The following is a 121,968-nucleotide window of genomic DNA, read 5'->3' as shown; positions in this document are numbered from 1 at the left end:
GCTTTGACTCTACAGACCTCTGTAGCAAAGTGTGTCTCTGCTTTTTGATACACTGTGCAGGTTTTTCAGAGCCTTTCTTCCTTCCAAGGAGCAAGTGTATTTTAATTTTGTGGCTGCAGTCAAGGTCCATAGCGATTTTGGAGCCCAAGAAAATACTGCCACTGTTTCCACTTTTCCCTCATCTTTATGCCATGAAGTGTTGGAACTGGATGCCATGACTGTTGAGTGTCTTTTTGTGAATAGTTGTTTTGAATGTTAAGTTTAAGCTAGTTTCTTCATCTCCTCTCCTCATCGAGAGGCTCTTTAGCTCTTTTTTGCTTTCTGCTGTTAGGGCAGTGTCATCTTTATATATATGAATGTTTATACTTCTCCCAGCAATCTTGATTCCAGCTTGGGATTTATCCAGTCCAGCATATTGAATGATGTAGCTTACATTTAAGTTAAATAACCAAAGTGACAATGTATACCTTGTCATTCTCCTTTCCCAGTTTTAAATCTTTCAGTTGTTCCCTGTCTGATTCTAACTGCTACTTTTTGACCTACATAGAGACTTGCTAGGAGAAAGGTAAGGTGATCTGGTACTCCAATTTCCTTTAGAATTTTCCGCAGTTTGTTGTGGTCCATACAGTGAAAGGTTTTAGCATAGTCAGTGAAGCAGATGGAAATATTTTTCTGGAATTCCCTTGCTTTCTCTATGATCCAATGGATGTTGGCAATTTGATCTCTATTTCCTCAAACGAGTTTGTATATCTGGAAGTTCTCAGTTCATGTACTGTTGAAACTTAGCTTGAAGGATTTTGAGCATTACCTTGCTAGCAAGTAAGATGAGCACAATGGCAGGATAGGTTGAACATTCTTTGGAATTGCCTTTCGTTTGGATTGGAATGAAAACTGACTTTTTCCAGCACTGTGGCCACTGCCGAGTTTTCCAAATTTGCTGACATATTGAATGCAGCACATTTACAGGCTCATTCTTTAGGAATTTTAAACAGCTCAGCTGGAATTTCATCACCTTCCCTAGCTTTAGTTGTAGTGATGCTTCCTAAAGCCCACTGACTTCATACTCCAGTATATCTGGCTTTATGTGAGTGACCCCAACATCATCCTTATCCTGGTCATTATGACCATTTTTAAACAGTTCTTCTGTGCATTCTTGCCACCTCTTCTTAATCTCGTCTGCTTCTGTTAGGTCTTTGACTTTTATGTCCTTTACTGTGCCCATCTTTGCATGAAGTGTTCCTCTGATATCTCCACTTTTCCTGAAGAGTTCTATAGTCTTTACAATTCTATTGCTTTCATCTAATTCTTGCACTATTCACTTATGAAGACTTTCTTATCTCTCTTTGCTATTCTCTGGAAATCTGCATTCCATTTGTTATATCTTACCCTTTCCCCTTTGCCTTTCAATTCTCTTATTTTCTTAGCTATTTTTAAGGCCTCCTCAGGCAGCCACTTTGCCTCCTCACATATGTTTTTCTTGAGTACGGTTTTGATGACCACCTCCTGTACGATGTTACAAACCTCCATCCATAGTTCTTCAGGCTAACAGAGCTAATCCTATGAATCTATTTTTCATCTCCACTATATAATCATAAGGGATTTGATTTAGATCATAGCTGAATGTTCTAGTGGTTTTCCTTACTTTCTTTAATTTAAACGTGAATATTGTTTGCTTCTGCCTAAGCATTGCTTCCAGATCACCACCTACCACTCCCAGTGGGTGTGGAACAAAAACACACAATTTGAGGACTGTTACCTTGGGTTTGTGCTTGGATTTTCACATGCTGAGCTGTGTGAGCTTGATCAAGTCTCTTAACCCCAGTTTTCTCATCTGGAAAATGGACACCATGATGATGATTCTACCTTCTAGATTGCATGTGTGCCTGCAAAGAGCAAATGACCCTGAGAAGGCTTTCTGGGTTCCTGAATCTGGCACAAATATGAATTATTCTGCCACCTGGGAGAAGAAATTCTTCTGTGTAGACACAATGGCTGCCATCCCCAAGGCTAAATATTGATTCAAGCCAAATGACATCTATTTCTGAACCCTGACCCAGAACTCTGACTGAGCCGATGCTTCTTTTTTCTGGGCTCCCACAAGAGCTAATGATTACTGGCTCAGATTACTCCCTTCCTCAGCCTTACCAGTCAGCCTTTCCTTGTCATCTACTTCTCCCCTGAAATCACACTGCAAGGAAAGTCATAAAGGCTCTTGGTCTCTTGTCAGTTTCCCACATCTCCAGCGTAGCAACAAGTAGCTGTTATGGCTACTTGTCATAGCAACAACTATGGCAACCTGCACATCCAATCTCAGCCTGTTAAATGAATCTTTCCCCATTTGGCCCTTCATGTTTAAATTACCTATAGTTGCCTTAGTAACCTCTTATACTTGCTGTTTAATGACGAAATATATGTGGACTTCATCTAGTTTTCTTTCCCAAGCATAATTCCAACCATGCAATTAAGTAACCAAACATTTAGTCATCCAACTACTCACAGGAATTGACAAAAACAAGCCACCCATTAAGCATTTCTTGCTTGCCCCAAAACACCATTGAAGTGATCTGCTGAAAGAATGTGATACATTGGCATGTACACTCTAGAAGGGACACTTTTTCTCTGGATTTGTTTTCCATCTAGTGCAGAATGGCTACCATAAGCCTGGCCCTCCAGCAGCTGGTCACCTAATTTTTGCAGACTCAGCACACTCCAGAAACCTTCCTCATCCCTCAGTAAAATCTAGAGAACAGACTCAGTCAAAGTTCTCACTCCTGTAGAAAACAGTTTTTTGTTTTTTTAGAAAACAATATTTGTTTTAGAAATGTATTTAGAAAACAATACATTCAAAATCTTGTGCTCCTTGCCTTGGATTCAAAGACCTGCACCAGAGGATGGGAAGCCTCCCCTTCCACCTAAATCTTTCACCACTCCCACCAGGGCCACAGGATTGACTGGACCCCGAAGACTTCTGCCTGCTCCCTGGTGTCCTCTGTACATCAGTTCAGTTCAGTCTCTCAGTTCAGTTCATTTCAGTCACTCAGTCGTGTCCAAATCTTTGCGACCCCATGAATCTCAGCACCCAGGCCTCCCTGTTAATCACCAACTCCCAGAGTTCACTCAGACTCACGTCCATTGAGTCAGTGATGCCATCCAGCCATCTCATCCTCTGTTGTCCCCTTCTCCTCTTGCCCTCAATCCCTCCCAACATCAGACTCTTTTCCAGTGAGTCAACTCTTTGCATGAGGTGGCCAAAGTACTGGAGTTTCAGCTTCAGCATCATTCCCTCCAAAGAAATCCCAAGGCTCATCTCCTTCAGAATGGACTGGTTGGATCTCCTTGCAGTCCAAGGGACTCTCAAGAGTCTTCTCCAACACCACAGTTCAAAAGCATCAATTCTTAGGTGTTCAGCCTTCTTTACAGTCCAACTCTCACATCCATACATGACCACAGGAAAAACCATAGCCTTGACTAGACGGACCTTTGCTGGCAAAGTAATGTCTCTGCTTTTGAATATGCTATCTAGGTTGGTCATAACTTTCCTTCCAAGGAGTAAGTGTCTTTTAATTTCATGGCTGCAGTCACCATCTTCAGTGATTTTGGAGCCCCCCCAAAATAAAGTCTGACACTGTTTCCACTGTTTCTCCATCTATTTCCCATGAAGTGATGGGACCGGATGCAATGATCTTCATTTTCTGAATGTTGAGGTTTAAGCCAACTTTTTCACTCTCCATTTTCCCTTTCATCAAGAGGCTTTTTAGTTCCTCTTCAGTTTCTGCCATAAGGGTGGTATCATCTGCATATCTGAGGTTATTGTATTTCTCCCGGCAATCTTGATTCCAGCTTGTGTCTCTGTCATGTCCAACTCTTTGCTATATCATGGGGTGCAGCATGCCAGGTTTCCCTGTCCATCACCAACTCCTGGAGCTTGCTCAAACTCATGTTCATCAAGTCGGTGATGCCACCAATAATTTCATCTTCTGTCTTCCACTTTGCCTTCTGACTTTAATCTTTCCCTGCATCAGGGTCTTTCCTAATGTGCCAGTTCTTCCCATTAGGTGGCCAAAGTATTGGAGATTCAGCTTCAACATCGGTCCTTCCAATTAACAGTCAGGATTTATTTTCTTTAGCATGGACTGGTTTTATCTCTTTGCAGTCCAAGGGACTCTCAAGAGTCTTGTCCTACACCACAGTTTAAAAGCATTAATTCTTTGTTACTCAGCTTTCTTTATGGTCCAACTCTCACATCCACTCACGATTTCTGGTAAAACTATAGCTTTGACTATACAAACCTTTGCTGGTAAAGTAAAGTCTCTGATTTTTAGTATACTGTCAGGTTTTTCATGGCTTTTCTTCCAAGGAGCTACCATTTTTTTTTCCCACAACTGCAGTCACTACAGTGACTTTGGAGCCCAGGAAAGTCTGTCACTGTTTTCATTGTTTTTCCAGGTATTCGCCATGATTTGATGGGGCTGGATGCGATGATCTTCGTTTTTTGATCTGTACATACCACATCAAGATCATTCGAAAGAAAAAGAAATGGAAAAAGGCAAAATGTTTGCCTGAGGAGGCCTTACAAATAACTTAGAAAAGAAGAGAAGCAAAACACAAAGGAGAAAAGAAAGACATAACCATCTGAATGCGGAGTTCCAAAGAATAGCAAGAAGAGATTAAAAAAAAAAAAAAAAAAGCCTTCCTAAGTGATCAGTGCAATGAAATGGAGGAAAACAGTAGAAAGGTAAAGACCAGAGATCTCTTCAAGAGAATTAGAGATAGGGAGGGAATGTTTCAGGCAATGATGGGCACAATAAAAGAGAGACATGGGATAGACCTAACAGAAGCAGAATATATTAAGAAGAGGTTGAAAGAATATATAGAAGAACTGCACAAAAAAGATATTAATGACCCAGATAACAAGGATGGTGTGATCACTCACCTAGAGCTAGACAATCCTGAAATGTGAAGTGAAATGGGTCTTCAGAAGCATCACTAAGAGCAAAGCTAGTGGAGGTGATGGCATTGCAGTACAGCTATATCAGATCTTAAAAGATGATGTTGTTAAAGTGCTGCACTCAATATGCCAGCAAATGTGGAAAACTCAGCAGTGGCCACATGACTGGAAATGTCATTTTCCTTGCAATCCCCAAAAAAGGTGATTTCAAAGAAAGTTCAACTACCACACAGTTGCACTCATTTCACATTCTACCAAAGTAATTTCTCCAAGCAAGTCTTCGACAGTACATGAACTGTGAAATTCCATATGTTCAAGCTGGATTTAGAAAAGGCAGAGGAACCATAGATCAAATTGCCAACATTCGTTGGATGATAGAAAAAGCAAGAAGATTGTATAAAAACACCTACTTCTGCTTTATTGACCATGCAAAAGTCTTTGACTATGTTGATCACAGCAATCTGTGGAAAACTTACAGAGATGGGAATACCAGACCATCTTAACTGCCTTCTGAGAAATCTGTATGCAGGTCAAGAAGCAACAGTTAGAACTGAACATGGAACAACAGACTGGTTCCAATTCGGGAAAGGAGTACGTAAAGGCTGTGTATTGTCACCTTGCTTATTTAACTTATATGCAGAGTACATCATGAGAAACGCACAACTGGATGAAGCACAAGTTGGAATCAAGATTTCTGGGAGAAATATCAATAGCCTCAGGTATGCAGAAGACACCACCCTCACGGCAGAAATTGAAGAGGAACTAAAGAGCCTCTTGATGAAAGTGAAAGAGGAGAGTGAAACATCTGGTTTAAACTTCACATTCAGAAAATGAAGATCATGGCATTTGGTCCCATCACTTCATTGCAAATAGATGGGGAAACAATGGAAACAGTGAGATACTTTATTTTGGGGGGCTCCAAAATCTCTGCAGATGATGACTGCAGCCATGAAATTAAAAGATGCTTGTTCGTTTGAAGAAAAACTATGACAAACCTATACACATTTTTTTAAAAGTAGAGACATAATTTTCTGAAAAAGTTCAGTATAATCAAAGCTATAATTTTTCCAGTTGTCATGTATGGATGTGACAGTTGCACCATAAAGAATGGTGAGTGATAAAAAATTGATGGTTTTGAACTGTGGTGTTGCACAAGACTCTTAAGTGTCCCTTGGACTGCAAGTAGATCCACCCAATCATCCTAAAGGAAATCAATCCTGAATATTCATTGGAAGGACCAATCCTGAAATTGAACCTCCAATACTTTGGCCAACTGATGTGAAGAACTGACTCATTAGAAAAGACCCTGTTACTGGGAAAGATTGAAGGCAGGAGAAAAAGAGGATGACAGAGGATAAGACAGTTGGATGGATCACCAACTCGATGGACATGAGTTTGCCCAAGCTCCTGGCTTGGTGAAGAACAGCGACATCTGGCATGCTGCAGTCCATGGGGTTTCAAAGAGTCGGACATGACTGAGTGACTGAACTGAACTGAACATACCACATAGAAAATACTATTTGTAATGGGCGTGTTCCTCCAGCAAGACTGGGGGCTTCCCAAGGCCCCGACACATATCCCTGATCAATCAAGTTTTCACCCATGCACAGAAGTCACTGCTTAGCATTCACAAGGCATTCAGTGAGTTCTGATTGCAGACGGACCTCCATTTTAGTCGACATAAAGGAGTAAAGGACACATTTATCCTCCTGTCTCAAATAACTCCAAAGTAGAAAAGACAAATGAAAGAGCCTTGTTTTACATCAAACATCTGGCAGCAGAGAATGGATTCCTGAGGTTGGGAGCAAACAAGGAGAGTTCTACAATTGCCCCAACTCTAGAAATAGTTTCCAGCACATACATGGAAGGTGTACCTAAGCGGAGACAAACAGTCTTCCCGAGAAAAGAGATTAATGACTCTAGTTAGAGTTCACAGGAGAGAACTACAAACAGATAACTGTAGGAAGGTACAAGTGATACCCTTCCAGTTTTCTACAGAGAGCTGATAGTACTGGTCTGAATTATAGGGAAAAATCCTTGAGTCTCAAATTGCACAAGTCTAGTTGTGTCCCCATCCACCAGCGTGGAAATTACTCATTTTTAAAATATAAATTTATTTATTTCAATTGGAGGTTAATTACTTTACAATATTGTATTGGTTTTGCCATACATTGACATGAATCCACCACGGGTGTACACATGTTTCTCATCCTGAACCCCCCTCCCACCTCCCTCCCTACACCATCCCTCTGGGTCATTCCAGCGCACCAGCCCCAAGCATCCTGTATCATGCATTGAACCTGGACTGCTGATTCGTTTCACATATGATAATATGCTGTTTCAATGCCATTCTCCCAAATCATCACACCCTCTCCCTCTCCCACAGAGTCCAAAAGACTGTTCTATACATCTGTGTCTTTTCTGCTGTCTTGCATACAGGGTTATTGTTACCATCTTTCCAAATTCCATATATATGCATTAGTATACTGTATTGATGTTTTTCTTTCTGGCTTGCTTCACTCTGTATAATAGGCTCCAGTTTCGTCCACCTCATTAGAACGGATTCAAATATATTCTTTTTAATGGCTGAGTAATACTCCACTGTGTATATGTACCACAGCCTTCTTATCCATTCATCTGCTGATGGATATCTAGGTTGCTTCCATCTCCTGGTATAAACAGTGCTGTGATGAATATTGGGGTACACATGTCTCTTTCAATTCTAGTTTCCTCAGTGTGTATGCCCAGCAGTGGGATTGCTGGGTCATAAGGCAGTTCTATTTCCAGTTTTTTTAAAGAATCTCCACACTGTTCTCCATAGCGGGTGTACTAGTTTGCATTCCCACCAACAGTGTAAGAGGGTTCCCTTTTCTCCACATCCTCTCCATCATTTATTGCTTGTAGACTTTTGGATAGCAGCCATTCTGACTGGAGTGAAATGGTACCTCATTGTGGTTTTGATTTGCATTTTTCTGATAATGAGTGATGATGAGCATCTTTTCATGTGTTTGTTAGATTCAATGCAACCCCTATCAAGCTACCAATGGTATTTTTCACAGAACTAGATCAAATTATTTCACAATTTGTATGGAAATAAACCTTGAATAGCCAAAGCAATCTTAAGAAAGAAGAATGGAACTGGAGGAATCAACCTGCCTGACTTCAGGCTCTACTACAAAGCCACAGCCATCAAGACAGTATGGTACTGGCACAAAGCAGAAATATAGATCAATGGAACAAAATAGAAAGGCAAGAGATAAATCCACACACCTATGGACACTTTATCTTTGACAAAGGAGGCAAGAATATACAATAGAGAAAAGACAATCTCTTTAACAAGTGGTGCTGGGAAAACTGGTCAACCACTTGTAAAAGAATGAAAGTAGAACACTTTCTAATACCATACACAAAAATAAACTCAAAATGGATTAAAGACCTAAACGTACAACCAGAAACTATAAAACACATAGAGGAGAACATAGGCTAAACACTCTCTGACATAAATCACAGCAGGATCCTCTATGACCCACCTCCCAGAATACTGGAAATAAAAGTAAAAATATGCAAATGGGACAAAATTAAAAGCTTCTTCACAACAAAGGAAACTATAAGCAAGGTGAAAAGACAGCCTTCAGAATTGGAGAAAATAATAACAACTGATTCAACTGTAAAGAACTGTTCTCAAAAATATACAAGCAACTCGTGCAGCTCAATTACAGAAAAATAAACGACCCAATAAAAAAAAAAATGGGCCAAAGAACTAAACAGACATTTCTCCAATGAAGATATACAGATGGCTAACAAACACGTGTCTCTTTCAATTCTGGTTTCTTCGGTGTGTATGCCCAGCAGTGGGATTGCTGGGTCATATGGCAGTTCAATTTCCCGTTTTTTAAAGAATCTCCACACTGTTCTCCATAGTGGGTGTACTAGTTTGCATTCCCACCAACAGTGTAAGAGGATTCTTTTTTCTCAACACCCTCTCCAGCATTTACTGCTTGTAGACTTTTGGATAGCAGCCATTCTGACTGGCGTGAAAGGGTACCTCATTGTGGTTTTGATTTGCATTTCTCTGATAATGAGTGATGTTGAGCATCTTTTCATGTGTTTGTTAGCCACCTGTATGTCTTCTTTGGAGAAATGTCTATTTAGTTCTTTGGCCCATTTTTTGACTGGGTCATTTATTTTCCTGGAATTGAACTGCAGGAGTTGCTTGTATATTTTTGAGATTAATTGTGAGATGCTTCATTTACTATTATTTTCTTCCATTCTGAAGGCTGTATTTTCACCTGCTTATAGTTTCCTTTGTTGTGAAGAAGCTTTTAATTTTGATTAGGTACCATTTATTTTCTTTTTGCCTTTATTTCCAATATTCTGGGAGGTGGGTCATAGAGGATCCTGCTGTGATTTATGTCAGAGAGTGTTTTGCCTATGTTCTCCTCTATGTGTTTTATAGTTTTTGGTTGTACGTTTAGGTCTTTAATCCATTTTGAGTTTATTTCTGTGTATGGTGTTAGAAAGTGCTCTAGTTTCATTCTTTTACAAGTGGTTGACCAGTTTTCCCAGTACCACTTGTTAAAGAGATTGTGTTTTCTCCATTGTATATCCTTGCCTCCTTTGTCAAAGATAAGGTGTCCATAGCGTCATGGATTTATCTCTGGGCTTTCCATTTTGTTCCATTGATTTGTGTTTTTATCTTTGTGCCAGTACCATACTGTCTTGATGGCTGTGGCTTTGTAGTAGAGCCTGAAGTCAGGCAGGTTGATTCCTCAAGTTCCATTCTTCTTTCTCAAGATTGTTTTGGCTATTCAAAATTTAGTTTATTTCCATACAAATTGTGAAATTATTTGTTCTACCTCTGTGAAAAATACCGCTGGTAGCTTTATAGGGATTGCATTGAATCTATAAATTGTTTTGAATAGTATACTCATTTTTGCTATATTAATATTTCCAATCCACGAACATATGATTATCTCAATAGATGCAGTATATTTCTCCATCTATTAATGTCCTCTTTGATTTCTTTCACCAGTGTTTTATAGTTTTCTATATATAGGTCTTTAGGTTCTTTTGGTAGATATAGTCCTAAGTATTTTATTCTTTCGTTGCAATGGTGAATGGAATTGTTTCCTTAATTTCTCTTTCCTCATTATTAGTGTATAGGAATGCAAGGGATTTCTGTGTGTTGATTTTATATCCTGCAACTTTACTATATTCATTGATTGGCTCTAGTAATTTTATGGTGGTGTCCTTAGGGTTTTCTATGTAGAGGATCATGTTATCTGCAAACAGTGAGAGTTTTACTTCTTTTCCAATTTGGATTCCTTTTATTTCTTTTTCTGTTCTGGTTGCTGTGGCTAATACTTCCCAAACTATGCTGAATAGTAGTGGTGAGAATGAGCACCCTTGTCTTGTTCCTGACTTTAGGGGAAATGCTTTCAATTTTTCACCATTGAGGATAATGTTTGCTGTGGTTTTGTCATATATAGCTTTGATTATATTGAGGTATGTTCCTTCTAGTCCTGCTTTCTGGATAGTTTTTATCATAAATGGATGTTGAATTTTGTCCAAGGCTTTCTCTGCATCTATTGAGATAATCATATGGCTTTTATTTTTCAATTTTTAAATGTGGTGTATTACATTGATTGATTTGCGGATATTGAAGAATCCTTGCATCCCTGGAATAAAGCCCACTTGGTCATGATGTATGATCTTTTTAATATGTTGTTGGATTCTGATTGCTAGAATTTTGTTAAGGATTTTTGCATCTATGTTCATCAGTGATATTGGCCTGTAGTTTTCTTTTTTTGTGTGGCATCTTTGTCAGGTGTTGGTATTAAGGTGATGGTGGCTTCATAGAATGAGTTTGACAGTTTACCTTCCTCTGCAACATTCTGGAAAAGTTTGAGTAGGATAGGTGTTAGCTCTTCTCTAAATTTTTTAAAAAAATTTAATTTTATTTTTTAACTTTACAATATTGTATTGGTTTTGCCATATATCAAAATGAATCCACCACAGGTATACATGTGTTCCCCATCCCAAACCCTCCTCCCTCCTCCCTCCCCATACCATCCCTCTGGGTCGTCCCAGTGTGGTAGAATTCAGCCATGAAACCGTCTGGTCCTGAGCTTTTGTTTGCTGGAAGATTTCAGATTACAGTTTCAATTTCTGTGCTTGTGATGGGTCTGTTAAGATTTTCTATTTCTTCCTGGTTCAGTTTTGGAAAGTTGTAATTTTCTAAGAATTTGTCCATTTCTTCCAAGTTGTCCATTTTATTGGCATAAAATTGCTGATACTAGTCTCTTATGATCCTTTGTATTTCTGTGTTGTCTGTTGTGATCTCTCCATTTTCATTTCTAATTTTATTGATTTGATTTTTCCCCCTTTGTTTCTTGATGAGTTTGCCAATGGTTTGTCAATTTTATTTATCCTCTCAAAGAACCAGCTTTTGGCTTTGTTGATTTTTGTTATGGTCTCTTTTGTTTCTTTTGTATTTATTTCTGCCCTAATTTTTAAGATTTCTTTCCTTCTACTAACACTGGGGTTCTTCATTTCTTCCTTTTCTAGTTACTTTAGGTGTAGAGTTAGGTTATTCATTTGACTTTTTTCTTGTTTCTTGAGGTATGCCGGTATTGCTATGAACCTTCCCCTTAGCACTGCTTTTACAGCGTCCCAAAGGGTTTGGGTTGTTTTGTTTTCATTTTTATTCTTTTCTATGCATATTTTGATTTTTAAAAAATTTCTTCTGTGATTTGTTGATTATGCATCAGCATGTTGTTCAGCCTCCATATATTGGAATTTTTAATAGTTTTCCTCCTGTGCTTGAGATCTAATTTTACTGCATTGTGGTCAGAAAAGATGCTGGGAATGATTTCATTTTTTTTTTTTTTTCATTTACCAAGGCTAGATTTGTGGCCCAGATGTGATCTATCTTGGAGAAGGTTCCATGTGCACTTGAGAAAAAGGTGAAATTCATTGTTTTGAGGTGAAATGTCCTATAGATATCAATTAGGTCTAACTGGTCTATTGTATCATTTAAAGTTTGTGTTTCCTTGTTAATTTTCTGTTTAGTTCATCTAGCCGTAGATGTAAGTAGGGTATTAAAGTCTCCCATTATTATTGTGTTATTGTTAATTTCCCCTTTCATACTTGTTAGCATTTGTCTTACATATTGTGGTGCTCTTATGTTGGGTGCATTTATATTTATATTGTTGTGATGATATTGTTATATCATCTTCTTGGATTGATATTTTGATCATTATGTAGTGTCCTTCTTTGTCTCTATTCACAGCCTTTGTTTTAAAGTTTATTTTATCTGATATGAGGATTGCTACTCCTGCTTTCTTTTGGTTTCTATTTGTATGGAATATCTTTTTCCAGCCCTTCACTTTCAGTCTGTATGTGTCCCTTGTTTTGAGGTGGGTCTCTTGTAGACAACATATATAGGGGTCTTGTTTTTGTATCCATTCAACCAGTTTTTGTCTTTTGTTTGGGGCATTCAACCCATTTACATTTAAGGTAATTATTGTTAGTATGATCCCATTGCCATTTACTTTATTGTTTTGGGTTCGAGTTTATACACCATTTAAAGTTTATATACCATTTAAGTTTCTGTGTTTTCTGTCTAGAGAAGATACTTTGCCATCTGTTGGAGATCTGGTTTGGTGGTGCTGAATTCTCTCAGCTTTTGCTTGTCTGTAAAGCTTTTAATTTCTCCTTCATATTTGAATGAGATTCTTGCTGGGTACAGTAATCCGGGCTGTAGGTTTTTTTTTTTTTTTTTTTCTTTCATCACTTTAAGTATGCCCTGCCAATCCCTCCTGGCTTGAAGAGTTTCTATTCAAAGATCAGCTTTTATCCTTATGGGAATCCCCTTGTGTTCTATTTGTTGTTTTTCCCTTGCTGCTTTTAGTACTTGTTCCTTGTGTTTGATCTTTGTTAATTGATTAATATGTGTCTTGGGGTGTTTCACCTCGGTTTTATCCTGTTTTGGACTCTCTGGGTTTCTTGGACTTGTGTGATTATTTCCTTCCCCAATTTAGGGAAGTTTTCAACTATTATCTCAAGTATTTTCTCATGGTCTTTTTTTTTTTTTTTTTTTTGTCTTCTTCTTCTACGACTCGTATGATTCAAATGTTGGGGTGTTTAACATTTTCCCAGAGGTCTCTGATATTGTCCTCATTTCTTTTAATTCGTTTTTCTTTTTCCTCTCTGTTTAATTGACTTCTACCATTCTATCTTCTACCTCACTTATCCTATCTTCTGTCTCCATTATCTACTGTAGGTTCCCTCCAGATTGTTTTTTATTTCATTTATTGCATTATTCATTATATATTGACTCTTTTTTATTTCTTCCAAGTCCTTGTTAAACCTTTCTTGCATCTTCTCAATCCTTGTCTCCAGGCTATTCATCTGTAATTCCTTTTTGTTTTCAAGATTTTGGATCATTTTCACAATCATTATTTGGAATACTTTATTAGGTTGATTCCCTATCTCTTCCTCTTTGGTTTGGTTTGGTGGACATTTATTCTGCTAGGTGTTTCTCTGCCTCTTCATCTTCTTTATATTGCTGTATTTTGGGTTGCCTTTCCATATTCTGGGAGTTTGTGGAGTTCTCTTTATTGTGGAGTTTCCTCATGGTGGGTGGGGTTGGATGGGTGGCTTGTGAAGGTTTCCTCATTAGGGAAGCTTGTGTCGGTGTTCTGGGGAGTGGAGCTGGATTTCTTCTCTCTGAAGTGCAATGAAGTGTCCAGTAATGAGTTATGAGATATCAGTGGGTTTAGAGTGACTTTGGGCAGCCTGCATATTGAAGCTCAGGGCTATGTTCCCGTGTTGCTGGAGAATTTGTGTGGTATGTCTTGCTCTGGAACTTGTTGGTCCTTGGGTGGTGCTTGGTTTCAGTGTAGCAATGAAGGCGTTTAATGAGCTCCTATCGATTAATGTTCCCTGGAGTCAGGAGTTCTCTGTTGTTCTCAGGATTTGGACTTAAGCCTCCTGCCTCTGATTTTCAGTCTTATTCTTACAGTAGCCTCAAGACTTCTCCATCTATACAGCACCAATGACAAAACATCTAGGTTAAAGATGAAAAGTTTCTCTACAGTGAGGGACACCCAGAGATGTTCACAGAGTTACATGGAGAAGAAGAGAGGGACGAAGGAGATAGAGGTGACCAGGAGTAGAAGAGGGGGAATCAAAAGGGGAGAGAGCAAGCTAGCCAGTAATCACTTCCCTATGTGCTCTGCACAGTCTGGATCCTTCAGAGATGTTCACAGAGTTACACAGAGAAGAGAAGAGAGAGGAAGGAGACAGAGGTGGCCAGGGGGATAAAGTGGGGAATCAAATGGAGAGAAACAGTTCCAGCCAGTAATCAGTTCCCTAAGTGCTCTCCACAGTTCGGAACACACAAAGAGGTTCACAGAATTGGGTAGAGAAGAGAAGGGAGAGCGAGGAGATAGAGGCCACCTGGTGGAGAAAAAGGAGATCCAAAGGGGGAGAGAGAAATCAGGTCAGTGATCTCGCTCCCAAGTAAAAATGGCTACTGAAGATTGTGTTCTTAAAGGTACAAAATTGCTAATAAATACCAAAAAGCAAAGATTAAAAGTCTATAGTAGAGGTTGGAGTTTCAAAAATACAATATTAAAGAAAAAAGAAAGAAAAAATAAAGTCACAAAAATATAATATATATTTATATAAATATATATATTTCATATATATATGAAAAATGAAATTTGCTTTAAGAAATAGGGTCTTTTTTTTGCCAAAGTAATAGTAGCTTATAAAAATGAAATTTAAAGGAGTAGTAGAGGACTTAAAAATAAAAAAAATAAATTTAAAGAATGAAAATAGTAAAAATATATATAGGTATTTCTCTGATGTTGTTGTGGACTATATGGGGTCAGTTCACTTTCAGATAGTTCCTTGATCCAGCTTGTAATTCTCAAGCTCTATAGGCCCCTTCCTATGTAGTCAGTGCTAACTGGAGGGTTTTAATCTATTGCACCTGTCACTTCCGGGTCAGTTCCCTCTGTTTTAGCTTCTTATGTTTGCTGGTCTCTTCAGTTTCTAATTTCTGCCCTGACTGAAGTGGGTGGTGGTGGACAATTTTTTAGGCTCACTTGTTCAGTCATGCTGTGGGGAGGGAGGAAGGCTGCAAACAAATATCACTGGTGTGTGTGGGGAATGCTCCCAGTGTCTCGGGCACACTGGGTTTGGCCTGCTCATGGAGTGTGTGCTTTCCCTGTCTACATTGCTCAGGCTTTAGGTTGCTCTGCTGGGAACTGTCTGAGGCAGGCCCTGGGTTGCATGCACTTCCCAGGTCTAAGCCGCTCAGGTTCAGGTACTCGGGCACTCCTCAAAGGCACAGACTTGGTTGGGCCCGCGTTTTGTGCCCTTCCCAGGTCTGAGCCGCTCAGGTGACCAGGTGTTTGGCAAGCACAGTTGCTCCTACTTATTGTCTCTCCTGTCCCTGCTGCTTGGTTTTCTGGGTTTACAACCAGCACACCTTCTCAGGTGGATGTTGACCGTCCAGAATCCCAAGACGTCTTGGTTAGCAACGAAGCCTGCTTGCATTTTGGTAGATGATGCCTCTCTGGGGCTGTGATTGCCCCCTTCTGGCTCTGGATGCCCTAGCTCTCCTGTCTCTGGCAGGGGATGGGCCAGTCTGCAGCCAGCTACCTCTATTCACTCCTGTGTTCTGTGAGCACACCTGGCAGTGTCTTCGTTTAGGGCTTTTTTAACGGGGTAGCTACCCTGGGTCTGGTTTGTTATTTCAAGTTATACCCCTCAGATTGCCCTCGGGGTATTCACGCCCGATCCTTACTCTAAGAAATGAAGCCTGGACTTCCCTGCCCAGCCCCCGCTTGCTAGTGGTGGATGCAGGCGTCTGCACTGCTTCTCCTCTGGGAGTTACCTTTGGGCAAGTAATCTGTGGGTTTAAATTATTTATTTATTTTTCCTCCCACTTATGTTGCCCTCTGAGGTTCCAAGGCTTGCCACAGACTCACCAGTGAGAGTGTTTCCTGGTGTTTGGAAACGTCTCTCTTTTTTAAGACTCCCTTCCTGGGATGGATCTTCGTCCCTATCTCTTTTGTCTCTCTTTTTATCTTTTATATTTTTCCTACCTCCTTTTGAAGACAATGGGCTGCTTTTCTGGGTGCCTGATATCTTCTGCCTGCATTCAGAAGTTGTTTTGTGGCATTTACTCAGCGTTCAAATGTTCTTTTGATGAATTTGTTGGGGAGAAAGTGGTCTCCTTGTCCTATTCCTCCACCATCCTGCAACTGCCCCGAAATTACTCATAATTACCATGAGATCAATATGTCCCTGAAGACAATATTGCCTTGCTAGTGGGGAATAGTAAACCTGGTCTCAAGGCTGGTTTCATCTCAGCTTAAAAAATGTTACAGCAAGCCTTCAAAAAAGGCAATGGTTTCCAAGAAATTAACTGTGTTTGCAAACAGTGAAAGGAATAAATTATAAAAATTAAAAAATATCCATCATCCTCAGGTAAAGTGACCACATCCACAATCCAATTTAAAATTTCCAAATAAATTGTGAAAGTATTTCTCCTAGGTTCATCTCAATATTGTAAGGTTATTATCCTCTGATTAAGATAAATAAATAAATTTAAAAAAGAAAAAAAATCCAGATGTGTAAAGAAGCAAGAAAATATCCATAACGAGGGAAAAATCAATTAGTAAAAACACAAGTAAAATGCATGTTACATAATTAGCAGGGGAGGACATTAAAATGCTTACTACATCAATAATGCTTTTATTCATAAAGCTGAAGAATACTGAGTATGTTAAATATGTAAAATAGAAATGCAAATACTGTGGGAAAATATTAATTGTTCATCAGAGAGCTTTGAAGTAAATTTAAGTGTCTAAAATATATGTAAATGGAATCCCTCAGGAAGTGAAAGACAAGAGAATAGAGAAAAAAACTTCATAATTATTGGCTGAAAAATTTCCAGGTATGATGAAAGCTTGAAACCTGTTAACACAGAAGCTCAATTAATTCAAGGACAAGAAATATGACAACTATACAAAGGCACATCATAATGCATGGTTTAAGACAATCAACCAAAGAAATCTAACCAGAGGGAAAAACAGACACTGAAGAACAAAAAAATGGGAATGACAGCAGATTAGGCAAATGAAACAATATTAGCCAGGGGACACTGGTACCACATCTTAAATGCTAAGAGAAATATAAATGACTCAGAATTCTATACCCAAGAAAAATACATATCAATAACAAGATGGAATACTTTCTCAGACATACAACAACTACAAGACTGCATCACCACCAACAGACCAATGTAATAAATGATTTTTAAAAGGTCTCAAGTCAGAAGGAATTTAAAACGAAGGGGAAATCTGTCTCTACAGGGGGAATGAACAGTACTGAAATGATAAACATGTAATATGTATTAAAATGTTAATATAGGGACTTCCTTTGTGGTCCAGTGGGTAAGGATCTGCTTTGCAATGCAAAGCATTTGCAAATGGCAAAGGTTTGTTCCTTTGCCAGAGAACTAAGTTCCCACATGCCACTGAGCAACTAAGCCTGCATGTCTCAAATAGGGTTTACACGCTGCAAATACTGAGCTTTCCCTCCTCAAAGAGAGTCCCTACCAATAGGAAGATCCTACATGCCACACTAAGACCCAGTACAGACAAAGAAATTATAAATGAATAAATAGTTTAATAATTATCATAATTAATAATGACAGACTGGCAAGTTAAAGATGCATCCCATGGATCTTAAAACTACTTAAAAAACAGTTACAGTTAGTAAAGTGACAAAGGATATAAAAGGGAATCAGAAAAATTACTCTATTATAAAGAAGTCAGGGATAAAAAGAGACATGAAAAGAAAGAACATGGGACAAACTGAAGACAAAGAGCAAGATGATAGAATTAAACCCAACTAGAGTTAACCCTTCAGATGTGAACCCAGAGCTAAGATGTAACTCAGGGCTCAGACAATAGCAGATACCCATACACTGCACTCTGCAGCCAAAACAGAGCCTACCAGGCCCTAGGGCACAGAACAGCACCAAAAGTTTATACCGAATGGTAAATTAGAAGACTTCAATCATGCAAAGTACATTCTCTGTTTATAAAGAAATGGCATTAGAAATCAATGTTCACTGGACAGAAGAATAAGGTGCTAGCATAGTGTGGACCTGCCCGCTTTTACAACTCTAATTAAGCCCAGGAAGGAGCAGATAAATTGACAGGACTTACATCTCTTCAACACTAGACATACTTGACATACATAGACAATACTAGACATTCATGTTTGATTTTCATGGTTCAGTCTCCTCTCTCTTCTCCTCTCTTGCTCATCCTGGGCAACAGGGACTGCTCCTCTAAACCACAGCTCAATCACTACACACAAAACCGGATGATATTTGCCAAGTCTTTCACATAAACCAGTGAAAACTTGTTTCCTCCTATTTTGCACTCTTGGCTCTTTTCAACCAACCACAACTCTTGTCCTACCTCCCGGGATCCTGGTCCTCTGTCACGTGCAGCCATGTTCCCATACACCAGGCCTCAATTACACCCAATGAAACTCCTATTCAGAGTGTACATAATAGAGGCAAAAAGGGAAAGAACAGGCAGCTCCTTACTCTCTTCTCTTGTTCCTTCACTACATACATTCCCTGAAAACCTGCGTAGCAAGTTTGTTACATACAAACGTTCAAGTAGAAAACTTTCAAACATGTAAAAGGGCATTTGCATGTGCCATCACATCAGTTAGTTCACAGATCTGACACACATTGTCGTGGGCACATCTAAGACAAATTGGTGTGCATTTGTGTACTTTACTGTACAGAACGGTATGGAGTACAATAATGCAGGACTTTTTTTTCAAGCCTAAGCTGTCTGAAAGGAAGCATAAATGCAGTGGTAATGTAGATGGTACTACTATTCTATTTTTAAAGGTGTGCTTTGTTGCTCAGCTGTGTCTGAAATTTCAACATATTGACGGCAGTCCTCCAGGCTCCTCTTGCTATGGGGATTCTCCAGATAAGAATACTGGAGTGGGTTGCCATGCCCTATCCAGGTACTGCAAGATTAAAAATATTTAGTTTATTGCTTGTGTTTGTTTTCTATGTATTATTGTGTGGAAAGTATCATAAAGCTATTAAACTAGAGTAATACATAGCCAATTGTCTTAGTTTTCTACCTAAGTAACTTTGCTGGATTTACGAAGAAATTTGGATTTTTGAACACCCTTTTCAAATGTAACTTGTTCATATACAGGGGACTTACTGTTCTGCTAAACCTGTGGATCCAAAAGTGAATGCATCCCCTCCAGGTCCAAGGAAGTCACATTCTTGGTTGGGATTTTAGAGGAAATGTGAGATCTCCATAATTCTAGCCATTTCAGTCTTTTCAAAAGATCTTGATCAGGACAAACAAATAGTAAAGTAGAAATAGTCATTGTGTTTCTACCCACTTCTACAAAGTGTTGCTAAATTCTCAATACTGGATCTTGTATTGGTGGACTAGATGGAGAAGTGATGTGAACAGAAATAAGGAAGGTGAGACAGGTAGGTCAGAATGTGAGGTAACACAGACAGGTATTTAGAAGCTGAAGAATTGAGAGAGATTTGGGACCTGGGTTGGAAAAGCAGTTTTCAAAACAAATTGGATGATGTGGTATGTGTAATCCTCACTTCATTTGTTAGAAGATCTTTACTGACCAGTCTGCTTCTATTTTCTGGAGCAAAGTTCAGATCCATCTATCTGTTTCTCATTGCTGCTCCTTTCTCCTGGCTCCCACACTATGCCCAGCCGTTCAGCCCATTCCATTCTTTTTGTTGTTGTTGTTGTTGTTCTTTAAGGCAGACACTGCAGGCTATGTACAAAATGATCTATTCTCTGCTTCTCTTTCAAAACTGAAAATAATTTGTTATATAGCCATGAGCCCAGTAGCTACAGGACTGCATTTCCTGCCCACCCGTGCTCTTAGTCATGAGAGGAGACTTAGAGATGCATACATATCTGTAAGAGGGATTTCTTGTAAGATTGCTTTCAAGAAGCAATCTTCAAGAAGCAATCTTCAAGAAGCTGATTTAGCTGAAAGGTGTGACTCTTCCCTTCCATACTTTCTTTTTAACTGCTCCTTGGATTTTGGTTGTGATGGCTGAAACTCCTGCAGTTGTATTGGACAATTATATATCCTTGGAGATGGATACCACCCAAGTTCTGGCTGGCCCACCTCCAGCTTTGTTTCAGTGGGAGAGAAAAATCAAGTTTATCTTGCTAAATTATAGTTGTTTTAGTTTTTTGCAATGTGCATCCAAACTAATCCTGATACTACTATGCGTTTCATATGATATAGCCTTATTATTTTGCTGGGTTAAGTGAATATATTTATGTTTTATATTTCTCTAGTTTTTTATTTCATAAACTGATTCATCAATTCACTTTGAAGTTTTTTACTTTCTTATCTTTCCATTCTTGTTTACTCCATATTTGTACAGCCTGGGCCATGTCCTCTCTTATAACCTCATCCATATCTATATCTGCAGGCCAAAACAGACCAAGAGCTGTGTGGAGGGGACCAAAGAAGAATGAATACAGGGATATGAAAGAAGAGTGGTGGCCCTTGTTACTCATCGTGAATGTTCTTCAGTAGGATCACATTCTCCTGCCCTTCCGTGTGCCCACCACCGCCAGGTTTGCCATGACCATGGAAGATACTTTGGCCAGTGGAATTTGAGTAGAGATGATATGTCACTTCCAAATGGAAGTATTATTTTCTGTCCCACTAGCTGGAATGCAGATATAATGACAGGTGCTGGAGCAGCCATGTTAGACCAGAGGTAAGTAGCACAAGTGGAAGAAGTGACAAGAAAGAAGTAGGCCTTCATCTCTATGGAGAGATGTGCACTAACATTATATGACAGAGAATTGAAATTGTATTGCATTTAAGACAATGTTATTTAGGTTTTGATTACAGTCTTTGAACGTGTAACCTAACACTCATAATAGAATAACTGATCTTTGCGTTAGCCTTGTCTTGACATTAGGGTCTGAATGAGACAATATCTACTGACGTATACTTACAAGTGAGTCAAGTGACAGCCCTGCCCTCTGGAAGCTGTGGTCTAGTGCGGGATTCAGAAACTAAAGCAAGAACAAAGCCACATGACAGGACAGCTTCAAGATCCTGTAGGAACCCTTGGGAGGGGAACCTCAGTCAGTCCTGATCTTAGGAGGTTGCTTGAAGCAGGGACAATCCTCTTTAAGTCTCCTCATAAATAGGCGATGGTGCCAAGTTTCATGTAAAAGTGATTTATTTCAAATTCCTTCCAGAGTGTTTTCCCTTTTGATCCAGTGCTTAAGATATGCGTTTGAGACCTGGTTTGGGAAGATTGCAAATGCCCCAGGGCAAGTAAGCCGGTGTGCCACAACTACTGAGCCTGAGTGCCCTAGAGCCTATGATCTACATCAAGAGAAGCACAGGATTGAAAAGCCAGTGCACTGAAATTACAGAGTAGCCCCTGCTCGCTGCAAATAGAGAAGTCCTGAGCAGCAATGAAGACCTGCTGCTGCCGCGAAGTCACTTCAGTCATGTCCAACTCTGTGTGTCTCCATAGACGGCAGCCCACCAGGCTCCCATGTCCCTGGGTTTCTCCAGTTAAGAACAGTGGAGTGGGTTGCCATTTCCTTCTCCAATGCGTAAAAGTGAAAAGTGAAAGTGAAGTTGCTCAGCCGTGTCTGACCCTCAGTGACCCCATGCACTGCATCCATCCAGGCTCCTCCGTTAATGGGATTTTCCAGGCAAGATTAATGGAATGGGCTGCCATTGCTTTCTCTGCAATGAAGACCTAGTGCTGACAAAAAAAAAAAAAAAAAAAAAAAAAAAAAATTCTCCCAGAGAAACCAGTGAGGTCTCAGGGGAAGCAGGACATGAAAAAGGATGAAACCAGTCTGGGTCTTATATCATGCAAGTCATGGAGAGGGAAGCTACAGCCTGTTTTCATAGGGAACTTGGGATATAAGTTGTGCCTCAAACGTGCCCCAACCCAAGGCTGGGAGCTGGGATTTCACTCTCCCACTAGCGCCTCCCTCTCATCCTTCAACTTACACCCAGCTGGTGTCTTCAAGCCTTTGTATTAGATCCTACAAAGACAAATCAAAAGTGACACTAGAAGCAAAAAACACAAAAGCTCAGAAATGAAACCTCAGATAATGTCTAGATTTCTGCACCCAGTCTGCCATCTTCAGCATCATATCTGAAATCCTGCAAGTCTAAAAAACTCCATGGGTCTATACATGTAATCTTTTTTTTTTTTTTAATTCAGGTTTAATTTATATAGGAGTGTAGTTGATTTACAACATTGTAGTAATATTAGTTTTATGGGAAATTAATTTCCATATACATACACATGTATCCATTGTTTCTTAGATTCTTTTCCAATACAGGATATTATAGACTATTGAGCAGAATTCCTGTGCTGTACAGTAGGTCTTTGTTGATTATCTACTAAATAAAGTAGTATACATATATAAACTCAAACTCTCAATTTATCCCATTCCCACCTTTCCACTTTGGTAACTATAATTGTTTTGATACAGGGAAGGGTCTAGGCACTTTTGGGATAAGGGTCAGTGCTTGTGAGTGTACAGTGGCCAGGGAAATCAAGCCAGAGAGAGACTCATTTGAGATGATGGTAAATGTTGAGAAAGACCTGGCCATGCAAAAAGCTGGGAGAAAAACATTCTAGATGTGGGGCCTAGACCCTGCTAAGGACCAAGGTAACCAAGTTTAATGAATGGCTACCCTTCCACTGTTAAACCTTCCTTCCATGCTTGGAACTTGGCCTACAGGTCAACCACCATGACCTCATCCCATGCTTCAGTTGTGAGTTAGCAGCAATGAGTCATTTCAGCCTTCCCAAGAAGGGAGAACCTGGGGCTATCACGAGGCTGAATATGCTCTGGACTCAGGGACATGTCCACAAACTGGTTATCACCTGGAGCATCAGGTGCTAGGGGCACCACCAATGCCTCTGACTATCTCCATATACTTGTTCTCAGGAGGAGAAATGCCAAGGAACAGATAGAGCAAGAAACAAGTAATGACTCTTTTTTATCTTGCCCTGTGTGATTCCCATGGCCCTTTGACCACACTGCTTTCTGCTCCAAACTCTTTCCTCTTTTGTTCCTTCAAAGGTGACTTGTGAATAATATCAGCACCTTACTGTGGAGCCTGGTGGCTGGAAATGAACTCACAGTTATCTGGGACTCAGAGATGTCCAACCTTGTCCTGTGTTTCTGTCATTTTTCTCCAACCAGATTCATAAAGCAAAGTCCTTACAAAATATAAAGGTGATTGTAATTCTCTCGTAGCCTTTGAATCTCCAAGGTCTATTTGGAGCATCAAAGAGGGAACACATCCTGGCATCCAGGCTAGTCTCAGACCCTGACCTCACTCAGCCAGTGGTTCCCTGAGGAAACATAAGGCACATATCTAAGTTGCCAGAAGGCTGAGAAGAGAACTTCTCGCTGTGAATGCAGGTTCATGTTACCCAGTCAGCCAAGGGTCTGTCTTGTGTGAATGAGGAGCAGGAGCTCTGGGGATCTGAGTTGGGAGTGAGTCAGTCACCACGTGCATGAGGGCATCCTAGGGTCACTACAGCTGGGCCTCTCCCACTGTGCCTGGAACCCAGAACAAACGGCCCTGAATATTGCTTTCCTGCTGCTACATGGAGGTAGGTTTGCTGATATAATCAGAACCAGACTTGAGGGGCAACAGGAAAGAAACTTCCACTCTGGTGCTTGCAGACATCTGAGAGCTACCCAGCAGTGGATGCAATTGAGCTTTCTCTCATCTTTCCCTTCCTTGAAGTATCCTAGCCTGGGAACCAGAGTTCCGGGGTCCCAAGTCTTCACTAACTTACCTGAAGCTAAGGTGAGTCATACGCCCCAGGGTTTAGTTTCCCATCTCTTGGATGAGGGAGACTGGACTTCCTCCAGAGCACTTGTTCCAGACTGAGGCTCAAAGCCAATCAGTGGACAAGTGGATCAGAGGTGGGTGTTTCTGAGGATGCTGAGGTTTCCTCTGGTGGGCAGGGGGCTGTAACTGTCTGGTGATGTTCGTGGGTCCTGGGCTCAGGACTGGGAGTTGTACACAACTTGGCACACAGCTGCTGTGACACCAAGGACCTTAGAGGCCTTGCCCACTGGAACTTACCATCATTTGGGTTCTGTGGGATGAGATCAGGTAGTTATAAGTCAGAAGTTACCAATGGGGAAGCTTGTAGATTCCTCAGCAGAAACCCAAATTAGGCTGATGAATCATCTCTCCAAAAAAATCTGGGACCTAGATATACCAGGACTCTTAGACAAATTTTGTACTATTATAAATACCATTAAATTAGGTCATCTTTTGGATGACCTGCCATTTGCTCTCTGGCTTGGGATAATACCCACAGTTAGAATGGAATCAAAGGGCCTCTGGGGGAAGCTGTCCCTCTCCCTGTGACTCATTAGCAGTGAGTACATCTCTCTCAACTCCACATATGGAGCAGGGATTCCAGCAGGAAGGACGTTACCTCTAATTTTAACCAGAAGACTCAAGAAGGTCTGGCCCTCAGGTGGGCCCTATTCTTTTCCCAGTGCTTCTTCCTTCCCTCCTGGGTTCTGTGCTAGCTGCCCACCTCCTGGCTACTGGGTTCTGTGTTCTTTCTCCCTTCACTTGTAGATATCTAGGCAGTCCCACCTGTGGCTCCCTCCCTACCCAGGCCCAATCCCTCACCTGCAGATGGCACTAAAGAAGGGAGAACCGAGACTGGTCTTCCAAGTTCATTCTTTGTAAAAATGTCTGCATTCCTCCTGCTTCCGGACCCTGTCCTGAATCATCCCCATCTCCAGCTAGATGACTCAGCTTAGCAGAGGAATGGAGATGCAGATAGGGATGGGGGCGGTAAGGGTATCAGGTGTGAGGGACAGTTTTCAGATGACAATAGATGAGTTGGAATAACGAGCATGTGGTCCTCCAACCATTCATACACTGGGGACCTGCCAGAATCTGTTATTTTGGTCTGCTCAGGGTATCAGTAAGACAGAAACTTCAAAATGGACTTTCTATAAACTTACTGCAAAACAATTTCAAACATAACAAATACAAGAAAGAAGAGTGTCATGAACCCTATATTTCACCATTCGGCATCAATAACTACAAAACTAACCTCTTAGTCCCACAGGCTGTCATAGACTGGAGACTATGCAACATCAAGGTGGTGGACAATTGAGTTCCCAGGGAAGACATTCTTGACTTGCACATCAGTCTTTCTCTTCTTGCTATGTTCTCACATGTGGTGGCTGATGGGAAGGAAGAAGAGGGAGAATAAGACGGAAAAATAAGGAGAGGCTAATCTCATCATGAGGGACCACCATCAACACCCCATGTCAAACTGGGTACCTCCCAAAGGCCCTACTTCCTAATACTATCACATTGGGAGTCAAGGGTAGACACAATTCAATCCAAAGCAGCTATGCAGATCTGTTTTTAAATCAAGACAGACACTCATTTCACCAAATGTACATAATGCGTATTTGTGGTAGAATAATTGGATATGAAAAAAATGCTCTTTTGTTCCCAAGAAAATGAGCATTTATATCCAGTCCATGTGCAAATTTCCCTGATTCTCAAAAAGCAGATGTCTCTTCACAGTTTATTGAAGAATGTAGTCATATGTTGCACTTGGTCGTTCTCCTTTAAGACAAAATAGCTGTTCCTCTCCCAATTTTAAAGCCATTTATTTGTTCAGAAATAGGAAGGAAGCAGGGTGGTTTGTCTTACAGAATGTCCCACTATTGGGTTTAGAGCAGGAGTCCACAATACCAGCACAGTGGGCCAGGACCAGTACCAGTCCTTAGTCTATTAGGAACCAGACCTCCACAGCAGGATCTGAGCTTCAGGCCAGTGAGTGAGGTTTCATCTGTATTATAGCTGCTCTCCATCACTGTCTCATCACCCCAAGAAGGGACAGTCTAGCTTGTTTTCCTGGAACTCTTTGTAGTTACATAACATATGCTTAATAGAAACAAAAACAGCTTAAATATTGTTTACTGTTTTCCTTTCTCAGTTCTCAGAATGGTAAGTTGGTGCCTTAGCAGTCTATCACAGTGACAAATTAGATGATGCCTATTAACATTTGGACACATTCTGCCAGCTTAAAATTCAATATTAAAAAAACAAAAACAAAAAACTAATGTCATAGGATACAGCCCCATCCTTCATGGCAAATAGAAGGAGAAAAGGTGGAAGTAGTGACAGATTTATTAATCTTAGCCTCTAAAGCCACTGTGGATGGTGCCTGTAGCCATGAAATCAGAAGACTTTTGCTTCTTGGCAGGAAAGCTATGAGAAACATAAACAGTTTGTTGAGAAGCAGAAACATCCTTCTGCCCTACAAACTGGTAGATATTTGCCTTTATCATTTGGATTCCTAAACTTTCTGTCCAGTCCCCATTGGTCTTTTAAGTCCCTCAGTTTTCTTTTCCTTCCTGATTTCCAAGATTATTTTGTGCATTTCTTTACCCAGTCTTGAAATCAGCCATCTCTTTAAGATTGTCAGATGGGAAATGTATTTAGAAGCTACATGTTAGACCTCAGAATAGTCACTGTTTTCAAGTTGTCACTGTTTCTAGGCTTTACAGTGGTCGAAGGAGGAAGTACACATTTTCATTAGAAATTAAAATAAAAAGCAATGCAATTAGTTGGTACAAACTTATGCTTTCAGTTCAAGATTTAAGACAGCAGAATTTGAATTAAATCTCTTTATGCTATGTGTGAACCTCTTTTTCTAGCCACTGAAAGGCTTACTTCAAAACATTAGTTTTAATTATTTTCTTACTTTTACCTGTTAACATACATACGATCCTGTCACAATAACAGAAACAATATGAGGAACAATAAGTTGTTGAATTATTGCTTGCCACAGCTGCAATGGCAGTGTAGAAGCGTGGCAGAGAGGAACTACACCACGTCCAAATCAGGGGCAGCAGCCGAGTGGAGCTACCCTACTTCCAAGGTAAGGAGCAGCGGCTGCACTTTGCTGGAGCAGCTGTGAAGAGATACCCCACGTCCAAGGTAAGAGAAACCCAAGTAAGATGGTAGGTGTTGAGAGAGGGCATCAGAGGGCAGACAGACTGAAACCACACTCACAGACAACTAGCCAATCTGTCACATGGACCACAGCCTTGTCTAACTCAATGAAATTAAGCCATGCCATGTGGGGCCACCCAAGATGGATCAGTCATGGTGGAGAGGTCTGACAGAATGTGGTCCCCTGGAGAAGGGAATGGCAAGCCACTTCAGTATTCTTGCCTTAAGAACCTCATGAATAGTATGATAAGGCAAAAAGATAGGGCACTGAAAGATGAACTCCCTAGGTCGGTAGGTGCCCAATATGCTACTGGAGATCAGTGGAGAAATAACTCCAGAAAGAATGAAGGAATGGAGCCAAAGCAAAGACAACACCCAGTTGAGGGTGGGGCTGGTGATAGAAGCCATATTCAATGCTGTAGAGAGCAATATTGCATGTTAACTTGGATTGTTAGGTCCATGAATGAAGGCAAATTGGAAGTGGTCAAACAGGAGATGACAAGAGTAAACATAGACATTTGAGGATTCAGAGAACTAAGATAGACTGGAATGGGTGAATTTAACTAAAATCACCATTATATCTACTACTGTGGGCAGGAATCCATTACAAGAAATGGATTAGACATCATAGTTAACAAAAGAGTCTGAAATGCAGTACTTGGATGCAATCTCAAAAATGACAGTATGACCTCTGTTCATTTCCAAGACAAACCATTCAATACCATGGTAATACACGTCTATGCCCCAATCAGTAATGCTGAAGAAGCTGAAGTTGAACAGTTCTATGAAGACCTACAAGACCTTCTAGAACTAACACCCAAAAAAGATGTAATTTTCATTATAATGGACTGGAATGCAAAAGTAGGAATCAAGAAACAGCAGGAGTAACATGCAAATTTGGAATGGAATACAGAATGAAGCAGGGCAAAGGCTAATAGAGTTCTGCCAAGAGAATGCACTGGTCATAGTAAATACCCACTTCCAACAACACAAGAGAAGACTCTACATATTGACATCACCAGATGGTTGGTACCAAAATCAGACTGATTATATACTTTGCAGCCAAAGATGGAGAAACTCTATACAATCAGCAAAAACAAGACTGGGAGCTGACCGTGGCTCAGATCATGAACTCCTTATTTCCAAATTCAGACTGAAATTGAAGAAAGTAGAGAAAAGCACTAGACCACTCAGGTATGACCTAAATCAAATCCCTTAGGACTATACAGAGGAAGTGAGAAATAGATTTAAGGGACTAGGTATAATAGACAGAGTGCCTGATGAACTATGGACAGAGGTTCATGACATTGTACAGAAGACAGGAATCAAGACCATCCCCAAGTAAAAGAAATGCAAAAAAGCAAAATGGCTGTCTGAGGAGGCCTTACAGATTGCTGTGAAAAAAAGGGAAGAAAAAAGCAAAGGACAAAAGCAAAGATATACCCATTTGAATACAGAGTTCCAAAGAATAGCAAGGAGAGATAAGAAAGCCTTCCTCAGTGATCAATGCAAAGAAATAAGAGGAAAACAATAGAATGGGAAAGACTAGAGATTTCTTCAAGAAAATTAGAGATACCAAGGGAATATTTCATGCAAAGATGAGTTCAATAAAGGACAGAAATGGTACGGACCTAACAGAAGAAGAAGATATTAAGAAGAGGTGCCAAGCATATACAGAGGAACTGTACCAAAAAAATCTTCATGACTCAGATAATCACGATGGTGTGATCACTCAACCTAGAGCCAGGCATCCTGGAATGTGAAGTCAAATGGGCCTTAGGAAGCATCACTATGAACAAAGCTAGTGGAGGTGATGGGATTCAGGAGAGCTATTTCAACTCCTGATAGATGATGCTGTGAAAGTGCTGCACTCAGTATGCCAGCAAATTTGGAAAACTCAGCAGTGGCCAGAGGTCTGGAAAAGTCCGTTTTCATTCCAATCCCAAAGAAAGGCAGTTCCAAATAATGCACAATCTACAGCACAATTGCACTCATCTCACACGCTAGTAAAGTAATGCTCAAAATTCTCCAAGTCAGGCTTCAGCAATATGTGATCTGTGAACATCCAGATGTTCAAGCTGGTTTTAGAAAAGGCAGAGGAACCAGAGATCAAATTGCCAACATCCGCTGGATCATCAAAAAGGCAAGACAGTTCCAGAAAAACATCTATTTCTGCTTAATTGACTATGCCAAAGCGTTTGACTGTGAATCACAATAAACTGGAAAATTCTGAGAGATGCAAATACCAGACCACCTGACCTGCCTCTTGAGAAGCCTGTATGCAGGTCTGGAGGCAACAGTTAGAACTGGACATAGAACAACAGACTGGTTCCAAACAGGTAAGGAGTACGTCAAGGCTGTATATTGTCACCCTGCTTATTTAACTTATATGCAGAGTACATCATGAAAACGCTGGGCTAGAGGAAGCACAGGTGGGAATCAAGATTGCTGGGAGAAATATCAATAACCTCAGATATACAAATGACACCACCCTATTGCAGAAGTTGAAGAAGAGTAAAGAACTTCTTGATTAAGGTCAAAGTGCAGAGTTAAAAGTTGGCTTAAAGCTCAACCTTTAGGAAACTAAGATCATGGCATCCAGTCCCATCACTTCATAGCCAATAGATGGGGAAACAGTGGAGACAGTGGTTGACTTCATTTTTCTGGGCTGCAAAATCCCTGCAGATGGTGATTGCAGACATGAAATTAAATGACGCTTACACCTTGGAAGGAAAGTTGAGACTAATCTAGACAGCATATTGAAAAGCAGAGACATTACTATATCAAAAAAGGTCAGTGTAGTCAAGGCTATTGTTTTTCCAGTGGTCATGTATGGAAGTGAGAGTTGTATTATAAAGAAAGCTGAGCCCCGAAGAATTGATGCTTTTGAACTGTGGTGTTGGAGAAGACTCTTGAGTGTCTCTTGGACTACAAGGAGATCCAACCAGCCCATCCTAAAGGAAATCAGTCCTGAATTTTCACTGGAAGGACTGATGCTGAAGCTGAAAATTCAATAATTTGGCCACCTGATGCGAAGAGCTGACCCATATGGTACAGGGAGGGAGGAGGGAGGGGGGTTAAGGATGGGGAACACGTGTATACCTGTGGCGGATACATGTTGATGTATGGCAAAACCAATACAATATTGTAAAGTAATTAACCTCCAATTAAAATAAATAAATTTATATTAAAAAAAGAAAATTCCCTAATGTTGGGAAAGATTGAGGGCAGGAGGAGAAGGGGATGACAGAAGATGAGATGGTTGGATGGCATCACCAAGTCAATGGACATGAGTACGTGTGGACTCCGGGAGTTGGTGATGGACAAGGAGGCTCTGCGTGCTGCCATTCATGGGCTCACAAAGAGTTGAACATGACTGAGCAACTGAACTAACTGAAGTTGTTGAATATAGTGTCAAATTTCTTTCCTTTTTTTCTTTTGGTTTTCTTTGGTTTTGTTTTTGATGGGCAGTCTTTTTGTTTTTCTTCAGAAGATATTCCCCTCTGAATGTAGAGTCATAAGTCTGAATTTTAAAGCCACTTAAGCAGTATATTGTTACAGGTAACTAGTCAACAACTTGATGCAATTAGATTTATTAGTCTTTGTTCTCAATTTGTTCAGTTCAGTTCAGTCCTTTAGTTGTGTCTGTCTCTTTGCAGCACCATAGACTGCAGCATGCTAGGCTTCCCTATCCATCACCAACTCCCGGAGCTTGCTCAAGCTCATGTCCTTCGACTTGGTGATGGTATCAAACCATCTCATCTGCTGTCTTCCGCTTCTCCTCTTGCCTTCAATCTTTCCTAATATTGGGGTCTTTTCCAATGAGTCAGCATGTTTAGTATGCATTCAGTCTCTTTTAAAATCAACTAACATGAATTAAATTTCTCTCTTTCCCCAATGCACTCCCAACTCTAGGCCAGAAACAAAAAACTGCAGACTGAAGGCTGAAACCAGCACATCACTGTGGAGATTTGTTCCCACTTTCTTTTTGGGAAAAAAAGAATTAGTTGCCAACATTAAAATCAGTAGATTGTACACAAATATCCAAACTTCTGATTCTCTTAGAAAGAGGGCCAACTGGCCTGCTTTCCAGCATGGCTGAAGTGGAGGAAAGACTGCTCCCAGTGGTAAGGCCTGTGCTGCCCAGATTCCAACATGGCCACCTAGTCTTAGTATCATATCTCCTGCCTCCTGGGGCCATGAGTTTGTGAGAACTAGATTTCTAGCTCTCTTAAGATAAAGACTACTTTTGTCTTGATCAACTTTGACTTTGAAGCCTTTAACCCAGAACCTAGCACACATTTCTTCCTTGTACAGTTGTTGGATGATATAAAATATCTTGTGGATGCATATGACATTTCTTCCAATACTGAAACCATGCAATTGAAGTACTGCTCTGCCCTAAATTTTTGATGCAGACTGGCATCATAGGGGCCCCTGATGTCTGCCATTAGACCCACTACCTAAGGCAAGGTGTATTTCCCTGGGCTGTCCCTGAAGTCTTCACTTTGCCATTTGACAACTTATCCTCCTAGGAATCTCCTCTCCAAAGAACACAGCAATGAATATCTCATGAAGTGGTTAGGAAGATGTCATGAAACCACGTGTGTCGAGCATGGCCCCTAGTATCCATTTTCATGATGTTCTTAGCCATTTTTTCTCCAAGTAGGCAAGATTCTCCATCTTCTCAGATGTCCATGCAGGTCAGTTTGGCTTTCCAACCAAGCTTCAGGGAAGAGATTATGGTTCAATTCTCTGTATTCTGAAAAGCTGCAAAGTCCACTCACCAAGGCCAATGATGAAGGTAAAGATTTTATCAAGACCTTTTTTTCCCCCCAGATCTTTTAGTGGTCTAAAGGGGAAAACTAGGGTAGCTTAGAGCATATATAATTAGGGGCTCCTGGTCACCACTACATGCTAAGAACCCAAACTTCCCTGAGTACTTGAAGCCAGGAAAGAAGCATGAAGTGGCTTGCACTCCTCAGGCTGGTGGCCTTCTCAGAGTGCATAGTCAAGTAAGTATGGGGACTGTAAGTCGCATCATATTCTTTTCTCAGACTTTTCTTTTCATCTGATTATTCTTCCACCCATCAGGTTTAGAAGGCAATGGAATATTTCCCTAAGAGTCTTAATGTTCAACTCTTACTGATAAGTAGCTTGCTATAGGAACTGTGGATCCCAAGGTCTTGGTGTAGTTTTGCATGGTTGCACAAATCTTGGGGTCCAATCATGTCACGACCTATTGAAAATGCAACTCCTTGCAACTGTTCAGTGCACAGTCTATGCAGATGTCGATGTGGTCCTGTGGAATAGCACTTTTCTACATTTTATTCAACATGTCCTCTTTTTTCCCTGTCTACTTCAGTGTGTATATGCCTATGTCTGCATCTCTGTATCACTGTCATTTATCTCTCCATCTCTTTGGAAGTCACTGGGAGTGTATTTCTCTTTCTGTTATTTCTTTTAATTTTTCATTTGACACATCCTTCCTTCTCAAGCCTCTGGATTTCCCTTACTTGTTCCCTATATCTTGGATTCTTCTTTCAACTCTCTCTTCTCTGACAACTTGGAGAATGATACACTGTTTTATATCTGACAAGCAGTGTGACCACAGCCAACTCAGAAACCTCTTGCATTTCAAATTGCTCCCTTGTAAAAGAGAATAAGAATTCCCCTTCTACCTCCTTCCTTGAGGTTCTATGAGAAGGATAGTGTGGGATGGCAACAGCAATGTTAATGGCTGTCATTGTTGAGACTTCCTATTTATCAGGTACGTTATATCCATCACTTCTCTTATCCCCAAGATATTCTATTTGGAGGGTTTGTATTGTTACATTCCACCATTTTACTGAAGGGGATACTGAGACACCACATGGTCATATGGCTTATCCAAGATTGCAGAAAAGAACCTGTATTCAAATCTATGTCTTTGCCATGGTATAGGCATAAAATTCTGATAATAATGTACCTCATAAAAATTATTAGAAAGTACACAGGGCCATTACAATGACAGTTATACCTTAACACTGACAGCTAATTGTAGCATCTTCTTTGTTTTCTTTGTCAAATGCTCAGTGAAAGAATACCTCTAAGGAGAGTGAAGACCATGAGAAAAACCCTCAGTGGGAAAAACATGCTGAAGGATTTCTTGAAGGAGCATCCTTACAGACGGTCCCAGATTTCTTTTCGTGGCTCAAAACTAACTATTTTTTTATTTTATTTTATTTTTAAACTTTACATAATTGTATTAGTTTTGCCAAATATCAAAATGAATCCGCCACAGGTATACATGTGTTCCCCATCCTGAACCCTCCTCCCTCCTCCCTCCCCATTCCATCCCTCTGGGTCGTCCCAGTGAACCAGCCCCAAGCATCCAGTATCATGCATCGAACCTGGACTGGCAACTCGTTTCATACATGATATTTTACAGGTTTCAATGCCATTCTCCCAAATCTTCCCACCCTCTCCCTCTCTCACAGAGTCCATAAGACTGTTCTATACATCAGTGTCTCTTTTGCTGTCTCGTACACAGGGTTATTGTTACCATCTTTCTAAATTCCATATATATGCATTAGTATACTGTATTGGTGTTTTTCTTTCTGGCTTACTTCACTCTGTATAATAGGCTCCAGTTTCATCTACCTCATTAGGACTGATTCAAATGTATTCTTTTTAATGGCTGAGTAATACTCCATTGTGTATATGTACCACTGCTTTCTTATCCATTCATCTGCTGATGGACATCTAGGTTGCTTCCATGTCCTGGCTATTATAAACAGTGCTGCGATGAACATTGGGGTACACGTGTCTCTTTCCCTTCTGGTTTCCTCAGTGTGTATGCCCAGCAGTGGGATTGCTGGGTCATAAGGCAGTTCTATTTCCAGTTTTTTAAGGAATCTCCACACTGTTCTCCATAGTGGCTGTACTAGTTTGCATTCCCACCAACAGTGTAAGAGGGTTCCCTTTTCTCCACACCTTCTCCAGCATTTATTACTTGTAGACTTTTGGATCGCAGCCATTCTGACTGGTGTGAAATGGTACTTCATAGTGGTTTTGATTTGCATTTCTCTGATAATGAGTGATGTTGAGCATCTTTTCATGTGTTTGTTAACCATCTGTATGTCTTCTTTGGAGAAATGTCTATTTAGTTCTTTGGCCCATTTTTTGATTGGGTCATTTATTTTTCTGGAGTTGAGCTGTAGGAGTTGCTTGTATATTCTCGAGATTAGTTGTTTGTCAGTTGCTTCATTTGCTATTATCTTCTCCCATTCTGAAGGCTGTCTTTTCACCTTGCTAATAGTTTCCTTTGATGTGCAGAAGCTTTTAAGGTTAATTAGGTCCCATTTGTTTATTTTTGCTTTTATTTCCAATATTCTGGGAGATGGGTCATAGAGGATCCTGCTGTGATGTATGTCAGAGAGTGTTTTGCCTATGTTCTCCTCTAGGAGTTTTATAGTTTCTGGTCTTACGTTTAGATCTTTAATCCATTTTGAGTTTATTTTTGTGTATGGTGTTAGAAAGTGTTCTAGTTTCATTCTTTTACAAGTGGTTGACCAGATTTCCCAGCACCACTTGTTAAAGAGATTGTCTTTAATCCATTGTATATTCTTGCCTCCTTTGTCAAAGATAAGGTGTCCATATGTGCGTGGATTTATCTCTGGGCTTTTTATTTTGTTCCATTGATCTATATTTCTGTCTTTGTGTCAGTACCATACTGTCTTGATAACTGTGGCTTTGTAGTAGAGCCTGAAGTCAGGTAGGTTGATTCCTCCAGTTCCATTCTTCTTTCTCAAGATCGCTTTGGCTATTCGAGGTTTTTTGTATTTCCATACAAATTGTGAAATTATTTGTTCTAGCTCTGTGAAGAATGCTGTTGGTAGCTTCATAGGGATTGCATTGAATCTATAAATTGCTTTGGGTAGCATACTCATTTTCACTATATTGATTCTTCCAATCCATGAACATGGTATATTTCTCCATCTGTTAGTGTCCTCTTTGATTTCTTTCACCAGTGTTTTATAGTTTTCTATATATAGGTCTTTAGTTTCTTTAGGTAGATATATTCCTAAGTATTTTATTCTTTCCGTTGCAATGGTGAATGGAATTGTTTCCTTAATTTCTCTTTCTGTTTTCTCATTATTAGTGTATAGGAATGCAAGGGATTTCTGTGTGTTGATTTTATATCCTGCAACTTTACTATAGTCATTGATTAGTTCTAGTAATTTTCTGGTGGAGTCTTTAGGGTTTTCTATGTAGAGGATCATGTCATCTGCAAACAGTGAGAGCTTTACTTCTTCTTTTCCAATTTGGATTCCTTTTATTTCTTTTTCTGCTCTGATTGCTGTGGCCAAAACTTCCAAAACTATGTTGAATAGTAATGGTGAAAGTGGGCACCCTTGTCTTGTTCCTGACTTTAGAGGAAATGCTTTCAATTTTTCACCATTGAGGATAATGTTTGCTGTGGGTTTGTCATATATAGCTTTGATTATGTTGAGGTATGTTCCTTCTATTCCTGCTTTCTGGAGAGTTTTTATCATAAATGGATGTTGAATTTTGTCAAAGGCTTTCTCTACATCTATTGAGATAATCATATGGTTTTTATTTTTCAGTTTGTTAATGTGGTGTATTACATTGATTGATTTGCGGATATTGAAGAATCCTTGCATCCCTGGGATAAAGCCCACTTGGTCCTGGTGTATGATCTTTTTAATGTGTTGTTGGATTCTGATTGCTAGAATTTGTTAAGGATTTTTGCATCTATGTTCATCAGTGATATTGGCCTGTAGTTTTCTTTTTTTGTGGGATCTTTGTCAGGTTTTGGTATTAGGGTGATGGTGGCCTCATAGAATGAGTTTGGAAGTTTACCATCCTCTGCAATTTTCTGGAAGAGGTTGAGCAGGATAGGTGTTAACTCTTCTCTAAATTTTTGGTAGAATTCAGCTGTGAAGCCATCTGGACCTGGGCTTTTGTTTGCTGGAAGATTTCTGATTACAGTTTCAATTTCCGTGCTTGTGATGGGTCTGTTAAGATTTTCTATATCTTCCTGGTCGAGTTTTGGAAAGTTGTACTTTTCTAAGAATTTGTCCTTTCTTCCACGTTGTCCATTTTATTGGCATATAATTGTTGATAGTAGTCTCTTATGATCATTTGTATTTCTGTGTTGTCTGTTGTGATCTCTCCATTTTCATTTCTAATTTTATTGATTTGATTTTTCTCCCTTTGTTTCTTGATGAGTCTGGCTAATGGTTTGTCAATTTTATTTATCCTTTCAAAAAACCAGCTTTTGGTTTTGTTGATTTTTGCTATGATCTCTTTTGTTTCTTTTGCATTTATTTCTGCTCTAAGTTTTAAGATTTCTTTCCTTCTACTAACCCTGGGGTTCTTCATTTCTTCCTTTTCTAGTTGCTTTAGGTGTAGAGTTAGGTTATTTATTTGACTTTTTTCTTGTTTCTTGAGGTGTGCCTGTATTGCTATGAACTTTCTACTAACCCTGGGGTTCTTCATTTCTTCCTTTTCTAGTTGCTTTAGGTGTAGAGTTAGGTTATTTATTTGACTTTTTTCTTGTTTCTTGAGGTGTGCCTGTATTGCTATGAACTTTCCCCTTAGGACTGCTTTTACCGTGTCCCACAGGTTTTGGGTTGTTGTGTTTTCATTTTCATTCGTTTCTATGCAAATTTTGATTTCTTTTTTGATTTCTTCTGTGATTTGTTGGTTATTCAGCAGCGTGTTGTTCAGCCTCCATATGTTGGAATTTTTAATAGTTTTTCTCTTGTAATTGAGATCTAATCTTACTGCATTGTGGTCAGAAAAGATGCTTGGAATGATTTCTATTTTTTGAATTTACCAAGGCTAGCTTTATGGCCCAGGATGTGATCTATCCTGGAGAAGGTTCCATGTGCGCTTGAGAAAAAGGTGAAATTCATTGTTTTGGGATGAAATGTCCTATAGATATCAATTAGGTCTAACTGGTCTATTGTATCGTTTAAAGTTTGTGTTTCCTTGTTAATTTTCTGTTTAGTTGATCTATCCATAGGTGTGAGTGGGGTATTAAAGTCTCCCACTATTATTGTGTTATTGTTAATTTCTCCTTTCATACTTGGTAGCATTTGTCTTACATACTGCAGTGCTCCCGTGTTGGGTGCATATATATTTATAATTGTTATATCTTCTTCTTGGATTGATCCTTTGATCATTATGTAGCGACCATCTTTGTCTCTTTTCACAGTCTTTGTTTTAAAGTCTATTTTATCTGATATGAGTATTGCTACTCCTGCTTTCTTTTGGTCCCTATTTGCATGGAAAATCTTTTTCCAGCCCTTCACTTTCAGTCTGTATGTGTCCCCTGTTTTGAGGTGGGTCTCTTGTAGACAACATATGTAGGGGTCTTGTTTTGTATCCATTCAGCCAGTCTTTGTCTTTTGGTTGGAGCATTCAACCCATTTACGTTTAAGGTAATTACTGATAAGTATGATCCCGTTGCCATTTACTTTATTGTTTTGGGTTTGAATTTATACACCATTTTTGTGTTTCCTGTCTAGAGAATATCCTTTAATATTGGAGAGCTGGTTTGGTGGTGCAGAATTCTCTCAGCTTTTGCTTGTCTGAAAAGCTTTTGATTTCTCCTTCATACTTGAATGAGATCCTTGCTGGGTACAATAATCTGGGCTGTAGGTTATTTTCTTTCATCACTTTAAGTATGTCTTGCCATTCCCTCCTGGCTTGAAGAGTTTCTATTGAAAGAGCAGCTGTTATCCTTATGGGTATTCCCTTGTGTGTTATTTGTTGTTTTTCCCTTGCTGCTTTTAATATTTGTTCTTTGTGTTTGATCTTTGTTAATTTGATTAATATGTGTCTTGGGGTGTTTCGCCTTGGGTTTATCCTGTTTGGGACTCTCTGGATTTCTTGGACTTGGGTGATTATTTCCTTCCCCATTTTAGGGAAGTTTTCAACTATTATCTCCTCAAGTATTTTCTCATGGTCTTTCTTTTTGTCTTCTTCTTCTGGGACCCCTATGATTCGAATGTTGTAGCATTTAATATTGTCCTGGAGGTCTCTGAGATTGTCCTCATTTCTTTTAATTCATTTTTTCTTTTATGCTCTCTGATTCATTTATTTCTACCATTCTATCTTCTAATTCACTAATCCTATCTTCTGCCTCTGTTATTCTACTATTTGTTGCCTCCAGAGTGTTTTTAATTTCACTTATTGCATTATTCATTATATATTGACTCTTTTTTATTTCTTCTAAGTCCTTGTTAAACCTTTCTTGCATCTTCTCAATCCTTGCCTCCAGGCTATTTATCTGTGATTCCATTTTAATTTCAAGATTTTGGATCAATTTCACTATCATTATTCGGAATTCTTTATCAGGTAGATTCCCTATCTCTTCCTCTTTTGTTTGGTTTGGTGGGCATTTATCCTGTTCCTTTATCTGCTGGCTATTCCTCTGTCTCTTCATCTTGTTTAAATTGCTGAGTTTGGGGTGTCCTTTCTGTATTCTGGCAGTTTGTGGAGTTCTCTTTATTGTGGCGTTTGCTCACTGTGTGTGGGTTTGTACAGGTAGCTTGTCAAGGTTTCCTGGTTAGGGAAGCTTGTGTCGATGTTCTGGTGGATGGAGCTGTATTTCTTCTCTCTGGAGTGTAATGAAATGTCCAGTAATGAGTTATGAGATGTCTATGGTTTTGGGGTGACTTTGGGCAGCCTGTATCTTGAAGCTCAGGGCTGTGTTCCTTTGTTGCTGGAGAATTTGCTTGGTATGTCTTTCCCTGGAACTTGTTGGCCCTTGTGTGGTGCTTGGTTTCAGTGTCGGTATGGGAGGCGTTTGATGAGCTCCTGTCAATTAATGTTCCTTGGAGTCAGGAGTTCCCTGGAGTCAGGGTTTGGACTTAAGCCTCCTACTTCCAGTTAACAGTCTTATTTTTACAGTAGTTTCAGAACTTCTCCTTCTATACAGCACTGTTGATAAAACATCTACGTTAAAGATGAAAAGTTTCTCTACTGTGAGGGTCACTCAGAGAGGTTCACAGCGTTACATGGAGAAGAGAAGGGGGAGGAGGGAGTTAGAGGTGACCCAAATGAGATGAGGTGGAGTCAATAGTGGAGAGGGTGGGCTAGCCAGTAGTCACTTCCTTATGTGCACTCCACAACTGGACCACTCAGAGATGTTCAGGGAGTTATACAGAGAAGAGAAGAAGGAGGCAGGAGACAGAGGTGGCCAGAAGGATAAAAGGGGGAAATGAAAAGGAGGGAGACAGATCCAGCCAGTAATCAGTTCCCTAAGTGTTCTCCACCGTCTGGAACACACAGAAATTCACAGAGTTGGGTAGAGTAGAGAGGGGTTAGGGAGGAGATACAGGCGACCTGGTGGAGAAAACGGAGAGTCCAAAGGGAGAGAGAGCAGTCAAGCCAGTAATCTCGTTCCCTAGTGAAAAATGGATCCTGAGGATTGGGTTTTTTAAAGGTACAGAATTGGTAACAAATACATAAAAGCAAAAATTAAAAATCTAGAGTAGAGTTTGGAATTTCAAAAATGCGATGTTAATGAAAAGAAGGAAAAGAAAGAGAGAAAAAATGAACAAAGAAAAACAAACAAGGTCGCGAAAATTATAAAGAAACTACAGGTACAAAATTGATAACTAATACCAAAAAGCAAAAATTAAAAATCTAGAGTAGAGTTTGGAATTTCAAAAATACAATGTTAAAAAAAAAAAAAAGAAGAAGAAGAAGAAGAAAAATAAACAGAGAAAACAAACAATGTCACAAAAATTATAAAGAAAATACAGGTACAAAATTGATATCAAATACCAAAAAGCATAAATTAAAAATCTTGAATAGAGTTTGGAATTGCAGATATACAGTGTTATATAAAAGAAGAAGAGAAAGAAACAGAGGGAAAATATAAAGAAAAAAAAAGTCACAGAAATTATAAAAAAAACTATATGTACAAAATTGATAACATACACCAAAAGGCTAAAATTAAAAATCTAGAGTAGAGTTTGGAATTTCAAAAATACGATGTTAAAGAAAAGAAGAAGGAAAAGAAAGAGAAAAAACGAACAAAGAAAAACTAACAAGGTCGCGAAAATTATAAAGAAACTACAGGTACAAAATTGATAACTAATATCAAAAAGCAAAAGTTAAAAATCTAGAGTTTGGAATTTCAAAAATACAATGTTAAAAAAAGAAGAAAAATAAAGAGAGAAAACAAACAAACCAACAAAAACCATGTCGCAAAAATTATAAAGAAAATACAGGTACAAAATTGATATCAAATACCAAAAAGCATATATTAAAAATCTTGAGTAGAGTTTGGAATTGCAGATATACGATGTTATACAAAAGAAGAAGAGAAAGAAACAGAGGAAAAAAAAGTCACAGAAATTATGAAAAAAACTATAGGTACAAAATTGATAACATATACCAAAAGGCTAAAATTAAAAATCTAGAGTAGAGTTTGGAATTTAAAAAATACAATGTTAAAGAAAAGAAGAAAAAGAAACAAACAAAACAAAACATGGTCAAAAAATTATAAAATATATATATGAAGTTTGCTGAAGAAGAAAAAAAATAGGGTCTTTTTTTTTTTTTTACAAAGTAATAGTTATAAAAGTGAAAATTAAAGGACAATAGAGGACTTAAATTTTTTTTTTTAAATTAAAAAAAAAAAGAAAAGAAAGAAAGAAAGATTGATCGTAAAAATAGTAAAAATATATCTAGGTCTTTCTCTGGTTTTGCTGTGAGTATTGTGGGTTCAGTTCATTTTTGGCTAGTTCCTTGGTCTGACTTATATTTCTCAAGATCTATAGGCCCCTTCCTATGTAGTCCGTAGTAACCACAGGGTTTTAATCTATGGCCTGTAGCTTCCAAGGCGTTTCCCTCTGTTATAGCTTCTTCTGTTTGCTGGTCTCTTCAGTGTCTGGTTCCCGCCCTGACACAAAGGGGATGGTGGAGGACACTATTTGTTTTTTTATTTTATTTAGGGTCACTTGTTCAGCCGCGCTGTGGGGAGGGAGGGAGGGATGCTGCAAACAGATAACATTGGCGTCCGCTCGCAGTGCCTCAGCCACACTGGGTCTGCCCCTGCTCACGGCGCGTGTAGCCTCCTTGCCCACACTGCCTGGGCTCTAGGTTGTTCCGCCGGGAACAATCAGAGGCTGGCCCTGGGCTGAGCTCCCAGGTCCAAGCCGCTCAGGTTCAGGCACTCTGGTAGTCCTCAGAGGCGCAGACTCGGTTAGGCCTGCGTTTTGTGCTCTTCCCAGATCCGAGCAGCTCAGGTGATGTGTTTGGCGGGCGCCAATGCTGCGACCTATCGCCTCCCCGCCACTCGGTTATCTGGGTGTAAAACCAACGCACCTTCTCAGGCAGATGTTGACCGTCCAGACCCCCAGGAAGTTTTAGTTAGCAAAGAAGCCTGCTTACAGTTTTATAGATAGTGTCTCTCTTGGGCTGCGGTTGCCCCCTTACGGCTCTGGCTGCCTGTCACCGGAGGGGGAAGGTCTGCAACCGGCTATCTCTGTTCAGTCCTTTGTTCTGTGTGCGGGCCTGGCGGTGTCTTAGGTTAGGGCTGGCTTTTCGCGTGGTAGATATCCCACAGTCTGGTTTGCTAGCCCAAATTATTTCGCTCAGATAGCGCTCAGGACATTCGGGCCGATTCTTACTCTAAGGGACACAGCCCGCGCCGCGCTTCCCTGCCCAGCCCCCGCTTGCTAATGCCATGTGCAGGGGTCTGCACTGCTTCTCTGCTGGGGGAGTTACCGTAGGGCTCACAATCTGCAATTTTAATTGTTTATTTTTTTTTCTTCTCCCTTTTATGTTGCCCTCTGTGCTTCCAAAGCTCGGCACAGATTTGGCAGTGGGAAGGTTTCCTGGTGTTTGGAAACTTCTCTCTTTTTAAGACTCCCTTCCCGGGACAGAACTCCATCCCTCCCTCTTTTGTCTCTTTTTTTGTCTTTTATATTTTTTCCTACCTCCTTTTGAAGAGTTGGGTTGCTTTTCTGGGTGCCTGATGTCCTCTGCCGGCATTCAGAAGTTGTTTTGTGGAATTTACTCGACGTTTAAATGCTTTTTTGATGAATTTGTGGGGGAGAAAGTGTTCTCCCCGTCCTACTCCTCCGCCATCTTGGCTCCTCCCCAAAACTAACTATTAACTCGCTGAGAAACATCATGGATGTGAGTATTTTAGGAGGATGGTGCTCCACAGTGCCCCCTTGTTCTCTAGCCAGGCATGGGGCTCATCTGGATGTGCCAGGTGGGATGTTGGGGTTGGGCTTCCTGCAGGAGGCAAAGATACTGGAAAACAGGGACCCCAACCAGAGGAGAAGGCACTCTCATCCTCAACTGTTGGTCTTGGTGACTGGGCCTGGCAATTACCAGGTGGCAGGTAAATATTTATTTCTCTGTCAAACATGTGTCATTAGTTTGATGGCGATTGTTCCTTCTGAACTACATGAGCCACTCAGCTACAGATCAAGAGTGAGTCATCACTGATCAAAAGGTAGAACCAACTGCAAAGCAATTGTGAATCCCCAGGCAGAGGAATTCAGTTTCCACAGATGCAAGAATGACAGCAGTAAAAAGTTACTGAATCTGTATTCCATGTATGGCCATAACGATCACTGTGGTCACTGTTTTCAGATTAGACAAAGGGCTTATTTTGTTTTCAAGAATGCCCATGCCAGCCTGAGAGCTAGGCAAAGGGTAAATACATGTCAAATGAAAGGGTCACCTGTGTGGTGTTGATTAGATGTGGTCTGAGTTTAGAGGGAGTGGCTGGGGTTGATCAAGAAGGAGCACCTGGAGAAGGGGCTGCTAAGGCTGGGTTTGAAGAGATTACAGAGCTTCTCAAATGAAGGCACCAGGACCTCCTTGGGTGTCCAGCGGTCCTTGAGGCCCAGTGGTTATGCCTCTGGGCTTCCCATGCAGGAGGTACCACTTCAACGCCTGGTCATAGAGTCAATATCCTACATACAATGTAGCACAGGAAAAATATATCAAATGCAAATACGTCTGTGACCAAAGTCTATGAGGTGCATAGTGGTTAGAAAGTGATCTCAAGAGATATGTGACACCCAGAGGGAGGCATCAGTGTGGGAATAGAGGGTAGCCAGTTCTGCACTAACCCACTCCCTCCTTCTCCCTGTAGTTGGTCTACGTGGGTAACCTCACCATTGGAACACCCCCTCAGGAATTCCAGGTTATCTTTGACACAGCCTCATCTGACTTGTGGATGCCCCCCATCTTTTGCACCAGTCCAGCGTGTTGTGAGTACAGATACCCGCTACCGGACCATCCTTCACTTGCCCCGCTGCCCTGTTTTCCACCCTTGGCACCTGATGAAACTCATCTCTTGTTTCTGCAGCTACACACATTAGGTTCAGACATCTTCAGTCTTCCACCTTCCGGCCTACCCATAAGACCTTCACCATCAATTATGGATCTGGGAGAATGAATGGAGTTGTTGCTTATGACACACTTTGGGTAACAGTGTAACAAATGCTGAGTCAGGACTGGCTATGTAGTGACCAGGGCTTGCAAAACAGATGCAGGACAATCTGGCAGGACCCTTCCCAGCCTAATTCCCATATATATTGGCCATCATATCCATAGGATATATTTCTGGGGAGGCAGTGCCTGTGGTGACACAGGAGTAAACAAATTAGCTGACCCAGAGAGTGGCTTGAGGTGTGGACTTGCAGCTCCTCTGCCCATGAGCAGTTCAAGGTTCATTTTGCTGGGAGAGAGAAGAAGGGATAAAAGCACCCACTTTTATATTCACAGACTGTTCCAGGCACTTTCAGGTGATAACTGGTTTAATCCAGCAACAACCGCACACAGCAGTTACTCTGATTAGCTCATGAGACATATGAGGAAACTGAAGTACAGACCGCAAGGGACTTGCTGAGGGCACACATGTGGTAAAATGTGGAGTTAGGCTGGCTTTTCAGGATTGAAGTTGCTGTTGGATGTTTGGGGACAGGATAAAACTGATCTGAGGGCCCTGGTGGCAGTCAAGGGCTTCAGGTATCCAGAGTGCTAAACTGGGGGCCTGAGAAGTCAAGGGGCCTGATAAATGAGTTCTCACTCTAGAGGACCCTTGAGAGTCTAATAAACCTATGACCTGCCTCCCCCAAAATGCCTGAGTAGTTCCCCTCTCTCTCTTTCTCTCTCATACACATTCACATAAATATACACGTATCCCCAAAAGTGAATTCCTCAGGCAGTAATTTCATAGAACCCAGAAGCAAGATTGTGTTTTAAGCTTCTGTCTTCCTGGACAGATGCAGAATGCACAGTACATTACAGAGAATGCAGTCCATTCCTGTCATTAGGTCACAGTGATGCAAAAGAGAAGGTTATCTTGCTCTCATTCATTTTGTCCATAAGGTGGCACCAATGGGACCTGGCCTGACTCTTGGCTGCCCCACCTGTACAGAAGCCACAAGGCCTTTTTGACTCACTCAGGTGGTGGTTTTCAGAGGGTCAGATGTTTTAAAATTCACAGCCTCTCTCAAGTGGAACCCAGATTCCCCTCCCAGCTTTGTCTAACAATCTGTGGGTCACCACAGATAGAGCCCAGCCTCAATTCTTCTCTGAGGATCTAATGGCAATGCATCCCAGGCCAGTCCTAGCCCCACTTCACATATCTGTAAGTGGGATCACTGTTCTCTCCCACAGATTGGGGACCTTGAAAGTCCTGACCAGCCGTTCGGTCTAAGCATGGTGGAATACAGGCTTGAAGGCAGAACTTATGATGGCGTCTTTGGCTTGAACTACCCCAACATATCCTTCTCTAGAGCCATCCCCATCTTTGACAAGCTGAAGAATCAGGGTGCCATTTCTGAGCCTGTTTTTGCCTTCTACTTGAGCAAGTAAGTCTGAGATGGACAATCCCTTTCTCCAAATTAGCTGTAAGATGCTTTCAGTTGCATGAAAATTATAGAACACTTGCTAAAGAAGTATCCTGAGATATAATCTAACCCAGGATAACTATGGCCCCCGGGCCCTACCTGGCATCACTACTGGCTTTTATAAATAAAATTATTGGAACACAATCCTACTCCTGGGCTCAAGATCAGTAAATTGGTCTCTGGGGGTGTGTGAGGAGGAAGGCTAATTGAAGGCAACAGGAAACAAGTTGAAGGAAAAGGCATTAGGATTTGCTTATGAATTTGATAAGGAAGGAAAGAGAAGGATGGTGGATATCTTTCCCTCCTCATTAGCATTTCACTGGGAGCCCAGGACCAGCTGCACAATTTGTGGAGCCAGTGAGAAATGAAAGTGTGGGACACAAAAGTGTGGGACCCCTTGTTCAAGAAATATTAGGCATTTTAAGACAGGGAGAGCAGAGTTGGGGTCCCTTCTGAGTGTGAGACCCTCTGGACAGTAGAGCTCACAGGCCAGCAGAGCCAACTCTGGGTGACCTGAACCCACACCCTTAGAACTCCCAGGCCTTGATTTTCCTGAAAAATGACAAGATGGACAAGGGGAAAGCCAAAATACTTCAGCACCCTGTCCTCTGAGGGTGTCTGAGCACTCAGGTCACAGGAGATCCAGGGCATCTTCAGAAGACATAGTGGGTGGAGCCCAGACAAGTGATTTAACTTCTAACCTCCTCTGTGCCACTCATTGGCCAGTAACAGACCTCAGTCTGGATCTCAATCTCTCCTAGACACTATTTCTGCATTTGTACATGGGGACCTTATTAGGTAGGGCCTTGATGGGTGGACCAGCACAGCTCTCAGATGGTGCTGTTGTTACTGTCCTCCAAGGATCCCAGCCTCTCTTCTCTACAGAGACAAGCGGGAGGGCAATGTGGTGGTTTGGTGGGGTGGACCACTGCTACTACAAGGGAGAGCTCAACTGGGTACCATTGATTGAAGCAGGTGACTGGAGTGTACACACGGACCAGTGAGCCTCACCCTCTGAGGGTCAGCCTAAGTGGTGTTCCCACTACTGTACATGGACACAGGCAGACACACACAAATACATCTTAAACATACAATCACACAGACATATACACCACCCACAACGACACAGACAGACACACAGACACATGGAAACACACAAGCAGACACATATAAACCTTCACAGAGACACATAAGAACATGCATAGCTAGTCAGAGACACACAAGCACTCACAGAGACACATACAAACACACATACAAACAAACACACAAGCACATAAATACACAAACAACCCATGGGCTCATAATACCCAGGCCTTCTGAGAAAGGCTCTGACCATGGTTCTAAAAGGGTCCAAGAGGTCTGTGCAGCTGGGAGAGGGCTGCACCCGCTGCCCTGTGAGGCGTGGAGCATGGTTAGAGGACTCTATAATGCGGTGAACAGAGGATCAGGGAGAATTTCTCCAGCCTGAACAGAGTTATGATAAGATGACCAACTGTCCAGGGTTACCTAGGAAATAGGAAGTTCTCAGTACAGATAAATGTCATTTTAAAAACAGGGACAGTGAGAAAATGGGGAAAACTTGTCTTCTTAGGGAGCAACTACCCAGCAGTGGAGAGAGGTTGGCTGCAGTCTTAAGACGTGAAAACAACTAATAAAAAAGACATTCCATGTTCTTGGGCACACAGTGGGGCAGGGTCTATAACAGAGAATCAGGAAGGTGGGATCCAGGAGTGACCTGAGGACAAGAGGCATAATTGATAGGATTCTGTGTGATACCCTCAGACAAAAGCTGACCTGTCCTTTGGTGTTTCTGTGGGCTAGTCATGTATTTCCTGGCCAGGGTCTCAGGGTCTGAGCTGGTTGTAGGAGCAGTGCTGGGAGACACCCTCTCCCAGAGGAGCCCCTCTGTCCCCCTACTATGAGAATCTGCTGCCCCTGCGAATCTCCATCTTCACTCTGTGTGCAACCCGTTGTTTGTTCCCCACCAGATACAGCTCTCTGGAGGTTTCTTATTGATTTCTCAGTCTTTGTTCACTCATTGAACAGACAAGCATTGAGCATTCACTGTGTGCCAGGCACTTTAGGGATGCAAGGAGATTAAAACTCGCCCTCACATTTAAGAAGGCAGATGTACATGAAGTGACTCGCCCACATAGTGAATTGTGACTTTGGTACATGCTAGACATGAGGAGGAGAAGGCAATGGCAACCCACTATAGTACTCTTGCCTGGAAAATCCCAGTGATGGCGGAGCCTGGTGGGCTGCCCTTTATGAATTCTACGAGAGTCAGACACGACTGAAGTGAGTCAGCAGCAGCAACAGCAGCAGACACGAGGAAGGGTCTACAGAGAGAGACCAAGACAGGAGACTGATAAACACCAGGGCAAAGGCTTCCCGAAAACAATAAAATTAAGCTGGAATCTGGAAGATGAGAAGAAATTTGCTAGTCAAAGTGCAGTGGAGTCTTCTAGGAAGGAAGACCAGCTTGTGTCAAGGTACAAAATATCCTGGTGCATTCAAGTACTGCATTCGAGAATGTCAAGAAAGGTGCTGTGTCGAGAGCAAAGGAAAAGAGGGCAAGAGATGAAGGGCTGTTTAGGAGACTGTCGGGAAGGGGGCAATTCTGGGGAGAATCTGAGTGACCTGATGCTCTCTTTCTTCCATTGTCTCTCACTATCTCCATGAAAAGAAAGGTTATTGCTTTTTCTGATGGCTGTGAGGCCCTTGTGGACACTGGGACATCACATATTGAAGCCCCAGGAAGACTGGTCAATAACATACAGAAGCTCATCAGCGCCAGGCTACGGGGTTCCAAGGTGAAGGGTCATGCCCCAGGGTTACTTCCAGTCTCCAAACACAAAAGGAACTCCAGGGCCAATCTCTCACCCTCTCTCTCTAACTGCACTACGTTTATTGTTCTGTGGTCAATACCCTTCCCTCTATTATCTTCACCATCAATGGCATCAACTACCCAGTGCCAGTTCGAGCCTACATCCTCAGGGTGAGGGGACAATATTGAGGGTTGGTTCTCAAACTGGAGTTTGTAGGAACCGTTGGGCTACTGCTGGGAGGAGTGTGCCCTCTGGAGGCCATGTCACACCATTGCAGATGCTGCTGAGCCCTGTGGCTGGGCTGGTGCCTCCCACAAAACCAATCACTTGAAAGTAAAGGGCTGTGTGGGACACTGATCTTCCTGAAATAAATGTGGAGATATCACACCATATGGTATGGTGAGAGTCAGGCAGAGGGGAATACTAAGGTCCTCAGTCCTCAAAGAGCTTCAATTCAATCTGAACTCAGAGGTGCATGAACATGAAATTCAGCACAGCAGTCCGTGAAATAGGCCATGTTACAAGGAGAATGGCTGGGGACAGTCCCAGTGTGATGTCCCAGCATAAGTTCACAGTCTCCCTTCCCTTCTCAAAGCTTTCCTGGTTTGAATGATAAATTACATGGTCAGCCTAGTTCTCGGCTGCATCTTCCCCTTGCTCTGGCCAGGTGCCTCCTTTGTGAGTTGGGATACCTGTCCCCTCTGTGGGGAGGTTGGATGCTAATGTGAATAAAGGGTAAACAGTGACTGCTCAGCCCACACATAAGGTGGAGGCTTCATGTCAGCTCCCTGCGAGAGTTCAGAGCAGGCTGATGGGCTCAAAGAAGGCTTTGAGGAAGAGAGGGAATTTTAGGAATTCTAAAACCACAAACTCATTGAGCCATATGGAAGGTTGCTTGGTTCTAGGCAAAACTGCACTGGATTCCATGCAAATGGCATCTCAAGGTGGTCTGCACTGGGGCACTGGGGACTTACTAGGGGTGATGAGGGCTACGGACTGACCAGTGGGGCTGGGGAACCAGAGTACCTTACCCACCCATGCCTGGAGTGGCCAAAGAGGGTGAGTGTGGGACGAAAGAGGCTTCTCAGATTTCCTGAGTTAAGTCTTCAAGAACGTGTTGTGGGCACTGCTCTATTTAAGATGGATAACCAACAATGAGTTTCTTTGTAGCACAGGGAACTCCCCTCAGTTATATGACAGCCTGGATGGGAGGGGTGTCTTTGGGACCAGGATAGCCGGATACATACGGTTGAGCCCCTTTACTATCCACATGAAACTCAGAATATTGTTAATCAGCTATACTCCAATACAAAATAGAGTTTGATAATAAAGTATGGATTGTGGGGATGCAGGAGGAGAACCAGCATTCTCTGCAGAGAAAACAAAGGGCAGGAGTCAGAAGGAAAGAAACAGGGAGTGAGGAGAGCTATGGACACACTTGTTCTTTTCTAAATAATTATATTGAAGTGTGGCTAATCTGCTGCTGCTGCTGCTAAGTCGCTTCAGTTGTGTTCGAAGTCACACAGGGGTTGATTCTGTGCGAACCCATAACGGCAGCCCACCAGGCTCCCCCTTCCCGGGATTCTCCAGGCAAGAACACTGGAGTGGGTTGCCATTTCCTTCCCCAATGCATGAAAGTAAAAAGTGAAAGTGAAAAGTGAGGGTATGGGGAGGGAGGAGGCTTCAGGATGGGGAACACAGGTATACCTGTGGCGGATTCATTTCGATATTTGGCAAAATTAATACAATATTGTAAAGTTAAAAAAAAAAAAAAGAATGTGAAAAGTGAAAGTGAAGTCTCTCAGTTGTATCCGATTCTTAGCAACCGCATGGACTGCAGCCTACCAGGCTCCTCCCTCCATGGGATTTTCCAGGCAGGAGTACTGGAGTGGGGTGCCATTGCCTTCAGTGTTGCATTAAGTTCTGCTGCAGAGCAATGTGACCCAGTTATACACATAAAATTATATTTTTTCTTATTCTTTTTCATGTGGTTTATCACTGAGTATTGAATATAGTTCCTTACGCTCTACAGTAGGACTTTGTTGTTTATCATTCCTCTGTTTCCCCAACTCCCAGTCCTCCTCTCCCCCACACCCTTCCTCATGGCAACCTCATGTCTTGGCCCTCTTTGGTTTTAGATAAACTCTCATATACCCTACTGCTGAGAAAACCCGTTGATGCTTACCAAAAGAGGGAAATAAAACAAAGAATTGAGCTGGGTCTGGATATTGGGGGGAGTCACCAAGGTCTCATGCTGACTGGTGTGTGTCTCTGACTTCCCCAGGATTCTAGAGGTCACTGTTATACCTCCTTTAAAGAGAGCAAATTGAGTCCATCTACAGAGACCTGGATCCTGGGTGACGTCTTCCTGAGGCAGTGCTTCTCATTTTATGATTGAGGAAATGACAGGATTGGCCTGGCACAGGCAGTGCAAATTCTTGGAGTGGTTCAGGAATCAGTAAGGCTGTTCCTAACACACACTCACGCACACTTTGGGCACTCCTGCCCAGGATGCTGGTGAACTGTATTTGGTGGTCTGTACACCCTATTCTCAGCAAAGAATAAAGGATTTCACTCTTAATGGTGCTGAAATAAATGTTGCCTCTGTTTGTGTCAGGGAGTGAAGGATCTAGAACCAAGTCTGAATCAAAATTGAGAGGAGCCCTATTCCAACTGGCTTCAAGGAAAAGGGAGACTCATTGAAATGATTCTGAGAATCCAGGATACAAGAATCAGAGCAAATACAAATATCTCAGTGACTGGACCCAAGAAATCAGAAGTCATCAATTCTCTCTCACCCTCACTCTTTCCCTTCACTCTTCTTTGATGGTCTTAGCCTGCCAACTTTCTTCTTTAAGGCTTCTACACCTAGTGAGGGAGTTCAAGCTACCTGACCTAGGGTTTTAAATCCCAAAGGCATCACCTAGTAAGGAAAGAAGATTGCAGACATCAGAGTTCAAGGGTGTTCTATGAATGACCCACCTCAGATCACATGTACAGCCTTAGATCAGCCATCCTGACAGGGAAATTTGGTATTATGACTGGCTTTACATGGTCTTTGGCCCTGACCCCTCAGGACATGATTGTCAATTTCCTCCAAAACTACATGACTGAAGCTGGGGAGAGGCAGACCCAAGGATAGCGACTAGCAGATGGTCTAGGCCATGGAAGAACTTGTGATGACCCACCAACTCAACCACCTCCTCATTCAGAGGAATTATAAGGGATAATTAAATAGACTCTCTTTGTCCCATCTCAGATATTCTTATCACTGGGCATGTCCTCCAGGGGATTTTGGGTGAGGTACTTCAGGCAGAGCTTGTTCCTTCTTGTTCCCACACCCCAGTCACCAGCTCTCTGCCACATATGCCTGCTGTGTCCTTTCCAGTCCTACTTGGTAAGTGGTGGCCCCAGTGGATCCCAGAACCATCCCGATCCTCCAGGGCCCAGAATGCCCCTTCCTTGCCTCCAGTGCTGCTGGGGAGAATGCAATGCATGCATCGGGGGACCCAGGGTACACAGAGCCTTCAGCATTTCTGAGCTTCTTTCAGGGGTGGAGCTATAAACTATTTGCTTGGAACTGCCATGGTTAGGCACTTTTTCAGTGGAAGCATCCGTTCTTTCCACCTGGAGGCCCTTAGTAGATGCCTCAGCTGAGCCAGCAGGGGTCACAGGTTGATTTCCTTTCAGATTGACTGGTTTGATCTCCTTGTTGTATAAGGGACTCTCAAGAATCTTATCAAGCACCACAGTTCAAAAGCTCAATTCATTGGCATTCACCCTTTCTTATGGTCCAGATCGCACATCTGTACATGATTACTGGAAAATCATGGCTTTGACACTACAGACCTCTGTAGCAAAGTGAGTCTCTGCTTTTTAATACACAGTGTAGGTTTTTCATAGCCTTTCTTCCTTCAAAGAAGCAAGTGTGTTTTAATTTTGTGGCTGCAGTCAAGGTCCACAGTTGTTTAGGAGCCCAAGAAAATAAAATCTTCCACTGTTTCCACTTTTCCCTCATCTATATGCCATGATGTGGTGGGACCAGATGCCCTGAATGTTGAGTATATTTTTGTGAATAGTTTTTTTGATTGTTGAGTTTTAACCAGTTTTTGCATCTCCTCTCCTCATGAAGAGGCTCTTTAGTTCTTTGCTTTCTGTCACTAGGGTAGTGTCATCTTCAGATCTGTGAATGTTGATATTTCTCCCAGCAATCTTCATTCCAGCTTGGGATTTATGCAGTCCTGCATATCAAATGGTGTATCCTATATAGAAGTTAAGTAACCAGAGTGACAATGTACACATTGTCACGCTTCTTTCCCACTTTTAAATCTTTCAGTTTTTCTGTGTCTGATTCTAACTGCCACATTTTGACCTACATACAGACTTTTCAGGAGACAGGTAAGGTGATCTGGTACTCCCATTTCCTTAAGAATTTTCCACAGTTTGTTGTGGTCCACACAGTGAAAGGCTTTAGCATAGTCAGTGAAGCAGATGGAAATGTTTTCTGGGATTCCCTTGCTTTCTCTATGATCCAATGGATGTTGAAATTTTATCTCTGGTTCCTCAAACCAGTTTGTACAACTCAAAGTTCTCAGTTCATGTAGCATTGAAACTTAACTTGAAGGGTTTTGAGCATTACCTGGTTAGCAAGTGAGATGGGTGCAATTGCATGATAGGTTGAACATTCTTTGGAATGGCCTTTCTTTTTTTTTTTTTTTTTAATTTAATTTTTTAACTTTACAATATTGTATTGGTTTTGCCGTATATCAACATGAATCCGCCACAGGTATACACGTGTTCCCCATCCTGAACCCTCCTCCCTCCTCCCTCCCCATACCATCCCTCTGGGTCGTCCCAGTGCAGCAGCCCCAAGCATCCAGTATCATGCATCGAACCTGGACTGGTGACTCATTTCATATATGATATTATACATGTTACTGTGGCCACTGCTGAGTTTTCCAAATTTGCTGACATATTGAATGCAGCACTTTTACAGCCTCATTCTTTAGGATTTTTAAATAGCTCATCTGGAATTCCATCAGTTCTCCTAACATTGTTTGTAGTGATGCTTCCTAAGGCCCACTGACTTCGTACTCTAGTATATCTGGCTTTACATGAGTGACCCAAGCATCATCCCCATCCCAGTCATTATGACCATTTTTGTACAGTTCTTCTGTGCATTCTTGCTACCTCTTCTTAATCTCATCTGCTTCTGTTAGGTCTTTGACTTTTCTGTCCTTTATTGTGCCCATCTTTGCATGAAGTGTTCCTCTGGTAGTTCCAATTTTCCTGAAGTGATCTATAATCTTTACAATTCTATTATTTTCCTCTAATTCTTGCAGTGTGCACGTACAAAGACTTTCTTATCTCTCCTTGCTATTCTCTAGAAGTCTGCATGCCACTGAGTATATCTTTCCCTTTCTCCTTTGCCTTTCACTTCTCTTATTTTCTCAGCTGTTTTTAAGCCTTCTCAGGCAACCCTTTTTCCTTCTCACATTGTTTTCCTGAGGATGATTTTGGTGACCACCTCTCGTGCAATGTAACAAACCTCCATCCTAGTTCTTCAGGCTACCATACCTAATCCCTTGAATCTATTTTTAATCTCCACTATAAAATCATAAGGGATTTGATTTAGGTCATAGCTTAATGGTCTAGTGGTTTTCCTTAGTTACTTCAATTTAAGCCTGAATACTGCTTGCTTCTGCCTAAGCATTGGTGCCAGATGACCACCCACCACTCCCAGTGGGTGTGGAGCAAAAACTCACAATTTGAGGACTGTTACCCTGGGTTTGTGCTTGGCCTTTCACACACTTAGCTGTGTGAGCTTGATCAAGTCACGTAACCTCAGTTTTCCCATCTGGAAAATGGGCACCATGATGATAGTTCCACCTTCTAGATTGCATGTGTGCCTGCAGAGAGCAAGTAGCCCCAAGAGGGCTTTCTGGGCTCCTGAGTCTGGAACAAATATGAATTATTCTGCCACCTGGGGAGAAGGAAATCTTCTGTTTAGAGGTTATGGCTGCCATCCTCAAGGCTAAGTATTGATTCAAACCAAATGACATCTCTCTCTGAAGCATGACACAGAACTCTGACTGAGCTGATGCTCCCACAGAGCTAATGATTACTGGATCAGATTACTCCCATCCTCAGCCTTACCAGTCAGCCTTTCTTTGTTAACTACCTGTAGTCTGAAATCACTCTGCAAGTAGAGTTGTAAGGCTTTTGGTCTCTTTTCAGGTTCCCACATCTCCACCATAGCAATAAGTAGCTGTGATGGCTTCTTTTCATAGCAACAACTATGGCAACCAGTACAGTCCAGTCTCAGCCTGTTAAATGAAACTGTCCCCATGAAAGGTTGTTGTTGAATCATGACACCAGGATTCTTGGCCCCAAAGAAGAAGAATTCAATCTGGGGCCAGAGACGAGGCTTGATTGCTCAGAGCTTTTGTGTAATAAAGTTTTTATTAAAGTATAAAGGAGATAGAGAAAGCTTCTGACATAGGCATCAGAAGAGGGCAGAAAGAGTGCCCCCCTGCTAGTCTTCAGCTGGATGTTATATAGTCACTAGCAGTCTGTTAATGACAGAAAGGGATGTCTTAAAACTCTGAATGGCACCAGGCCCCTCACCCATAATATGCATTCTGTGATAACTTGGCACCAAATGGTTCATCTTGGGCCATAAAATGATTAACTTGACTCTTGAAGAAGGGCAGATCACCATACAAATAGTTTAATTTACATAGATTAGAGGAACAATATCTGAGTGTAACATACTGGTTTGTCAAGTAGGTTATGAGCCAAAAGGCAGAACCGACTTGAAAACAGAGTTTGGGGTAAATATATTGTATATTAGCATAGCTTAAGACAAACATTTCCATAAGAAAAAGGCATTGGTTATCTCTAGGTTTGAGAATAGTTAACTTCAGGTGATACCAGGTGTCATTACGGCAACACAGTACTTTAAGAGAAACCTCCTTTTAAATTTGTATAGAGAAGGAAAAAATATTGCTAGTTTGTTTCCTCCTGCTGTTTAAGAGACATAAAAATGTCTGACACTTGCAGGCTATTTCCTCCCTTTGGAGACCCCTGGCCTTCCTGCCTGTTACCCTCTCACCCATTTATCCCCTCATGTTTAAATTACCTACCATTGCCTTAGAAACCTTCCTATGATTGCTGTTTAAGGACAAAATATGTGTGGAATTGATCTCGTTTTCTTTCCCAAGCATGATTCCAACTATGCAAAGAAGTAACCAGACATTTAGTCATCTAAATACCAACAGGAATGGAGAAAAGCAAACCACCCATCCTACATTTCTAGCTTGCCCCAAAACAACATTAAAGTAATCTGCTGAAATAATGTGATACATTGGCATGTACACGCCAGAAGGGACACTTTTTCTGAATTTATTTTCCACCTAGTGCAAAATGTCTACCACAAGCCTCGCCCTCCAGCAGCTGGTCACCTGGTTTTTGCAGTCTCAGCCCGACCCCAATCCCTTTTAAATCCCTCAGTAAAATCTAGAGAACAAACTCAGTCAAAGCTCTCTCTCCCGCAGAAAACAGTTTTTTTTTTTTTTTTTTTTTTAGAAAACAATGTTTGGTAACACATTCAAAATCTTGTGCTCCTTGCCTTGGATTCAAGGACCTGCACCAGAGGATGGGAAGTCTCCCCTTCTACCTAAATCTTTCTCCACTCCAACCAGGACCAGAGCCTTCAGTGGTCTCTGTGTCTTCATTGGTATTGTTCAGTTGCTAAGTCATGTCTGACTCTTTGTGATTACATGTTCGGCAACAAAGCGGGCTTCCCTGTCTTTCACTATTTTGTGGAGTTTCTTCAAAGTCATGTCCTTTGAGTTGGTGATGCCATCCCACAATCTCATTCTTTTATTCCCTTTCCTTCTGCCCACAATCTTTCCCAGCATCAGGATCTCTTCCATTGAGCTGGGTCTTCACATCAGATAGCCTAAGTGTTGGAGCTTCATCTTCAGCATCAGTCCTTCCATTGAATATTGCTCTACCACTTCCAAAACAAAACTCTTTTTTCCAAACACTTAACAATATTGAGCATTGATAAAGTTTAGTAGAACAAGGATCTTGTCCTCTGGGAAATCCCAGCACTGCTGCCCTGCCTTTCTCTTACCATTCTCTCCACCTGGCATAGAATTGCTTCCCTAGAGCTTCTCCAGCTTTTAATGGCCTGCTGTCAAATTTGGCCAAAATTGTCAGCTATCCAGGAATTGTTCCTTCCTCATCCTTAAAGACTTCTGCCTGCTCCCTGATTGTCCTCTGTACATCAGTTCAGTTCAGTCTCTCAGTCATGTCCAACTCTTTGCTATATCATGGGGTGCCACATGCCAGGCTTCCCTGTCCATCACCAACTCCCAGAGCTTGCTCAAACTCATGTTCATCAAGTTGATGATGCCACCCAACAATTTTGTCTTCTGTTTTCCCCTTTGCCTCCTGCCTTTAATCTTTCCTAGCATCGGGGTCTTTTATAAGGAGTTAGTTCTACCCATCAATTTGCCAAAGTAATGGAGGTTAAGCTTCAGCATCAGTCCTTCCAATGAATATTCAGGACTGATTTCCTTTAAGATGGACTGATTGGATCTCCATTGCAGTCCAAGGGACTCTCAAGAATCTTGTCCAACACCACAGTTCAAAAGCATAAATTCTTCTGTGCTCAACTTTCTTTATGGTTCAACTCTCACATCCACTCATGACTTCTGGAAAAACCATAGGTTTGATGATACAGACCTTTGTTGGTAAAGTAATGTCTCTGCTTTTTAGTATGCTGTCAAGGTTTTTCATAGCTTTTCTTCCAAGGACCAAGTGTCTTTTTTTTTCCCCCCCACAGCTGCAGTCACCATCTGCAGTGATTTTGGAGTCCAGGAAAATAAAGTCTGTCACTGCTTTCATTGTTTATCCATGTATTTTCCATGAAATAATGGATCTGGATGCAGTGATCTTTGTTTTTTGATCTGTATGTACCTCATCAAGACCATTCCTCAAGAGAATGAAATGCAAAAAGGCAAAATGGTTGTCTGAGGATGCCTTAGAAATAACTTAGAAAAGAAGAGAAGCAAAAGGCAAAAGAGAAAAGAAACACATACCAGTCTGAATGCAGAGTTCCAAAGATAGCAACAACAGATTTAAAAAAAAAAAACCTTCCTAAGTGATCAGTGCAAAGATATACAGGAAAACAATAGAATGGGAAAGACCAGAGATCTGCTCAAGAAAATTAGAGGTAGGGAAGGATCATTTCATGCAAAGATGGGCCAAATAAAAGACAGAAATGGCATGGAAATAAGAGAAGCAGAATATATTAAGAAGAGGTTGAAAGAATATATAGAAGAACTATACAAAAAGGATATTAATGACCCTGATAACCATGATGGTGTGATCACTCACCTAGAGCTAGACATCCTGAAATGTGAAGTCAAGAGGGCGTTAAGAAGCATCACTACGAATTAAGCTAGTGGAGGTGATGGAATTGTAATTGAGCTATTTCAAACCCTAAAAGATGATGCTGTTAAGGTGCTGCACTCAGTATGATAGCAAATTTGGAAAACTCAGCAGTGGAATCCCAAAGAAAGGCTATTTCAAAGAATGTTCAATTACTACACAGTTGCACTCATCTCACAAACTACCAAGACAATTTCTCCAAGCAAGTCTTCAACAGTACATGAACTGTGAATTTCCATATGTTCAAGCCGGAATTAGAAAAGGCAGAGGAATCAGAGATCAAATTGCCATCATTCGTTGGATCATAGAAAAAGCAAGAGAATTCCAGAAATATAGCTACTTCTGCTCTATTGACCATGCAAAAGCTTTTGACAGTATGGATCACAACAAACTGTGAAAAACTTACTGAGATTGGAATACCAGATCAGCTTACCTGCCTTCTGAGAAATCTGTATGCAGGTCAAGAAGCAACAGTTAGAGCTGAACATGGAACAGCGACTGGTTCCAAATCAGGAAAGGAGTAATTAAAGGCTGTATACTGTCACCCTGCTTATTTAAATTATATGCTGATCACATCCTGTGACATGTCCAACTGGATGAAGCACAAACTGGAATCATTGTTGCTGGGAGAAATATCAATAACCTCAGATATGCAGATGACACTACCCTCATGGCAGAACATGAAGAGATACTAAAGAGCCACTTGATGAAAGTGAAAGAGGAGAGTGAAACATCTGGCTTAAACTCCACATTCACAAAATGAAGATCATGGTATTTGGTCCCATCACTTCATGGCAAATAGATGGGGAAACAATGGAAACAGTGAGAGACTTTATTTTTGGGAGCTCCAAAACCACTGCAAATGATGACTACAGCCATGAAATTAAAAGATGCTTGCTTGTTTGAAGAAAATCTATGACAAGCCTAGCAGCATTTTTAAAAGCAGAGACATTACTTTGTTGAAAAATTTCAGTATAAACAAAACTATGATTTTTTCCAGTTGTCATATATGGATGTGACAGTTGGAGCATGAAGAATGGTGAGAAATGAAGAATTGAAGGTTTTGAACTGTGGTGTTGGACAAGAATCTTGAGTGTCCCTTAGACTACAAGGAGATCCACCTAGTCATACGAAAGGAAATCAATCCTGAATATTAATTGGAAGGACTGATGCTGAAGCTGAAACTCCAATACTTTAGCCAACTGATGTGAAGAACTTACTCATTAGAAAAGACCCTATTACTGGGAAAGATTGAAGGCAGGAGGAGAAGAGGATGACAGAGGGTGAGATGGTTGTATGGCATCAGTGACTCGATGACATGAGTTTGAGCAAGATCCAGGAGTTGGTGAAGGACAGAGAAGCCTGGCGTGCTGCAGTCCATGGGGTTGCAAAGAGTCGGACATGACTGAGTGACTGAACTGAACTGAACTGAACCTATCCCATAGCAAATGCTAGTTGTAATTGTCAAGTTTCTCCAGCAAGACAGGGCTCCCCAAAGCCCCAAAACATATTCCTAGTTAGTCTGCACCCATGCACAGAAGTCACTGCCTAGCATTCACAAGGCATTCAGTGAGTTCTGATTTCAGGGGGACCTCCATTTTTGTAGACATAGAGGAGCAAAGGACACATTTATCCTCCTGTCTTAAACAGCTTGAAAGTAGAAGACATAAATGAAAGAGCAGTTTTTTACATCAAATGTCAAGCAGCAGAAAATGGATTCCTGAGGTGGGGAGCAAGCAAGGTGAGTTCTACAATTGCCCCAACTCTAGAAATAGTTTCCAACACATACATGGATGGGCTATTTAAGCAGAGACAAACGGTCTCCCCAAGAAGAGAGATTTGAGACTCTAGATACTTAGAGTTCATAGGAGAGAGTTATACACAGAGAACTGTGCAAGTGTACAGGTGATACCCTTCCAGTTTTCAGCAGAAAGTTGATAGTACTTGTCAGGATTATAGGGAACAATACTTGAGTCTCAAATTGCACCAAGTCTAATGGTGTCCCCACCCACCATCATGGAAATTACTCATAATTCCCATGACATCAGTATAGTCCCGAAGAAAATATTGCCTTACTAGTGGGGAATACTAAACATGGTCTAAAGCCTGGTATTATATCAGCTAAAAAACCTGAACAGCAAGCCTTCAAAAAATACAAGTGTTCCCAAGAAATTAACAGTGTTTGCAAACAGTGCCAGGAGTAGTTTATAAAAATTAAGAATATCCAGCATCCAAAGGGAAAAAATTGTTATATCTAATATCCATTTAAAATTTCCATATGAAATGTGAAAATATTTGTCCTAGGTAAATCAAAATATTGTAAAGTAATTATCCTCTAATTAAGGTAAATATATAAATTTCAAAAGAAAAAAAATTCCAGTGTGTAAAGAAGCAAGAAAATATTCATAATGAGGGAAAAATCAATAAGTAAAAACACAGTTAAATACACATCACATAATTAGCAGGAAGGACATTAAAATGCTTCCTAGAATAATAATCTTTACATTCATGAAGCTGAAGGATATTGAGTATGTTAAATAGAGACATGGAAAATAGGAATGAAAAAACTGTGGGAAAAATTAATTGTGCATCACAGAAATTTGAAATAACTTTAAGAATACTGAAATATATGTAAATGAAATCCCACAGGAAGTGAAAGAAGGAGAATAGAGAAAAGAACTTCATAACTACTGGCTGAAAATTTTCAAGATATGATGAAAGCTTTAAAGCCATTAACACAGAAGTTCAATTAATTCAAAGACAAGAAATAGGACAACTATTCAAAGGTGCATGATAATTCATTGTTTAAAACAATCAACCAAAGAAATGTAACCAGAATGAAAAACAGACACAGTAGAAGAAAAAATGGGAAAGACAGCAGATTAGGCATATGAAACAATGTTAGCCAGAGGACACTGGCACCACATCTTAAAATGCTGAGAAATATAATTGACTCAGAATTCTATACCCAAGAAAAATACATATTAAAAACAAGATAAAATACTTTCTCAGACTTGAACAACTATGAGACTGCATCACCACCAACAGACAAATGTAAAAAGAAATGTTTTTTAAAAGGTCTCAAAGGTGAGATTTCCATAATTCTAGCCATATCAGTCCTTCAAAAGACCTTGATCAGGAGAAACTAATATTAAAGTAGAAATAGTCATTGTGTTTGTACCCACTTCTAGAAAGTATTGCTAACTCCTTCAGTACTGGATCTTGCAATGCTGGTGGACTAGATGGAGAAGTGATGTGAAAAGAAATAAGGAAGGTGAGACAGGTAGGTCAGAATGTGAGGTAACAAAGACAAGATATTTAGAAGCTGAAGAATTGAGAGATTTGGGACCTGAGTTGGAAAAGCATTTTTCAAAGCAAATTGCATCATGTGGTATGTACAATACTCACTTCAGTCCTTAGAAGATCTCTACTGACCAGCCTGCCCCTTTTTTCTGGAGCACAGTTCAGGTCCATATAGTTGTTTCTCATTGCTGTTCCTTCCACACTGTGCCCAGCCTAATCCGTTCAGAAAATTCAGCATAATCCATTCAGAAAAGGTTTGTTCTTTAAGGCAGGTGCTGCAGGCTACCTACAAAATGATCTATTCTCTGCTTCTCTTTCAAAACTGAAAATATTTTGTTATATAGCCATGAGCCCAGTATCTGTTGCTGCTGCTGCTAAGTCACTTCAGTCGTGTCTGACTCTGTGCAACTCCATAGAAGGCAGCCCACCAGGCTCCCCCATCCCTGGGATTCTCCAGGCAAGAACACTGGAGTGGCTTGCCATTTCCTTCTCCAATGGGTGAAAGTGAAGTCACTCAGTCGTGTCCGACTCTTAGCAACCCCATGGACTACAGCCCTCCAGGCTCCTCCATCCATGGGATTTTCCAGGCAAGAGTGCTGGAATAGGGTGCCATTGCCACAGGACTGCATTTCCTGCACACCTGTGCTCTTAGTCATGACTGGTGACTGAGATGTAAGCAGATCTGTAAGAGTGATTTCTTGGAAGACTGCTTTCAAGGAGCTGATTTAGCTGAGAGATGGGACTCTTCCCTTACCTACTTTCTTCCTAACTGTTGTCTGGATTTTAGTTGTGATGGTGGAACTCTTGCAGTTGTATTGGACAATCATGTAACTTTGGAGATGGATACCACCCAAGCTCTGGCTGGCCCACCTCCAGCTTTGTTCCAGTGGGAGAGAAAAATCAAGTTTATCTTGCTAAAGTTATAGTTGTATTAGATTTTTTCAATGTGCATCCAAACTTAATACTGATACTGCTATGTGTTTAATATGATATAGTCTTATTATTTTGTTGGGTTTGGTGAATACATTAATGTTTTACATTTCTTTAATTTTTTTTTTTTTTAATTTTATTCTATTTTTAAACTTTACATAACTGTATTAGATTTGCCAAATATCAAAATGAATCCGCCACAGGTTTACATGTGTTCCCCATCCTGAACCCTCCTCCCTCCTCCCTCCCCATTCCATCCCTCTGGGTTGATTCATCAACCATTACACCTAAATTGTATAAATGCAAAATTATGATTATAAGCACGCTTTCCTTTAAATTTTGTATTTTTATACTTTCTTATCTTCTTTCCTTTCTTGTTTTCCCCATATTTTACAGCCTGGACCATGTCCTCTCTTATAACCTCATCCATATCCATATTTGCAGGCCAAAACAGACCGAGAGCTGTGTGCAGAGGACCAAAGAAGAATGAATACAGGGGATATGAATGAAGGGTGGTGGCCCTTGTTACTTATCATGAATGTTCTGAAATGGGATCACATTCCTCTGCCCTTCTGTGTGCCCATCACCTGAAGTTTTTCCATGAACATGGAAGATACTTCTGCCAGTGGAATTTGAATAGAGGTGATATCTCACTTCCAAATGGAACTATTATTTCTGTCACACTAGCTGGAATGCAGATGTAATGACAGGAGCTGGAGCAGCCATGTTAGACCAGAGGTAAGTAGCACAGGCGGAAGATGTGACAAGAAAGAAGTGGGCCCTCATCTCTGTGGAGAGACCTGCACTAACAGTATATGAAAGAGAATTGAAATTGTATTGTATTTAAGATAATGTTATTTAGGGTTTGATTACAGTCTTTGAACCTGTAATCTAACACTCATAATAGAATAACTGATGTTTGTGTTAGCCTTGTCTTGACATCAGGGTCTGAATGAGACAATATCTACTGATGTATACTTATAAGTGAGTCAAGTGACAGCCCTGCCCTCTGGAAGGTGTGGTCTAGTGTGGGATTCAGAAACTGAAGCAAGAACAAAGCCACATGGCAGGAGAGCTTCAAGATCCTGTAGGAACCCTTGGGAGGGGAACCTCAGTCAGTCCTGATCTCAGGAGGTTGCTTGAAGTAGGGACAATCCTCTATCTTTCTCCTCATAAATAAGCCATGGTGCCAAGTTTCATATAAAAGTGATTTATTTCAAATTCCTTCCAGAGTGTTTTCCCTTTTGATCCAGGGCTTAAGATATGCACTTGAGACCTGGTTTGGGACGATTGCAAATGCCCCAGGGCAACTAAGCCAGTGGGCCACAACTACTGAGCCTGAGTGCCCTAGAGCCTGTGATCTATATCAAGAGAAGCACAGGAATGAAAAGCCAGTGCACCACCATAACAGAGCAGCCCCTGCTTGTTGCAAAAATTAAAAAAAGAAAAATTCTCCCAGAGAAACCAGTGAGGGCTAAGTGGAAACAGGACATGAAAAAGGATGAAACCAGTCTGGGTCTGATATCATGCAAGGCATGCCGAGGGAAGCTACAGCCTGTTTTCACAGGGAACGTGGGATATAAGTTGTGCCTCATACGTGCCTCAACCCAAGGCTAGGGAGCTGGGATTTCACTCTCCCACTAGCGCCTCCCTCTCATCCTTCAACTTACACCCAGCTGGTGTCTCCAAGCCCTTGTATTAGATCCTCCAAAGGCAAATCAAAGGTGACACTAGAAGCAAAAGACACCAAAGCTTAGGAAAATGCAACCCCAGATAATGTCTAGATTTCTTCACCCAGTCTGCCATCTCCAGCATCATATCTGAAATCCTGAGAGTCTAAAAAACTCCATGGTTCTCTACATGTAAGTATTTTTTGAAAAGTTCAGGTTTTAATTTATATAGGAGTATAGTTGATTTACAGCATTGTATTAATATTAGTTGTATGTGAAATTAATTCCCTTATACATACACATGTACCTATTGTTTCTTAGATTCTTTTCCCATACAGGATATTATAGACTACTGATCAGAATTCCTGTGCTGTACAGTAGGTCATTGTTGGTTATCTATTAAATAAAGTAGTATACCTATATTAATCAAAAACTCTCAATTTATCCCTCTCCCACCTTTCCACTTTGGTAACTATAATTATTGTTTTGATAGAGGGATGTGTCTAAGCATTTTTTGGATCAGGGTTTGTGCTCGTGAGAGTGCAGTGACCAGAGAAAACAAGCCTGAGAGACTCATTTGAAATTATGGTAAATGTTGAGAAGGACACGGCCATGCAAAAAGCTGGGAGAAAAACATTCTAGATGTGGGAATTACCCCTGCTAAGGACCAAGGTAACCAAGCTTAATAAATGGCTACCCTTCCACTGACAACCTTCCTTCCATGTTTGGAACTTAGCTACAGAACAACCAGCATACCTCATCCCATGCTTCAGTTGTGAGTTAGAAACAATGAGGCATGTCAGCCTTCCCAAGAAGGGAGAATCTGGGGCTATCACGAGGCTGAATATGCTCTGGTTCAGGGACATTTACACAAAATGGTTATCACCAGGAGCATCAGGTGCCAGGAGCAGCACCAATGCCTCTGACTATCTCCATGTACTTGTTCTCAGGAGTAGAAATGCCAAGAAACAGATAGAGCGAAGAAATAAGTAATCACTCCTGTTTCATCTTGCCCCGTGTGATTCCCATGGCTCTTTGACCACACTGCTCTCTGCCCAAAAACTCTTTCCTTTATTCCATCTACAAAGGTGGCTTGTGAATTACATCAGCACCTAACTGTGAAGCCTGGTGGCTGAAACTCAACTCACAGTCAGCTGGGACCCAGAGATGTCTGGCCTTGTCCTGTGTTTCTGTCCTTTTTCTCCAACCAGATTCATAAAGCAAAGTCCCTATAAAATATAAGGGTGATTGGAATTCTCTCAAGGCCATTGAATCTCCAAGGTCTATTTGGAGCATCAAAGAGGGAACACATCCCCTGCATTCAGGCTAGTCTCAGACCCCAACCTCGCTCAGGCAGGTGTTCCCTGAGGAAACATAAGGCACATATCTAAGTTTCCAGAAGGCTAAGAAGAGAATGCTTCTTGCTCTGAATGCAGGTTCATGTTATCCAGTCAGCCAAGGGTCTGTCTTGTGTGAAGGTCGAGTGGGAGCTCTGGGGATCTGAATTGATAGTGACTCAGTCACCACCTTCACGACTACCTCCTAGGGTCACTACAGCTGGCCTTCCCACTGTCCTTGGAACCCAGAAGAAACAGCCCTGAATATTGCTTTCCTGCTGCTACATGGAGGCAGGTCTGCTGATAAAATCAGAACCAGACTTGAGGGGCAATGGGAAAGAAACTTCCACTCTGGTGCTTGCAGACATCTGAGAGCTACCCAGCAGTGGATGCAATTGAGCTTTCTCTCATCTTTCCCTTCTTGGAAGTTTCCTAGCCTGGGAACCAGAGTTCCTGGGTCCAAGTCTTCATTAACTTACCTGCAGCTTTAAGGTGAGTCATACACCCCAGGGTTCAGTTTCCCATCTCTTGGATGAGGGAGACTGGTCTTGCTCCCGAACACTTGTTCCAGTCTGAGGCTCAAAGCCAATCAGTGGACAAGAGGATCAGAGGTTCATGTTTCTGAGGATGCTGAGGCTGCTTCTGGTGGGCAGGGGGCTGTAACTATCCATTGATGTTCATGGGTTCTGGGCTCAGGACTGGGAGTGGCAGACCACTTGGCACACAACTGCTGTGACACCGAGGACCTTAGAGGCCTTGCCCACTGGAACTTACCATCATTTGGGTTCTGTGGGATGAGATCAGGTATTTATAAGTCAGAGTTACCAATGGGGAAGCTTGTATATTCCTCAGCAGAAACCCAAATCAGGCTAACAAATCATCTCTCCTAAAAAACTCTGGGAACTAGATATGTCAGGACTCTTAAACAAAATTTGTAGTATTTTAAATACTATTTAAAGTAAGTCATTTTTTGGATGATCTGCCATTTTCTATCTGGCTTGGGATGATACCCACAGTTAGAGTTGAATCAAAGGGCCTCTGGGGGAGGCCCTCTCCCTGTGAGTCATTAGGAGTGAGTACAGCTCTCTCCCCTCCACCTCCGGAGAAGGAATTCCAGCAGAAAAGACGTGACCTCCAAGTTTAACCGAAAGACTTAAGAAAGTCTGGCCCCCAAGTAGGCATTATTCTTTCCCCAGTGCTTTTTCTTTCCCTCCTGGGTCCTGTGCAAGCTGCCCACCTCCTGGTTACTGGGTTCTGAATTCCTACTCCCTTCACTTGTAGATATCTATGCAGTCCCACTTGTGGCTCCCTCCCTGCCCAGCCTCAATCCCTCACCTGCAGATTGCACTAAAGAAGGGAAAACCAAGATGGGTCTGCCCAGTTTTTCTTTCTAAAAATATCTGTATTCCTTCTGTTTCCAGACCCTGTCCTGAATCATCAACATCTCCAGCTAGATGACTCAGCTTAGCAGAGGAATGTAGATACAGATGGTGGGGGGAGGGGGGGCGTTAAGGGTGTCAAGTGTGGGGGACAGTTTTCAGATGACAAGAGATGAGTTGGGGTAAGGAGCATGTTGTCCTCCAACCACTCATTCATAGGGGACCTGCCTGAATCTGCTATCTTGGGCTCCTAAGTGTATCACTAAGACAGAAACTTCAAAATGGACTCTTTATAAACTTCTTACTGCAAAACAATTTCAAACATAACGAATATAAGAAAGACGGGTGTCATGAACCCTATATATTCATCATTTGGCATCAATAACTACAAAACCAACCTCTTAGTCCCACAGGTTGTCATAGACTGGAGACTATGCAACATCAAGGTGGTGGTCAATTGAGTTCCCAGGGAAGACATTCTTGACTTGCATCCGTCTTTCTCTTCTTGCTATGTTCTCACATGTGGTGGCTGAAGGGAAGGAAGAAGAGGGGGAATAAGAGAGAAAAAGAGGGAGAGGCTAATCCCATCATTAGGGACCACCATCAAAACACCATGTCAACCTGGGTACCTCCCAGAGGCCCTACTTTCTAATACCATCACATTGGGAGTCAAGGATGGACACAATTCATCCATAGCAGCTATGCATCGTGTAGGAGGTATCTCTTTTTAATTCAAGAGAGACAATCATTTCATTCTCTCTTTTACCCTTAATTCATTTTTCCTGAAGTATATTGGGAAAATATGAACATTTCACAAAATATATATAATGAGTATTTTTGGTAGAATGATACGATATGAAAAAAAATGCTCTTTTGTTCCCAATAAAATGAACATTTTATATCCAGTCCATGTGCAAATATCCCTGATTCTCAAAAAGCAGATGTCTTTTCACAGTTTATTGAAGAATGTAGTCATATGTTGCACTTGGTTGTTCTCTTTTAAGATGAAATAAGCAGGACAAAGACTAATAGAGTTTTGCCAAGAAAATGCACTGGTCATAGCAAACACCCTCTTCCAATAACACAAGAGAAGACGCTACACATGGACATCACCAGATGGTCAACACCAAAATCAGATTGATTATATTCTTTGCAGCCAAAGATGGAGAAGCTCTATACAATCAACAAAAACAAGACCAGGAGCTGACTGTGGCTCAGATCATGAACTCCTTATTACCAAATTCAGAGTTAAATTGAAGAAAGTAGGGAAAACCACTAGACCATTCAGGTATGACCTAAATCAAATCCCTTATGATTATACAGTGGAAGTGAGAAATAGATTTAAGGGCCTAAATCTGATAGATAGAGTGCCTGATGAACTATGGAATGAGGTTCGAGACATTGTACAGGAGACAGGAATCAAGACCATCCCCATGGAAAAGAAAGGCAAAAAAGCAAAATGGCTGTGTGGGGAGGCCTTACAAATAGCTGTGAAAACAAGAGAAGCGAAAAGCAAAAGAGAAAAGGAAAGATATAAGCATCTGAATGCAGAATTCCAAAGAATAGCAAGAATTGATAAGAAAGCCTTCCTCAGCAATCAATGCAAAGAAATAGAGGAAAACAACAGAATGGGAAAGACTAGAGATCTCTTTAAGAAAATTAGAGATACCAAAGGAACATTTCATGTAAAGATGGGCTCAATAAAGGACAGAAATGGTATGGACCTAACGGAAGCAGAAGATATTAAGAAGAGGTGGCAAGAATACAAAGAAGAACTGTACAAAAAAGGTCTTCATGACCCAGATAATCACGATGGTGTGATCACTGACGTAGAGCCGGACATCCTGGAATGTGAAGTCAAGTGGGTCTTAGAAAGCATCACTACAAATAAAGCTAGTGGAGGTGATGGAAATCCAGGTGAGCTATTTCAAATCCTAAAAGACGATGCTGTGAAAGTGCTGTTCTCACTATGCCAGTAAATTTGGAAGACTCAGCAGTGGCCACAGGACTGGAAAAGGTCAGTTTTCATTCCTAGCCCAAAGAAAGGCAATGCCAAAGAATGCTCAAACTACCGCACAATTGCACTCATCTCACATGCTAGTAAAGTATTGCTCAAAATTCTCCAAGCTAGGCTTCAGCAATACATGAACCGTGAACTTCCAGATGTTCAAGCTGGTTTTAGAAAAGGCAGAGGAACCAGAGATCAAATTGCCAGCATCTGCTGGATCATCAAAAAAGCCAGGGAGTTCCAGAAAAATATCTATTTCTGCTTTATTGACTATGCCAAAGCCTTTGACTGTGTGGATCACAATAAACTGTGGAAAATTCTGAAAGAGATGGGAATACAAGACCACCTGACCTGCCTCTTGAGAAATCTGTATGCAGGTCAGGAAGCAACGGTTAGAACTGGACATGGAACAACAGACTGGTTCCAAATAGGAAAAGGAGTACGTCAAGGCTGTATATTATCACCCTGCTTATTTAACTTATATGCAGAGTACATCATGAGAAATGCTGGACTGGAAGAAACACAAGCTGGAAGCAAGATTGCCGGGAGAAATATCAATAACCTCAGATATGCAGATGACACCACCCTTATGGCAGAAAGTGAAGAGGAACTCAAAAGCCTCTTGATGAAAGTGAAAGTGGAGAGTGAAAAAGTTGGCTTAAAGCTCAACATTCAGAAAACGAAGATCATGGCATCCGATCCCATCACTTTATGGGAAATAGATGGGGAAACAGTGGAAACAGTGTCAGACTTTATTTTTTTGGGCTCCAAAATCACTGCAGATAGTGACTGCAGCCATGAAATTAAAATACACTTACTCTTTGGAAGGACAGTTTTGACTAAGCTATATAGCATATTCAAAAGCAGAGACATTACTTTGCGAACAAAAGTCCATCTAGTCAAGGCTATGGTTTTTCCAGTGGTCATGTATGGATGTGAGAGTTGGACTGTGAAGAAGGCTGAGCACTGAAGAATTGATGCTTTAGAACTGTGGTGTTGGAGAAGACTCTTGAGAGTCCCTTGGACTGCAAGGAGATCCAACCAGTCCATTCTGAAGGAGATGAGCCTTGGGATTTCTTTGGAGGGAATGATGCTGAAGCTGAAACTCCAGTACTTTGACCACCTCATGTGAATAGTTTACTCATTGGAAAAGACTCTGAAGCTGGGAGGGATTGAGGGCAGGAGGAGAAGGGGATGACAGAGGATGAGATGGCTGGATGGCATCACTGACTCGATGGACGTGAGTCTGAGTGAACTCCGGGAGTTGGTGAGGGACAGGGGGGCCTGGCATGCTGCAATTCATGGGGTCGCAAAGAGTCGGACAAGACTGTGTGACTGAACTGAACTGAACTGAATTGTTCCTCTCCCAATTATAATGCCATTTATTTATTCAGAAACAGGGAGGAAGTATGGTGGTTTGTCTTACAGAATGTCCCACTATGGGGTTTAGAGCAGGAATCCACAATACCAACACAGTGGGTCAGGACCAGTACCAGTCCTTGGTCTATTAGGAACCAGACCTCCATAGCAGGAGCTGAGCTGCAGGCCAGTGAGTGAGACTTCGTCTGTATTATAGCTGCTCTCCATCACTCTCTCATCACCCCCTGAAGGGTCAGTCTAGCTTGTTTTCATGGAACTGTTTGTAGTTACATAGCCTATGCTTAATAGAAACAAAAATAGCATAAATATTGTTGACTGTTTTCCTTTCTCGGTGCTCAGAATGGTGAGTTGGTGCCCTAGCAATCTATCACAATGACAAATAAGATGTTGCCTATTAACATTTGGACATATTCGGCCAGCTTAAAATTAAATATTAAATAAACTAAAATCATGGGGTCCAGTCCCATCCTTCATGGCAAATAGAAGGAGAAAAGGTGGAAGCAGTGACAGATTTCTTCATCTTAGCCTCTAAAACCACTGTGGAGGGTGCCTGCAGCCATGAAATCAGAAGGTGATTGCTTCTTGGCAGAAAAGCTATGACAAACAGTGTGTTGAGAAGCAGAAACATCATTCTGCCCAACAAACTGGTAGATGTTTGGCCTTTTCATTTGGATTCCTCAACTTTCTGTCCAGTCCCCTTTGGGCTTTGAAGTGCCTTAGCTTTCTGGTCCTTCACGATTCCCAATATTATTTTTTGCATTCATTTACCTAGTCCTGAAATCAGCCATCTCTTTAAGAATCCATGCATTGTCTGATGGGAAATATATTTAGAAGCTACATGTTAGACCTCAGAGTAGTCACTGTTATAAAATTGCCATTGCTTCTAGGCTTTATAGTGGTCAGAGTAGGAAGTACACATTTTCCTTAAAAATTAAATAAAAAGGAATATAATTAGTTGGTGCAAACTTATGCTTTCAGTTCAAGATTTAAGACAGCACGGTTTGAATTAAACTTCTTTATGTTATGTGTGAACCTCTTTTTCTATCACTGAAAGTCTTACATCAGAACATTAGTTTTAATTATTGTCTTGCTTTTACTTGTTTAACATACATATGACTAAGTCACAATAACAGAAACTATATGGGGAACAATAAGTTGTTGAAATATTGCTTGCCTCAGCTCTGATGGCGGTGCAGATGCATAGCAGCTGCAATGGCAGTGCAGAAGCCCAGTGAAGAGGAACTACCCCATGCCCAAATCAGAGCCTACCTATAGAGGTAGGTAGGAGAGGAGCTACCCTACATCCAAGGTATGGAGCAGCGGCTACACTTTGCAGGAGCAGCCGTGAAGAGATACCCCACGTCCAAGGTAAGAGAAAACCAAATAAGAGGGTAGGCACTGAGAGAGGGAATCAGAGGGCAGACAGACTGAAACCACAATCACAGACAACAAGCCAATCTGTCACATGGATCATAGCCTTGTCTAACTCAATGAAACTAAGCCATGCCCTGTGGGGCCACCCAAGACGGATGGGTCATGGTGGAGTGAATGTGGTCCACTGGAGAAGGGAATGGCAAACCACTTCAATATTCTTGCCTTGAGAACCCCATGAACAGTATGATAAAGCAAAAAGATAGAACACTGAAAGATGAACTCCCCAGATCAGTAGGTGCCCAATATGCTACTGGAGATCAGTGGAGAAATAACTCCAGAAAGAATGAAGGGATGGAGCCAAAGCAAAGACAACACCCAGTTGAGGGTGGGACTGGTGATAGAAGGAAGATTCAATGCTGTAGAGAGCAATATTGCATAGGAACCTGATTGTAAGGTCCATGAATCAGGGCAAATTGGGATTCCCTAGTGGCTCCCAATTTGCCTTGATTCATGGACCTTACAATCCAGGTTCCTATGCAATATTGCTCTCTACAAGGCAAATTAGAAGTAGTCAAACAGGAGATGACAAGAGTGAACATAGACATTCGAGGAATGCGAGAACTAAGACGGACTGGAATCAGTGAATTTAACTCAGATGACCATTATATCTACTACTGTGGGCAGGAATCCCTTAGAAGAAATGGAGTAGATATCATAGTTAACAAAAGAATCTCAAATACAGTACTTGGATGCAATCTCAAAAATGACAGTATGATCTCTGTTCATTTCCAAGGCAAACCATTCAATGTGATGGTAATCCAAGTCTATGCCCTTATCAGTCATGCTGAAGAAGCTGAAGTTGAACAGTTCTATGAAGACCTAAAATACCTTCTAGAACTAAAACTCCTAAAAGATGTCATTTTCATTATAGGAGACTGGAATGCAAAAGTAGGAGTCAAGAAACACAAGGAGTAAGACAAAAATTTGGCCTTGGAGTACAGAATGAAGCAGGGCAAAGGCTAATAGAGTTCTGCAAAGAGAATGTACTGGTCATAGCAAACACCCTCTTCCAACAACACAAGAGAAGACTCTACACATGGACATCACCAGATGGTCGACACGAAAATCAGATTGATTATATTCTTTGCAGCCAAAGATGGAGAAGCTCTATACAGTCAGCAAAACAAGACTGGGAGCTGACGGTGGCTCAGAACATGAACACCTTATTGCCAAATTCAGACTGAAAGTGAAGAAAGTGGAGAAAAGCACTAAACCATTCAGGTATGACCTAAATCAAATCCCTTATGACTATACAGAGGAAGTGAGAAATAGATTTAAGGGACTAGATCTAATAGACAGAGTGCCTGATGAACTATGGACAGAGGTTCATGACATTGTACAGGAGACAGGAATCAAGACCATCCCCAGAAAAAGAAATGCAAAATAACAAAATGGCTGTCTGAGGAGGCCTTACAGATAGCTGTGAAAAGAAGGGAAGAAAAAAGAAAAGGAGAAAAGCAAAGATATACCAATTTGAATGCAGAGTTCCCACGAAAAGCAAGGAGAGATAAGAAAGCCTTCCTCAGCAATCAATGCAAAGAAATAGAGGAAAACAATAGGATGGGAAAGACTAAAGATCTCTTCTAGAAAATTAGAGATACCAAGGGAATATTCCATGCAAAGATGGGCTCAATAAAGGACAGAAATGGTATGGACTTAACAGAAGGAGAAGATATTAAGAAGAGCTGGAAAGAATACACAGAAGAACTGTACAAAACAGATCTTCACAACCCAGATAATCACGATGGTGTGATCACTCACCTAGAGCCAGACATCCTGGAATGTGAAGTCAAATGGGCCATAGGAAGCATGATTATGAACAAAGCTAGTGGAGGTGATGGAATTCCAGTTGAGCTATTTCAACTCCTGAAAGATGATGCTGTGAAAGTTCTGTACTCACTATGCCAGTAAATTTGGAAACTCAGCAGTGGCCGCAGGACTGGAAAAGGTCAGTTTTCATTCTGATCCCAAAGAAAGGTAGTACCAAAGAATGCTCAAACTACAGCACAGTTGCACTCATTTCACATGCTAGTAAATAATGCTTAAAAGTAAATAATGCTTAAAATTCTCCAAGCCAGGCTTCAACAGTACGTGAACCATGAACTTCCAGATGATCAAGCTGGTTTTAGAAAAGTCAGAGGAACCAGACATCATATTGACAACATCCGATGGATTATCAAAACAGCAAGAGAATTCCAGAAAATCACCTTCTTCTGCTTTACTGACTATGCCAAAGCCTTTGACTGTGTGGATCACAATAAAATGTGGAAATTTCTGAAAGGGATGGGAATACCAGACCAACAGATCTCCCTCTTGAGAAACCTGTATGCAGACCAGGTATCAACAATTAGAACTGGACATTTAACAACAGACTGGTTCCAAATAGGAAACGAGTATGTCATGGCTGTATATTGTCACCCTGTTTATTTAAGTCATATGCAGAGTACATCATGAAAACACTGTGCTGGAGGAAGCACAGGTTGGAATCAAGATTGTCGGGAGAAATTTCAATAACCTCAGATATGCAGATGACACCGCCTTTATGGCAGAAAGTGAAGAAGAACTAAAGAACCTCTTGATAAAGGTGGAAGGGAGAGTGAAAAAGTTGGCTTAAAGCTCAACATTTAGAAAACGAAGATCATGGCATCCAATCCCATCACTTTATGGCCAATAGATGGGGAAACGGTGGTTGACTTCATTTTTCTGGGCTCAAAAATCACTGCAGATGTTGATTGCAGCCATGAAATTAAGGCACATTTACACCTTGGAAGGAAAGTGGTAGCCAACCTAGAAATCATACTGAAAAGCAGAGACATTACTATGTCAACAAATGTCCATGTAGTCAAGGCTATGGTTTTTCCAGTGGTCATGTATAGATGTGAGAGTTAGGCTATAAAGAAAGCTGAGCCCCGAAGAACTGATGCTTTTGAACTGTGGTGTTGGAGAAGACTCTTGAGCATCCCTTGTACTGCAAGGAGATCCAATAAGTCCATCCTAAAGGAAATCAGTGCTGAATGTTCACTGGAAGGACTGATGCTTAAGCTGAAACTCCAATATTTTGGCCACCTGATGTGAAGAGCTGACTCATTTGAAAAGACCCTGATGTTGGGAAAGATTGAGGGCAGGAGGAGAAGGGGATGACAGAGGATGAGATGGTTGGATGGCATCACCAACTCAATGGACATGAGTATGTGTGGACTCCAGTAGTTCGTGATGGACAGGGAGGCCTTGCGTGCTGCCATATATGGGCTCATAAAGAGTTGGACATGACTGAGCAACTGAACTGAGCTGAAATTGTTGAATATAGTGTCACATTTCTTTCCTTTTTGCCTTTTGGTTTTCTTTGGTTTTGTTTTTGATGGGATGCATTTTTTGTTTTTCCTTAGAAGATATTCCACTCTGAATGTAGAGTCAAAAGTCTGAATTATAAAGCCAATTAAGTAATGTGTTGTTATAGGTAGCTAGTCAACAACAAGTTGATGAAAATAGATTTATTAGTCTTGTTCTCAATTTGTTCAGTTCACTTCAGTCCTTCAGTTGTGTCCATCTCTTTGCAATGCCATAGATTGCAGCATGCCAGGCTTCCCTATCCATCACCAACTCCCGTAGCTTGCTGAAGCTCATTTCCATTGACTTGTTGATGCCATCCAACCATCTCATTCTCTGTCTTCCACTTCTTCTCCTGCCTTCAATCTTTCTGAATATCAGGGTCTTTTCCAATGAGTCAGAATGTTTAGTATGCATTCAGTCTCTTTTTAAATCAACCAACATGAATTAAATTCCTCTCTGTCCCTACTGAACTCTCAACTCTAGGCCAGAAACAAAAACCTACAGAGACTGAAGGCTGATTCCAGCACATCGCTGTGGAGATTTAGTTCTGACTGTTTTTTTTTTTTTTTGGGAAAAAAATTAGTTGCTAACATTAAAATCAATAGTTGGTACATAAATATCCAAACTTCTGATTCTCCTGAAAACATAGGCAACTGGCTTGCTTTCCAGCATGGGTGAAGTGGAGGAAAGGTTGCTCCCAGTGGTAAGGCCTGTGCTGCCGAGGGTCCAACATGGCCACCTAGTCCTATTATCATATTTCCTGCCTCCAGGAGCCATGAGCTTGTGAGAACTAGACTGCTAGCTCTCTTAAGATAAACACTACTTTTGTCTTGATCAACTTCGACTTCGAAGCCTTTAACCCAGAACCTAGCACAGAGTTCTTCCTTGTATGTTTGCTGGATGATGTAAAACATCTTGTGGATGTATATGACATTTCTTCCAATACTGAAACCATGAAATTGAAGTACTACTCTGTCCTAATTCTTTGATGCAGACTGGCATCATAGGTGACCCTGTTGTCTGCCAATAGACCCACTACCTAAAGCCAGTTGTATGTCCCTGGGCTGCCCCTGAAGTCTTCACTTTGCCATTTGACAACTTATCCTCCTAGCAATCTCATCTCCAACGAAGATAGGAATGCATATCTCATGAAGTGACTAGAAAGATGGCATGAAACCATGAATGTCAAGCATGACCCCTAGTATCCATTTTCATGATGTTCTTACCCGTTTTTTCCTCCAAGTAGGCAAGGTTCTCTGTCTTCTTAGATGTCCATGCAGATCAGTCTGATTTTCCATCCAAGCTTCAGGGAAGAGATTACAGTTCAATTCTCTGTATTCTGAGAAGCTTCAAAGGCCACTTGCGAAGGACACTGATGAAGGTAAAGATTTTATCGAGACCTTTGTGTTTTTTTCAGATCTTTTAGTGGCCTACAGGGGAAAACTAGGGTAGGTCAGAGAATATATAACTAGGGGCTCCTGGTCACCACTACATGCTAAGAACCAAAACTTCCCTGAGTACCTGGAGCCAGGAAAGAAGCATGAAGTGGCTTGTGCTCCTCTGGCTGGTGGCCTTCTCAGAGTGCATAATCGAGTAAGTATGGAGTCTGTAAGCCACATCATGTTCCTTTCTCGGATTTTTCTTTTCATCTGATTATTCCACCCATCAGGTTTAGAAGGGGACGGAATCTTTCCCTAAGAGTCTTAAAGTTCAAATCTTTATTATTGATAAGTAACTTGCTCTAGGAGCTGTAGATGCCAAGGTCTTATGTAGATTTGCATGGTTGCACAATTCTTGGGGTCCAGTCATGTCATGACCTATTGAAAATGCAACTCCTTGCAACTGTTCAGTGCACAGTCTATGCAGATGTCGATGTGGTCCTGTGGAATAGCACTTTTCTACATTTTATTCAACATGTCCTCTTTTTTTCCTGTCTACTTAAGTGTGTATATGTCTATGTCTACATCTCTGTATCACTGTCATTTATCTCTCCATCTCTTTAGAAGTTACTGGGAGTGTATTTCTCTCCGTGTTGTTTTCTTTTAATTTTTCATTTGACACATCCTTCCTTCTCAAGCCTCTGAATTTCTCTTACTTGTTCCCTATATCTTGGATTCTTTTTTCAACTCTCACTTCTCTTTTTTTTTTTTTAATTTTATTTTATTTTTAAACTTAACATAACTGTATTAGATTTGCCAAATATCAAAATGAATCTGCCACAGGTATACATGTGTTCCCCATCCTGAACCCTCCTCCCTCCTCCCTCCCCATTCCATCCCTCTGGGTCGTCCCAGTGCACTAGCCCCAAGCATCCAGTATCGTGCATCGAACCTGGACTGGCAACTCGTTTCATACATGATATTTTACATGTTTAAATGCCATTCTCCCAAATCTTCCCACCCTCTCCCTCTCCCACAGAGTCCATAAGACTGTTCTATACATCACTTCTCTTTAAAAGTGGAGAAAGATACATTGTTTTATATATACTGTTTTATATCTGACAAGCAGTGTGACCACAGTCAACTCAGAAACCTCTTGCATTTCAAATTGCTCCCTTGTAAAAGAGGATAAGAGTCCCCCTTTTACCTCCTTCCCTGAGGTTCTATGAGAAGGATAGTGTGGGATGGCAACAGCAATGCTAATGACTGTCATGTTGAGACTTCCTATTTATGAGGTACCTTATATCCATCACTTCACTTATCCCCAAAATATTCTATTTGGAGGGTTTGTATTGTTATATTCCACCGTTTTACTGAAGGGGAAACTGAGACACCACACAGTCATATGGCTTACTCAAGATTACAGAACAGAGCCTGTATTCAAATTGATTTCTTTGCCATGGTATATGCATAAAATTCTGATAATAATGTGCCTCATAAAAATGATTAGAAAATACACAGGGCCATTACAATGACAATTATACCTTAACACTGACAGCTAATTGTAGCATCCTCTTTGTTTTCTTTGTCAAATGCTCGGTGAAAGAATACCTCTAAGGCGAGTGAAGACCATGAGAAAAACCCTCAGTGGAAAAAACACACTGAACAATTTCCTGAAGGAACATGCTTACAGTCTGTCCCAGATTTCTTCTCGTGGTTCAAATCTAACTATTCACCCACTGAGAAACATCATGGATGTGAGTATTTTGGGGGGATGGTGCTCCATAGAGCCCCCTGGTGCTCTAGCCTAGCACTGAGGCTCATCTGGACGTGCCTGGTGGGATGTTGGGGTTGGGGTTCCTGCAGGAGGCAGACACACTGGAAAACAGGGACCCCACCCAGAGGAGAAGGTACTCTCATCCTCAACTGTTGGTCTTAGTGACTGGGCCCGGCAATTACCAGGTGGCAGGTAAACATCCCTTTCTGTGTCAAAGATGTGTCATTACTTTGAGGGCGATTGTTCCTTAGGAACTGTGTGAGCCACTCAGTTACAGATGAAGAGTGAGCCATCACTGATCAAAAGGTAGAACCAACTACAAAGCAACTGTGACTCCCCCGGCAGAGGAATTCAGTTTCCACAGATGCAAGAACCACAGCACGGAACTCGTATTCCGTGTAAGGCCATAAGGATCTAACAGTGTGGTTACTGTTTTTAGATTAGACAAAGGGCTTATTTTGTCTTCAAGAATGCCCATGCCAGATTGAGAGATAGGCAAAGGGTATATACATGTCGAGTGAAAGGGTCATCTATGCGGAGTTGATTGGATGTGGTCTCATAGAGGGAGTGGCTGGGGTTGATCCAGAATGACCTCCTGGAGAAGGGGGCACTGAGGCTGGGATTGAAGACACTACAGACCTTCTCAAATGAAGGCACCAGGACTTCCCTGGGTGTCCAGTGGTCCTGGAGGCCCAGTGATTATGCCTCTGTGCTTCCAATGCATGAGGTACCATTTCAATGCCTGGTCATAGAATCAATATACTGCATACAATGCAGCACAGGAAAAATATATCAAATGCAGACATCTCTGTGACCAAAGTCTGTGAGCTGCACAGTGGTTAGAAAGTGATCTCAAGGGATATGTGACACCCAGAGGGAGGCAGTAGTGTGGGAATAGAGGGTAGCCAGTTCTGCACTAACCTACTCCCTCCTTTTCACTGTAGATGCTCTACGTGGGTAACATCACCATTGGAACACCCCCTCAGGAATTCCAGGTTGTCTTTGACACAGGCTCATCTGACTTGTGGGTGCCCTCCGTCTTTTGCCAAAGTCTAGCCTGTGGTGAGTACAGACACCCCCTACCCGGACCATCTTTCACTTGCCCTGTTGCCCTGTTTCCACCCTTGGCACCTGATGACACTCATCTCTTGTGTCTGCAGCTACAAAGGTTATGTTCATACATCTTCTGTCTTCCACCTTCCGGCATACCCAAAAGGTCTTCAACATCAAGTACAGTACTGGAAGGATGAAAGGACTTCTTGTTTATGACACAGTTCGGGTAACAAATGCTGAGTCAGGACTGGCTATGGAGTGACCCCTGCTTGCAAAACAGATGCAGGACCCTTCTTAGCCTACTCCCATAGATATTGGCCACCTTACCCACAGGATCCTGCATCTGGGGAGACAGTGCCTGTGGTGACACTTGAGCAGATTAGCTAACCCAGAGAGTGACTTGAAGTGTGGACTTGCAGCTCCTCTGCCCATGAGCAGTTCAAGTCATTTTGCTGGGAGTGAGAAAATGGGAAAAAAGCACCCAATTTTATATTCACAGACTGTTCCAGGCACTTTCAGCTGATAATTGGCTTAATCCTGCAACAACCTCACATAGCAGTTACTCTGATTAGCTGATGAGACATATGCATAAACTGAGGTGCAGACAGAAAGGGCCTTGCTGAGGGCACACATGTGGTAAAAGGTGGAGTTAGGCTGGCTTTTCATGACTGAAGTTGCTGTGGGGTGTTTGGGGACAGGATAAAACTGATCTGGGGACCCTGGGGGCAGTCAAGGGCTTCAGGTATCCATAGTGTGAAACTGGAGGCCTGAGAAGTAAGGGGCCTGATAAATGAGTTCTCACTCTAGAGGCCCTTTGAGAGTCTAATTAACCTATGGTCTGCCTCCCCCAAATTATTTAAGTAGTTCTGCTCTCTCACTTTCTCTCTTATACACACTCACACAAATACACACATATATATCCCCAAAGGTGAATTCCCCAGACAGTAATTTCATAGAACCCTGCAAGCAAGATTGTGTTTTCAGCTTCTGTCTTCCTGGACAGATGCAGAATCCACAGTACATTACAGAGAATGCAGTCCATTCTTGTCATTAGGTCACAGTGATGCCAAAGAGAAGGCTATCTTTTTCTCCACTCAGTTTGTCCACAAGGTGGCACCAATGGGTCCTGGCCTGACTTGGTTGCCACACCTGTACAGAAGCCACGAGGCCAATTTGACTCACTCAGGTGGTGTTTTTCAGAGGGTCAGACGTTTTAAAATTCACAGCCTCTCTCAAGTGGAACCCAAATTCCCCTCCCAGCTTGGTCTAATCATCTGAGTGCCCCTGAAGACAGAGCCCAGCCTCAATTCTTTTCTGAGGATCTAATAGCAATGTACCCTAGCCCAGTCATAGCCCACTTCACGTATCTGTAAGTGGGAACACTCTTCTCTCCCACAGATTGGGGACCTTGTAAGTACTGACCAGCCATTCTGTATAAGCCTGGCAGAAGTCGGGTTTGATGGTATACCTTTTGATGGCATCTTGGGCTTGAACTATCCAAACATGTCCTTCACTGGAGCCATCCCCATCTTTGACAACCTGAAGAATGAAGGTGCCATTTCTGAGCCTGTTTTTGCCTTCTACTTGAGCAAGTAAGTCTGAGATGGACAATCATTTTATCCAAATTAGCTGTAAGATGCTTTCAGTTGCATGAAAATTATAGAACACTTGATAAAGAAGTATCCTGAGAGATAATCTAACCCAGGATAACTATGGCCCAAGGGCCCTATCTGGCTTCACCAGTGGCTTTTATAAATAACGTTTTATTCGAACACACCCTGATCCTGGGCTCAAGATCAGTAAATTGGTCTCCTGGGGTGAGTGAGGAGGAAGGCTAATGGAAGGCAACAGGAAGCATGTTGAATAAAAAGCATTAGGTTCAGGATGGGGAACACATGTATACCTGTGGCAGATTCATTTTGATATTTGGCAAAACTAATACAATTATGTAAAGTTTAAAAATAAAATAAAATAATAAAAAAGCATTAGGATTTGCTTATGTATTTGATAAGGATGTAAGGAGAAGGATGGTGGATATCTTTCCTTCCTCAATAGCATTTCACTGGGAGCCCAGGACCAGCTACCCAATTTGTAGGTTCCAGTGAAAAATGAAAGTGTGGGACACAAAACTCTGGAATCCTTGTTCAAGAAACATTAGGCATTTCAAGACAGGGAGAGCAGAGCTGGGGTCCCTTCTGAGTGTGGGGCCCTTTGGACAGTAGAGGTCACAGGCCAGTGGAGCCAACTCTTGGTGACCTGAACCCACATCCTTAGAACTCCCAGGCCTTGATTTTCCTGAAAAATGACAAGGTAGATAAGGGGAAAGCCAAAAGCTTCAGCACCGTGTCCTCTGAGGGTGTTTGAGCACTCAGGTCCCTGGAGGCCCAGGGTGTCTTCAGAAGACATAGTGGGTGGAGCCCAACCAAGAGATTCAGCTTCTAACCTCCTCTGTGCCACTCACTAACCACTTACAGACCTCAGTCTGGATCTCAATCGCTCCTAGACACTATTTCTGCATCTTTATGTGGAGACCTGATTAGGGCTTTGATGGGTGGACAAGCACAGCTCTCAGACAGTGCTGTTTTTACTGTCCTCCAAGGATCCCCCCTCACTTCTCTCTACAGAGACAAGCGGGAGGGCAGTGTGGTGATGTTTGGTGGGGTGGATCACCGCTACTACAAGGGAGAGCTCAACTGGGTACCGTTGATCCAAGCGGGCGGCTGGAGTGTACACATGGACCGGTAAGCCTCTTCCTCTGAGGGTCAGCCCAAGTGATGCTCCCACTATTGTACATGGACACAGGCAGACACACACAAATGCATTCTCAGACACACAGTCACACAGACTATATACTACCCACAATGACTCAGACAGATACACAGACACATGGAAACACATAAGCAGACACATATAAACATACACAGAGGCACATATAAACATAGGTAGTCAGAGACACACAAGCACACACAAAGACACATACAAACACACATACAAATAAACACACAAGCACACAGATACACAAACAATCCATGGGTTCATAATCCCCAGGCCTTCTGAGCATGGCTCTGATCAGGGTCCTAAAAGGGTACAGAGAGGTCTGTGCAGCTGGGAGAGAGCTGCATCCACTGCCCTTTGAGGTGGGGAGCATGGCTAGAGGACTCTACATTGTGGTGAACAGACGATCAGGGAGAATTTTAGCAGCCTGAACAGAGTTATGATAAGATGACCAACAGTCCAGGGCTACCTTGAACATAGGAAGTTCTCAGTACAGATAAACGTCTATTTAAGAACAGGGAAAGTTCTGAACAAATGGGGAAAACTGGTCTCCTTAGGGAGCAGCTACCCAGCACTGGAGAGAGGTTGGCTGCAGTCTTAAGACGTGAAAGCAACTAATAAAAAAGACACCCCATGTACCTGGGCACACAGTGGGGGGGTCTATAAGATAATCAGGAAGGTGGGATACAGGAGTGACCTGAGGACAAGAGGCATAATTGATTGGATTCTGTGTGAGACCCTAGGACAAATGCTGACCTGTCCTTTGGAGTTTCTGTGGGCTAGTTATATATTTCCTGGTCAGGGTCTCAGGGTCTGAGCTGGTTGTAGGAGCACTGCTGGGAGACACCCTCTCCCAGAGGAGCCCCTTTCTCTCCCTACTATGAGAATCTGCTGCCCCGGTGAATCTTCATCTTCACTCTGTGCTACCCGTTATTTGTTCCCCACCAGGTACAGCTCTCTGGATGTTACTTATTGTTTTCTCAGTCTTCATTCAGTCATTGAACAGACAAACATTGGGCATCCCCTGTGTGCCAGGCACTTTAGGGAGGCAAGGAGAATAAAACTTGCACTCACATCTAAGAAGGCAGATGTACATGAAGTGACTCACTCACATAGTGAATTGTGCCTTTGGTACATGTTAGACATGAGGAGGAGAAGGCAATGGCAACCCACTCTGGTACTCTTTCCTGGAAAATTCCAGGGATGGTGGAGCCTGGTGGGCTGCTGTCTATGGGGTCACACAGGGTCAGACATGACTGAAGTGAGTTAGCAGCAGCAGCAGCAGCAGCAGACATGAGGAAGGGTCTACAGAGAGTGACCAAGACAGGAGACTTATAAACACGGGGGAAAGACTTCCCAAAAACAATACAATTAAGGTGGAATCTGGAAGATGAGAAGAAATTTGCTAGTCAAAGTGGAGTGGAGTCTTCTAGGAAAGAAGACCAGCCTGTGTCAAGGTACAAAATATCCTGGTGTATTCAAGTACTGCATTCGAGGATGTCAAGAAAGGTGCTGTGTTGAGAGCAAAGGAAACGAGGGCAAGAGACAAAGGGCTGTTTAGGAGACAGTTGGGAAGGGGACAGCTCTGGGGAGACTCAGAGTGACCTTGATGCCCGCTTTCTTCCACTATCTCTCAGAATCTCCATGAAAAGAAAGATTATTGCTTGTTCTGGAGGCTGTGAGGCCCTTGTGGACACTGGAACAGCACTGATCAAAGGCCCAAGAAGACTGGTCAATAATATACAGAAGCTGATCGGCGCCACACCACGGGGTTCCAAGGTGAAGGGTCATGCCTCAGGTTCACTCCCAGTCTCCACACACAACAAGGATCTCCAGGGCCAACCTCTCTCCCTCTCTCTCTAACAGCACTACGTTTCATGTTCTGTGGTCAATACCCTGCCCTCTATTATCTTCACCATCAACGGCATCAACTACCCGGTGCCAGCACGAGCCTACATCCTCAAGGTGAGGGGACAATACTGAGGGGTGTTCTCAAATTGGGGCTTGCAGCAACCCACGGGCTGCTGTTGGGAGGAGGTCGCCCTCTACTGGCCATCTCACACCATTGCAGAGGTTGATGAGCCCTGTGGCTGGGTCAGTGACTGCCAGAAAACCAACCATTTGAGATTCAAGGGCCGTCTGGGACACTGATCTTCCTGAAATAAATATGGAGACTCCACACCATGCTGGCATGGTGGGAGTCACAAGGAGAGGGGGACACTAAGGTCCTCAGTCCTCAAAGAGCTTCAATTCAATCTGAACCCTTAGCTGTATGAACATGGAAGTCAGCTCTAGCGGTCCCTGAAATAGGCCATGTTACAAGGAGAATGGCTGGGGGCATTCCCAGTGTGATGTCCCAGCATAAGTTAACAGTCTGCCTTCCCTTCTCAAGTTTTTTTTCTGGTTTGGATGATAAATTACATGGTCAGCTTAGTACTCGGCTGCATCTTCCCCTTGCTCTGGCCAGGTGCCTCCTTTGTGAGTTGGGATACTCGACCCTCTGTGGGGAGGTTGGATACTAAGGTGAATAAAGGATGCACAGTGACTGCTCAGCCCCAGCACAGGCTGGAGGCTTCATGTCAGCTCCCTGCGGGAGTTCAGAGCAGGCTGATGGGCTCAAAGAAGGCTTTGAGGAAGAAAGGGAATTTCAGGAATTCTAAACCACAAACTCATTGAGCCATATGCAGGTTTGCTTGGTTCCAGGCAAAACTGCACTGCATTCCATGTAAATAGCATCTCAAGGTGGTCTGCACTGGGGCACTGGGGACTTACTAAGGGTGATTACTAAGGGACTTACTAAGGGGCTTACAGTGGGGAAGGGGAACCAGAGTACATTACCCAACCAAGCCTGGAGTGGCCAAGGAGGCTGAGTGCGGACCAAAGGAGGCTTTGTAGAGTTCCTGAGTTAAGTCTTCAGGGACGTGTTGTGGGCACTGCTCTATTTAAGATGGATAACCAACAACGAGTTACTGTGTAGCACAGGGAACTCCCCTCAGTTATATGACAGCCTGGGTGGGAGGGGTATCTTTGGGACCAGGATGTACAGATACATATGGCTGAGTCCCTTTACTGTCCACTTGAAACTCAGAACATTGTTAATCAGCTATACTCCAATATAAAAAAAAGTTTTTTTTTTTTTTTTTAATAAAGTATGGATTGTGGGCACGCAGGAGGAGAACCTGCATTCTCTACAGAGAAAACAAGGAGCAGGAGTCATAAGGAAGGAAACAGGGAGTGAGGAGAACTATGGACACACTTGTTCTTTTCTAAAAAATTATATTGAAGTATGGCTGATATTCAGTTTTGCATTAAATTCTGCTACATTGCAATGTGATACAGATAAAAAGTGTGCTATACACATAAAAATATTTTTTTCTTATTCTTTTTCATGTGGTTTATACTGAATAGTGAATATAGTTCCTTACGCTCTACAGTAGGACTTTGTTGTTTTTCATTCCTGTGTTTCCCCAACTCCCAGTCCTCCACTCACCACACCCTTCCTCATGGCAACCTCATGTATTGGTCCTCTTTGGTTTTGGTTGAACTCTCATATCCTCTGATGCTGAGAAAACCCCTTGATACTTACCAAAAGAGGGAAATAAAACAAATTGTGCTGGTTCTGGGTATTGGGGGGAGGCGCCGGTAAGGGCTCATGCTGACTGGAGTGTGTCTCTGACTCCCCCAGGATTCTAGAAGCCACTGCTATACAACCTTTAAAGAGAACACAGTGAGGACATCTAGAGAGACCTGGATCCTGGGTGACGTCTTCCTGAGGCTGTATTTCTCAGTCTTTGATCGAGGAAATGACAGGATTGGCCTGGCACGGGCAGTGTAAATGCTGGGAGTGGTTCAGGAATCAGTAAGGCCTCTCCTAACATACACTCACTCACCCTTTGAGCCTCCTTCCCAGGATGTGGGTGAACTGTATTTGGTGGTCTGCACACCCTATTCTCAGTAAAGAATAAAGGGTTTCACTCTTAATGGTGCTGAAACAAATTGGTGTGTCTGTTTGTGTCTGGCAGGTATACAATGATCAGGAGGTTCTAGAACCAAGTCTGAATCAAAATTGAGAGGAGCCCTACTCCAACTGGCTTCAAGGAAAAGGGAGACTCATTTAAATGATTCTGGGAATCCAGGACACAAGAATCAGAGCAAATACAAAGATTTCAGTGACTGGACCCAAGAAATGAGAAGTCATCAATTCTCTCTCACTCTTGCTCTTTCCCTTCACACTTCTTTGATGGTCTTAGCCTGGCAACTTTCTTCCTTAAGGCTTCTACACCTAGTGAGGGAGTCCAAGCTACCTGCCCTAGGGTTTTAAATCCCGAAGACATCACCTAGTAAGGAAAGAAGATTGCAGACATCAGAGTTCAAGGGTGTTCTCTGAATGACCCACCTCAGACCACATGTACAGCCCCAGATTAGGCATTCTGGCAGGGACATGAGGACTTATCACTGGCTTTACATGGTTTTTGGCCCTGACCCAGCAGCACACATGATTGTCAATTTCCTCCCGAACTACATGACTGAAGCTGGGGAGAAGCAGCCCAAAGGATAGCGACTGGCAGATGGTCTAGGGCATGGAAGAGTTTGTGATGACCCACCTACTCCACCACCTCCTCATTCAGAGGAATTATAAGGGGTAATGAAATAGACTCTCTTCATCCCATCTCAGATGATCTTATCACTGGGCTTCTCCTCCAGGGGATTTTGGGTGAGGTAATTCATGCAGAGCTGGTTCCCTCTTGTTGCCACACCCCTGTCACCAGCACTCTGCTACATATGCCTGCTCTGTCCTTTCCAGTCCTACTTGGTTAGTGGTGGCCCCAGTGGATCCCTGAGCCATCCCCTTCCTCCAGGGCCCAGAATGCCCCTTGCTTGGCCTCCAATGCTGGGGAGAATGCAACACATGTATTGGGGGACCCAGGGTACACATTGACTACAGCCTTTCTGAGCTTCCTCCAGGTGTGGAGCTACAAACTATTTGCTTGGAGCTGCCATGGTTAGGCACTTTTGCAGTGGAAACATCCATTCTTTCCACCTTGAGGCCCTCAGTAGATGGCTCAGCTAAAACAGCAGGGGTTAGAGGTTGACTTCCTTTCAGATTGACTGGTTTGATCTCCTTGTTGTATAAGGGACTCTCAAGAATCTTCTCAAGCACCACAGTTCAAAAGCTCAATTTTTTGCCATTCCCCCTTTTTTATTGTCCAGATTGCACATCTCTACCTGGTTACTGGAAAAAGTGAGTCTCTTTTTTTTAATACACTGTGCAGGTTTTTCATAGCCTTTCTTCCTTACAAGCAGCAAGTGTCTTTTAATTTTGTGGCTGCAGTCAAGGTCCATAGTGGTTTCGGGGCCCAAGAAAATAAGATCTGCCACTGTTTTCACTTCTCCCTCATCCATAAGCCATGAAGGGGTGTGACAGGATGCCATGAATGTTGAGTATATTTTTGTGAATAGTTTTTTAATGTTGTGTTTTAAGCCAGTTTTTGCATCTCCTCTCCTCATCAAGAGGCTCTTTAGTTCTGTCTTGCTTTCTGCTATTAGGGCAGTGTCATCTTCATATCTGTGGATGTTGACATTTCTCCCAGCAATCTTTATTCCATCTTGGGAATTATGCAGTCCAGCATATCGAATGATGTATCCTATATAGAAGTTAAATAACCAGAGTGAGAATATACACATTGTCACGGTGCTTTCCCACTTTTAAATCTTTCAGTTGTTCTGTGTCTTATTCTAACTGCTGCTTTTTGAGCTACATACAGGCTTTTCAGGAGACAGGTAAGGTGATCTGGTACTCCCATTTCCTTAAGAATTTCCACAGTTTGTTGTGGTCCACACAATGAAAGGCTTTAGCATAATCAGTGAAGCATATGAAAATATTTTCTGGGATTCCCTTTCTCTATGATCCAATGGATGTTGGCAATTTGATCTCTTGTTCCTCAAACCAGTATGTACATCTGGAAGTCTTCAGTTCATGTATTGTTGAAGCTTAGCTTGAAGGATTTTGAACATTACCTTGCTAGCAAGTGAGATGAGCACAATTGCATGATAGTTTGAACATTCTTTGGAATTGCATTTCTTTTGGATTGGAATGAAAACTGACCTTTTCCAGCACTGTGGCCACTGCTGAGTATTCCAAATTTGCTGACATATTGAATGCAGCACTTTTACAGTCTCATTCTTTAGGTTGTTTTAAACAGCTCAGCTGGAATTCCATCACCTCTCCTAACATTGTTTGTAGTGATGCTTCCTAAGGCCCACTTGACTTCATACTCCAGGATATCTGGCTTTACATGAGTGATGAGTGCTTTACCCAAGCATCATCACTATCCCAGTCATTATGACGGTTTTCGTACAGTTCTTCTGTGCATTCTTGCTACCTTTTCTTAATCTCATCTGCTTGTGTTAGGTCTTTGACTTTTCTGTCCTTTATTGTGCCCATCCTTTTATGAAGTGTTCCTCTGGTAGCTCCAATATTCCTGAAGCAATCTATACTCTTTAGAATTCTATTATTTTCCTCTAATTCTTGCAGTGTTCACTTATGAAGACTTTCTTATCTTTCCTTGCTATTCTCCAGAACTCTGCATTCCATTGTGCATACCTTTCATTTTTTCCTTTGCCTTTCACTTCTCTTATTTTCTCAGCTGTTTTAAGGCATCCTCAGGCAACCCCTTTTTTTTCTCACATTTATTTTTCCTGGGAATGGTTTTGGTGATCACCTCCTGTACAATGTTACAAACCTCTCCATCCATAGTTCTTCAGCCTACCAGACCTAATCCCTTGAATCTATTTTTCATCTCCACTATAAATTCATAAGGGATTTGATTTAGGTCATAGCTTAATGGACTAGTGGTTTTCCTCAATTACCTCAATTTAAGTCTGAATACTGCTTGCTTCTGCCTAAGTTTGGTGCCAGATGACCACCCACCACTCCCAGTGGGTGTGGAGCAAAACCGCACAATTTGAGGACTGTTACCCTGGGTTTGTGCTTGGCTTTTCACATGCTTAGCTGTGTGACTTTGATCAAGTCCCTGAACCTCAGTTTCCTCATCTGGAAAATGGGCAACATGATGATAGTTCCATCTTATAGATTGCATGTGTGCCTGCTGAGAACAAGTGGCCCTGAGAGGGCTTTCTGGGTTCCTGAGTCTGGAACAAATATGAATTATTCTGCCACCTGGGGAGAAGGAAATCTTCTGTTTAGAGGTTATGGCTGCCATTTCCAAGGCTAAATACTGATTCAAGCCAAATGGCATCTATCTCTGAAACATGACACAGAACTCTGAATGAGACAATGCTTCTGTTTTCTGGGCTCCCAAAAGAGCTAATGATTACTGGCTCAGATTACTCCCTTCCTCATCCTTACCAGTCAGCCTTTCCTTGTCAACTACTTTTAGCCTGAAATCACACTGCAAGGAGAGTTGTAAGGCTTTTGGTCTCTTTTCTGTTTCCCACATCTCCAGCGTGTCAACAAGTAGCTGAGATGGCTTCTTGTCATAGCAACAAGTATGGCAACCTGTACAGTCCAGTCTCAGCCTGTTAAATGAAACTTTCCCCGTTTGGCCCCTCATGTTTAAATTAACTGCAGTTGCCTTAGAAATCTTACTATGCTTGCTGTTTAACAACAAAACATATGTAGACTTGATCTATTTTCTTTCCCAAGAATGATTTCAACCATGCAATGAAGTAACCAGACATTTAGTCATCTAACTACTCATAGGAATTGACAAAATCACACCACCCATCATCCATTTCTAGCTTGACCCAAAATGACATTGAAGTGATCTGCTGAAATAATGTGATACATTGGCATGTACACAGCAGAAGGGGCACTTTTCCTGGATTCGTTTTCCACCTAGTGCAGAATGTCTACCACAAGCCTTGCCCTCCAGCAGCTGGTCACCTGGTTTTTGCAGACTCAGCCCGCTCCCAATCCCTTTCAAATCCCTCAGTAAAATCTAGAGAACAAACTCAGTCAAAGCTCTCTCTCCTGCAGAAAACAGTTTTTGTGTTTTTAGAAAACAATATTTGGTAACACATTCAAAATCTTGTGCTCCTTGCCTTGGATTCAAGGACCTGCACCAGAGGATGGGAAGCCTCTGCTTCCACCCAAGTCTTTCTCCACTTCAACCAGGACCAGAGCCCTCAGTGGACTCCATGTCCTTATTGGTATTGTTCAGTTGCTAAGTCATGTCTGACTCTTTGTGATTACATGTTCGGCAACAAAGCAGGCTTCCCTGTCTTTCACTGTTTTGCAGAGTTTCCTCAAACTCATGTCTTTGAGTCGGAGATGCCATCTCACAATCTCATCCTTTTATTCCCTCTCCTTCTGCCCACAATCTTTCCCAGCATCAGGGTCTCTTCCAATGAGCTGGGTCTTCACATCAGATGGCCTAAGTGTTGGAGCTTCATCTTCAGCATCAGTCCTTCCATTGAATATTGCTCTACCACTTCCAAAACAAAACTCATGTTTCAAAACACCTAATGATATTGAGCATTGATAATTTTAGTAGAATAGGGATCTACTGCTCTGGGAAATCCCAGCACTGCCGCCCTGCCTTTCTCTTACCATTCTCTCCACCTGGCATAGAATTGGTTCCCTACAGTTTCTCCAGCTTGAAACCGCTTGTCGACCGATCATTGTCAGCTGTCCAGGAATAGTTCCTTCCTCCTTCCTTAAAGACTTCTGCCTGCTCCCTGATTGTCCTCTGTACATCAGTTCAGTTCAGTCTCTCAGTCATGTCCAACTCTTTGCTATATCATGGGGTGCAGCACACCAGGCTTCCCTGTCCATCACTAACTCCCAGAGCTTGCTCAAACTCATGTTCATCAAGTTGGTGATGCCATCAAACAGTTTGGTCTTCTGTCTTCCCCTTTGCCTCCTGCCTTTAATCTTTACCAGCATCGGGGTCTTTTATAATGAGTCAGTTCTACCCATCAACTGGCCAAAGCACTGGAGGTTCAGCCTCAGCATCGGTCCTTCCAATCAATATTCAGGACTGATTTCCTTTAGGATGGACTGGTTGGATCTCCACTGCAGTCCAAGGGACTCTCAAGAATCTTGTCCAACACCACAGTTCAAAAGCATCAATTCTTTGGTGCTCAGCTTTCTTTATGGTCCAACTCTCACATCCTCTCATGACTTCTGGAAAAACCATGGCTTTGACTATACAGACTTTTGCTGGTAAAGTAATGTCTCTGCTTTTTAGTATGCTGTCAAGATTTTTCATAGCTTTTCTTCAAAGGAGCAAGCGTCTTTTTTTCCCCAGCTGCCGTCACTATCTGCAGTGACATTTGAGCCCAGGAAAATAAAGTCTGTCACTGTTCTCATTGTTTCTCCATGTATTTGCCATGAAATAATGAGACTGGATGCAGTGATCTTTGTTTTTTGATCTGTACATACCTCATCAAGACCATCTCCAAGAAAATGAAATGCAAAAAGGCAAAATGGTTGTCTGAGGATGCCTTAGAACTAACTTAGAAAAGAAGAGAAGCAAAGGCAAATGGTAAAGAAAGACATACCCATCTGAATGCAGAGTTCCAAAGAATAGCAAGAAGAGATTTTGAAAAAGCCTTCCTACCTGATCAGTGCAAAGAAATAGAGGAAAGCAATAGAATGGGAAAGACCAGAGATCTACTCAAGAAAATTAGAGGTAGAGAAAGATCATTTCATGCAAAGATAGGCCAAATACAAGACAGAAATGGTGTGGACCTAAAAGAAGCAGAATATATTAAGAAGAGGTTGAAAGAATATATAGAAGAACTATACAAAAAAGATATTAATGACCCAGATAACCATGATGGTGTTTCACTCAGAGCTGCTGCTGCTGCTAAGTCACTTCAGTCGTGTCCATCTCTGTGAGACCCCATAGACAGCAGCCCAGCAGGCTCCCCCATCCCTGGGATTCTCCAGGCAAGAGCACTGGAGTGGGTTGCCATTTCCTTCTCCAATGCATGAAAGTGAAAAGTGAAAGTGAAGTCACTCACTCGTGTCCAACCCTCAGCGACCCCATGGACTGCAACCTTCCAGGCTCCTCCGTCAATGGAATTTTCTAGGCAAGAGTACTGGAGCGGGGTGCCATTGGCTTCTCCGCACTTAGAGCTAGACATCCTGAAATGTGAAGTCCAGACAGCCTTAAGAAGCATAACTAAGTGCAAAACTAGTGGGGGTGATGGAATTGCCGTTGAGCTGTTTCAAATCCTAAAAGATAAAGCTGTTAAAGTGCTGCACTCAATATGATAGCAAATTTGGAAAACTCAGCAGTGGCCACAGGATTGGAAAGGTCACTTTCATTGCAATCCTAAAGAGAAGCAATTTCAAAGAATGTTCAACTACCACAAAGTTGCACTCATCTTACATGCTACCAAAGTAATTTCTCCAAGCAAGTCTTCAACAGTACATGAACTGAGATATTCCATATGTTCCAGCTGGATTTAGAAAAGGCAGAGGAACCACAGATCAAATTGCCATCACCTGTTGGATCTTCGAAAAAGCAAGAGAATTCCAGAAATATACGTACTTCTGCTTTATTGACCATGCAAAAGCCTTTGACTGTGGATCACAACAAACTGTGGAAAACTTACAGAGATGGGAATACCAGACCATCTTACCTGCCTTCTGAGAAATCTGTATGCAGGTCAGGAAGCAACAGTTAGAACTGAACTTGGAGCAGCATATTGGCTCCAAATCAGGAAAGGAGTACGTAAAGGCTGTGTATTGTCATCCTGCTTATTTAAATTATATGCTGAGTAAGTCATGCAAAATGCCCAATTGGCTGAAGCACAAGCTGGAATCACAGTTGCTGGGAGAAATATCAATAACCACAGATATGCAGAAGACACATGTCAGAACGTGAAGAGAAACTAAAGAGCCTCTTGATGAAAGTGAAAGAGGAGAGTGAAACATTTGGCTTAAACTCCACATTCAGAAAATGAAGATCATGGCATTTCGTCCCATCACTTCATGGCAAATAGATGGGGGAACAATGGAAACAGTGAGAGACTTTACTTTGGGGGGCTCCAAAATCACTGCAGACGATGACTGCAGCCATGAAATAAAACTTGCTTGCTTGCTTGAAGAAAAGCGATGACAAACCTAGCAGCATTTTTAAAAGCAGAGGTATTACTTTGCAGAAAAAGTTCAATATAATCAAAGCTATGATGTTTCCAATTGTCATGCATGGATGTGAGATTTGGACCATAAAGAATGGTGAGTGATGAAGAACGGATGGTTTTGAACTGTGGTGTTGGACAAGACTCTTGAGAGTCCCTTGGACTACAAGGAGATCCAACAAGTCAATGCTAAAGGAAATCAATCTTGACTATTCATTGGACAGACCAATGATGAAGCTGAAGCTCCAATACTTTGGCCAACTGATGTGAAGAACTTACTCATTAGAAAAGACCATATTACTGGGAAAGATTGAAGGCAGGAGGAGAAGAGGACGATAGAGGATGAGAAGGCTGGATGGCATCACCGACTTGATGAACATGAGTTTGAGCAAGCTCCAGGAGTTGGTGAAGGACAGGGAAGCCTGGCATGCTGTAGTCCATGGGGTTGCAAAGAGTCGGACATGACTGAGCGACTGAACTGAACTGAACATACCCCACAGCAAATGGTAGTTGTAATTGTCATGTTTCTCCCTCAAACCAGGGCTCCCCAAGGCCCCAACACATATCCCTAGTCAAGTTTGCACCCATGCACAGTGCCTAGAATCCACAAGGCATTCAGTGAGTTCTGATTGCAGGGGGGCCTCCATTTTGGTAGACATAGAGGAGCAAAGGACACATTTATCCTCTTGTCCCAAAAAACTTGAAAGTAGAAGAGATAAAAGAAAGATCAGTTTTTTACATCAAAAGTCAGGCAGCAGAGTATGGATTTCTGAGGCAGGGAACAAGCAAGGTGAGTTCTACAATTGCCCCCAAATCTAGAAACAGTTTCCAACACATACATGGAAGGAGTATGTAGGCAGAGACAAACTGTCTCCTGAAGAAGAGAGATTTGAGACTCTAGATAGTTAGGGTTCACAGGACAGAGCTACACACAGAGAACTCTGGGAGTGTGCAGGTGATACCCCTTCAGTTTTCAGCAGAGAGTTTATAGTACTGGTCAGTATTACAGAGAACAATCCTTGAGTCTCAAATTGAGCCAAGTCTAATGGTGTCCCCACTCACCAGCATGGAAATTACTCATATTTCCCATGACATCAGTATGGTCTGGAAGACAATATTGCCTTACTAGTGGGGGATAGTAAACGTGGGCTAATTGCTGGTCTCTTATCAGCTAAACAAAAAACTGAACAGCAAGCCTTCAAAAAATAAAACTGTTTCCAAGATATTAACAGCATTTGCAAACAGTGCCAGGAATAATTTATAAAAATTAAAAAATATCCAGCATCCAAAGGGTAAAATTTACCATATCCAATATCCAATTTAAAATTTTCATATGAATTGTGAAAATATTTGTCCTAGGTCCATCATAATATTGTAAAGAAATTATCCTCTATTTAAGATACATACATAAATTTAAAAAGAAAAACATTTCTGATGTATAAAGAAGCAAGAAAATATCCATAATGAGGGAAAACTCAATTAGTAAAAACACAGTTAAAATATACAGTACATCATTAGCAGGGAAGGACATTAAAATGCTTACTACATCAATAATCCTTATATTTATGAAGCTGAAGAAAACTGAGTATGTTAAATACAGACATGGAAAATAGGAATGGAAAGACTGTGGGAAAAAATTAATTGCGCATCACAGAGATTTGAAACAATGTTAAGAATAGTAAAATATATGTAAATGGAATCCCATAGGAAGTGAAAGAAGGAGACTAGAGCACAGAACTTCATAATTATTGGCTAAAAAATTACCAGATATGATGGCTTTAAACCCATTAACATAGAAGCTCAATTAATTCAAGGACAAGAAATATGACAACTATTCAAAGGTGCATGATAATTCATTGTTTAAAACAATCAACCAAGGAAATGTAACCACAAGGAAAAAGAGACACAGTAGAACAAAAAAATAGGAAAGATAGCAGATTAGGCATATGAAACAATGTTAGCCAGAGTACATTGGCACCACATCTTAAAATGCTGAGAGAAATATAATTGACTCAGAATTAATTCTATACCCAAGAAAAATACATATCAAAAACAAGATGAAATACTTTCTCAGACTTAGAACAACTATGAGACTGCATCACCACCAACAGACCAATGTAGCAAGAAATGCTTTTTAAAAGGCCTCAAACGTGAGATCTCCATAATTCTATCCATCTCAGTCCTTCAGAAGACCTTGATAAAGACAAACATATACTAAAGTAGAAATAGTCATTGTGTTTCTACCCACTTCTAGAAAGTGTTGCTAACTCCTCAGTACTGGATCTTGCAACGCTGGTGGACTAGATGGAGAAGTGATGTGAACAGAAATAAGGAAGGTGAGACAGGTAGGTCAGAATGTGAGGTAATAAAGACAAGGTATTTTGAAGCTGAAGAAATGGCAGAAATTTGGGACCTGGGTTGGAAAAGCAGATTTCAAAAAAACTTGGGTCATGTGGTGCATATAATCCTCACTTCAGTCCTTAGAAGATCTCTACTGACCAGTCTGCCCCATTTTTCTGGAGCACAGTTCAGGTCCATCTAGCTGTTTCTCATTACTGTTCCTTCCTCCTGGCTCCCACACTGTGCCCAGCCGTTCAGCCTAATCCATTCAGAAAAGATTTGTTCTTTAAAGCAGACAGAGCAGGCTACCTACAAAATGATCTATTATCTGCTTCTCTTTCAAAACTGAAAATAGTTTGTTATATAGCCATGAGCCCAGTAGCTACGGGACTGCATTTCCTGCCCACACGTGCTCTTAGTCATGACAGGTAACTTAGAGATGCAAGCAGATCAGTAAGAGGGATTTCTTGGAAACCTGCTTTCAAGGAGCTGATTTAGCTGAGAGATGGGACTCTTCCTTCCCCCACCTACTTCCTAACTGTTGTCTGGATTTTAGTTTCGATGGCTGGAACTCCTGCAGTTGTATTAGACATTCATGTAACCTTGGAGGTGGATAGCACCCAAGCTCTGGCTGGCCCACCTCCAGCTTTGTTCCAGTGGGAGAGAAAAATCAAGTTTATCTTTCTAAAGTTATAGTTGTTTTAGTTTTTTGCAATGTGCATCCAAACTTAATCCTGATACTACTCTGTGTTTAATACAATACAGCCTTATTATTTTGTTGGGTTTAGTGAATCTATTTATATTTTACATTTTTATAATTTTTATTTTATAAATTGATTCATCAACCATTATACCTAAATTGTATAAATGCAAAATTATTATTTTAACCATACTTTCCTTTAGATTTTGCATTTTTATAATTTCTTTTTAAATTTTTATTTATTTTATTATTATTATTTTTATTTTACGTTACAATACTTTATTGGTTTTGCCATACATCAACATGAATCCACCATGGGTGTACATGTGTTCCCAATCCTGAACCCCCCTCACACCTCCCTCCCCATACCATCTCTCTGGGTCATCCCAGTGCACCAGCCCCAAGCATCCTGAATCCTGCATTGAATCTAGACTGGCGATTCGTTTCTTATATGATATTATACATGTTTCAATGCCATTCTCCCAAATCATCCCACTCTCTCCTTCTCCAACAGAGTCCAAAAGACTGTTCTATACATCTGTGTCACTTTTGCTGTCCCACAATAATAGTGGGAAACTTTAATACCCCACTCACACCTATGGATAGATCAACTAAACAGAAAATTAACAAAGAAACAGACTTTAAATGATACAGTAGACCAGTTAGACCTAATTGATATCTATAGGATGTTTCACCCCAAAACAATGAATTTCACCTTTTTCTCAAGGGCTCACGGAACCTTCTCCAGGATAGATCACATCCTGGGCCATAAATCTAGCCTTGGTAAATTCAAAAAAATTGAAATCATTCCAAGCATCTTTTCTGACCATAATGCAGTAAGATTAGATCTCATTTTTATACTTTCTTATCTTCTTTCCTTTCTTGTTTTCTCCATATTTGTACAGCCTGGGCCATCTCCTCTCATAACCTCATCTATATCCATATCTGCAGGACAAAACAGACCAAGAGCTGTGTGGGGAGGACCAAAGAACAATGAATTATAGGGACATGAATGAAGGTTGGTGGCCCTTGCTACTCATCATGAATGTTCTTCAGTAGGATCACGTTCCCCTGCCCTTCTGTGTGCCCACCACCCCCAGGTTTGCCATGAACATGGAAGATTCTTCAGCCAGTAGAATTTGAGTAGAGGTGATATGTTAGTTCCAAATGGAAGTATTATTTTCTGTCCCTCTAGCTGGAATGCACATGTAATGAGAGGAGCCTGGAACAGCCATGTTAGACCAGAGGTAATTAGCACAGGTAGAAGATGTGACAAGAAAGAAGTGGGCCCTCATCTCTGTGGAGAGACCTGCACTAAGATTATATGAAAGAGAATTGAAATTGTATTGTATTTAAGACAATGTTATTTAGGGATTGATTGCAGTCGTTGTTGAACCTGTAACCTAACACTCAGAATAGCTGATCTTTGTGTTAGCATTTTCTTGACATTAGGGTCTGAATGAGACAATATCTACTAACGTATACTTAGAAGTGAATCAAGTGACAGCCCTGCCCTCTGGAAGCTGTGGTCTAGTGTGGGATTCGGAAACTCAAGCAAGAATGAAGCCACATGGCAGGAGAGCTTCAAGATCCTGTAGGAACCCTTGGGAGGGCAACCTCAATCAGTCCTGATCTCAGGAGGTTGCTTGAAGCAGGGACAATCCTCTATGTTTCTCCTCATAAATAGGCCATGGTACCAAGTTTCATGTAAAAGTGACTTATTCCAAATTCCTTCCAGAGTATTTTCCCTTTTGATCCAGTGCTTAAGATATGCATTTGAGTCCTGGTTTGGGAAGATTGTAAATGCCCCAGGGCAACTAAGCCAGTGGGCCACAACTACTGAGCCTGAGTGCCTAGAGCCTGTGGTTTACATCAAGAGAAGCACAGGACTGAAAAGCCAGTGCACTGCAATTACAGAGTAGCCCCTGCTCGCTGATAATAGAGAAGTCTTGAGCAGCAATGAAAACTTAGTTAAGCGAAAATGTTTTTTAAAAAATTCCTCCAATTAAAATAAATAAATTTATATTAAAATATTCTCCCAGAGAAACCAGTGAGGTCTCATGGGAAGCAGGACATGAAAAAGGATGAAACTAATCTGGGTCTGATATCATGCAAGTCATCGAGAGGGAAGCTACAGCCTGTTTTCATAGGGAAATTGGGATGTAAGTTTTGCCTCAAACGTGCCCCAACGCAGGCTGCTGCTGCTGCTGCTGCTAAGTCACTTCAGTCGTGTCCGACTCTGTGCGACCCCATAGACAGCAGCCCATCAGGCTCCCCAGTCCCTGGGATTCTCCAGGCAAGAACACTGGAGCGGGTTGCCATTTCCTTCTCCAATGCATGACAGTGAAAAGTGAAAGTGAAGTCACTCAGTCATGTCTGACTCTTAGCGACCCCATGGACTGCAGCCTACCAGGCTCCTCCATCCACGGGATTTTCCATGTAGGAGTACTGGAGTGGGGTGCCATTGCCTTTTCCGCAATGCAGGCTAGGGAGCTGGGATTTTACTTTCCCACTAGCGCCTCCCTCCCATCCTTCAACTAACACCCAGCTGGTGTCTCCAAGCCCTTGTATTAGATCCTCCAAAGACAAATCAAAGGTGACACTAGAAGCAAAAGACAGCAAAGCTCAGGAAACTGTAACCTCAGAAAATGTCTAGATTTCTGCACCCATTCTGCCATATCCAGCATCATATCTGAAATCCTGCAAGTCTAAGGAACTCCATTGGTCTCTACATGTAAACATTTAAAAAAAAAATCAACTTTTGATCTATATAGGAGTATAGTTTATTTACAGCATTATATTAATGTTAATTATATGATAAATTAATTCCCTTATACATAGACATGTATCCATTCTTTCCTAGATTCTTTTCCCATACAGGATATTACAGACTACTGAGCAGAATTCCTGTGCTGTACAGTAGGTCTTTGTTGATTATCTGTTAAATAAAGTAGTATACATATATTAATCTCAAACTCTCAATTTATCCCTCTTCCACCTTTCCACATTGGTAACTATAATTACTGTTTTGATGGAGGGGGTGTCTAGGCACTTGTTGGATCACGGTCTGTTTTTGTGAGAGTGCAGTGGCCAGGGAAAGCAAGCCTGAGAGAGATTCATTTGAGATAATGCTACATGTTGTGAAGGACCTGGCCATGCAAAATCCTGGGAGAAAAACATTCTAGATGTGGGAAGTAGCCCCTGCTAAGGACCAAGGTAACCAAGTTTAAGGAATGGCTACCCTTCCACAGTCAACCTTTATTCCATGCTTGGAACTTGGCCTACAGGTCAACCACCATGAACTCATCCCATGCTTCAGTTGTGAGTTAGCAGAAATGAGGCGTTTCAGCCTTCCCAAGAAGGGAGAATCTGGGTCTATCATGGTGCTGAATATGCTTTGGCCTCAGTGACGTGTCCACAAACTGGTTATCACCAGGAGCATCAGGTTCCAGGGGCACCACCAATGCCTCTGACTATCTCCATGTATTGTTCTCAGGAGTAGAAATGCCAAGGAACTGATAGAGCAAAGAAACAAGTAATGACTCTTGTTTCATCTTGCCCTGTGTGAATCCTATGGCCCTTTGAGCATACTACTCTCTGCCCAAAAACTCTTTCCTCTTTTGCTTCCTCAAAGGTGGCTTGTGAATTACATCAGCACCTGACTGTGAAGCCTGGTGGATGGAACTCAACTCACAATCATCTGGGACCCAGAGATGTCCAGCCTTGTCCTGAGTTTGTGTCCTTTTTCTCCAACCAGATTCATAAACCAAAGTCCCTACAAAATATAAGGGTGACTGTAATTCTTTCAAGGCTTTTGAATCTCCAAGGTCTATTTGGAGCATCAAAGAGGAAACACATTCCCCTGCATCCAGGCTAGTCTCAGACCTTAGCCTCCCTCAGCCAGGGGTTCCCTGAGGAAACATAAGACACATATCTAAGATGCCCAAAGGCTGAGAAGAGAATCCTTCTCACTCTTAATGCAGGTTTATGTTATCCAGTCACCCAAAGGTCTGTGTTGTCTGAATGAGGAGTGGGAGCTCCGGGGATTCTGAGTTGCGAGTGAGTCAGTCACCACATCAGGACTGCCTCCTGTGGTCACTACAGCTGGGGCTCCCCCACTGTGCCTGGAATCCAAAAGAAACTGCCCTGAATATTGCTTTCCTGCTGCTACATGGAGGCAGGTCTGCTGATAAAATTGGAACCAGAGTTGAGGGGCAATGGAAAAGGAACTTCCACTCTGGTGCCTGCAGATATCTGAGAACTGCCCATCAGTGGATGCAATGGAGTTTTCTCTCATTTTTCCCTTTCTGGAAGTCTCCTGGTCTGAGAACCAGAGTTTCTGGGTCCCAAGTATTCACTAACTTACCTGCAGCTTTAGAATGAGTCATACCACCCAGGGTTCAGTTTCCCACCTCTTGGATGACGGAGACTGGACTTGCTCCAGAATACTTGTTCCAGACTGATGCTCAGTGCCAATCAGTGGACAAGAGGCTCAGAGGTGCATGTTGCTGAGGATGCTGAGGTTGCCTCTGGTGGCCAGGGAGCTGTAACTGTCTGGTGATGTTCATGGGTCCTGGGCTGAGAACTGGGAGTGGTAGACCACCTGCCACACAACTGCTGTGACACCGAGGACCTTAGAGGTCTTGCCCCCTCAAAATTACCATCATTTGGATTCTGTGCGATGAAGTCAGGTAATTAAAAGTCAGATGTTACCCATGGGGAAGTTTGTAGATTCCTCAGCAGAAACCCAAATTAGGCTGATGAATCATCTCTGCTAAAAAACTCAGATAACTATATATGCCAGGACTCTTAGACAAATTTTGTAGTATTTTAAATACCATTAAAGTAGGTCATCTTTTGGATGACCTGCCATTTGCTCTTTGGCTTGGGATGATACCCACAGTTAGAGTGGAATCAATGGGCTCTGGGGGATGTAGTCCCTCTCCCTGTAACTCAGTAGGAATGAGTGCAGCTCTCTCCCCTCCACATCTGGAGCAGGAATTCCAGCAGGAAGGATGTGATCTCCAAGTTTAACCAGAAGACTCAGGTAGGTGTGGCCCTCAGGTAGGTGCTATTCTTTTCCCAGTGCTTCTTCCTTCCCTCCTGGGTCCTGTGAAAGCTGCCCACCTCCTGGTTATTGGGTTCTGAATTCCTCCTCCCTTCTCTTGCAAATATCCATGCAGTCCCACTTGTAGCTTCCTCTCTATCCAGGCCCAACCCTTCACATGCAGATGGAGCTAAAGAAGGGAAAACCAAGACGGGTCTGCCAAGTTCATTCTTTCTAAAAATGTCTGCATTCCTTCTGCTTCCAGACCCTGTCCTGAATCATTAACATCTCCAGCTAGATGTCTCGGCTAAGCAGGGTAATGGAAATGCAGATGGTGGGGGGCAGTAAAGTTGTCAGGTGTGTGGGACGGTGTTCAGATGACAAGAGATGAGTTGGAGTAAGGAACATGTTGTCCTCCAACCACTCAGTCATTGGGGACCTGCCTGAATCTGCTATCTTGGGCTCCTCATGGTATCTCTAAGACAGAAATTTTAAAAATAGACTTTTTATAAACTTCTTACTACAAAATAATTTCAAACATAACAAATATAATAAAGAAGAGTATCATAAACCCTATATTTTATCATTTGGCATCAGTAACTATAAAACTAACCTCTTAGTCCCACAGGTTGTCATAGACTGGAGACTATGCAACATCAATGATGGCCAATTGATATCCCGGTGAAGACGTTCTTGACTTGAATCAGTCTTTCTCTTCTTGCTGTCTTCTCACATGTGGTGGTTGAAGGGAACAAGAAGAGGGAGAATAAGAGAGAAAAATAGGGAGAGGCTAATCCCATCATGAGGGGCCACCATCAAAACCCCATGTCAACCTGGGTACCTCCCAAAGGCCCAACTTCCTAATACCATCACATTGGGAGTCAAGGGTGGATACAATTCAATCCACAGCAGCTATGAAGATCTGTTTTTAAATCAAGACAGACACTCATTTCATTCTCTCTTTTACTTCTTATTCATTTTTCCTGAAGTATTTTAGGGACGAGATGAACAATTCACAAAATGTACATAATGAGTATTTGGTGTAAAATAATGGGATGTTAAAAAAAATGCTGTTTGTTCCCCCCAAATTAACATTTAATATGCAGCCCATTTGCAAATTTTCCTGATTTTCAAAAAGTAGATGTCTTTTCACAGTTTATTGAAAGAATGTACTCATATGTTGCACTTGGTTGTTCTCGTTTAAGATGAAATAACTGTTCCTCTCACAATTTTAATGCCATTCATTTGTTCAGAAACTGGGAGGAAGCAGGGTGGTTTGTCTTACAGAATGTTCCACTACTGGGTTTAGAGCAGGAGTTCACAATACCTGCACAGTTGGTCAGGACCAGTACCAGTCCTTGGTCTATTACGAAACAGACCTCCACAGCAGGAGGTGAACTGCAGGACAATGAGTAAGGTTTCCTCTATATTATAGCTGCTCCTCATCACTCTCTCATCAACCCAAGAAGGGGCAGTCTAGCTTGTTTTCCTGGAACTATTTGTAGTTACATAACCTATGCTTAATAGAAACAAAAATAGCATAAATATTGATGATTATTTTCCTTTCTCAATGCTCAGAATGGTGAGTTGGTGCCCTAGCAATCTATCACAGTGACAAATTAGATGTTGCCTGTTAACATTTGGACACATTTGGCCAGCTTAAAATTAAATATTAAAAAACTAAGATCATGGGATCCAGCCCCATCCTTCATGGCAAATAGAAGGAGAAAGGGTGGAAGCAGTGACAGATTTCTTCATCTTAGCCTCTAAAACCACTGTGGATGGTGACTGCAGCCATGAAATCAGAAGGCATTTTCTTCTTGGCAGGAAAGCTATGAGAAACATAAACTGTGTGTTGAGAAGCAGAAACATCATTCTGCCCAACAAACTGGTAGATGTTTGGCTTTTCATTTGGAGACCTAAACTTTCTGTCCATTCCCCATTGGTCTTTGAAGTCCCTTAGCTTTCTGATCCTTCACGATTCCCAAGATTACTTTGTGCATTTCTTTACCCAGTCCTGAAATCAGCCATCTCTTTAAGAATCCATGCATCGTCTGATGGGAAATGTATTTAGAAGCTAGATGTTAGACCTCAGAATAGTCACTGTTATCAAGTTGTTGTTGTTTGTAGGCTTTACATTGGTCAGAGAAGGAAGGACACATTTTCCTTAAAAAATTAAATTAAAAGGAATATAATTAGTTGGTACAAACTTATGCTTTCAGTTTAAGGTTTAAGACAGCAGGGTTTTAATTAAAGTTCTTTATGTTATGAGTGAACCTCTTTTTCTAGCCACTGAAAGGCTTACATCAGAACATTAGTTTTAATTCTTGTGTTGCTTTTACCTGTTAACATATATATGATTCTGTCAAAATAACAGAAGCAATATGATGAATAATAAGTTGTTGAATATAGTTTCAGATTTCTTTCCTGTATTTCTTTTGATTTTTTTTTTTTGGTTTTGTTTTGGATGGGCAGTATTTTTGTTTTTCCTTAGAAGATATTCCACTCTGAATGTAGTCATAATTCTGAATTTTAAAGCCACTTAAGTAATGTGTTGTTATGGGCAGCTAGTCACCGGTACTTGATGCAATTCGATTTATCAGTCTTTGTTCTCAATTTGTTGAGTTCAGTTCAGTCCTTCAGTCATGTCGGTCTCTTTGCAGCGCCATGAACTGCAGCATGCCAGGCTTCCCTATCCATAACCAATTCCCGGAGCTTACTCAAGCTCATGTCTATCGACTTGGTGATGCCACCCAACCATCTCATTCTGTCTTCCCCTTCTCTTCCTGCCTTCAATCTTTCCTAATATCAGGGTCTTTTCCAATGAGTCAATTCTTCACATTAGGTGGGCAAATAATTGGAGCTTGAACTTCAGCATCAATTTTTCCAGTGAATATTCAGGAATGATTTGTTTAGGATGGACTGGTTTGATCTCCTTGCATTCCAAGGGACTCTCAAGAGTCTTCTCCTACACCATAGTTCAAAGGGCATATGTGTGTGTCATTTGTCAGTGACGTCATATTCCCCCTGTTGGGATTTAACCACCAGAATTTAAACAATGTGCAAAAATGAGTGTCATGACACAGTGCCCCATCTACACAGTGACTAGGAGAGGCTCCTGTTGTATTCAAGGGGCAGTCATTGATAGATCTCATGCAGGAATAAGCCCTGGGAGTTCTGGATGAGTCATTAAATAAGATTGTCTTTACTTGATTGCCACTGTTGTTTTGTCTTCTTTGATTGGGAAGACATTTTAAAATTGTCTTTTTTGTATGTTTGATTTGGCAGACAAAATTTTTCACAGCATAGACACTATGAGGAAATTATATCAGAAATATATCTATCTTCAGCAGTTAAACTCGTTGGTTTGTATGTCCCGGTGATATTTCTTTATAAATAGAAAGGAAACACACATGTTCATTATGCATTCAGTCTCTTTGTAAATCAACCAACATGAATTAAATTCCTCTCTGTCCCCACTGCACTCCCAACTCTAGGCAAGAAATAAAAATCTGCAGAGACTGAAGGCTGATTCAAGCACATCGCTGTGGAGATTTCATTCCCACTGTTCCCCACGCCCCGCCCCCCTCCCCCCCGGTTGGAAAAAAAAATTAGTTGCTAATATTAAAATCAGTACATTGTACATAAATATGCAACTTCTGACTGCTCTTGCAAACATGGCCAACTGTCCTGCTTTCCAGTATGGTTGAAGTGTAGGAAAGGCTGCTCCCAGTGCTGTGCTTGGAGGGTTCTGTGTTGCCCAGGGCCTCCTGGGGCCATGAGTTTGTGAGAACTACACTGCTAGCTATCTTAAGATAAAAACTACTTTTGTCTTGATCAACTTTGACTTTGAAGCCTTTAACCCAGAACCCAGAACACATTATTTCCTTGTACATTTTTTAGATGATATAAAATATCTTGTGGATGCATATGACATTTCTTCCAATACTGAAACCATACAATTGAAGTACTACTCTGCCCTAAATCTTTGATGCAGACTGGCATCATAGACTTCCCCTGGTATCTGCCATTAGACTCACTACCTAAAGCCAGTTGTATGTCCCTGGGCTGTCCCTGAAGTCTTCACTTTGCCATTTGACAACTTATCCTCCTAGCAATTTCCTCTCCAATGAGGACAGCAATGCATTGTCAGGGTCCAGCCTCAGCAGAGTCCAGGGATACCCTCAGGATGAACGGTGTCAGTGAAAGATGACATGGGGAGACCAAGCTTAGGTGAAGTGGGATCTGCAGCTTTATTTTCAAAAGGAACTTTTATACCCTGAGTTACACATTTCCAAAAGTGAAAGATCAGAGTCATGCAGAGTCAGCTCAACATTCCATCAGTTTTGACCTTTATCGAAACCAGGCTGTTTTCTACATACCTTTCCATTTACAAGGGTCTTATGTTATGTACATTATCTTCTGGCCTGGAGGCCTGTTGACATTTTATGACCCTTTTCTGGTAAAGATTGGTCAACCAGAAAACTTGTTTTCCCTTAAAGTGTTTTTTCTTTATTTTTTCAATCTGTGTCACCCTCAGAAAGTACTAAATAAAGTTATATTCTTATGGAGCAAAGGTGCAGTGGGTTACAACAACAACAAAAAAGAACTTATTAACTCAAAGGTCTAATGTTGTTAATGCCAAGGCTACTACTTGTTTTTCCTACATTCCAACTGTATTAACTAATGCACTCCCAGGCACACAATGGATAAGGGATATGGAAACTTGGCAGCAAGCATTGGCTCAACAATGAAACACTTCACCAGTACTATTCTAATAATTTTTCACCCCTCAAAGGGCTCTATGCCCATTAGGACTTTTAGAATGCTTAGGCTTCCCATGCCTTTTATGGTTGGGAAGTTGTGAGCAATCATGTGAGTTAGTTGCAAGAGTATGGATAAACCTGCCAAGCAAGCTAAAATGCCAACAGAGGGGTTTGAATTAAAATATTCCTTTCATGCCCAAGAGACTTATTAACTAGAGCCCTAAGTTGATTTTCTTCAGAGAAAGGTGGTCAGGGATAGCCCCCTGTTAATGTCAGAAGAGTTGGTGAAAGGCATAATATAGTAAACAGTAGACAGACAGACTTTGGTTTCAGGGTAGATGCTCGAGCAGGTCGAGGGAGTCCCTCAAGTCCTGATCTGCCTTGCCTGTCAGGTCTCCTCCATATGACCTTGTCATGGGTGGGATCTCCTGGGCTGGCTCCCGGCAATGCATATCTCATGAAGTGGCTAGGAAGATGACATGAAACCACGAATGTCAAGCATGGTCCTTAGTATCCATTTTCATGATGTTCTTAGCAGTTTTTTTCTCCAAGTAGGCAAGGTTCTCCATCTTAGATGTCCATACAGATCAGTTTGATTTTCCAACCAAGCTTCAGGGAAGAGATTACAGTTGAATTCTCTGTATTCTGAGAAGCTTCAAGGTCCACTCAACAAGGACATTAATGAAGGGGAGATTTTGTCGAGACCTTTGTGTTTTTTTCAGACCTATTTTTGGCCTAAAGGCCTAAACTTCGGCATGTCAGAGCATATATAATTAGGGACTCCGGGTCACCACTACATGCTAATAAGCTGAAGTTTCCTGAGTACTTGGAGCCAGGAGAGAAGCATGAAGTGGCTTGCGCCCCTCAACCTGGTGGCCTTCTCAGATTGCAGAGTCATGTAAGTATGGAGACTGTAAGCCACATCATATTCATTTCTACAATTTTTCTTTTCATCTGATTATTATATTCATCCATTTTAGAAGGGTATGGAATATTCCCTTGACAATCTTAAAGTTCAACCCTTACTTATTGATAAGTACGTTGCTATAGGGACTGTGGGTCCCAAGGGTCTTGGTGTAGATTTGCATAGCTGCACAACTCTTCGGGTCCAGTCATGTCATGACCTATTGAAATTGGAACTCCTTGCAATTGTTCAGTGCACAGTCAATGCAGATGTAGGTGTGGTCCTGTGGAATAGCACTTTTCTACATTTTATTTAGCATGTTCTCTTTGTTCCCTCTCTACTTCAGTGTGTATATGTCTATGTCTGCATCTCTGTATCACTGTCATTTATCTCTCCATCTCTTTGGAAGGCTCTGAGTGTATTTCTTTCTGTGTTGTTTTCTTTTAATTTTTCATTTGACTCATCTTTCCTTCTCGAGCCTCTACACTTCCCTAACTTATTCCCTATCTCCTGGATTCTTTTTTCAACCATCTCTTCTCTTTCAACGTGGAGAAACATTGGGAGAGCTACTTATACACTGTTTTACATCTGACAAGCAGTGTGACCACAGCCAATTCACAAGCCTCTTGCATTTCAAATTCTTCCCTTGTAAAAGAGGACAAGAATCCCCCTTCTACATCCTTCCCTGAGCTTCTATGAGAAGGATACAGTGGAATGGCAACAGCAATGCTAGTGGCTGTCATTGTTGAGACTTCCTATTTATCAGGCACCTTATATCCATCACTTCACTATCCCCAAGATATCCTATTTGGAGGGTTTGAATCATTACATTCCACTATTTTACCAAAGGGGAGGCTGAGAACTCACATGGTCATAAGGCTTACCCAGCATTACAGAACAGAATCTTTATTCAAACCTACATCTTTGGGTCCAGCAATACGTGAACCATGAACTTTCAGATGTTCAAGCTGGTTTTAGAAAAGGCAGAGGAATCAGAGATCAAATTGCCAACATCTGCTGGATTATGGAAAAAGCAAGAGAGTTCCAGAAAAACATCTATTTCTCATTTATTGACTCTGCCAAATCTTTTGACTGTGTGGATCACAATAAACTGGAAAATTCTGAAAGAGATGGGAATACAAGACCACCTGAACTGCCTCTTGAGAAAAACCTATATACAGGTCAGGAAGCAACAGTTAGAGCTGGACAGGGAACAACAGACTGGTTCCAAATAGGAAAAGGAGTACGTCAAGGCTGTATATTGTCACCCTGCTTATTTAACTTCTATGCAGAGTACATCATGAGAAACCCTGGGCTGGAAGAAGCACAAGCTGGAATCAAGATTGCCAGGAGAAATATCAATAACCTCAGATATGCAGATGACACCACCCTTATGGCAGAAAGTGAAGAGGAACTAAAAAGCCTCTTGATGAAGGTGAAAGTGGAGAGTGAAAAAGTTGGCTTAAAGCTCAACATTCAGAAAATGAATATCATGGCATCTGGTCCTATCACTTCTTGGGAAATAGATGGGGAAACAGTGTCAGACTTTATTTTTTGGGGCTCCAAAATCACTGCAGATGGTGACTGCAGCCTTGAAATTAAAAAACACTTACTCCTTGGAAGAAAAGTTATGAACAACCTAGATAGTATATTGAAAAGCAGAGACATTACTTTGCCAACAAAGGTCTGTCTAGTCAAGGCTATGGTTTTTCCAGTGGTCATGTATGGATGTGAGAGTTGGACTGTGAAGAAAGCTGAGTGCTGAAGAATTGATGCTTTTGAACTGTGGTGTTGGAGAAGACTCTTGAGAGTCCCTTGGACTGCAAGGAGATCCAACCAGTCCATTCTGAAGGAGATCCACCATGTGATATCTTTGGAGGGAATTATGCTGAAGCTGAAACTCCAGTACTTTGGGCACCTGATGCGAAGAGTTGACTCACTGGAAAAGACTCTGATGCTGGGAGGGATTGGGGGCAGGAGGAGAAGGGGACAACAGAGGATGAGATGGCTGGATGACATCACTGACTCGATGGATGTGAGTCTGAGTGAACTCTGGGAGTTTGTGATGGACAGGGAGGCCTGGCATGCTGCAATTCATGGGGTCGCAAATAGTCAGACATGACTGAGCAACTGAACTGAAGTGATGCATAAAATTCTGATAATAAGGTGACTCATAAAAAATGATTAGAAAATACACAGTGCCATTGCAATGACAGTTATACCTTGACACTGACACCTAATTGTAGCATCTTCTTTGTTTTCTTTGTCAAATGCTCAGTGAAAAAATACCTCTAAGGAAAGTGAAGACCATGATAAATACCTTCAGTGAAAAAAACATGCTGAACAATTTCCTCAAGGAACATACAGACTGTCTCAGATTTCTTCTTGTGGCTCAAATATAATTATTCACCCCCTGAGGAACATCATGGATGTGAGTGTTTTGGGAGGATGGTGCTGCAAAGCACCCCCTGGTGCTCTAGCCTACCACTGGGGCTCAACTGAAGATGCTAGGTGGGAGGCTGTCGCTGGGGCTCCTGCAGGAGCAGAAGCACTGGGCCAAAGAGGCCCCACGCAGAGGAGAAGACACTATCATCCTCAACTCTTGTCTTGGTGACTGGGCTCAGAAATTACCAGGTGGCAGGTAAACATCCATTTCTGTGTCAAAGATGTGTCATTAGTTTAAGGGAGATTGTTTCTTCTGAGCAGAAGGCAATACGACCCACTACAGTTCTCTTGCCTGGAAAAACCCAAGAACAGAGAGGCCTGGTAGGCTGCAGTCCATGGAGTCGCTAAGAGTCGGACATGACTGAATGACTTCACTTTCAATTTTCACTTTCCTGAATTGGAGAAGGGAATTTCAACCCACTCCAGTGTTCTTGCCTGGAGAATCTCAGGGATGGTGGAGCCTGGTGGGCCTCTGTCTATGGGGTTGCACAGAATCAGAAACGACTGAAGCGACTCAGCAAAGCAGCAGCAGCAGTTCCTTCTGAACTAAGGGAGTGAACTAGTTACAGATGAAGAGTGGACCATCACTGATCAGAAGGTAGAACCAACTGCAAAGCAATTGTGAATAACCAGGCAGAGGAATTCAGTTTCCACAGATGCAAGAACCACAGCAGTAAAGTTATTGAACCCGTATTCCATGTAAGGCCATCAGAATCTAACACAGTAGTTACGGTTTTTTGATTAGAAAAAGGGCTTATTTTGTCTTCAAGAATGCCCAAGGCAGCCTGAGAGATAGGCAAAGAGTAAATACATGTCAAATGAAAGGGTCATTTGTGTGGTGTTGATTGGACGTGATCTGAGTTTAGAGGGAGTGGCTGGGGTTGATCAAGAAGGACCTCCTGGATAAGGGGGTGCAAAGGCTGGGTTTGAAGAGACTACCGAGTTTCTCAAATGAAGGCACCAGGACTTCCCTGGGTGTCCAATGGTCCTGGATGCCCAGTGGTTATGCCTCTGAGCTTCCAATGTAGGAGGTACCACTTCAATGCCTGGTCATAGAATCAATATCCTGCATACAATGTAGCATAGGAAAAAAAAATCAAATGCAAGCACCTCTGTGATCAAAGGCTGTGAGCTTCACAGTGGTTGGAAAGTGATCTCAAGAGATATATAGCACCCAGAGGGAGACATCAGTGTGGGAATAGAGGGTAGCCAGTTCTTCACTAATCCACTCCCTCCTTCTATCTGTAGATGCTCTACATGGGTAACATCACAATTGGAATACCCCCTCAGGAATTCCAGGTTATCTTTGACACAGGTTCATCTAACTTGTGGGTGCCCTCCCTCTTTTGCCCCAGTCCAGCCTGTTGTGAGTACAGACACCCCATACTCGGACCATCCTTCACTTGCCCTGCCGCCCTGTTTCCACCCTTGGCACCTGATGACACTCATCTCTTGTGTCTGCAGCTACGCAAGTTAGGTTCAGACATTACAAGTCTTCCACCTTCCGGCCTACCCAAAACACCTTCTCGATCGCCTATGGATCTGGGATCATGAAGGGATTTATTACTTATAACACTGTTCGGGTAACATGTAAAGAGAAGCTGAGTCAGTACTGGCTATGGAGTGACCCCTGCTTGCAAAACAGATGCAGGACCATCTGTCAGGACCCTTCCTAGCCTAACTCCCATAGGTATTGACCATCTTATCCATAGGATCCTGTCCCTGGGGAGGTAGTGCCCATGGTGACACACAAGCAAACGGAATAGCTAACCCAGGGAGTGGGTTGAGGTGTGGACTTGCAGCTCCTCTGCCCATGAGCAGTTCAAGACTCATTTTGCTGGGAGCAAGAAAAGGGGAAAAAAATAAATCACCTACTTTTATATTCACAGACTGTTCCAGGAGGTTTCAGGTAATACTTGGTTTAATCCTGCAACAACCCCACATAGCAGGTGGTCTGATTAGCTCATGAGACATATGAGGAAACTGAGGTGCAGACAGCAAGGGCCTTGCTGAAGTCACACATGTGGTAAATGGTGGAGCTGGGTTGGCTTTTCAGGACTGAAATTGCTGTAGGGTGTTTAGGGACAGGATAAAAATGATCTGGGGATCCTTGGGGGCAGTCAAGGGCTTCAGGTATCCATAGTGGAAACTGGAGGCCAGAGATGTCAAGGGGCCTGATAAATGAGTTCTCACTCTAGGGTGCCTTTGAGAGTCTCATAAAACGTATTGCCTGCCTCCCCGAAGTACTTGAGTAGTTCCCCTCTCCCTCTTTGTCTCTCATACACACTCACACAAATACACACATATCCCCAAAAGTGAATTTCCCAGGCAGCAGTTTCACTGATACCTGCAAAAAAGACTATGTTTTTGGCTTCTGTCTTCCTGGACAGATGCAGAATTCACAGTACCTTACAGAGAATTCACTCCATTCCTGTCATTAGGTCATAGTGTTGACAGAAAAGGCTACCTTGCTCTCGACTCATTTTGTCCACAAGGGGGCACTAATGGGTCCTGGCCTGACTCTTGGTTACCCCACCTGTATGGAAGCCACAAGGCCAATTTGACTCACTCAGGTGGTGTTTTTCAGAGGGGCAGATGTTTTAAAATTCACAGCCTCTCACAAATGAAACACAAATTTTCCTCCCAGCATTGTCTAACCATTTGAGGTCCACCAAAAACACAGCCCAGCCTCAATTCTTCTCTGAGGATTTAATGGCAATGCACCCCGGCCCAGTCCTAGCCCCAGTTCTTGTATCTGTAAGTGGGAACACTCTTCTTTCACACATATAAGGGACCTTGTAAGTACTGACTAGCTGTTCGGTCTAAGCGTTGTGGAATACGGGTGTGAGGGTGTACCTTTTGATGGCATCTTGGGCATACCAGACCACCTGACCTGCCTCCTGAGAAACCTGTATGCAGGTCAGGAAGCAACAGTTAGAGCTGGACAGGGAAGAACAGACTGGTTCCAAATAGGAAAAGGAGTATGTCAAGGCTGTATATTGTCACCCTGCTTATTTAACTTCTATGCAGAGTACATCATGAGAAACCCTGGGCTGGAAGAAGCACAAGCTGGAATCAAGATTGCCGGGAGAAATACCAACAACCTCAGATATGCAGATGACACCACCCTTATGGCAGAAAGTGAAGAGGAACAAAAGAACCTCTTGATGAAGGTGAAAGTGGAGAGTGAAAAAGTTGGCTTAAAGCCCAGCATTCAGAAAACGAAGATCATTGCATCTGGTCCTATCACTTCATGGGAAATAGATGGGGAAACAGTAGAAACAGTATCAGACTTTATTTTTTGGACTCCAAAATCACTGCAGCCATGAAATTAAAAGATGCTTACTCTTTGGAAGAAAAGTTATGACCAAACTAGATAGCATGTTGAAAAGCAGAGACATTACTTTGCCAACAAAGGTCCGTCTAGTCAAGGCTATGGTTTTTCCAGTGGTCATGTACGGATGTGAGAGTTGGACTGTGAAGAAAGCTGAGTGCTGAAGAATTGATGCTTTTGAACAGTGGTGTTGGAGAAGACTCTTGAGAATCCCTTGGACTGCAAGGAGATCCAACCAGTCCATTCTGAAGGAGATCAGCCCTGGGTTATCTTTGGAGGGAATAATGCTGAAGCTGAAATTCCAGCATTTTGGCCACCTCATGCAAAGAGTTGACTCATTGGAAAAGACTCTGATGCTGGGAGGGATTGGGGGCAGGAGGAGAAGGGGACGACAGAGGATGAGATGGCTGGATGGCATCACTGACTCGATGGATGTGAGTCTGAGTGAACTCCGGGAGTTGGTGATGGACAGGGAGGCCTGGTGTGCTGCGATTCATGGGGTCTCAAAGAGTCGGACACGACTGAGTGACTGAACTGAACTGGGCTTGAACTACCCCAACATATACATCTTTGGAGCTATCCCCACCTTTGACAACCTGAAGAATCAAGGTGCCATTTCTGAGCCTGTTTTTGCCTTCTACTTGAGCAAGTAAGTCTGAGATGGGCACTCCCCTTCTCCAAATTAGCTATAAGATGCTTTCAGTTGCAGGAAAATTATTGAACACTTGATAAAGAAGAATCCTGAGAGATAATCTAACCCAAGATAAATATAGCCCCAGGGCTGTACCTGGCTTCACCAATGGCCTTTATAAATAACGTTTTATTGGAACACAACCCTGCTCCTGGGCTCAAGACCGGTAACTTGGTCTAGGGGGTTGAGCGAGGAGGAAGACTAATGGAAGGCCACTGGAAACAATTTGGAGGAAAAAGCAATATGATTTGCTTATGAGTTTGATCAGGAAGGAAGGAGAAGGATGGTGGATATCTTTCCTTCCTCATTAGCATTCCACTGGGAGCCCTGGCCAGCAACCCAATTTGCAGGAGCCAGTGAAAAATGAAAGTGTGGGACACAAAACAAACATGTGGGACCTCTTGTTCAAGAAATACGAGGCATTTCAAGACAGGGAGAGCAGAGGTGGGGTCCCTTCTGAGTGTGGCGCCCTTTGAACAGTAGAGGTCATAGGCCAGCAGAGCGAAATCTGGGTGTCCTGAACCCACACCCTTACAACTCCCAGGCTTTGATTTTCCTGAAAAAATGACAAGCTGGACAAGGAGAAAGCCAATACGCTTCAGCACCGTGTCCTCTGAGTGTATCTGAGCACTCAGGTCGCAGGAGGTAGGACATCTTCAGAAGATAGAGTGGGTGGAGACCAGCCAAGTGACTCAGGTTCTAACCTCCTCTGTGCCACTCATTAGCCAGAAACTGACCTTGGTCTAGATCTCAATAGCTCCTAGCCTCGATTTCTGCATCTGTACATGGGGACCTTATTAGGGCCTTGATAAGTGGACCATCACAGCTCTCAGACAGTGCTGTTGTTACTGTCCTCCAAGGATCTCCCCTCTTTTCTCTCTACACATGCAGGCAGAAGGCAGTGAGGTGATGTTTGGTGGGGTGGATAAATCTTACTACCAGGGAGTGCTCAACTGGGCACCATTGATCCAAACGGGTGACTGGAGTGTACACATGGACCAGTAAGCCTCTCTCTCTGAGTGTCAGCTCAAGTGATGCTCCCGCTACTGTACATGGACACAGGCAGACACACACAAATACATTCTCAGACACACAGTCACACAGACATATACACCACCCACAACGACACTGACACACAGACACATTGAAGCACACAAGCAGACACATATAAACATACACAGAGACACATAAAAACATGCATAGCTAGTCAGAGACACAAAAACACTCACAGAGACACATACAAACACACATACAAACACAAATACAAACAAACACTCAAGCAAACACAAATACAAACACATACAAACAAATACAAACAAACACACAAGCAGATAGATATGCAAACAACCCATGAGTTCATAATCCCCAGGCCTTCTGATTAGGGCTCTACTAGGTTTCTAAAAGGGTCTGGAGAGGTCTGTGAAGCTGGGAGAGGATTGCACCCACTGCCCTGTGAGGCATGGAGCATGGCTAGAGGACTCTACAGTGTGATGAACAGAGGATCAGGGAGAATTTCTCCAGCCTGAAGAGAGGTATAAGATAAGCAACTGTCCAGAGCTATCTTCAACCAAGAAAGTTCTCAGTACAGACAAATGTCAGTTAAAAAAGAGGGAAAGTCCTGAGCAAATCACGAGAACTGGTCTCCTAAGGGAGCAACTACTAAGAAGTGTAGAGAGATTTGCTGGAGTCTTAAGATGTGAAAGCAATGAATAAAAAAGACACCCCAAGTTCATGGGCACAGAGTGGGGCAGGGGCTATAACAGAATCAGGAAGGTGGAATCCAGGAGTGACCTGAGAACAAGAGGCATAATTGATCGGATTCTGTATGATACCCTCAGACAAAAGCTGACCCGTCCTTTGCAGTTTCTGTGGGCTAGTCATGTATTTCCTGGCCAGGGTCTCAGCGTCTGAGCTGGTTGTAGGAGCAGTGCTGGCAGACACCCTCTCCCAGAGGAGCCCCTCTCTCCCACCACAATGAGAATCAGCTGCCCTCGTGAACCTCCATCTTCACTCTGTGATTGACCCGTTATTTGTTCCCAATCAGATACAGCTCTATGGATGTTTCTCATTCATTATTCTCACAGTCTTCATTCACTCACTAAAAAGACAAGCCTTGGGCATCCACTGTGTGCCAGGCACTTTAAGGAGGCAATGAGGTAAAACTTGCCCTCACATCTAAGAAGGCAGATGCACAGGAAACGAGACACACACATAGTGAATTGTGACTTTGGTACATGCTAGACATGAGGAAGTGTCTACAGAGACTGTCAGGAAAGCAGACTGATAATCAGCGGGGGAAAGACTTCCCTGAAACCATGACAATTAAGCTGGAATCTGGGAGATGAGAAGAAATTTGCTAATCAAAGGGGAGGGGGCTCCTCTAGGAAGGAAGACCAGCTTGTGTCAAGGGGCAAAAGAGCCTGGTGTATTCAAGTACTGCATTCAAGAATGTCAAGGAAGGTGCTATGTCGGGAGCAAAGGAAATGAGAGCAAGAGACAAAGGGCTGTTTAGAAGACAGTCAGGAAGGGGGCATCTCTGGGGAAACTCAGAGTGACCTTGATGCCTGTTTAGTCACACTGTGTCTCAGCATCTCCATGAAAAGAAAGGTTATTGCTTGTTCTGGCCTCTGTGAGCCCTTTGTGGATACTGGGATATCACTGATCCTTGGCCCAAGAAGACTGGTCAATAACATCCAGAAACTCATCAGCGCCATGCCAAGGGGTTCCGAGGTGAAGGGTCATGCCCCAGGGTCACTCCCAATCTTCACACACAAGAAGGATATCCAGGGCCAACCTCTCTCCCTCTCTCTAACAGCACTACGTTTCATGTTTTGTGATCAGTACCCTGCCCTCTATTATCTTCACCATCAATGGCATCAACTACCCAGTCCCAGCTTAAGCCTACATCCCCAAGGTGAGGAGAGGACCCTGAGGGGTGGTTCTCAAATAGGAACTTGCAGGAACCCTTGGGCTGCTGCGTGGAAGAGGGTGCCCTCTGCAGGCCATCTCACACTATTGCAGATGCTGCTGAGCCCTGGGGCTGGCCAGAGACTCCCACAACATGAACCACATGAGAGTAAATGGCCATCTGGGACACTGATCATCTTGAAATAAATGTGGAGACACCACGCCATGCTGGCATGGTGGGAGTCACAAGGAGATGGGATCTCTCACTTCCTCAGTATTCAAAGAGCTTCAGTTCAATCTGAACCCTCAGATGGATGAACACAGAAGGTCAGCTCTAGCAGTCCTTGAAATAAGTCATGTGACAAGGAGAATGGCTGGGGACACTCCCAGTGTGCTGTCCCACCATAGGGATTAACAGTCTCCCTTCCCTTCTCGCAGTTTTCCTGGTTTGGATGATAAATTGCATGGTCACCCTAGTTCTTGGATGCATCTTCCCCTTACTCTGGCTGGGTGACCCCTTTGTGAATTTGGATACCCGACACCTCTGTGGCGAGGCTGGATGTTAATGTGAATAAAGGGTGCAAGGTGACTGCTCAGCCCAGGCACAGAGTGGAGGCTTCATGTCAGCTACCTAGGGGAGTTCAGAGCTGGCTGATGGGCTCAAAGAAGACTTTGAGGAAGGGAGGGAATTTCAGGAATTCTAAAACTGTAAACTCATGGAGCCATATGAAGGGTCGCTTGGTTCTGGGCAAAACTGCACTGGGTTTCATGCAAATGGCATCCCAAGGTGCTCCGCATTGGGGCACTGGGTACTTAATCTGGGTGATGAGGGCTATGGACTGACCTGTGGGGTTGGAAAACCAGAGTACGTTATCCAACCAAGCCTGGAGTGGCCAAAGAGGGTGAGTGTGGGCCAAAGGAGGCTTCCCAGAGTTTCTAAGTTAAATCTTCAATAACATGTTGTGGGCACTGTTCTATTTAAGATGGATAACCAACAAAGGGTTACTGTGTAGAACGGGGAACTCTGGTTAATTATATGACAACCTGGATGGGAGGGGTATTTTTGCGACCAGGATACATGGATGTATATGGTTGAGTCCATTTACTGTCCCCCTGAAACTCAGAATATTGTTAATCAGCTACACTCCAATACAAAAAATAGATTTTTAATAAAGTACAGATTGTGGGGATGCAGGAAGAGAACCAGCATTCTCTGTAGAGAAAACAAGGAGCAGGGGTCAGAAGGAAATAAACAGGGAGAGAGGACAACTATGGACACTTTTTCTTTTCTAAAAATTTTATTGAAGTGTGGCTAATCTTCAGTGTTGTGTTAAGATCTGCTGCACAGCAATGTGACTCAGTTATGCACATACAGAAATATATAATATTTTTCTTATTCTTTTTCATGTGGTTTATCACTGGATATTTAATATATTTCCTTATGCTCTACAGTAGGACTTTGTGGTTTATCATTCCTCTGTATCCTCAACTCCCAGTCCTCCCCTCCCCCACACCCTCCCTCATGACAACCTCATGTCAGGCCTTATTTGGTTGTGGATGAACTCTCATATCCCCTGCTAATGAGAAAATCCCTTGATACTTACTAAAAGAGGGAAATAAAACCAGGAATTGTGCTGGGTCTGGATATTTGTGTGAGTCGCAGGTAAGGGCTCAGGCTGACTGATGTGTGTCTCTGACTCTCCCAGGATTCTAGAGGCCACTGCTATACAATCTTTAAAGGGAACACAGTGAGGACATCTAGAGAGAACTGGATGCTGAGTGACGTCTTCCAGAGGCTGTATTTCTCAGTCTTTGATCGAGGAAATGACAGGATTGGCCTGGCACAGGCACTATAAATGCTTGGAGTGGTTCAGGAATCAGTACGGCTGCTCTGAGCAAACACTAAATCACACTTAGGGTACTCCTGCCCAGGACGCTGGTGAACTGTATTTGGTGGTCTGCACACCCTATTCTCAATAAAGAATAAAGTGTTTTACTCGTAATGGTGCTGAAACAAATGGGTGCCTCTGTTAGTGTCTGGGAGGTGTACAATGTTCGGGAAGGATCTAGAACCAAGTCTGAATCACAGTTGAGAGGAGCCCACTTCCGGCTGGCTTCCAGGAAATGGGAGACTCATTGAAATGATTCTGGGAATCCAGGACACAAGACTCAGAAGCACACATGATTGTCAATTTCCTCCAGAACTACATGACTGAAGCTGGGGAGAGGCAGCCCCAAAGAAAGCAACTGGGAGATAGTCTAGGCCATGGAGTGGTTTGTGATGACCCACCAACTGCACCACCTCTTCAATCAGAGGAATTATGAGGGGAAATGAAATAGACTGTCTTCATTCCATCTCAAGTGATCTTATCACTGGGCTTCTCCTCCAGGGGAGTTTGGGTGAGGTACTTCATGCAGAGCTGGTTCCTTCTTGTTCCCACACCCCAGTCACCTGGTCTCTGCCACATATGCCTGCTCTGTCCTTTCCAGTCCTACTTGGTAAGTGGTGGCCCCAGTGGATCCCTGAGCCACCCTCCTCCTCCAGGGCCCAGAATGCCCCTTGCTTGGCCTCCAATGCGGCTGGGGAGAATGCAACGCCTGTATCGAGAGACCCAGGGTACTCAGAGCCTTCAACCTTTCTGAGTTTCTCCATGGGTGGGGATACAAACAGTTTGCTTGGAGCTGCCATGGTCAGGTACTTTTGCAGTGGAACCATCCATTCTTTCCCCCTGGAGGCCCTCAGTAGATGCCTCAGCTGAGCCAGCAGGGGTCACAGGTTGACTTTCTTTCAGATTGACTGGTTTGATCTCCTTGTTGTATAAGGGACTCTCAAGAATCTTCTCAAGCACCACAGTTCAAAAGCTCAATTCTTTGGCATTCACCATTTCATATGGTCCTGATCTCACATCTGTTCATGATTATTGGAAAAATGATAGCTTTGACACTACAGACATCTGTAGCAAAGTGAGTCTCTGCTTTTTAATACATGGTGCAGGTTTTTCATAGCCTTTCTTCCTTCCAAGGAGCAAGTGTCTTTTAATTTTGTGGCTGCAGTCAAGGTCCATAGTGATTTTGGAGCCCAGGAAAATAAAATCTGCCACTGTTTCCACTTCTAATTTTTCTATATGCTATGAAGTGGTGGGACTGGATGCCATGAATGTTGAGTATCTTTTTGTGAATTGTTTTTTGAATGTTGAGTTTAAGCTAGTTTTTTTTTTTTTTTAATCTCCTCTCCTCATCGAGAGGTTCTTTAGCTCTTTTTTACTTTCTGCTATTATGGTAGTGTTATCTTCATATCTGTGGATGTTGATACTTCTGCCAGGAATCTTGATTCCAGCTTGGGATTTATCCAGACCAGCATATTGAAAGATGTATCCTACATATAAGTTAAATAACCAGAGTGACAATGTATACCTTGTCATGCTCCTTTCCCAATTTTAAATCTTTCAGTTGTTCTGTGTCTGATTCTAACTGCTTCTTTTTGACCTACATACAGACTTGTTAGGAGAAAGATAAGTTGATCTGGTACTCCCATTTCTTTAATAATTTTCCACAGTTTTTTGTGGTCCACACAGTGAAAGGCTTTAGCCTTTCACCTTCACAGTGAAGCAGATGGAAATGTTTTTCTGAGATTCTCTTGCTTTCTCTATGATCCAATGGATGCTGGCAATTTGATCTCTGCTTCCTCAAACCAATTTGTATATCTGGAAATTCTCAGTTCATGAACTGTTGGAACTTAGCTTGAAGGATTTTGAGCATTACCTTGCTAGCAAGTGAGATGAGCACAATGGCATGATAGGTTGAACATTCTTTGGAATTGCCTTTTGTTTGGATTGGAATTAAAATTGACCTTTACCAGCACTGTGGCCACTGCAGAGCTTTCCAAATTGCTGACATATTGAATGCAGCACTTTTACAGCCTCATTCTTTAGGATTTTTAAACAGCTCAGCTGGAATTCCATCACCTTCCATTTCTTTTCTTGTAGTGATGCTTCCTAAAGCCCACTTGATTTCATACTCCTGCATATCCGGCTTTATGTGAGTGACCCCAACATCATCCCTATCCTGGTCATTATGACCATTTTTGTATAGTTCTTCCGTGCATTCTTGTCACCTCTTCTTCATCTCATCTGCTTCTGTTAGGTCCTTGACTTTTCTCTCCTTTACTGTGCCCATATTTGCATGAAGTGTTCCTCTGGTATCTCCACTTTTCTTGAAGAGATCTATACTCTTTACAATTCTGTTCTTTTTCTCTAATTCTTGCACTATTCACTTATGAAGACTTTCTTATCTCTCCTTACTATTCTCTGGAAGTCTGCATTCCATTGGGTATATCTTTTCCTTTCTGCTTTGCCTTTCACTTCTCTTATTTTCTCAGCTGTTTTAAGCCCTCCTCAGGCAACCACTTTGCCTTGTAACATTTGTTTTTCTTGAGGATGGTTTTGATGACCACCTCTCGTACAATGTTACAAACCTCCATCCATAGTTATTCAGGCTGACAGACCTAATCCCTTGAATCTACTTTTCATCTCCACTATATAATCATAAGGGATTTGATTTAGGTCATAGCTGAATGTTCTATTGCTTTTCTTTACTTTCTTCAATTTAAACATGAATATTGTTTTCTTCTGCCTAAGCATTGCTTCCAGATCACCTGGAAGTGATCCACTCCCAATGGGTGTGGAGCAAAACCCCACAATTTGAGGACTGTTACCCTGGGTTTGTGCTTGGCTTTTCACATGCTTAGCTGTCTGAGCTTGATCAAGTCTCTTAACCTCAGTTTCCTCATCTGGAAAATGGGCACCATGATGATAATTCCACCTTCTAGATTGCATGTGTGCCTGCAAAGAGCAAGTGGCCCTGAGGGGGCTTTCTGAGTTCCTGCTGCTGCTGTAGCTGCAAAGTCACTTCAGTTGTGTCCGACTCTGTGCGACCCCATAGACGGCAGCCCACCAGGCTCCGCCATCCCTGGGATTATCCAGGCAAGAATACTGGAGTGGGTTGCCATTTCCTTCTCCTGAGTCTGGAACAAATATGAATTATTCTGCCACCTGGGGAGAAGGAAATCTGTTTAGAGGTTATGGCTGCCATTCCCAAGGCTAAATATTGATTCAAGGCAAATGACATCTATTTTTGAACACCGACCCAGATCTCTGAGCCGGTGCTTCTGTTTTCTGGGCTCCCACAAGCGCTAATGATTACTGGCTCATATTACTCCCTTCCTCAGCCTTACCAGCCAGCCTTTCCTTGTCAACCACTTCTCCCCTGAAATCACACTGCAAAGAAAGTCATACAGGCTCTTGGCCTCTTGTCAGTTTCCCACATCTCCAGCATAGCAACAAGTAGCTGTTATGGGTACTTGTCAGAGCAACAACTATGGCAACCTGTACAGTTCAATCTCAGCCTGTTAAATGAATCTTTCTCCATTTGGCCCCTCATGTTTAAATTACCTATAGTTGCCTTAGTAACCTTCCTATGCTTGCTGTTTAATGTGGAAATATGTCTGGATCTCATCTAGTTTTCTTTCCCAAGCATAATTCCAACCATGCAATTAAGTAACCAAATATTTACTCATCAAAATACCCACAAGAATTGACAAAAGCCAACCACCCATCATGCATTTCTTGCTTGCCCCAAAACACCATTGAAATGATGTGCTGAAACAATGTGATACAATGGCATATATACTGCAGAAGGGACACTTTTTCATGGATTTGTTTTTCACCTAGTGCAGAATGTCTACCATAAGCCTAGCCCTCCAGTAGCTGGTCACCTAGTTTCTTCAGACTCAGCCCGCTCCAGATCTCTTCCACATCCCTCAGTAAAATCTAGAGAACAGACTCAGTCAAAGTTCTCACTCCTGCAGAAAACAGTTTTTTTGTGTTTTTTTTTAGAAAACAATATTTGGTAATACATTGAAAATCTTGTGCTCCTTGCCTTGGATTCAAGGACCTGCACCAGAGGATGGGAAGCCTCCCCTTCCACCAAAATCTTTCACCACTCCCACCAGGGCCACAGGCTTGACTGGACCCTAAAGACTTCTGCCTGCTCGCTGATGTCCTCTGTACATCAGTTCTGTTCAGTCTCTCAGTCATGTCCAACTCTTTGATATATCATGGGGTGCAGCTTGCCAGGTTTCCCTGTCCATCACCAACTCCTGGAACTTGCTCAAACTCATGTTCATCAGGTCAGTGATGCCACCCAACAATTTCATCTTCAGTCTTCCCCTTTGCATTCTGCCTTTAATCTTTCCCTGCATAAAGGTCTTTTTTAATGAGTCAGTTCTTCCTATAAATTGGCCAAAATATTAGAGGTTCAGCTTCAGCATCAGTCCTTCCAATGAATATTCAGGGCTTATTACCTTTAGGGTGGACTGGCTGGATCTCTTTGCAGTCCAAGGGACTCTCAAAAGTCTTGTCCAATACCACAGTTTAAAAGCATCAATTCTTTGGTATTCAGCTTTCTTTATGGTACAACTCTCACATCCATCACACCTTGGCAAAACCATAGCTTTAACTATACAGACCTTTTCTGTAAAGTAATGTCTCTTTAGCTTCTTAGTATGCTGTCTAGGTTTTTCATAGCTTTATCTTCCAAGGATCAGCATCTCTTTTTTTCACAGCTGCAGTCACTATCTCTAGTGATTTTGGAGCCCAGGATAATAAACCTGTCAC

General features: G+C 42.1%; 2 protein-coding genes and 1 pseudogene across 2 annotated transcripts; all 3 read left to right on the top strand.

Annotated features, from left to right (window-relative positions):
* Nucleotides 1-32,053: 32,053 nt before the first annotated feature.
* LOC112585192 (pregnancy-associated glycoprotein 1-like) lies at nt 32,054-50,226 on the top strand. Its single transcript, XM_025286469.2, has 9 exons — nt 32,054-32,106; nt 33,173-33,300; nt 42,237-42,259; nt 43,233-43,350; nt 43,449-43,567; nt 44,765-44,958; nt 47,672-47,812; nt 47,899-47,998; nt 50,113-50,226. Exons 1-9 carry the CDS (start codon nt 32,054-32,056, stop codon nt 50,224-50,226), a joined length of 990 nt encoding a protein of 329 aa, XP_025142254.2.
* Nucleotides 50,227-75,542: 25,316 nt separating this feature from the next.
* On the top strand, nt 75,543-85,026 carry LOC102403994 (pregnancy-associated glycoprotein 1). Its single transcript, XM_025286461.2, has 9 exons — nt 75,543-75,654; nt 77,047-77,197; nt 78,162-78,279; nt 78,378-78,496; nt 79,669-79,862; nt 80,895-81,011; nt 82,683-82,824; nt 82,912-83,010; nt 84,731-85,026. Exons 1-9 carry the CDS (start codon nt 75,554-75,556, stop codon nt 84,878-84,880), a joined length of 1,191 nt encoding a protein of 396 aa, XP_025142246.1. The 5' UTR covers nt 75,543-75,553; the 3' UTR covers nt 84,881-85,026.
* Nucleotides 85,027-105,858: 20,832 nt separating this feature from the next.
* Nucleotides 105,859-117,283, top strand: LOC102397828 (annotated as a pseudogene).
* Nucleotides 117,284-121,968: the final 4,685 nt, after the last annotated feature.

Source organism: Bubalus bubalis, chromosome 5 (assembly GCF_019923935.1).
Source record: "Bubalus bubalis isolate 160015118507 breed Murrah chromosome 5, NDDB_SH_1, whole genome shotgun sequence".
Classification (NCBI taxonomy): Eukaryota; Metazoa; Chordata; class Mammalia; order Artiodactyla; family Bovidae; genus Bubalus; species Bubalus bubalis.
This window is presented reverse-complemented; position numbering and strand designations above follow the sequence as displayed.

What these genes read in the sequence shown, in the direction of transcription:
- LOC112585192 (XM_025286469.2), top strand. Translation starts at nt 32,054, where the DNA reads ATGAAGTGGCTTGCACTCCTCAGGCTGGTGGCCTTCTCAGAGTGCATA. An exon ending in CGCTGAGAAACATCATGGAT is followed by an intron (nt 42,260 to 43,232) that starts GTGAGTATTTTA and finishes TTCTCCCTGTAG; the next exon opens with TTGGTCTACGTGGGTAACCT. An exon ending in TTTGCCTTCTACTTGAGCAA is followed by an intron (nt 44,959 to 47,671) that starts GTAAGTCTGAGA and finishes ATTGTCTCTCAC; the next exon opens with TATCTCCATGAAAAGAAAGG.
- LOC102403994 (XM_025286461.2), top strand. Translation starts at nt 75,554, where the DNA reads ATGCTAAGAACCAAAACTTCCCTGAGTACCTGGAGCCAGGAAAGAAGC. An exon ending in CACTGAGAAACATCATGGAT is followed by an intron (nt 77,198 to 78,161) that starts GTGAGTATTTTG and finishes TTTTCACTGTAG; the next exon opens with ATGCTCTACGTGGGTAACAT. An exon ending in TTGTTTATGACACAGTTCGG is followed by an intron (nt 78,497 to 79,668) that starts GTAACAAATGCT and finishes TCTCTCCCACAG; the next exon opens with ATTGGGGACCTTGTAAGTAC.